We start from the raw sequence: 138,798 nt of genomic DNA, 5'->3' as shown, positions 1-138,798 counted from the left end.
GGGGGGGGTACTGGGGTTGGGGGTCAGCATCGAGGGGGTGTTCATCACTTCTCTGGGCTGCAGGCTTTCAAGGGGGCAGGAAAGAATCTTAGTGAGATCTCAGAGACCTTCTGGCTATAGCGATCATCCTGTCGTGATGCTGCCTGTCACTGAAGGGGTGTGTTCTGCTCCTGTTCATCAAGGTGAACTAGGAAGCCACCCCGTGTAGTGGGAAACCAAGGCTTGGAGCCCCATTCGGGAAGAGGCTTGGTGGCCGGGGAAAGGGGGTGCTCCTTGAATGCTGGTTTTCGGTGGTCACTGTTGTTCGGGGACACCAGGTGGAGAGTGTGAAGATCAATCTGGGTTGATTCCTGGAGCAGCACGTGAGTCTGCAATGGTCTTGACAGAAGATGACTGTTTTAAAATCGAGGTGGGAAAGCAGAATTCTGAAGTCGTGTGGTCATGTGCAGCAAGTACAAGTGGTCACAGCCAAGAGTGTCTCACGCTGGGACCTCTAGCCTGGCACCTCCTGCAGCTCTTCCAGGGGTCCCCATCCTGAGGACCTGGGAGATGCCATGGGAAGCAGTGTGTGGAAATCAGAGACTGAATTGAAAGGCAGCATCCCTCACAGGCTTCAAGAGATTCTAACCCGGGCTGTGCTCTCTCTACCTACAGGGCAATCAGGACGCCACGGCTCCGCCTGAAGCGATGGCCCAGCCCTACCCCCCTGCCCAGTACCCTCCTCCACCTCAGAATGGAATCCCAGCTGAATATGCCCCGCCTCCACCACACCCAACACAGGACTACTCTGGCCAGACCCCAGTCCCCCCAGAGCACGGCATGACCCTCTACACACCAGCACAGACGCACCCTGAGCAGCCAGGCACGGAGGCCAGCACACAGCCCATCGCTGGGACCCAGACAGTGCCGGTAAGAGACCCTTCCCACACTGGCCAGCCCAGAACTGTGGGGCAGAGTGTCCCCAGTACATGCTGGCTCAGTAGAACTTTCTAGAAAGGGCCTCTGGATACATAAAGAGGGCCAGACTTCATTGTTGGGCATCTACCCCAGAGATCCCCACCCCAGTAAGCCTGCCTCCGGCCCCAGACTTCAGGAACTCCACATCTGACACCGAGTCCCTTCAGTGAGCAAGTGCCACCAAGGAACCGCAGGGTGGGGTAGTGACTTCACTCACCCCAGCTGTCTCCGGCTTCAGGCAGACTCTCACCTCGTGTGAGAGGTGGGAAGTGTGGTGGTGATGGCTGTGGATGTCCCGTTAAGGGGAGGTAGGGGCCAGAGGCGTGGGCTGCCTAGGGTCTCAGAAGAAAGCAAGGGTGGGCAGTGAACGGTGGGCAGCTGTGGAGCTGTCTTGGGTTGCAGGCCCCCTATCATTTCTAATCACTTGTAATCTACCTGCTTGGCTGCCCTCCAATCAGATAGCTTCAATTACGCGGTTGTAATGCAGCTCGGAGGCGAAAGTGCTGAGCGCTGCACTTCTCAGATTTCCTCATGGAGAAAGGAGTGGGAACACAGAGCCGCCTGGGTGGGCTCTGTCCCGCAGCCCTCTCCCGGGCTCTGTCCTGAAGCCCCCTCCCAGGCCCTGGCTGCTGCTACAGCTGCTCAGGCCTCTCCGGCTCTTCCCATTACGTTCCCTGTGGGCCTTCCCCTCCTCGCTCCGGGGCTTTGGGTTCATCCACCCATCCCTGCTGGCTCCGTCCCAGCAGCCGGCTGCTGGCTGGCAGGGCCTGGGCAGGAGGCCAGCTCTCTCTGCTCGACCCAGGCAGAGTGGCACCACCCTGGCGTCTCCCCAGGGGGCTTCCAGCTGTGGTCCTTACCGCATCCAGCCTGGCTCCACAGACACCGTACAGACCCAAACGCTGCCCTCTGTGCACGGGCAGGGGCCTCCTCCACCTGCCCCCTGCCCGACCTACCTGTACCTGGGCTGCACCTGACCTTGCTCCGTGCCCAGCAGCCAGTGCTCTTCCTTCCTTCGCCAGCACTACCTGCCTGAGTCTACCCAGAAGCCAGCAGAAGCCCCACTCCAGTTAGGACATCTGACGCCCCCTCTCCCAGCCACCAGGATTCTTCCAGCTGTGGGTCACAGACTGAAAAGACCAAACCCCTGGATTATAGAATTGGAGGTCTGACTCCAAGTCACCAGGGTCCACACATAGCCTCTACATGCTCATGATAGATAGACGGGTGACCCCAGAGTTAAAGAGGTTCACCATAGATAAGTTACAGCCACGTGGCCCAGTTCTTCTTCCATAGTTAGCAGACAAACGACGGGGCGGGGGGGGGGGGGATCTCTCGTGAGCCACGGGGCTTCTCCTGGTCGAAAGCAGGTCAGTGTCGCAGATGACATGAGGAGAGGACAGACAGCTTTATAATTCAACAACAGAAGCCAGCACCGAGGCCTCTGGACACCTCGCGGCTACCAGACAGACACAACTACCAGGATCTGAGTCAACTTCTCTGCCCTGCATCACACAGGCTGAGTGCCAGGCTCCGAGCAGTTCTGCGGTGCAGAGAGGGTGTGACCAGCCCTGTCCTTTGGGTTCTTCTCGTCAAAGGCAGAGATGTCAGGAAGCTGGGGCTGGGGGATGGGGAGAGGACTGGCTGTGTGCGAGCACCCAGAGCAAACTGAGTTTTGAGACTTGGTACCCAAATGTTTCCCGAGGGATATGCCTGTGCCAGAGAACATCAGAGCCCTGAGGGACACGCACCCTGGACCATTCTGCTTTCTGCTGGAGTGTTCGGGTCCTATAAGGGTGTCAGGGTCACCATGAGGGCAAAGCTGCCACTCTGACCTGGGAGGGTAGAAGGTATCAGCCTAGCAAGAAGACATTGAGGACACTGAGCGATGCCCCCCTCCAAAAAACGACAGGTGCCTGAGGGCCTTGCTCTCTGGCCTTGGGACACTCATGTGAGCAGAGCTACCCACCTTGGGAGGGGGCTCAGTGGAGGACGGGTGTGCTCGTTCTAAGAATCCAGGTGCTGCTCAGCCCCTCCCTCAGAGGAGCTGCCCGACGCGTAGCAAAGCCAGCCTCTGCTGGCCAGGTCCAGTGTCACCAATCTATCATGTCGACATTTGGAGGACTCTTTCCACTCACTCTGGCCTTCTCTGGGTTATTTCCCTAAGCAGCCTGAGATTGGGATCGAGGGTCACCAGGACGGCAGGCAAGTTGCACTCAGAGCTTGAGGCTAGACCTAGCTTCTCCCACCTGGCTCAGGACCTCCCTTGAGTTCCCAGGACATGGCCTCCAAGTGGCCTGGTGCCTTCCCCACGCCCACCCTTGCTCCCAGGATGTGTGTGCACCATCATCCCACGTACCTTGTGGACACACACACAATAGGTGCCCCCCTCCCCCAAGAGATTTCCTTCTGCTGATGAGGAGCATTGGTCCCCATTCACCACTAAGTCAGCTCTAAAAGGACAATCCTTTCCCAAGCCAAGGGTGATACAGGAGGAGTAGTGGCCCGGTAGCTGGTATACCTGCCTCCTCTTGTCCCCCATTCCCTCAGAGACATGTATCCTGAACCTTGGCTCAGAAAGGCTTTCTTTGTTTTGGGACAGGGCCTGAACCTGCTGTATCCAGGTTTCCCACTTAGGAGCGTTCCCATCTCAGAATTGGGGACCCCTATTACTGCCAGCTCAGGACTCTTCCTGACAACCCACTCCCAGACAAGATGCCCAAAGACCCTGAGTAACAGAGGGATGGCTGACCCTGAGGGACCCAGTCCATCAACCATCTGTTACTCCCAACAGCTTCAGCAACCAGGATCCTCAGAAATCCTTAGGCCCATTTCAACAGTTTTGCCCTTAATCCCAGTGACTTTCGCCCGTGGTCATTCCCAAGAAAGCTGCTCATTACCACACAGGAGACCGCTATTTGGGGTCCCATCATCTGGAGGTCCCTTCTGAGAACCCCACCTGTGATCCCGGCAGGAAGGCTGGAGATCCCTGAGCTTTCCAGAGAAGAAAGACACCTCAGGCCACATGGATTCAGGGTCTCTCAGCTCTCACCATCCAGGTCCACCTGCCATAGGCAACACAAAGTGCTGAGTGTCATCATCATCTAGGGCTACAGTGAGCTCTACGGCATACAGAGGGTCCAGCTCACAGGTAGAGGAAGCCCCCCCTCAAGCCCTCATTCATTCACTCAAGGTCACATGAGTGCCAGGGTTGGAAGCCCAGAGGGCTCACACCCATTCCTTACACTGGACGGGAGCTCTTGGAAAGTCTGGTATACACCTGGAAAACACCAGGACAGGGCAGGCAGTAGTTGTTGCTGGGTGTGGGGGATAATGAGGCTTCTTCCATCAGGAGGGGAAGCCTTGGGTCCCTGCCTCCTTGGCTGCCCAATGGCAGAGCAGAGTAGGCACATGAGCTGAAAAGGAAAGAAGGTTAAAAGGTATGAGCCCCTGAGCCGGGCCACCAGTGGGACAGCTCATCAGCCTCACCGGGACCAGTCAGTGCCGCTAGTCAGCTGCGAATACTGCAGATGTGTGCTCAGCCAGCAGAGGCATGGCGTGACGTTCAACATCCAAGCTGAAGCGGTCTGGGGTTCGGGAAAACATTCAGAGAAGAAAGACACCTCAGGCCACGTGCAGAGAGCCCCTCCTCCCAAGCCCGCTGGCTGTCCACGGAGTGGCTGGGTCTTCTCTCGGATACCCCGAGGGAGCAGGAGGAATAGAGAGGCTGCAGAGCGGAATTCCAGCGGCCTTAGCCAAGCTCAGCTCCGGACCAGTAATGGGGTGGCCAGGTCCTTCAACTGCCCTCCCAGGGACCTCCCAGAACCCCTCCGCTCATCCTTCCCAGGCGACATCTCGTTCCTCTGTGCACAGCTTGACAGACCCAAACAACAGAGCCAGCCTTCTTGACTTTGCCTTAGCCCCAGGAGCTGGCACCCAGCCTTGAATGGGTCAAGATGGGAAAGCAGAAGGGTCTGTGATGACTGGACTATGACACGGTACTGGAAAGTCACCAGAGCAAGGCCACCAGCATCCTGGGAGAGGTTGGGGGCCTATGGTGCCTATTTCTTCTCTGCATCTGAGGACTGCAATCGGAGACTGGGAGGGGAGAAAAGGAGGGAGAGAAAGGAGGAGGAGGGAGGGAAGGCGGGCAGACCCACTTCTCAGAAGGAAGGGTCAGCTAGGCCACCTACACCACTGTGGTAAATGGTAGGAAGGCCTTGCCCCTGCTCAGGACCAGAGGTATGCAATCATACTAAGAGGTTTCTCTACGCACCTTACAATTTTATAGGCGCTGAGCCCATTTACTTGCCTCTGTACACCACTGAGTAGGACGGGGCAAACAAAGAGGCCCCGACACCCGGGCTTCAGCAGTGCAGCCTTGTGCCTCCCCCTTACCCCCCCCCCCCCCCACACACACACACACACACACTCTGGCCAGCTTGCTTAGAAAGGGATTCCTGAGCAACAGCGGCCACCTGGGAGTGCTCATTGCTGCCCTCTGCTGGTCAGAAGCTAGCATTGCAGACGCCTAACGAGGCTGGATTCCTCCAATCCAAGACGAAGATGACTTAATTAGTAGACACCTGCAGCTGCCTGCTATGTGGCTTCCACGGGGAAAAGGGGAACCATACCTGCCATGACAGAGTGTGGAGTTCATACCTCAAACACCCAGGCTGCCTGGGCAGTTTTGCCTTTGTCCAGGGATCCAGTTGTCCCTTCGGAGTCTAGCCAGCATTCACTTTCTGCACCAGCGCTGAGAGCAAGGAGGACAGCAGTGAAGAGTCAGACTCCTCCGGGAGCACCCTGGAGAGCCAGTCAGCTCCTGCAGAGCAGCCTGCTGCCCTGTGTCGCCCCACAGAGGTGGACCTGGTGCAGAACAGAACAGAACAGACGTGCACCTTCCTGTCCACCGTAGCTGCTCCGTCTTCCTCCGTCTTCCTGCCCAAGCCCAGCCCCCTCACTGCACTTCTGGGTAGAGCTAGCAAGCCCCAAGCAATAGCTTCCCTCCCGGCTTGCCAAGCCTGAGACTTCTCACCACCCGCTGCCTCTCAGAGGCACTGGGGTGGAGGGTGCCATACCTACAGCTCCAGCATGGGGCCCGAAGACACACCACCAAAATTGGTCAGACATGGGGGGCTGGTTGCCGAGACAGACGTGGGGCTGTCCACAGGAGTGGGGGGACGGAACAGGGGCTCCCACGCCCATAGCTGTGCCGTGTATCAACCTCCCTGTGTTTGCAAGGCAGAGATGCATCTGCAGCACGTTTGGATGTAAATTCTGCAGCCCCACAGGCCTCCCAACGCCACCCCAGCTGGTACCTGGGCCTTCTGCTCTGGTCACCTAGGGCACTTGCTGCCTGAAGCCTGGCTGAACACGGGAACCTAAGGGAATAGTTTGCCTCTCCATAAAGGAGACAGGGAAGGCCAGGGAGCCACTCCAAGTGGAGCCCAGAGGCCCACCCCTTACCTCTTAGACACGGTGGGTCTGGGGGATACTGTCCATTCGGGCTCCATCTTTTTCAGCTACAGCACAGACCCAGGCACAGTAGCCTTGGGCACAGCCTTGCTGACTGTCCGCTTCCAGGAGACCCATACTATCAGCATTCCTGGAATAGAGTCTACCCTGAAATAGCCTGAGAACACCCGCACTTCCTGGAAGCCCGTGGGAAAGGAGCGCTGTGTCTCTCCCATCAGCTGCCCATCAGCTGCTTCTGCTCCTTGGGCCACAATGGGAACCACAGTGACTGACACTTACCTCTGTACCATCCAGTACCTCCACCTATGCCCAGAAAGCCTGAGTTCAGTGGATGTATTTTGGAAGTGATCCCTCAAAACCATTGGGGCCAGAGGGCATTGGGATTGGAAAAAAGCCATTAGAAGGTGTGTTCTCAGCCTAGTGTTACCATGTAGCTGAGCTCAGTCCCACGGGGAGAACGGGCAGTAGTAAAAAGGAACCCTAGGGTGGGAGCCGGGGCGCCCACCCCCTGTGTGCCACCTCAGCTCCTATCCTGGACACCAAGGCCTTGGGGATGAGTGAAGAACTAGGTAGACTGACCAGTGTGTGACCTGGCTGTGAACATGAGGACCTCAGGCCTGGGCATCCAGGAGGTGAACTCCACCGTCTTGGTCCAGATACCCACTCACCAGCCAGTGCTGAGGAAGTGCTTGCTGGCCAGTCTGTCCTTCTGCTGCAGATGAAGCTGAGAGTGAGTCAGACTGAAGGCCAGCCTCCCTGAAGATGTCTACACGGGCCGAGCCTCAGGCATGCTTCCTCTGGGCTCCCAGTTCTCCTACACAAGCTATAGGGTGGTGGGATTAAAACCTGAAACTTTCACGGTTTCTGCCAGCCAGTGTTTAGTCTAATGAGGACAGACTGTGTGAGACCAGCCCTAACAATGAGGGCGGTCCCCGGGGGTTGAGTGAAGCAGCATGACCAGGGTCGGAAGGAGCCTTGGAAGTCCATGGCATGGCATAGCAACACCTTGCGGATAACTGTACCCAGGCAGCCGGTTGTGAAGCCAATCCGATTCTGACCCCAGAAGGGCCCTCACTCCCAGAACTTCTTTGAGAGCAACAGTAGTATTGGGCTAAGAAGCCACTGAGGGTAGAACTCCGCAGAGGGTCGCATTGAGGGAGCTCGTAGAAGACCTGGCCAAGGAGGCCTGAGCCGGCTCTGACAGGAGAGATGTGGTCTCACAGGCTCACCAGAACAGGAAAGGTGAGGCCTTGGTTGCCATTTGAACCTTGAGAACTGTCTCCCGGAGTTCTCTTAGGGATCGCTGGCCCAGGGGTGGCTGGGATAGAGAGAGGATGGGCTCACGCAGTCCACAGGGCCGCCTTACGACCTCGTCTTCTCTCCACAGCAAGCGGACGAGGCAGCACAGACGGACAGCCAGCAGCTCCACCCTTCTGACCCCACGGAGAAGCAGCAGCCCAAACGACTACATGTCTCCAACATCCCCTTCCGGTTCAGGGACCCCGACCTGCGGCAAATGTTCGGGGTGAGTGTGCGCACCCCTGCTTCTCTGTCTCCACCCCACCATTGCAGAGTGTGTGTGCCAGGAGGAGGTAGGGTCCTTGTATTCTTCTTATCTGGTTCCAGTCAGCTCTCCCCTCCATCTCTTGGCAGAGCACAAGGAGGGGAACCCAAGCTTAGGGTAGGGGTTTGGTAAGGGCTGCCTCCTAAGCTTCGTGTGATCACCTGGTTCTCTGCCAGGTATCTGTCCACCACTCCCATAAAGTCCCGTGTGCCCCAACAGCCTACCTTGAGGCAGATTTATGCTCCCCAGAAGGTACTTGGAGGGACAGCCTGGCCTCCTGGCCTCACACAGCTGCAGCCTCTCCTGTGTGTTTAGGGACAAGGTTCTCCTCTTCCAGGCTTGTGTCCTGGCTCCCGAGGGGAGGGGAGACTTGCAAATACAATGTATTGGAACCAAGCGGTGCCCTTCCCAAGTCCTCTGGGTGTGGCCCTAGATTTTGCGTTGCTGGGCTCCAGAGAAGGTGGTACCCTCGAAACCCCATACCAGGCTGCCCTGGAGGCTTGCCTTGGATCTGGTCTCCAAGACAAGTGCTGGTGTCTGTGGGTGGTGGGGCTGCCGTGGAGGAGAAGACCGGAGGATAGGGGGCAGCTTCCTGAGCTCCTGGGCTTGCCCTGGCTCCAAAGGACCATGCAGTGTGCCTCTGTTCCTTCTTTCTGTCTCCACCCTTGCCTCAACTCCTCTGTCTCTGCCCAGCATCCGTTCCGTTTCTACCACACAGCTAGCGGCTTGGGCCCTGAGCCTCGGCCTCTGCTCAGCCTTTCTTACACAGCAGCCATGCACAGGGCAGTGCAGGGTGCCTCTGAGCAGCGCTAGTGTGACCCTAGAATTGCACTCCTCATCTTGGGGTGGCTCTCACTGGATCAGTGGGACAGGCATGATTCGGAACTGTCAGATGGAGGTTACTGAGCCCTCTTGACCGGAGTTTCAGGGGACTCTGGACCTCTCTGAGCCTGGGCCGCTTGCATTAAGCAGCTGCCACTACAGACAATCACTGACCAGGGCCCTTACCCTGTACCTACTCCTGGGGGTCCTAACAGACAAGTAGAAGCCCAGTGTCATGTTTCTGGGTCCATATAGAATGAGGTAAAAGGTTCCCCTCTTCTCAGAACCTGCAGACAGGGCCCTATAGCTACCTGGCCCCTGGCCCTCCGGGCACTCTTGCTCTGTGTCAGGAATGTGCAAGGTGAGAAGAGGCCCCGTCAGTTGCTAGCCCAGGAGGCTGTGGGCTAAGGCCCTCGCTGGTGTGGTGTGGAGATGTGGGCTCACTGAGGGAGACGAGGCTGACCATGGAGACTCCAGGCTAGCTATGGGGCTGGAAGGGATCAGCCAGAGCCGGAGCAATGTATCCTGGCTGGCAGCACACCCTGTACCGGCAGGAGACCTGGGTTCCGACACACAAGCCTTTTCCACAGCACAGGGGCGAACAGTACTGGGTCCCAGGAGTCACCAGTATAAGGATCAGTGCCCCCACCCTGGTCCCTGGTCCTTCACTCTAACATCTCCCACTTGCCAACTCTGACCCTGTACCCCACTCAGAGGGGCCTGAAGGTCCCTTATCCTAGTCAAGGGTCCTGATCTGTCACCTCAGCTGCCATTTCCTGGCCCCAGCACATGACCCTCCCCTTCTCCACAAGCCCATTCAGGCAAAGGCCTCTCCGCAGATTAAGGATGGCACTGATACCTTGGCCATTCCCTCCCTGCTGTGGCCGTGGCCCAGGGGGACCCTGGTGCTATGACACGCGTTCCTTAAGGAAGACAAAGGCCTCCAGAGGAAGAGGGGGAGGGCGCCCCTGGGGTCGTCCTTCCCCGAGCCTGGTGGCGTCTTGGGAGTGAAATGGGTAAGGCTGCTGCTGTCGTAACCCCTCCCCTGTCTCCCGCCCCTCCTCTCTCTGTCTCTGCAGCAATTCGGGAAAATTTTAGACGTGGAGATCATTTTTAACGAGCGGGGCTCCAAGGTGGGTGCCGCACAGAGGCCGCCACCATTACTGCGCGCCAGCTGTAGGGCCCGCCAGGCTAACGTGTGAAATGTGCGTTTCCTTCCTGGAGAGCTTCGCGCCCGCCCGCTCGCCCGCCCGCCCGCCCGCCCGAGGACCCCTGAGCCACACGGGTGCTTGTACTCCCTGCTCTTCTGCCCCCCGCCCCCAGCTGTTGTTGTTGCTGCCAGGCTGCTTCTCCTCCTTCGGGCTGCCAGGACCTCCTGCTTGCACCCCAGAGCCCCACTGCCCCCAGCCCTGGGCCTGGGTCCCCAAGCCCACCCAACCACTCACAACCCTCGAGGCTTGTGGGAGGGCCTGCAGAGTCTGTAGATCGGGAGGGCACCCATCCGAGAAAAGCTCTGCTCCCCTCTCCAGGAAGACCCACACACACACCCTGGACTCCCAGAGGAAAGGTGGGGGTGCTGGTCCCCGTGGAGCCCAGTCTCAGCCCCTCACCCCAAGGTGGGGTTACAGTGGCGGACTTGGCCCCTGGCCAGGTTAGCATCTCTTTGACCTGTCCTCCTGGGACGCGTCAGACGTGGTGGGCTCAGGCTGGGCTCAGCCCCTGCTCTTGCCTGGGGCCGTCTCCTAGTGCTGGCACCCACACAGACTTCCGACACTGGGGGCTCTCCTTCACTCACCTGACTTGCCCCCTCTCTCTCCCTCCCGCTCCCCTTCCCCCTCCTCTCCTTCCCTTTTCTCATCCTGTCTTCTCCTGTCTGTCCTCCTCTGCTCACAGGGTTTTGGGTTTGTAACTTTTGAAACTAGCTCAGATGCTGACCGAGCCCGGGAGAAGCTGAATGGGACGATCGTAGAGGGACGGAAAATTGAGGTGCTCAGATAAGTGTGCGGCGCAGCAGGGCAGGGAGGTCCTGGACAGCATGCCCCACCCCTGGGCCCCCCACCAGCCTGGTGGCTGCTGCCCATCCTACAAAGAGCCCACCAGGGGGCTCTGACTGGAGGAGGGCTGCCCTGAGCCCGACCTCCCGACCATCAGCTCTTAGCCAGAGCCTAGCACCTGTCGCCCTGGCCAGTAGAGGCTTAAAGTTCCCTCTGAGATCTCCACCTCCCGACCTCCTTCCGTTCTTTCCTCCTGGAAGAGGCCTGTCCCCATCCACACTCAGGGGGCTCCAGAAAACCTGTGAGGCCAGGTGGTCTCCAGGGCTATAGGCAGCCCTGCCTGTCCCTGACAAAGAGGGTCCTCCCAGCAGGCGGCCTCAGCCTTGTTGAATAGAAGTGGTGGAAGTGGGGGGGGGGGCTAGCAGTGAGCAGAGTTGGGAGGGGCCCTCAGACACCCCATTTCTGCCCCTTTCCTCCTTGTTGGTTCCTCAGTGTGGCTTCGGGGTCCAGAGCCGGGCTCCCCGCCCCAGGGGTCCTAGAACTGTAGCACTGGAGGGACTCTGACACCCCGACCCAGTCCAGTGCCCGGTGGCTCTGAGACCTCTGCCCAGGCTCACACATAGACGTGTAGAGGATGCGTGTGGCCCAGACGTCCTCAGGCACTGCCCGGTTCATTCCTGCCTCCCTCACATCCCTGTGTCATTGCCCCTGCCCCAGGCAATCTGGCTAGGCCTTACATATCTGGAAAACAGGGCCTAGCCCCTGGGTTCTGTCTTTCTAATGCTTCCCTTACTCAACCTTGCACCCAGTGGCCCCATCAGAAAGTTCCACGCTGCAGAGAGAGGTCAAAGACCCTACCCCAGGAAAAGAGTTGCTTGCCCATGGTGATAGGAGTAGCCATTCTGCACATACAAGGAGGGCCTTGGCAACTGCCTGGAAGAGAACATCACGGAGCCTGGCCTGCTAGCGGGCCTAGGACCAGCTCCAAGGGCCTGTGCTTTCCAGCAGGGTTGGGCTCTGTTTACTGGAACTGCTTTGTGAAAAGCGCCAGTCTGGGCCAGCGTCCTGGACCCAGCTAGATAGCAGCTTAGGAGCCTCGGTGGCCTTCCTCCCCAGAGGCTATACCCCAAGGGTAAAACCAGGGTGGCTGAGGGCCTGCCATGAAGCTGACCCACTCACTCACTCTCTCTCTCTCTCTCCTGGACAGGTTAATAATGCCACAGCCCGGGTCATGACCAATAAGAAGCCTGGGAACCCATATGCCAATGGTGAGAACCCAAGACTCCCAGCATGCTTCAGGGACTGGAACAGAAGCCTGGGGAAGCTAAGGCAGCCAAAGGCCAGCCTTCCTGTTTCTTCCTGCTTCCACGGTCCCCATCTGATGTCCCAGGCTTCCCATTTCTGTCCTGTCAGAGAGGAGAGGTCAGCCGAGGCAGATAGCTGGAGTCACCGTCCCCACCCACATAGCTGGTTTCTCCAGTCAGAGCCCCTGAGCTTTTCCAAGTGTCCACAGCTCCCAGAAGCCGTATAGAAAGGCAGTGGGTGACAAACAGGGGTGACTTCCTGGAAAACCAGAGTTGAGTCCAGAGGGCTCTGTGGTTAGTGCACGGTCCTCATTCACAGGACAGGGAGGAAGGGGTCGGAGACCCCAGTCAAGCTTCTAGACATCCCTGAACCCCAATCTTTTCATCTGAAAAGCACAAATATGGAGGGGTGTGTGGCTCAGTTGGTAGAGCATTTGCCTGGCATGCACAGAGCCCTGAGCTGCATCCCTCTGCATCACATAAACCGGTGCTGGTACACAGCTGTAATCCCAGCACTTGCAAAGTCGAGGCAGAAGGATCAGAAGTTCAAGGCCAGCTTGGGCCACACGAGACCCTACATCCACCACTGAGAGCTGGGGAATGACAAATGGCATCTCTGAGGGCCACTCAGGGCTGGGGACACAGGTGTCAGTGTTATGTGAGAGGCTGACTATGAAAGGAGCGTGTCCGTTGGCCCCTGAAGTGTCAGCTACAGCTCCCAGCTGACCTACACTGCGGGTCAGCTATACGGTTCTGTGTACGCACACTTGCTAGGCTGACTCCACAGAGATTGTTAGAGATTACCAGAGAGAGGTCTGCCCTGAGGGTAGCTGGCTGTGCAGCAGAGACTTTTCTAGCTCTTGAGCTGGGGGTATGGCACCACTCGTAGACAGCGCAGTGATCCACCTCTGTGTGGAGGTAGGATGGACCACATCTCAGCTGCCCTTGTCTTCAGCAATGAGCCCTACACAGAGCTGGGTGACCTGCTAGTGCAGAAAGCCTGTGGCAGAACCATGGGTAGAGTTGGTGTGTGGTTGGACAGGATTCAGGTGTCAGATCTGGGTGAGAGAGTATCCTTGTTAGGTTTTTCTGTTGCTGGATAACCACCAGAACCAAAAGCAACTTGAGAAAAAAGGGGTTTATTTGGCTTACACGTCCTGATCACAGTCCGTCACTGAGGGAAGTCAGGGCAGGAACTGAAGCAGAGACCATGGAGGAACACTGCTTATTGGCTTGCTCACCCTGGCTTACTCTGCCTCCTTTCTCATATCATGAGGACCGCCTGCCTGGGGCGGCACTACTTCAGTGTGCTGGGTCCTTGCACATCAATCATTAATCAAGAAAATGCCCCCCAGGCTGATGTGATGGGGTCATCTTCTCAGCTGAGGTCCCCTCTTCTCAGATGACTCCAGCCTGTGTCAGGTTGGGGAAACACACAAACCTAGCCAGCACAGATAGGGACTCTGGAGGTTCCAGCTTAGGACCGCGTGTCAAAGACTCCTTCTCACTTTTGCAAGGATTTGGTCCTCAAAGTTCTGAGAACTTGAAGGTTCTGGATTTGCCTGAGTCCTTAGTGAATCCTGGAAAACTTGTGCTAGCTGGTCCTTAGCACAGGTGGGAAAAGGGCCGGCTTTACTAAGGCGGACAAGATGTGGGGTTTGTGGATGGTGTGATTAAGCAGTGGTCATTATGGGGGGAGCCCTCCTGAGGGTGAAGCTTGTCCTGAGGGCCACAACTCAGACCCACACATGACCCCACAGCATCCCAGTCAGCCACCACATCTTCACCCCCGTTAAACTGATCAAGCCCTCTTCTTTAATGTCTGGATATTTCTAAAGACTCAAGAAGCTGAGCTTGGTCCTGTGCAAAGCCTGAGTCATAAGCTCTTGATTCTGCAGTTTGGGTAAATGGACACAGTGATCTCGCCACTGTGAACGCCTGCCACTGTGTGAGCCCCAGGCACCTAAAACAACCCTCTGGACCCTGGACTAGGTCATAGGGGCAGAGCCATGACATGCACTAGGCGGTCTGTCTCCGAGGTCAGCCACCCACGCTGAGGGGCTGCTGTGTGCAGCCATTGCATGTGAGCTTTGGCAGTGAAGGGACCTGTTGGCTTCTGTGGATCCCCGGGGCTTGGGTAGTCCAGAGCAGCTGTGACACAGTTGAGCCCCTTCCCACTCTTCGCTAAGATCCTGAGTCACACCACTGTCTGGACACACCAGGAGAGCTGAGGTGTATGTTGCGCAGAGTAAGTCCAGCCCCAGCCAGCTCTGTTCCTGGCTGGCTCCTCAGAGCACTGATGCGGGCTGGTGTCAGGGAGTGAGAGAGGCAGAAAGCTCTGCTCATCGTGCTATCGAGAGTTGCACTTCAGTGCCAGGCGAGAATCCTGGGGCTTCAGAGGGACAGCCCTGGGTTCACTGCGCCATGGCCTGGAGGGGCATTGGCTCATGAGCGCTTTAACGCTGAGCACTGTGAAATTCACCGCCAGGAGTGTTGAGGTCCTCACTGCAGGAAACATGCCCACCAGGCGTTACCAGGTGCCCCACCTACAGTGGACACAAATAGTCCTCCAGGTGGGTCCTCAGACTGTCTCCGTGGGGTTCGCCTGAAGCAAAGCCAGCAGGCAAGTAGGCATTCTCAGGTCAAAGTGCCCAGGGCCCCTGAGACAGGATGCAGCAGCCCTGACTCCTCTTCCAGAATGGACACAGAAGAACCTGGGCAGAAGCCTAGGGAGAGTGGGACCCAGACCAGCACCGGGGTTCTGCTACATTATGATCCGTCTAGGAAGATGAGATCTTGGGGGTCTGTTTCACCAGATTTCTTCTCTGCTAACCTTGGCTGGATGGAAGATTCCAGAATCCTGGCCAGTTTAGACACAAGGCGGGATACTAGAGGGCTGAGGGTGGAAAGTGCTTAGTCTCGCTTAGGTGGGCAGAGTGCCTGGATGCTCCACTTAGGGGTTGCTTGTTCACCTGCCCTCCTGTGGGGCCGTTAGAGTTGGGGCTAGGACCTTTCATGCGCAGTCTGCCACAGTCCAATGCCACCCTCTCACCCGCTGACCAGCGGCTCAGGTCCTCTCTGTCCCTCCTCATCATGCATGCAAATGAGGACTGCACAGATGAGGCCTGAGTAAATCAGGAGGTGGGCTAATCCTTCTCCACCATCTGACCTGTAGCCCTAACCCACTGGAATCCAGCTGGCTTCTGCCTCCGGAGACCACAGGGAAACAGGGCTTTGCTCCTGAGTCCCAGTGGGAAAAGAGGACTGCCCACCTGGAAGAAGGGAGAGGTGGGGGTGCAGAGTCCAGCTGTGGTCCCAGGGAGAAGCCAGGAAGCCCATCTGGCTTGAGAGTTCAGGTTTGAAACCCGCTCTTACACACACACACACACACACACACACACACACCCGTATTACCAATCTGTGTTTCTGAGTGTAAATGGGGAGGTTGTGGTACCTGCCCCATGTACAGTGATAACCTCAGGAGTTAACAACAGTATTTTTGGCACACTCCAAGTACATGGGAGCTATTAGCTATCATCATTATTATTCTTTTAACATTTTATTTGGTGTGTGTGTGTGTGTGTGTGTGTGTGTGTGTGTGTGTGTGTGTACACAAGCATGTTGTAGCATGTGTGGAAATGAGAGGACAACTTGCAAGAAGAGTTGGTTCTCTCCATCCACCATGTAGGTCTAGGGACTTGAACTCTGGTCACCAGGTTCAGTGGCAAAGCACCTTTACCCACTGAGCCATTTTGCTGATCATGTCACTATTTCTTCTATTCAGTCTAATGCCTTCCTCCCCCTCTTCCCCAGCAACCCCACAGAAGGACTTGAGATAAGAGGACAGAGGGTGGGGGACCCAGGAACCTCAGAGCAGCAGGGAGACTTTCAGGCAGGAGGAGAAGAAACACCCCAACAGTGAATCCTTTGTCCCGGCTGTAGATACTTTCACACTGTGTCTCCTCCAGTAGCAGGTGGCTGTGGTGTCAGGAGAGGGAGCCAGGTTGATGGCCTGCCTCCTCTGCCCACTCCTGGACAGGGTTCTGCCCTTTGCTAAGTGCTAAAGCATCCCTGTAGCCTAGCTGTTTGCCGCCTTTGGAGGTCCAGGCAGAAGGAGAGGTAGCGATGGGTTTGGGAAGCCAGTGACTATGTTCTTTCTGTTCTAGGCTGGAAGCTAAACCCTGTAGTAGGGGCAGTCTATGGGCCTGAATTCTATGCAGGTAAAGGCGGGGACGGGCGGGGCAGGTGGGATGGGCTGGGGCAAGGCAAGAGGGGCTGTAAGCCTTGGCCACTCTTCACGTATCCTCTCCTGCTCTCTCGGGCTCCTTCCCTGCAGTGACCAGTTTCCCGTACCCCACCACGGGCACCGCTGTCGCCTACCGGGGTGCGCACCTGCGGGGCCGGGGCCGTGCTGTGTATAATACATTTCGAGCTGCACCACCTCCGCCCCCCATTCCGACTTACGGAGCGTGAGTACCTGGAAAGGGAGGCTGAGGGAAGGCCAGGGGGCATGGGAGGCACCCCTGAGAAGTTAAGGGGGCTCAGCAGCCCTTCCAGAACTGTGGGGCAGGACAGAATGGTGGGGACCCCAGAACCCAGCACTGCAACCGCCTGCACCATCAGTGTCCCCACCACAGGGGCCACTGCCAGGGCTCGCTGGCCTCTGAGGGGCCATTAGCACCAACATGTCATCTGAATGCTAACCAGGGCATGTGTTAGCCCTTGGGTCCAGCAAGGGCCTTCTGGGAGCCCTCTCTGGTCCCTTTCCTGGGGTCCTGCCCTCCACTGTTGAAGGGGGGCAGCTGCCTGGGGGAGGAAGGGGGGATAGCAGGAATCAGGGGTGGGTGGATGGGCCCCTGGGTTTTGGGAGAAAGGAGCTGACCAGCAAGGGTGTTACTCTATTGTTATACCAAACAGGGCACTGGAGCAAACGCTTGTTAAAATGCCAGGCCCGTGGGCGGGGCTGGCGCCGTGCCCCCTCCCTCCTCAGCAGACACCGGAGCCGGCCTACCCCGCCTCTCCTGCGTTCCCACCACTCTCTTGTCCGTTTGCTTCCAGGGTCGTGTATCAGGATGGATTTTATGGTGCTGAGATTTATGTAAGTGTAGCCCTGGGGAGGGAAGGGTGCAGGTCCAACACTCTAGTGCCTGGGAGAAATCTGTCTGCCCTCAGGGCCTCGCTCTCCCTGCCCTCTGGACTTAGCGCTGAACGTCAGTGCACACAGACTATGGCCATTGTGAATGGCTCTCCCAGTAGCCCTGTAAGCCCCATGCGTCCTGCCCCGTGTGGCAGAGGGTTATATGGGGGGCACTGAGTGGTTTTCTTCCATTCCTAACCATGCTAAAATCAGCATCCAGGGACACCCTTTCCCAGTGTGGAGGTCCTGAGAGAGACCAGAGGCAGGCCCTAGCTGTCCATTCTCTCTGGGTGAGGTCCTGTGCCTCACCCTCCCTTTGAAACTGCTCATCACTTTCTGTGGCTCAGAACCATCCCCCCACAATGAACCTGGCTATGCCTTGCCCCTGGACAGCTACCCATAATTAACTACCCACTTGTCTAAGGCGTATCTGAACCAATCCCTTCAAGGCCCCCTTCATCCTTCCTGGTGTCCAGGACTGTGTCTAGAGTCACCAGTGGGTTTCCTAGGACTGTCAGCATTCAAGTAGCAGCTGGTCTGTTGGGAGGTCTCTGGGCACTTACTGTGTGCCAGGATCAGCATGCAGCCAGAGATACAATTGGTGTACATTAGTATGCAACGAAATCACAAGCATTTGTGAGAATAGGGAGGGAGGGAGGGAGGGAGGGAGGGAGGGAGGGAGGGAGGGAGGGAGGGAGGGAGGGAAGGAAGGAAGGAAGGAAGGAAGGAAGGAAGGAAGGAAGGAAGGAAGGAAGGAAGGAAGGAAGGAAGGACAGACAAATGAACAGGCAACCCTGCGTCATCTTGGAACAGCGCAGTCCTCAGACCTCCATTAGACCGCAAACCAGGTTCCCAGGCCAGGACCACCTAAGCCACACCAGGCCAAGGTGGGGGCAGAAAGTCCGGCACAGGAGGCCTGAGAAGGTCTGCAGCCCCTCCTGAGGGCCTGGGTCTGTGTCCACCTCAGTTTCTCTGGCTCTGCCTGAACCTGAGTGAGCCCCACTGAGTCCGTCTGCCATTTCTCCTTCCCACCTCCCCTGCAGGGAGGCTATGCAGCTTACAGATACGCTCAGCCCGCAGCCGCCGCCGCCGCAGCCTACAGCGACAGGTGAGGCTGGGAGCAGCAGGCCGCACAGGGTCGTGGTGGGCTCTCTGGAGGGTCGGTTCAGACAGACAGGAAGCCCCACCCGCCAGGGCGCCTGTGGGTGCCTGTGTCTGGTGAGTGCAGGGCTGGAAGGAACGCAAATCCAGACTGAACTCAGAGATCCGTGAACCAGGGAGTCCCTGACTGATGAATGCCTTCTCTCTCGTGTAGCAGATGTAACACCTGATTCTCAACCCAGGGGTCTCACAGCTCTCAAGACCCCTTACAAGGAGGGCGACTGGGGGCCTCCATTTGGCCTCTGAAAACAACTCTGGTCCAGTTTGTATCTGGGAGCACCCGGCCTTCCCTCCCTCCCTCCGCCCAGCTGTGAGCATGCCCAGGACGAAAGCTGTGCTTTCTCGGGGGCAAGTCCTCACTAGAGCCTGAGTCTAGTGCCTTTCCCTCACTCTTGGCCCGGTAGCTTCAGAGTTCCTGTTTGAGCTATCTGCCTACCGAAAACTGGCATTCTTGTCTACATGCTCCCTGTGGTCTGGAGGCTGCCTGCTCCCCACCCCCATAGCCGGTGGGGCCCTCCAACTCTTCCAGCTCTTGCCCTCCTTACGGCCTGTTGCCCCACCTTCCCAAATGTGCAAGGCGTCCAGGGTGCTTGGACCCAACCTTGTCCTCTAAGAATTTGTCACATCACAAATTAGGTGAGCAAAAGGTCATCTGGGACAGAGTGCCACCTCTTGGGCCATGATGTTCCGGGTCTCCATTCCCATCTCTCTTCTCTCAAAGCCCTTTCCCAGCTCGTAGCCCTAGTTCTTGCTGGAGGCCAAGTCAAAAGAACTCGCTAAGAATTCCATCCCCTCCCTGTGTCACCAAGCAGGACACACTGACCACCTAACGAAGGGGATATACTGCTAAGTTCCAGAAACTTGCTTCCAAACAGGAAGGACGGGCAGGAAGCTGAGAGGGTCTCGTGGGGGAGGGAGAGGCCTCATGGGAAGGATGCTGGTCTGGGAAGGCCGGTCAGCTGTGGCCTGTTTCAGCTGCCCCTCTCCCGCACCCTTCCCTCCCTGCTCTTCTAGTTATGGCAGAGTCTATGCAGCCACTGATCCCTACCATCACACCATCGGCCCCACAGCAACCTACAGCATCGGAACCATGGTAAGAACAGCTGCCGGTGACGGTGAAGAGACCCGTCCTGTGATGGGATGGGTGGGGCCTCCAGCCAGGGCCTAGTTCTGGAGAGGTGGGAAAAACTGGAGAGGGAGGGACTTGCCCTGGAGGCAGGCCCAGCCCTCCATAATGAGTGGACCGCTGGGAAGCATCCTAGTGTTCCGGAGCCCTGTGACCACAGTCCTGTCAAGGCCCCTCCATTACCGGTTCCTCCCTGCCGTGGCTCCAGAGGCCTGGCCATGAAGTGTCTGAGGTTAACCCCCAAGCACCCATTCTCACTTAGCAGGGGGACTAAAGTATGGCAACCCTTTCTCACCAGACTCTCTTCCCAGACTACCCCGGGGCTCCAGGGATACGGTCTCCAGCAGCCTCATTCATGGTTTCAGGGTGGAGAGGACCCTAGCAGGGTGGGAGGGTGGACGGGCTGGTGTGTCTGTGTGCATGTGTATGTGTGTATGTGTATGTGTGTGCCCAGTTGTCAACATAGCCCAACCCTCTGTATCCCAGTCTGTGTCCAGTGCACACCTACTTCCTGTGCCTTAGACCCCCAGGGATGTTGATGTACGTTTTTAGCTTGGCATCCAGCATCAAAGATGAAAACATTGGGGAGGGGGGCAGTAAAGAGAGAAAGCTGAGGGGCAACGTGGATTTTTTTTCTACCTTCCTTGATTTTGATTACTCCCTTGGAATTTTTGTCTTTGCTGATTTTTAACAAGCCCCAGACATCCTGAACAGGCCTGTGGGGGCTCTAGCTGAGAGGGTGCCACAGCCACACAGGAAAAGACCCAGACCCAGGACTGCAGCCTTCCAGGCTGCCTGCACAGCTCAGGCTCAGGGCAGCTGCTAGCTGAAAGCTGTGGTTGACTCACAGGCCCCTCTTGGTTATGGCTTATTTTTGAGGCTCTGGGGGCATCCTCCAATTTTTTCCTCCTGCGTTTGCTACTTTATTCCCATTTCCTGCAAAACTTGGGGGGTGGGGACGAGATTCCACAGAGTCCTCTCTGGCAGGACACAGAGCCAAACCTAGGAGGCCCTAGGAGACCCAGATGCAGGGCAGGAGCTGTGACCAGCAGGTGTGCCCCTCGGGCTTCAGTGGCTCTGGAGCCACAGACTAGGCACCTTGTCGGAGCATCCTGATTAGACAGATAGCTCCACCAGAGGGCACAGTGGACCCAGCTGAAGCCCCAAGAAGTGACCCCAGAAACAGTATAAAAGTCTGCAAGGGAGGGCCATCCCTCCCAGCCCCAAGACCACCACCAAGGAACCAGCCCCCCCCCGGTTGCCATGGCAACCCAAAACCCGTTCTTCCCAAAGAAACGCCATTGGGGGAAAGAAAATGGGATTAGCTATTTCTTTCTTTCTTTCTTTTTTTGGTTCTCCTTTTTTTTTTTCCTTTTTGATTTTTCCTCCCGATACCATAAGATGGTACTGATTGGCTGTTTTTCATCTTTGATGTTGCAGGCTAGCCTCTGCCGAGGAGGGTACAGCCGCTTCACCCCCTACTAGCAAGAGACCCCTCACAGCATTCACACCACTGCTTATTCCAAACCAAACCCTACAGTCCCAACACCAGACACAGCCATCAGGAGGACAGTGCGCCCCTCCCGGTCAGCGACAAGCGCCGCTGACCCTCTGCGACTCTAAAGTCCATAGATTTTTACCTCCAGCCGGCTGGTCTCCCCACCCCACCCATGCTGGTGTGTGTGTCTCTGACCCTGGTTTTCCTGTGTGTCTGAACCTTGCTTTCCTATCTTGACGTTGTTGATGTTGTACAAGCCACTTCAGGTACAGTATGCATACAGCGGGAGCCAGGCTGGGGGGACGGCAAGTTGCCCTACCAGGGCCATGCCTCTGTCTCAGGGCAACACGGGCCCTCAGAGCTCCAGAAGTGCCACCAAGCCTCCCTCAGAGCCACCTCAGCCAACCCCCTGCAGGCCTGGCCACCTCTATGCTTGGTGACCAATAGAGGAGCACCAGGGCTCTAGGCCTCGTCGGTGGGATTCCCAGTGGGAGGGGGGCCTCCATCCACCTCTCCCTAGGAATGTCAGGAGTGGCTGCGGCCCCTCTGGACTTCCACTCAGCTGAAGCTAATGTTTCTATTAAAGTTTACTAATGGTCCTCCTGTCCAAGTAGTCACAGCACACTGTTCTGTGTGTATACTGCTGCAATCACCCCAGCTCTGGGATTCCTTACAGAAATGGACATGTCCCTGCCCCGGGGTCACCCTGCATTGGTGGACCCCGAGACCCTTCCTGAGCCTGACGGCCTCCTCAGGCACCGAAGCTGATGGCTTTGGGTATTTGTCCTTGACCTACAGAGCTGCCCACCCATCCCCAAGACTCAGCATACCTTTTGTCGAGGTCCATCACAGGAGAGGGAAAGGTGTCAGCAGTCAGGCCAGGGACACGCGTCAGCTTCCTTCCCCCAGCCTCCGTTAGCATGTGTGTGCCTCTGTGGCCTGTGGGGACTCACCTAGCTGTACTGCCTAGAGTCCCGGAGGGGATGCCAGTTGGTACCTGAGGTCGAGCTGAGGGCTCTGGAGAACTAGCAGGTGCTGGCCCCTCCACTCTGGGGGTTCGGGACCACACGGCTACCAAAGCTGTCAGCCCCCTTGCAGATGGAGAGCCCTGCTTCCTCTCCTCCCACGTTCTCCACCCTGCCCTACCCGTCATCCAACCACAGCCCTGCCCATCACTACAAGATGGTCTACTCTAGGTCCAGCTTGTGGCGGGGTTCCAGAAGCTGTGGGGGCTGTGACTTCAGGTTGACAGGCACAGTGGCCCTGATGCTGCAGCCACCCCTCAGAAACTGCAAGCCTTCCCTTTCTGTTTCTGTTGTAGTGAAACCTTCCACCGTCTCCTTCTCGGACCATGAAGGGCAAAAACAAAAAAACAAAAAAATCACAAAACAAAAAACAAAACAAAAAAAGATGTTAAGATCCAAGCAACAACAACAACAAAAAATTCCAACCAAACCAAGAGGCATTCAAGAGTCCAAGTCCACGTCTGGCGTACGCCCGCACCGAGGGAGCTCGTCCCCCAGGGGGCGCCGGAGAGTGGCCTTGCCTGGCTGGCGGTGCAGTAGGGATACGGCCAGGCGCAGGGGAAGACCTGGAGGGAGGATGTGGCCCGTGGGTGTGGGGCGGGGGGGCTCGGGTATCTGTCCAGTCTTCCCTTCCCACCCTGCTCCCCAGGCAGGGGTTCCTAGGGTGGAGCAGGCCCCTGAGAAGGAGCGGCCAGCTGACTTGGGCTATCGCCTGCTGAGCCCTGGAGGGGCTGGGGGCAGTTCGGGGCCAGCGGCCTGTCACTCATCCCAGGTCTCCAGCCTGGCCTCATTGAATGTGCTGCCAGTGCCTCAGCTGTCCAACCAGCCGCCCTGGGGTCCAACTCCCAATGCAAAGGGCTGACATGGCTCCAGAGCTCTGGGGCACCCCATGCCCCGCTCCCCTATGTGAAAAAGCTTCCGGCTACAGAGAACAAAGGAAGCCCAGCCAGCGGGGACCCAGTCCTCATGCTGTGAGCGTGGGCAGGTGGGCCCTGGAGCACAGGATTTGTTTGTAGAGGCAGCCTTCCTGAAGAAGGCCAACCTCGGCTGTCTGCTAGGACCCAGCCCTCCTCCCCACTCCCTTCCGTAGGCTCAGTTCTGCTGGGGAGCAGGGGATGACCGGTGGGCCAGCCCTGGGCTGCACCTCGAGGTTGGGAGTCAAGGTGCTATGGGTCTGGAGGGCCCCAGTCAGAGCAGGACCCATGGGGAAGCCAAGAAGTGGGGGCAGGTCCGGGCTGGCCCCGCCAAGGGAAGGCCAGCAGGGCTGCAGCCCCTTGGCTCCCTGGGCAGGTGAAGTGGGAGTCACAGGGAAGCAGCAGACCCAGTGGAAGGCACAGGGACAGGTAGCAAGAAGCCCCTGGCAAGGCAGGGATAGGTGGAGTAGGACTAACAGCAAAAAATTCACAGAAACCATGGCTCCCGACGCGGCACCAGTCTCATGACACCTCAAAATAAATCACCTCACTTTCTATCCAGCATCAGCCACCGAAGCTATGGAAACGGAACCCTCCTTTTCTATTCCTGTTGTACATAGCCCCGCGCCTGCCTCCGGCTCTGTCCTCTGTACAGAGCCCCGCGCCCTCTGCTGTTTCGGACCCTTTTCCCACAGCAGCTCGGACCCCCTCCCCCCAGCCCCTCCCCAGGACTGCAGCCGAGCCCCAGGCTTCCTTTCTTACCATTCTGTATGCTTCCACGGTGTGACCATTCAAATTAACAGTATTATTATTAAGATTAATAAAGATTTCTTTCTTCAAACCAGGATGGCTTTTTCTGATTTAGCAGTTCCCGGCACAGGGGGCGGGGCAGGGGTAGGATAGGCAGGTTGGAGACCCCCTCTGAGCAAATACCTGGGATTCCAACCCCCGTCTTCAGGTTGGCCTGCTGCACCCCACCCCAAGACGGGCCAGGGGAGCAGAACAGGCCTCGAGGCTTCTGCAGCAAGTCACATCTAAAGGAGAGGGACACGCTGGGCATCCCCCAGCCACGGTGCCCCACTGGACGTGAGAGGTCACAGAGCCAGGGGTAGGGAGTGAAGCCATCGTGTGTGGACGCCCTCGGCTGTGGCCCTACATTCACTTCAAGGTGAATGTGCCGCCCCAGCCCTGAGCCCCAACTTCTGAAAGAGGCGGCAGAACAGCAGGGGGGGGGGGCTAGAAGACACGGGCTGAGCCCTGCAAGGAGAGGTGCAGAATCCAATCCAAACGCTTCAGGGCTGGGGCCGGGAGTCGGATCGCACCAAGACTCGCCTTCTCATTTTTCACATTGGATAATTTATTTCCAAGCGATTATATCCACCAGAGGGGCCCCGGCTTAAATGCCGGCAGATTAATTTTCCTGCACAGGAGCCAGTGTTGCTGGGACCGGGGACCGTGCTCCTGGGAAGCGGGGTGGTGCGGCTCTGCCTCACGCCATGCTCTGCTAAGCCCCCTCACTTCTAATTGCTTGCTCACCAGACTGTGAGAAAATAATTGCCACTATAAATTTTTCCTCCTTCTCTGCATAAAATATTTGAAGGGGCCAGCACTTTTAAGAAGCGGACTCGACACCACGAGGGAAGCGGGGCATTCAGGAATGCTGTACTGCCCCCAGACAGGCCACCTGCCCTGCCTGCCACCCACGGACTCTCCACTCCAGCCATAGCACCCTGGCGGGAGTGGGAGAGCCAGTGCTCTGGGGCAGGATCTGCCCGTGAACCAGAGAAAGTAAGGCCAGCACAGCACCGGGGGCTCCTCTGCCACCCTGCAAGGCTGGTGGAGCCATGCCAGAGTACAAGAGTAGCCTAGGCTTTACCAGAGGCCCTGTCCTGCCCCTGTCCCTGTGAGAGCTGGTAGAACCACCCGGGTTCCAAGTCCTCACCCTTACACTTCACTCGATAGGGGCAGAGTGCCCAGGAAATCAGGGAAGATGGGCAGGGGCAGTATCAACCGGTACAGGGAGGAGCCACCCTTGCCCTCTTTGCTTGGCACTCAGGACTCTGAGGAAGCCCCACCCACCCAACCCATACACCTCTGGGAGACGGTGACAGGCTACCCTGGCATCTGGTGGCCACCCACCCTATACTACAACATGAGGTCCACAGGTCAGACCCCAGAGCTGTGTCTCTTTTCTCAACACAGAAGGGATGTGAGGGCTCTATATGGTGGCCTGAGCATGAAGCACCAGGAGAAGCAGGAAAAATGCGGTTGGGCATTACCCAAGACGCAGCTACACAGCAGGCTGTTTCCATGCAGCCCAGTGTCAACAGGGCTCTGTACGGCTAAGACGTAGCCACCTCGGAGGCAAGGCTCACCCGCCTCTAGCAAGATAGAGGAAGAAACCTGGTGGCACCCTGATGTCTCTGCACCTTCACCCCGATCAGACAGCCTAGGGGAGATACTGCACAGGCAAGGGGGTTGGGGTTCATAGCGACAGCCGGCTGCCACCGCCACCATCCATACAGGTAGTCTGAAATACAACCGGCTCACCTTGTACAGGCGGGGGTGCGGTGCCAACGCCCACCTGATGGGGCTCCTAGTCCTGGGGGGCACCGTCCCAGCTACCCTGTGAGCACCCCGACACCCACTCCAACCCTGAGGGGTGTTGCCTCAGGCTTCAGGGAGCATCACAAATCCTGGCCCCTGGGGATCCTTATGCCACCAGTGATGTTTGTCTCTGATTGTCGACGCTGCGGGGGTCAACGGCCACCATTCTCAACAGAAGCGCCCTTTTAGACGATGAGTAATAGCCTTTATGGAATTTTTTGGAAGAATCCTCAAAGCCTCTCCTTCCTTGAGACTTGCATCCCATGGAGAGCATTACAAAGAAGGATGTGGGTGCTAGGTAACTCACCTAGAGCATCCACGGGGCCGAGCTTCCTGAGAGCATGGCCAGAGCCTAGAGACCTGGCCCCTGGGGACCCAGCTACACTCAGCGGTCCGCTCAGCCCTGGGCGGCTGCCCAGGAAGACACCTCAAGTCTTGAGGTGAGAAGAGCACTGTGCTGTGGGCTGGGTTCACTGAGGGGCTGAGTAGAGCAGGACTGCCCTGCCCCATTCAACCTGAGGCACCAGGAAGCCCTCCCTGGGGACAGGCTCCACCAGGAACTCCACACGACCATCCTGCCCAAATCTAGCAGCCGCCACTGCTAAGTCCACCACACGGTACTGGTTGGCAAAAGCCAGGCCCAGGAACACAGGCTTCTCTGTCCCAGGGGTCTCCTCCGTTGCAGAACTGCTTCCTGTCCGCTCCCGGCAGTGAATCCGGAAGCACCGGGCTTGGAGCAGGAGGTAGGACCAGTGTAGAGTGCAGCTGAGAAGGAGCCGGGTAGGGAGGCCCTCGGACCCCGAAACCAGGGGGACCCAGCGGATCTGTGAAATGGTGACATTCTGCACCCGGGGCAGAGGGGTCAGCAGGCTGTTGGCATCAACCACCTGGAAGGAGAGGTTTGTAAGGCCAGATGCCCAGGAGGACATAAAGGGGTGGCATCCCATGTGGAGGCACTCCTCAGTGCCTCCATCCACCCTTCCTCCTCCCCAGGGACCCAGACACTCCCACATCCACCCCTTCTCCCCACAGGCCCAGCTCCCACATACACACCTGGATCTCTCCAAGACGACAAATGAAGCTCTTCTCCTCCCGGCTGCCACCGGGTGGCCGTGAGAAGCTCACCAAGAGGTCCCGAAGCAGGCACCCATGCAGGCTCACCTCATAGCAGCTGAAAGAACACACAGGCTGCTCACAAGCCAGCTACGGGGAGGGCCTGAGCCACAGTATGAAGGGGGGAGCATCCGGAGGGTATCCCAGGTCATGGGGGCCAGGACTACTACAGCAGGGTCCTACAAGGGGTGTCCTGGTCTGTCTCACTGCTGCTGAAAACCTCGAGGGTCAAACCAAGGCCTCTCCTTCCCTCTTGTTCTGGGGTTTTTCAGTAGGGGACTCCTTGTTTGTTTGTTTGTTTGTTTCGAGACAGCGTTTCTCTGTGTAGTTTTGGAGCCTGTCCTGGATCTCACTCTGTAGACCAGGCTGGCCTCGAACTCACAGAGATCCACCTGCCTCTGCCTCCCGAGTGCTGGGATTAAAGGCGTGTGCCACCACCGCCCAGCAGTGGGGGACTCACATTCCTTAAATTCTCCCATGTGTGCCCATCGCCTTATGGGGACTTGACAGAGGAGGACTCACCGTTGAATCCAGCCCCCACTGAGCTGCTGGCCACAACGGCTGGCCCATCTGGCCAGCTTGGTGGGGGGCACCCGGAGGGGTCGGGGGCTGTGCCTTGAGCCAGTTTCTGCTAGAAGACATGGGCTTCAGAAAGGAGAATCCCACAGGAAAACCCAAGAAGGGCAGGATGTCTACTTAGCAAGGCATTGTGGGGAGGAGAGTCTAGGTAAGACCCCTGGTGGGGCAGTGGGGGGAGGGGGCCTAGGAGACCCTGGTGGGGCAGTGGGGGGAGGGGGCCTAGGAGACCCCTGGTGGGGCAGTGGGGGGAGGGGGCCTAGGAGACCCCTGTTGGGGCAGTGGGGGGAGGGGGCCTAGGAGACCCCTGGTGGGGCAGACGCTTGGAAAGATTTTGGAGGACCAGTGGGCAGTGTGTCTGGGACTGGCCAGACTCACTCATCCTGGCTATCTACCACCTTGCCACCTCCACAGCCCACTGGTGTGCCCATCTCAGTGTCCTGCCCGGAAGGAGACCTGTATTCAACCTGCCCAAAAGGCCATGCTGCTTAGCAGGGTCACAGAGGTGCAGGTAATGACCACAAGCAACAGATTCCACCCAAGGTGGGAGCAGCCCCGCCCCGCCCACAGCAGCCCCGCCCACAGCAGCTCCGCCCACAGCAGCTCCGCCCAGAGCCAGGACCTCATCCACCTCCTTTCCATGAAGTCACCCAGCCTCTCACCGTTCAACACCGAAATGCCACCCACATGGCAGCTGCTGGCATCCCCTGTTGTGAGCTCCAAAGCCACCTGGACGTCTGTCGAGTCTTCAAACTTGTACACCATCGACAGGAAGAGCTTGGGTGGCACCGGGACCAGCAGGGAGAACAACCTAGAGGAGAGAAACCCCACTAGAGGAGTAAGAGAGACTGCAGGTCCTCCACCAGCCCCTCCCTGCCTGGGTCGGGAGTGGGGTGGCCAGACACCTGCCCTGCTGTGGTCAGGACCCTGCTGTGGCCAGGACCCTGCTGTGGCCAGGACCCTGTTGTGGCCAGGACCCTGCTGTGGCCAGGACCCTGCTGTGGTCAGGACCCTGCTGTGGTCAGGACCCTGCTGTGGTCAGGACCCTGCTGTGGTCAGGACCCTGCTGTGGCCAGGACCCTGCTGTGGCCAGGACCCTGCTATGGCCTTGCTGTGGCCAGGGCCCTGCTGTGGCCAGGACCCTGCTGTGGTCAGGACCCTGCTGTGGTCAGGACCCTGCTGTGGCCAGGACCCTGCTATGGCTAAGACCCTGCTGTGGTCAGGACCCTGCTGTGGCCAGGACCCTGCTGTGGCCAGGACCCTGCTATGACCAGGACCTTGCTGTGGCCAGGACCCTGCTGTGGCCAGGACCCTGCTGTGGCCAGGACCCTGCTGTGGCCAGGACCCTGCTGTGGCTAAGACCCTGCTGTGACCAGGATCCTGCTGTGGCCAGGGCCTTGCCTATGGCCAGGCTCTGCTGTGTACTGGAAGCTCCTCATTCTAATTTCTTCCCATGCATCTAAGGCTGCAGCCACACGTTGGGAAGGACAACTCAGTGGGTCGTTGCAGACTCCTGCATGACAGACACCCCACCCGCTGACACAGCTATACAACACTTTAGAAGGCTGCAGGGGCGTCATGTGATGTGTTTGACCACAAGGTGAAAGATCTGAGGTCTAAGCCTGTAGTCACTTGGCTCCTGCAGACCCTCGGCCTAAGTTAGCTGCAGACACAGAGGACAGAAGGCAGAGAGAGATCCACGCGCCTCACCCAGCACTCACCCACCTCACGGCTACATTGTCAACCTCGGGTGGGATCAGGCCCCGGAGCAGCAGAGAGCTGCCTCCATGCCAAGCGTCAGCCAGACAGCAGTGTGTCTTCACCCAGCCCCGACTGTCTCCAGCCAGTTTGTGTTCACCAAAGAGGGGCTGGATCTCTTGGGCACTGGGGTGGTACCAAGGCCCCACTGCCTGCTCCTGAAGAAAGGGGGTAAGTGAGACATGGGGCAGGGCAGGGCCTCCTCTGCAGAGGCAAACAGAACACGGAGGTAGGGACAGGAAAGCCACACACAGCTCTCCTACTCACACCCTTTGGCTTCCCCCTGCCCACCCAGCCAGAGGCCAGACGCAGAGGGGCCCACTCCCACCCCGTCCTCAGCACCGTGACCCACGCAGGCCACACGCAGAGAGGCCCACTCCCACCCCATCCTCAGCACCGTGACCCACGCACCTGGCCATAGCAGACTCTTCGAGTCCCCAGACCCAGGCAGAAAGAGGTGACAAAAGGCAGGGAGCTGATGCTGTGTGTGGGCAGGAAGCGCTCCAGCAGTCTCCAGAACCTGACAGGGACAGAGGGAGCTGGGGTGAGGGGGCTGCTCTACATCCCTGCAGCCCTGTGTGAAGCTGGGGGGATCTCTGTCAGGGGCCATCCAGGGAGACTGGGGCACCCGGCTAGGGGCAGACCAAATGACATCTGCAGGAAGTGGTTGTCTCCCTCTGTTCCCTCCTGCCCAAAAGGTCTCCAGCATCCTCCCAGGGAGCTGCCAGTGGCCCCTTTGTTCTCATTGGATCCCCCTCATCCTCCAGTCACCACCCCATTGGAGAGGATCACTACACAGCAAGACCAGACCTACTCCCAGGTATCCACGGCAGCAGAGACGCCCTCTCTCCTGCCAGTCCGCGCAAAGCCCTTGGGGACTCACTTGTCCTGGTTCTGAAAGAAGTCATTCTTATCCAGACACTCATACACCCAGCCAGGAGCAAACAGCGCCACTGAGAAGCCATGCTTACGGATCAGCTCCATCGACTGGGGAAACAGAAACCAGGGAGATGCCCAACACTGCGACCAGAGTCCACACATGCTTCCTGGACGCCAGCTCACAGGGAAGGATCTCTCGGGGCCAGCGAGGAAAAGCTCTCCTCACAACTCCAAGCAGAGGGCCTTGGGCTTCATCCCTCTTGTCCCATAAGTCAGCTAAAGGAGGGTGTTAGAGAAGCAGCTGAAAACATGGCGGACTCAACCATGGAGGTGCTACCTCGGTGGACAGAGTGGCTGAGCTCACTGTAACTCTCTACCTCCTCCTCTATCCTCTTCTCTAGAGTCACAGCAGGTAGAGACTCTGCAGTTACCGGGTTGTGTAACTGTGTGCTGCTTAGTTTTAACTGTCACCTTGACACAATAACCCGGGAAGAGAGTCCCAATGAGGGACGGGCTACACTGGGTTAGCCTGTGGGCATGTCTGAGTGTGGACTGTCTTGTTGATTGACGCAGGGAAGACCTAGCCCATTGTAGGCAGTACCATTCCCTAGGCAAGGAGGTCCTGAACAGTATAAAGGGGGATAAAGCTGGGTGTGGTGACCTTTAATCCCAGGAGGCCAAGACAGAGAGATCAAGGCCAGCCTGATCTACACAGCAAGTTCCAGGACAGCCAGGGCTGCATAGGAAGACCCTGTCTCCAAAATAAGGAGAGGTGGGGGAAGGAGAAGAAAGCTGGCTGAGAATAAGCAAGGATTCATTCCCTTTCCCTCTGGTCTTGACTGTTTGATGGGACAGTCGCCGAGACTTGCCTACACTGACGGACTGGAGCCTGGACTGTAACCCGAGATTACACCCCTGTGTCTCCTGCTGCATTTCGTCAGAGTATTTTATCACAACAGAAGTGAAACACGGGCCCTGGATTAAATGATTCATCTACAGCTTCCCTCGGGACTAACAGACAGGAACTGAGGCTGCTGCTCACCTTTCCACCCTGCTGAGACATCTGGTCCCAAACATGAGTGCTTCACCTCTGTGCACTACAGCCCCCTGCACACCCCCTACGTCCACTGAGTGGCATGAAAGGTCACTCAACGCACTCCAAAGCATGTGGCCCGGGAGGGAAGTCGGTGTCTGTGGGATGATTCAAGAGTGGAAACAGGCCCTTCAGCCCATCTGACTGGAGACTCAGGAAGAGACACAGGAGTCCCAGGGTGCCTTGGTTTCCCTTCTCAGGGACAGTTCCCCTTTCTTTCCTTTGAGGTGCTAATGAGAATGGAAGGTCCCCAAGGAAGCGGCCACCGAGGGCATACAAACCAGTAGCCCTGGTGCGGGGCAAAGGCCACCACCTACCTTGTCTGTATCAAAACGGCCTCCGACCACATTGCTCCGAGCAAACACATCCACGCCCACATACACGTCAGCCAGGCGCTCCCCGGCCTGCGCCACCATCCTCTGCAGGTGTTCCTCCCGCCAGTTATAGTTGGTGAAGAAGCCATCGCAGGAGTCAAAGAAGACCCTGAGAGGTGGCAAGGACCAGCTGAGGCCATGCGCAGCTGGACGGGACACCCATCTGCCGTCAGCTTCCCTGATGCTCAGGGCCACGCCTCACCCATGGACTGGGGCTGCCCATGACTACAGTCTGCAGCATCTGGCCCTGTGGGTACTGATCACACCTGCTCCCTCCTCCCCAAAGCTGCCCACACAGGATGTCCTGTAACCCCGTCCAGCTCCTCTTCCTGCACGGCCACCCCGGCGCTCACCTGTTCTGTTCATTGAGTTCATCCTGCCATTTGAGCTGCCCACTCTGTACCACGCTGTCATACCAGAGCACCAGACCTCCAGGAACCTGCTGATGGAGCTGTGTGGTCAGGTACCGGAGAAATGGAGGTGTGTTCCCCACAGCAGCTGGCTGCAAGAGAGGAAAGGAGATCAGACCCTTGTGAGGCTGGGCAAGTCTGTCATGAGAAATAATCAGTATAGTTGAGAAGGGAGGCCACAAGACCCAACACCACCAAAAATGCCCCTTGTCCCACAACCACAAGGGAGGAAGAACCTAGCTATCCTTGTCAGACAGAAAAGAAACTAGCCCAGAACTCAGGACAAGATAAAAAGCAATTGGAGGGGTCCGTGGCCACAGAAAAGCCACACAAGCCTGAAGCAGGGATGGGGAGAAAGCATGTGGCCGCACCGAGGGAGGAGGCAAGAAGAACAGAGCCAAAGAAGCTCATGGAGTGGCTGGGCTCTCCCCTCCCTGCAGTCAGAGACGACACAGACGGTCCTAGCTAGGATGCGAGAAGCGGGTCTTGTTCCGTGGGCTGGGGCTAGGTCCGGAGCAAGAGGGGTCACGCAAAGGGTTGAGGGCAGTGGAAACTAGCAGAAAGGATTTGCAAAGCGAGGGGTGGAGGGTCAGGCACCAGGACGAGGCTTCAGTACTTACGCTCAGAGAGTTCTCGATATTGATGAGCCAACCATCGAAACGAAAAAACTGAGCGATCTGGACCAGCCGATCAGCCACTGCCTGGTAGGAGCGCTCATCCCCAGCCAGGAAGGATTCACAGAGCCTGCCTCCCTCCTGCCACTCTGTGATGAAGGTCCCTGTGAGACAGGAGATGGAGACAGCTACATGGGTGGGTCTCCTCTGAGCCAGGGCTTGGCCAAGTGTGCTTCCTGGACAGCAGGACTACCGGAAAATGTAGACATTCCATCAGTGGTACTCTGGGATGTGGTCACAGAGGATGCAGGACAAAGCTGGACAGGCATCACTTTGAACCAGGGGTTGGCAAACTATGGCCTTGGGCCTGACCCAGCCACTGCTCGTGTAAGTAGTACTTTCCTGGAACGCAGCATGGCCCCTCTGCCTACCTGTCATCTACAGCCGCTCTTATGCTGATCACCACCACAGGAACCGATAGTCCACCCTGGGAAAACGCACGGACGCCATCCTAACCCATGGACGTGGCTACATCACAGGATCACCCAGCAGGTGACCACCCTGGCTCTTACCCAGCACACAGACCCCATGCCGGTGGGCGGCGTTGGTCCAGCACACGGGGGGGATGGTGACCGTGTGGTGGCTGAAGTACACGAAGATGTCGATGTACTGCCAGTGGTAGAAGGAGTACGGAGTCTGCACCTGTGAGCCCTGAATGAACCTGGAAGACACGGAGAGGAGTCAGGTCCCAGGAGAGAGAGTCGGGACACAGTGATTGCTGGGGGGGGGGGGGGGGGGAGGCAGCGCCACGGGTGAGGTGTCTCTCTTCAGTTCTGGTCACTGGCTCTGACTGAAAGCCTGCTGTGTAAGATCCTGTGTGAGAGGAACAAGAGCAGGAACTACCTGAGGCTCTTCTGTCAAGAGCAGCCAGGAGCAGGAGCTGGGGTGACAGCCAGTCGGCAAAAACGCTCGCCTTGTGTGAGTTCCCTCCCCAGAACTGACTTTAAAATAAAAAATAGAAAGTCCAGGTATGGTAGAGTGTGCTTGTACTCCCAGGGATGAGAAGGTGGAGAGTCCCAGCTAGACCAGCCTTGTCTACTTGGTGAGTTCCAGGCCAGTGAGGAAGCATGTCTCAAAAATAAGGTGAAGAGCACCTGAGGAATAAAAGCCAAGGTTGCCCCACCCCACCCCACCCCACCTCCACGTGCACACACTGACACACAAAACCAGTGAGGGGGCGCTAGGCGTGGGGGCATCTGAGGCAGAGGGACTAGAGGTGGAAGCCAGAGCTGGGCTATGTAATGAGTTCTAGACCAGACGAAACTACAGAGCAAGACCCAATCTCAAAAATCCCAGTGTTTGGGGGGGAGGCAGTCATTCACCAGCCAGGGAACTGGTACAGGCCACGGATCTGCACAGACAGCATTCTGGCCTCTGTGAGCAGAGGAAGCAGGAAGCAGAAAGGCTGGGTGCAGGCCCCAGCTCCGGCTTCCGCCCCGCATGCAGGGTCAGCAGTGCCTGTGACTCCCGGGGTCTGCGGGTTGGTCACGCCCCAGACGGGGCAGTTGGCTCTGACTCAGCTTCCCATCACCCTGCCCGAGACTCTTCTATAATGTTCCAGATGTCACTCAAGCTAGCCTGTGCATAACTGGCAGAGAGAGCACAGGAAGCCAGAGCAAGAGAATGGAACAAGGACAGCGCTAGGGGAAGCGCCACAGACCCATCGGATGAAGACTGCTGGGCCAGGAGGCCTAGAGATGTGGGCGGCAGTTCTCTGCAGGGGCAGCCTGAGGAACTAGCGTCTCTGCAGCTAAGATAGACACGCGCTCACCCAACTCCACCTTGCTTCCGTCACGGGAAGCTTAATCTAGGACTGAGTTTCTCTCCCTGAGGCATCAGAGGCCCATCTAGAACCTGCTTTCCCAACTGCTGCCCTCTTCCCATCCTAGGGCGGCCAGCGAGACCAGTGCTGTGTCAGGAACCTCACCTGTCTTCCAGGTACCCGCCCATCATGTCGTGGCACAGCAGGGTCCGGGGCCTAGGGCTGCTCAGTGGGGGCTGGCGACGCTCCAGGGGCTCCAGGGCGACATTGAAACCATCCTCCATGAGGGGGGTCCATGCCAGGAGCTCCTCCAGTGAAGATAAGTAGAAGCTGATAGGTCTGGTTTTGTCCTTGTCATAATATCTAGCTGGTCCACGGAGGGAAACAGAAAGAAATAATGGAAATCAGGGAATTCATGCAGATGCTCTGACCCGACAGAGAGAAGAGGAGGGCTGCAATGGCCATGAGGGCCTATTAGTGGGAGCCTCAGTCACCTCACCTGGTAAAGGGTCCGGGGTGAAACTGACCACATCTCTAAAAACTGCTTCCTCTTCTTGGTCCTCTTTGATCCTAGGCAAAGGGTGGGTTTTTACAAGATTAATTTTTGTTTTTACAAGATTAATTTTTGTTTTTGATACAGGGTCTTGCATAGCCCAGGCCAGTCTGGAACTTTCTCCTTTCACCTCCCAAATGCTGGGGTTATGGGGATGCTCCACCATACCCCATTTATGCTATGCTGGTGACCACACTAGGCTCTGAGCATGTTGGATGAGCTATCAACTGAGCTACATTCTCAGCCCTCTGAAAGGGTAAATAGCAGTTAGAAGCAAATGGCTAGCTATCTCTGGACATGGCCTATAAACATACACCAGAGGCATGCATGGAACCAGAGACTGGAGAGCTGGGGTTCGTCTTGTTTATTAGCCACCAGGACCTGCTTCTGCTTGGACAGATGCCAATGGCAGCCCACACGTGCGATTTCCCCACCCAAATCAGGCAAATCACACACTAAGAACCCCAAGATAGGCACTCCCTAGGGTCACAGGCCTTCTGTGGCCAAGGGATACATAGGGTCTTCAAGTACTAGTAAAATTGAAGGCCCTGAAAGGGCAGAACCAGGCTTTATCTCCTGTCCACACACAGAGGCATGGAATACTCACTGGGCCCCCACTGTTCACCAGTGGATAAGAAAAGCACCTTGGCTTCATGAAGTCACAGTGTGAGCACACCATAATCAGGAAACATTCGTTTGTCATTACGTTTTAAAGTATCATTTTAAGAGTAGTGAGAAGACGCTATAGTAACCTTTAGGTATGGCAGGCATCGAAGCTGGACTCCCCTAAACCTCCCAGGGCCCGAGGCCATCAACAATGACTTGAGCTCCCTCCATAGGATCAGCCATCGATCACTGACCCAGGGCCTCTGTAATTAAAGGAGCCCTTGGCACTGCAGAGGTGGCCAGACAGCAGCAGGTTAAAATGGAGATAGAGTCCTTCTTTTTCTGTGGTGCTAGGGCTCACACCCAGGGCTTCCCACATCCTAGGCCAGTGCTCTACCATGAATCTATCCCAAGACCTTCCATTTTTATTTTAAGACACGGCCTCACTAAACCAGGTTGGCCTCAAACTTGTGATCCTCCTGCCTCACCCTCTCAAATAGCTGGAGTCACAGGCTGTGTCATCGGGCCATGCAAACCACCCCCTTTCAAATTTCATCCCCAGACTTCTCTCTTCCAGATGCCCCTCCCTGGCCGATGCCTTTATCCTTCAGCTGCACCCAAAGGAACTCAGAGCAATCCTGCCTGCTCCTGTTCACCTTTGTCACCGTATAATTCCTCCAATAAGAAAGAAAGGACCGTATTAGAATCTCTTCCACCCAGAAATACCTTTCCATCAGCCAGCAACCACCGTATAGTATGAATGGCCCATCTGTCTCACTGCAGAGGGTGTAAAAACAAAACGGGACAAGCCAAGCCTGCGCTAATAAGTTCCCCAGTATTCTACGGACCAGGGGGTTAGTACCCCAAAAGGAACAGATCCCCATACCAGAAGGGCATGTCTGTCCACTCCTGACTTTGTGCCCATTCTGATCCTTCCCACGTGGATATCCACCAACCACGGTCCTCCTCCTCATCCCTAAAGACTCAGTTCAAATATCACCCTAACAGAAAGCCATCCATGTTTGGGACTGCCTGATCTATAAGGCCAAAGGTATGATAGCCATGGCGCCAGCCTTGCAGGACGCGACCCGATGGGCTGGGACAGGGTCCGTCATGGGTCAGGGACAAGGGCGCTGCTAGCTTGCTCAGGTGGCCCGTCTGCGGCCAGGGATGGAAGGATAGAGGGACGCAGGGATGGAGGGAGCCCACCGCGAGCAGTGGACAGTGTCGCACTGTGCAGGGACAGGCAGCATGGCCACCCCGGCCCAGACCGGAGCTCAGCCCAGCCGTGCGCACCTCCGCCCCGGCCTCCGCCGCCCCGGCCTCCGTTCCGACTGGTCCTGCGCCTGCTTCTCCGGGGCTGTGGGGCCCCTCTGCTGCGCAGCCCCCCGGGTCAGCACCGGCGGGGGATCCATGACCACCCGCGCCCGCCGGCCGCTAGGGCCTCCGGACACCTTGCTCCAACAGCCAATCGCAGGCCTGGGCCTGCCCCTGCCGCCGCTCTCAGCCAATGGAGAGTGCGCAGCGCCGCGGCGGGCTCCTTCCGGCTGGAATCAGACCGCGCTCTGCAAGCGGGGCGCGTGGAGCCAGAGTTAAATAACCGGAGGGGGCGGGGCTAATGGGCGGGGTCTGGGAGAAAGGCAGGGCCGCGAGGATCCAGAGCCTCAGGTTCTAAGAGATCCCCAAGAGCGCCTATCTGTGTGACCTGGCATTAGCCACAAAGCTCTCTTCCCAGTAAATTGAGGTGCAGCCCAGACAGATGAAGGAATCCGCCAGAGACCACCAAGTCAGTACACGGTAGCGATGAGCCCTGGAACTTGGCCACATAGACCAGGCTAGCTGGCCCTGGAGCTTCCCTGGATCCCGCCGTCTCCACCTACCATCTCCAAATGCTGGGATTATAAGCATATGCCACCATACTCGGCTTTTTTATTTTTTAATTAAAATGTAATTACCTGATTTTCCCCTTCCTTTCCTCCCTCCAACCCTTCCTGTGTACCACACTCACTTGATCCCTCTCAAATTCATGGTTTTTATTTCTTTAATTGTTGCTACATATGCGTGTATATATTCCTAAATATATAAACACAACCTGCTCAGTCCCTATAAATGTTACTTGTATGTATATGTTTTCAGGACTGGCATTTGATACTGAATAACCAACTGGGGAGGGGCTCTTCCTGGGGAAGACTTTCCCCCACTCTCAGCATTCTGTAGTTCCCTGTAGTTATCTGTCGAGGATGGGGGCCATGTTAGTCTATTGGAGTCATCATTGTCCAGGTCTTGTTTAAGCAACCATGCTGATGAAACTTCACGGATGTAACTCCTCTGCCTTTTCTAGGAGGTACAACTAGACTTAAAACCTGTTCAACAAAAGGAAAATCATGTCTGGCACTAGTGATATCAGAGGTCATGGAGAGGAACTTACAATCTGCACTTCACTAAGGCAGCACGGTGCTGACTCTTTAACCCAGGTTCTGGACTCAAATCCTGGTCCTAGGGCTTGCAAAGTTAACTCAGGTAAGCCAGCTGAGCCAACTCTAGGTCCAGTGATGAGATTTTAACTCAGTTCTGCTAATCACGCTGAAGAGTAATATTCAGAGCAACATAAAAGATAAAACTGATTCCCATTCGTACATCAGCAAAGGGCTGACGATTGTCTTTTCTCGTTAATCAACAAAAGAAGAAAAGAGGTGTTATAGTGAGCTTAGGGTGGGGCTCAGCAAAGTCTAGGAAGTAAGAGGCAGGTGGGGGAAATGGGGTGGGAGGACAGTGACACTTCCTGGAGGGACTGTTTGCATCATCTACCCTGCACAACTTGGAAACAGCTGGAATGGACCCGATAGGATGGTGAGCATGGTGAGCGTGGGTAGTTTCCTCCTGAACACATTTCCCACTCCCAAGCCTGTGTTCTGCAGAAGTATACCCCGCCAAGTATGCAGGGCCCAGGAAGCACAGGAGAGACTCACAGTGAACTTGAGGCTCCGTGTGTGTTCTGAGCCGTGGGAAGTGCTAGGAGAGGAGGAGATGGCTTCCGCCTGAGCCCAATGTCCCTCTGCAGCTTGCCCAAGCCAAGTTAACTGGGCCTCTTTATTGCTGTTTGCAGCCTTTGAGCTTTATGAGGCCCCAAGCGTCCATAAACGCCAAGGGTGGGGACAATGACTAAGGTGGTTGACTATGGCCCCGTTCTGTTGTTAGCTAGACAGTCAACAGGGAAGAGGCACTGGGGAGCAAGATATAGTGATCTACAGGACAGAGTTGGCAGGACACCTCTTCCCACTGATCCAGTGGGGGGAGGGAAGCTCTGTGTGAGGCTCAGACTGTGAGAAGGTAGCAGGTCACCCAGCTTGGGCCACTGTCCCCAAATGCAGTCATCTAACGTGAAGCCTCGAGGAAAGAAAACAGCTATCTTGAAAGCTGTAATAGATGGGAATGGTCCCACCTCCGCCAACCTTCGGCCTCTGTGCTCTACCCCCTCCAGAGACCTGTGTGCATCCAGAACAGAGTTACAAGTGGGTAGGTAGAAGTGGCTGGGCTCTCAGGTTAGGGTCTGATACCTCCCCCCACACACCCCCGTGTCCCCCACACCCTCCCACCATGCTCCTACAAGGTCGTGATAATAGGCCAGTCCTGTGAAGGTCATATGACTGAAGGGATCAGCTTCTCGGATTTAGATGTCAATGGTCACGTCACAGCCAGAGGACAACATTCCATAACATGGCCTAACTCTTTCTTGTCCCCTCCTTCTCAGTCCCCTCCACCCCCACATATTGCTCCAGAGATCAGAAGCACGAAGACAAAGCAGTGAGCGTGAGTGCTGGCATGTGAGGCCAGAGATCCGCTGCTCTGAGTGGGCCCCCCACTTCTCTTCCCCTGCTTCCTGCTGGCGGCAGGGTGAGTATCTGCCAGTATGAGGATCTGATGGTTGGAACTGGCAGCCACTTGGGTCTGTGAGAGGGTACAGAACAGTAGGACTTTGATGAAACAGACACAGTGTCAGCCTGGACCACTTCATGCAGGCTCCCCCAGGAGAAAAGCTGTGATTGAAGCCAGAGCAATCTCTGTGTCTACGAGGACAGCTAAATCTGAGATGATGTGGGACAACAGTTCCCGGAAAGAAACAGCATTTTGTAAGCTGACTGACTAATTAAAACTTCCTTGATGATTAAGAGTTAGAATGTTGCGGGATCTAATCGCAAATGATCTGAGCTACCTTGGCCCCTGGAACAGCTGCCTTTGTGTGACTATTAGGTAAATCCTTTGGAATGTACAAACAGGGCCCTAGGTTCCACCAGCCCCAGAGCTAAGAATGTCCCAGGCAGCACCCGAGGCCTATAGCAGATTCCTTCCGCGCTGTAACCACCTACCTGAAGTTTCCAACGATATATTTGAAAAGTGTCTTCATCTATGACTTCTTTATTCTGTTACTACAAAAGCTCCATGAAACTGCTACCACACTGAGATGTTGAATTTGGGGTGACCTGAATTTTTGTTCTTAGTCCATGATCACTGATATTTGGCTCCAGAAATAACTCTTTTACCCCACTGAGGTGAGGGCTGATGTTTACGTCAAGGACTGACTGTATACGTTCCTTGACTTCTCCTGATAAACACACTGTCGATTGAAAATATTATCAGTCGGGAATACATTCAGGAGGCTGAGGAGGGTCTGGTGGGTAAAGTGCTCTCTGGAAAGCAGGAAAATATGGGTTTGGGTCCCCAGCACCCATGTGAGAACCTGAGTGTGGTGGCAAGTGGTTGTAATGACAGTGTGGGAGGCTCATTGGCCAGCCAGCCTAGACAGCCATGTTCGGTGAGAAATCTTGTCTCAGAATAGAGATGGCTGAGCATTTTGAGAGTGCTTGCTGCTCCACTAGAGGACCTGAGTTTAGTTCCCAGCACCCACATTAGGACAGCCCAAAATTGCTTGTAATTCTAGCTCCAGGGGATTCAGCGCCCTCTTCTGGTCTCCACAGGCACCTACACACGTGGTACACATTTAAATATATATAAATATTAAATAGACATATATATATATATATATATATATATATATATATATAAACTTTCTGGACCTGGCCAAGCGGGAGGCGCCATCATGGGTGTTGAAATTCACCACAATAAGGACCGAAAGGTTTGGCACGAGGAGCCCAAGAGCCAGGACATCTACCTGCGGCTGCCAGTCAAGCTGTACAGGTTTCTGGATAGACGAACCAACTCCACTTTCATTCCAGCTGGCCCTGGCGTCCCCCAAGGGCCATGGCACCATGCTCCTGTCTGGTCCTTGGAAGGACTGAGAGGTATAACGGGGCATTTTGTCAAGGCCCCAGAAACCCTGCACAGCCACACCAAGCCCTGTGTCCACTCTAAGTTCCAGTGTGCCAGAAGCTGAAGGGCTGGCCACGGTTACAAAAACTAACCCTGGATCTTACTACTGTTATTTAAAAAAAGCCTTGGATGTGGAAAAACAGGGTAAAATAAAATGAAGCAGCATAGAAAATACCAAATGTCATCTTCTAGCCTCCACACCACACACACCACTCACACACACACACACACACACACACACACACACACACACACACACACACATTCCCCCCTCTTGCACACATTCCCCTTTCTCACATACACTCTCCCCTCTCTTACACACACACATTCACACACACACACACACACACACACACACACTTCCCCTCTCTCACGCACACATTCCCCCCCCCACACACACACACATTCCCCCCTCTTGCACACATTCCCCTTTCTCACATACACTCTCCCCTCTCTTACACACACACACACACACACACACACACACACACCCTCTCTCTCACACACACTCTTTTCCAAAACCGCCTTTACTGCTGTTCAGCAAAGCCCCACAACCCAGCCCACACACCCGCTCTGGCGCCGCAGCAGGGTTACGTGACCTAGCGCAAAGCCTACTTGGTGATAAAGACCAAGTGTCTCCTGAAACCTGTGGAGCAGCAGAGTAAAAATCGGGAAGGTCATGTGTGCACTTTGCACCATCCTAAGATCAGGAAGCCACTCGGTCAATTAGATGGCGACCTCTATATGAGGCTTGAGAAATCTTGGGACATCAGCCTGCCTTGCAAGGCTGTTTTTTTCCCTGGTTTGAACTGGGTTTTGGGGGGGGGGGATGGGGTGCTTGTTTTTCAAAATGTTATTATCTCATTCTTGCTCATTGTACAATAAATAAATTGTCCTTCTGCAATAAACCCCACTGTCCCTCCATTCAGGGGTCTGCCCCAGAACAGCTGAGGCACAAGCAAAACCTTTCAGCTGTCCTTCTGCCTGTGGTTTTCCCAGGCACTCAGCGCATCCTACTGAGTGAGAGGAGCTGGGGCTGACCTCGGGCTCCCGATGCCCGGCCCAGCTCTCTGCCCACTGGAGGCTGTGTCTCGGCACCTGCTCAGCAGCTTGCCCAGTCAGGGGGTGATGGCTCCTGGCACACTCCAGCCTCCATGCCATCATGGAAGCCACCTGCTCTGTCTTCCACAGTGAAAGGACACCACCTGGGAGGTCTGTCCGCATCCCGTACCCTTACTCTATTGTGATCACACAGATGGTATGACATGAGCGCTGTGGGAAGGCCTGACCAGTGTGGAATGGAGCCATGTCATCGTGCTGCAGCTTTAAAGAAACAGCTGTGTCTGTCTCCAAGGGGGAGAGTTCCGTAAGTCTGATGACAGCCCACCCGTGCCAACATAATAAGGAAGCCCCTCTGGCTTGACCCTCACAGAAAATGCGTCCAGCCTCCTGGTATTTGCACCAGCCTTTTCCTCCACTCCCCCGTCACCTAGCTCCCCACCTTACAGACACCTGCCCAGCCGGCGTCCTACAGTGCTCTCCTCCATTGTGCAGAGCAGAGGACGGTCCACTCTTTATTACAGAGGAATGTCAACCCAGGGGCAGGGCCTTGGGTTTACCCCCGGCCTCACAAAAGAACCATGTCACCTTGACAGATCCATTTGATGGACTCTGCTCCCTTAACATGGTGTGGCCTTTCACGGTACTTCCACAAGAGTGAAGTTCCATCCCCCACCCTGCTGGGTCTCCTCACGCACCCCTCTCCTCTAGAGACCCCTCAACACTCCACTCATATTACCAGACTAGCCTGCATCCTGCAGACATCTTAGAATACACTTCTAGACAGTCATGCATGTGACAGTCATACATACATTTAAAACATGTGTATGTACTTGTATGATATTGTGTTCTATAAAAACGGTACCATGTTGTAAAAATTATCCCATGTTTTGGGGTTTTTTTTTAATCAGCAGTACATTTTTTAATTGAGCTTTTGGGGAGCAGGAGAGGTGGCTCAGCACTTAAGAGCATTTGCTGCTCTTGCAGAGGTCTTGGTTTGTTTCCCAGAATCTACATAATGGCTCACAACCATCTGTAACTCCAGTTCTGGCCTCCAGGGGTACCAGGCATGCACACAGTGCACATACATACATACAGGCAAAAATAAGATAAAGCTACATTGAGCCATTGATCTATGAAGCTCTAATTTATCCCCTTTCTATGATATTTTTTTGTTTTTTGAGACAGAGTCTTTTTATGTAGACCTGACCTGTCCTGGAACTCACTATGGAGACCAGGCTGACCTCGAACTCATGGAGATCTGCTTGTCTCTGCCTCCTGAGTGCTGGGATTAAAGATATGGATCACTGCAAGTTCGGCTGCTATTTAACATGCTTTTTTGTTTTGTTTTGTTTTGTTTTGTTTTGTTTTGTTTTGTTTTGTTTTGTTTTGTTTTGTTTGTTTTTTTTGACAAGGTTTCTCTGTGTAGCCCTGGCTGTCCTGGAACGCTGTAGACCACACTGACCTGCGTCTGCCTCTTGAGTTCTGGGACTTAAGGCGTGTACCACCACTGCCTGGCTTTGTCACTTTTAAAATGTTAAAGTGAATACCTTCATAAAGCAGCTTCCTGGGCACACATACTTTTTTCTTTTTATAGTGAAAACGCAAGAGAGCCGCTGATGGTAGCACACGTATACTTTCCAGATGTTTTAAGATATTTAAAACGCACATGCATCCACATGCCATAGCACCCTGCAGACATGCAGAAAGCAGGTTTGGGCATCAGTTCCTTCCTTCCACCTGTGGAGACAGTGCTGCTGTCCGCTGCTGCACTGTGCACTCTCCACCTATTCTGTCTCCACCTCCCATCCTAACTGTAGGAATGCTGGGATTATAGACATGTGCCACAGAATCTGGCTTTTCAGTGGGTTCTAAGGGTCCAAACTCTGGTTGTCAAGCTTGTGCGGTATGATTATCTGCTTTAATTGCCCACTTGATACAACCTAGAATTATCTGGGAAGACAGTCTTATTGAGGGATTGTCTACACTGGGTTGGTGGGTTGGCTTGTCTGGAGTGGATTATCCTAAGTTAATTGACACTGGAAGTTCCAGTCCATCGTGGGCGGCCCCATTCCCTAGGCAGGGGCTCCTGAACTGTATAGAGTGAAGAAATGAAGCTGAGCACAAGCAAGTGAGCATGTGTGAGTTCATTCTTCTCTACTCTTGACTCCAGCAGATTTGATGTGACAAGACCCTGCCTTGACTTCCCCACAGTGATGGACAGTAACCTGGCCCTGGAGGCCCTTTGTCCCCACGTTGCTTTTCGTCAGGGCACTCAGCAAACATTTGTACCCATGGAGCCATCTTCCTAGCCCCACATTTTCATTTTGCTGTTGATTTTTTTTTTTTTTGAGACAGTGTCTCACTACATAGATCTAGCTGTCCCAGAACTTGCTCAAACTCATAAAGATCTGTCTGCCTCTGCCACTGAGTGCTGGCATCAAAGATACATACCACAAAGTGCCTTCCAAAGGGGCTCAGCCACAGACTCCCCTGCCCCCAGCTTGGGATCAGTATGATTTTCCCCAAAGCCTCTTAGACACAGATGCTGGACTTGCTTCCTACTCCCCTGATGGGTGGACGCTGGGTACAACTGTTGGTTTGACGTCACACTGCATAATCTTTAGGATTGGCCAGGCACCTGGACACGGCAGCTCCTTCGTGACAATTCCAGGAAGTTCTTTCTCCTCTGCTGGGAAGTGCCTGCTACACAGTGAATGAGGATACTGATTTTCCTCCTGCATACATGAAGACAGCGCATACACGTGTAGCTCATCTTAGCTCTTCACATGGCTCACAGAACAGGATTTGATATTTCCATGCGGACGGATGTGTGTAGCCAAGCTGTCTCCTGCTCAGCACAGCTATCCCTACATCAAGGTCATCCCTGCCAGGCTGTGCCCCTTCAGATGCCTCTGGGGAGGTGGGTCTCTAACGTCCATCGTCCTTTGGTTAAGGACTTTAGATCTCACTCTTTCTTGCTGAGCCAATTTTTCTGACTAAATGTTTTCCTTGAAAAGTGACCATTTCATCGAGGTTTTCAAATGTGGGGTTTTAAATTGCCCCTGGTCATACCCTTGAATCCCTTGACTTAAAAAGAAAAAGGCCCCTCGCCCCGTGTGTCTCTGCTGCCTGCACACAGACCTGTGTCTGCGTCTTTTTCTTCCTCTCCCGATTCTTTCTGTTGGCGGGCTCCCCTCTTCCTGTTTGCTTTCTGTCTCTCTGGTTTCTGCCTTTATTGTCTTGCCCGCAGTGTTGTGTGGATTTGTTTAGTTGTTCCTCCTCTGATTTCCAAAGTGGGACGTTCTGGCCTGTGTACTACGTGGCTCTGGTTTCGAGGTGAATATGGAAGAAAAGGCTCGCTTTAGCTTGTTTTGATTTGTTTTCTTGCTGGATTGTTTTGGTTTTGGTTTTTGTGTTTGTTTGTTTTGTTTTTTTAAAGACAGAGATCCTCTGTAGGCCAGACTTGTAGCTGGAGAGCTTCTCTCCAGGTTCCACCAAGCCCCCTCAGTCTCACGACCCACGTATAAAATAATCACTCAGACACTTATATTACTTATAAACTGTATCGCCGTGGCAGGCTTCTTGTTATCCACCTCTTCTATCATAAATTAACCCATTTCTATTAATCTATAAGTTGCCACGTGGCTCATGACTTACCGGTACCTTACATCTCGCTTGTCATGGCAGCCGGCAGGTCTCTCTGCCTCAGCCTTCCACTTCCCCCAATTCTCTTCTCTTTGTCCCTCCTATACTTCCTGCCTGGCTACTGGCTAATCAGTGTTTTATTTATTACCCAATCAGAGCAACACACGTAACATACAGAACATCCCACATCACACACTGGCCTGGCACTCACAACGTGGCCGAAGCTGGTCTTGAACTGGGAGCAAACCCTCCTGTCTTAGAATCTGCCTAGCTAGGCCTGCAAGGCAGCAGCCCACCCCCCACTAGCCACAGGTGCTCACGGGGGAAGGTGCTGCTTCATCTTCATCAAGTTCTAAAGGTTGTGTTAAGTTCCATTTTCAGTTCCTACCTATCACAGAGGTCTTTGACTGTGGGGCTGGAGACATGGCTTGGCAAGTAGGAGCGCTAACCGCTCTCCCAGAGGACACTGGTTCTGTTCCCGGCATCTGCACAGTGGCTCACAACCATGTGTAACTCCAGTGCTCCCACTGATCCCACATCTCTCCTGAAATCCATCGACTGTTCCAGGGGATTCACCTCTCTCATGCACTCCTGGGTTTTATTACTGCAACTGTTTATTTGTGTGTGTGTGTGTATGTCTCATGTGTGTGGGGTGTGTGTGTGTGTGTGTGTGTGTGTGTCCAGGCATGCGTGCTAAGGTGCATATGTGGAGGTCAGAGGACAGCTCGAAGGAATCGATTCTCTCCTTCCACTACATTGGAAGATTGGAGATCTTTTCGACTCAGGTGTCTCTTTTAGCAGCAAACACCTCTCCCCACTGAGCCATCTTGCCGGCCCCCTAAAGCTTCCATTTTGCCTTTAACCTTCTCTGGAGGTTCAGTGTCTCGTATCTGTTACTGTTATCATTGGTTTGTGTTTACCATTCATCTACTATTTCTTTCGGGTGGACTGGAGATGGAGAGGGAACTGAAGATGTACATGTGCTAAAGCAGTCCTGCATCTCATCCCAGCACAATGAGGGGGGTGGGTTTCACTCGGGTTTTTATCTCTGGAAAGACTTTTTCCTGCAGCCCTCCCTTTGCTGAGGCCAAGTCCAGAGTGCCCACGTCTGTATCTGGGGCTCTCTGCCCCCTCTGCTCCTTGATACCAGACCTGTTCATGGTGTAGCTTTAAAGTGAACTGTGGTCTTTAGAAAGGCCTTCTGCTTTGAGAATCTCCAAGATTTACTTAATATTTAGAATCAGGCTGCTGCCTTCTACTGAGAGTCTGTTAGAAATGCATTTACGCCATCAAAACTCCCGGTTGGGAAGGTGGGAAGGTGTGCCGTCCTTACACAACTGGATTTCACAGACTGTGAGTGTGCTACATTCCATGGAAGGGTGGGGACATGCAACCACTGGGATCCCTTGCAACCAGGGAACAAGTGACCAAGGGTATCAGCTGCTGCCTTTTGGGATCCACCCTGACGCCAAGCCGAGACCATGGGGAGTGCACCTTGAACCCCGGACCTCCATCAGCCTGGCCAAACTCTTGGGAGCTGTGCTGGCGCCTCCTTCCATCCCCTCTTCAAAGTGTCCAGCTCACATCCTTTGAACACCCTCTGCCAAGCTCCTTCCTGCCTAAAACCTTCACCGTCTCCCTCCCGCAACCTTGTTCTTCTCATGTGCCCACGCCTGTTTGGAAGCTCGCTTCTCAGAGGGCAAAAAACAACTTACTGCCTTTAGGTTTTAATTTGACACTGCTTTAGAGCAGAGCGATCTCACCTAGTCACATTCACCTCCAAACGACACCATAAACCTGTGAGGGATGAGACTCAGCTCTCCGCATCCTCCCCCACCAAAAGGTGACGTTGGCTCCCAGCCTTTCTCAGGGCTGGCCCTGTGACTTGCTTTGGCCAAAAGAATGTGGCTGAAGCGGCCATGGTGTGAGTTTTGAGTCTAGGTCTCAAGAAACCTTGAAGTTTCTGCCCCTCCTCCTTAGAGCACTGTGGAGGTCAGAGGTCACTCTATGAAGAAGTGGCTTCTGGGACAAAAGACAAAGTGGACAGAGAAGCTTAGACAGGCACTCTGGGGCATCGGAGCCCTGGCAGCTGACGTCCCAGCCTAAGGCCATCTTGGAATACCCAGAAGCAGACCCAATGGCTGAGGGAAGCTGTGAGGAGCCCTGCCAATGATTGCCAGTGAGCTGGGTCCTGACATAATAAGCTGCCATTTTTCCTTCAAGATACTGAGTTTGGGGAGTGATTTATTGTCCACCAATTAAAGCTAACCCAGAGTCTGTTTTTTTTTGTTTTGTTTTGTTTTATTTTCCTTTGGTTTTTCAAGACAGGGTCTCACTGTGTAGCTCTGTGTAGATCAAACTGGCCTCAAACCCACAGAAATCCAGCCGCCTCTGCCTCTCAGCATCGAGTCTTAAATGTCACCTCCAACCTGCTATTGGTAGAGTGGTGATTTTTGTTTTTGATGTTTTAATGGAAAAGATTGCATTTGTCTGTTTATAGTGTGTTTACATCTGTGTGAGCACTCAAGTGCCACGGTGCTTTTGTGGAGCTACTCTTCTGCTCTGCCCTTGTTTCTCCCAGCATTCTCAGTTTGGCTTTCCCACCTAACCTTATTCTGTTCAGCTATTGGCCAGTCAACTTCTTTTTTAAACTAACCACAGTGACATGTAGTCACACAGTATAAAGGAATATTCATATTTGGCTGCATGAACAATCACCCACAATTTTACTATGTTAACATTAAAACTTTCCTTTTTAATTAGACAAAAAGGGGAGAATGCTGTGGAATAATCCTTTTATTCACTGTGAATGTGTATTACTCTCATTGGTTAATAAAGAGCTGACTGGCTGATGGCTAGGCAGAATTCTGGGGACAGAGAGAATGCTGGGAAGGAGGGGGTAGAGTCTGAAGAGTCTTCAGGATTTGCCAGCAGATGCAGAGAGAAGCAAGATGGGCATGCTGTACTGAGAAAAGGTACCAAGACACATGGCAAAGCAAAGATAAGAAATATGAATTAACATAAATGTAAGGGTTAGCTAATAACAAGCCTGAGCTATTGGCCGATCATTTGTAATTAATGTTAAGCCTCTGTGTGTTTACTTGGGAGCTGCTGGCTGGAAAGGAAAACTCCAACAACACTAGCCCTGGTGTAGCGATTTTTATTCCCTGTATTCATTAATTACCAGTTCTGATACTTCACCTATAAATTGCATGTCTTCACTGACAGCAACCTATCAATGGCAGCTTCATCTTTCCCTTTCCAATCCTTGCCACATCATTGACTTTTCTTGCCTTAATGATCTGTATCCACCCTCCTGACCAACCTCAAACATAAGTGTACTGGTGTGGGTGGGGGTGGAGCTCAGTGGTGGAACCCTTCTGTGACTGACAGTCACAGGCAGTTAGATGAGACAGAGATGAGCAAGGAATGTTAGTAAGATACTAGTAATTAGGCCTTGGACCTGTAACATTCCAACTCCCTCACAGTCACTGAAGTTCTACTCAGTGGTTAGAAGGTGTGGGTCTTTCCAGGAGGCTGCCTTCACAAAATAAACCCAGTTTACTCAAGGTGTGTACTTTTCCTCTGTGCAACTGAGCTGTTCAGGAGTATTCCATGTTCATTCAGAGATTGTCCTGTTGTTTTCCTTTCTTAAAATTTTCTCATTGGGCCAGGCAGCGGTGGCACATGCCTTTAATCCCAGCACTCTGCCTTTTTTTTTTTTTTTCAAGATTTATTTATTTATTATGTATAGTGTTCTGCTTGCATGTATCCCTTCAGGCCAGAAGAGGGCACCAGATCTCATTACAGATGGTTGTGAGCCACCATGTGGTTGCTGGGAATTGAACTCAGGACCTCTGGAAGAAACAGCCAGTGCTCTTTACCTCTGAGCCATCTCTCCAGCCCCCAATCCCAGCACTCTGGAGGCAGAGCCAGGTGGATCTCTGTGAGTTGAGGCCAGCCTGGTCTACAGAGTGAGATCCAGGACCAGCACCAAAACTACACAGAGAAACCCTGTCTTGAAAAAAAAAAAAAAACAACAACAACAACAAAAAATTTTTTTTCTCATCTGGCCTTAAAATCAGACTATTTTAGGACTGCATCATTAAAACATGGGGGAAGATCCCCTTTTCCCTTTTCTGGAATAGCTTGCTCAAGATTATCATAATTGTTCTGTAACTTAGCTTATTCACATAACAGCAGGATCCAGAGAGGTGGCTCATTGGTTAAAAGCACTTGCTGCTGTTGCTGAGAACCAGATTTGGTTCCCAACACACACATGGCACCTCACAACCACTGTAGCTCCAGTTCCAGGGGATCTTGTGCCCTCTTCTGGCATCCACAGGTACTACATGCACATGGTGCACATACTTGCAGGCAAACACACACACACATACATACATACACAAAAGATAAATAAATCTTTTTTATTTTTTATTTTTGTTTTTTTGTTTGTTTGAGACAGGGTTTCTCTCTGTAGTTTTGGTGCCTGTCCTGGATCTCACTCTGTAGACCAGATTGGCCTTGAACTCACAGAGATCTGCCTGGCTCTGCCTCCTGAGTGCTGGGATTAATGACATGTACCATCATTGCCCGGCTAAATAAATCTTTGTTTAAAAGATAGTCTGTGCTGAGTAGTTTCTTTTGTGGTAGCTTTTAAATTGCAGTTTGCACTAGATATTCCTATAACTATCCAAATGTTTCTACACCTACACTAATCTCAGGAGTTGTGGGTTTTTAAGGGTTGTCTATCTGTTTCTCAAGCTCACTGGCATGAAGGAAGGCTATTAGTCATTTACATCCCATACTGGTAGACTCTGCAATGACACTTTTTAAATGATTTTCCTGTTCCATTATTTTATGAGAGTCCATGATTCTCTCCATCTCTGTATCCCTTCTGTGTTTCAAACCCACAAAATCCACGTGTTCAATAAAAAAAAATGTTGTTTTATAGATTATATGATGAATTCTGCATCCAATTCATTCTTACCCAGATGCCTTACTCTTGCAGGCAGCCTTGACCAGGGGGACAGTGATTCAGCTGGGTGATCAGGTAAGATCCAGAGATTACACAATAAACACGAACTAGAACTAACAGGACAGTGCACCACTTCTGGGTCCCTGAGGGAAGGGTGCGGAGGAGTCTGTAGGGAAGACCAATAACATGCTGCTCTACCAGCAGATGAGAGGGGTCGGAGACGGGGGAGGCGGGGAGGAAGAGAGCAGGAGAGAGGAGACAGGAAGACAGTGTGGGGGAGACAAATTTAGGAAGGAAGGGAGAGGGGAAAGGGGAGGAGACAGGAGAGAGGGGCCTGCGGGCCATGCTGTCACCAGGTCCCTATGGTGCCCTCGCACTTCCCGGGAGCTGTGCAGGCTTAGAGCGAACACACACACCGAGGGAACTTGGCGATGTCCCCTGATGCCGCCCTCGGGTTTCTAGTGGTCAGCAGCGGCGGCAGAGCTCCCAGTGAGGAAGATAAGAAAGGACAGACTTCATCACAATCTACCAGTCAGGAAGGGAAGTCTGAACTAGGCCAGAGGTGACGGGATGTGACAGGGCTGCAAATAACTTAGGTCTGAGCCCCAGATGGCTGTGGAGGCAACCACAGCACTAAATGCATCAGGACAGAGGCGGTCCTTACCACCCTTGTTCTCCAGGGCTCTATGTAATCAAAATCCCACCCACTGAACAGCAACTTCACCTACCACATCACCGTTCTACTGTGTGTCTCCACGATTTTCCTTCTAATGTGTGAGTGTGCAGTGAATATGTGTGGGCGTGGACATATGTTTAGGGGGGTCATGGTACACAAGTGGACATCAGAGACAACTCGCAGGACTCAGTTTAAACTTCCCACCTGGTGGGTTTCGGGGATCAAACTCAGGTCGTCAGGAGTGGCATCAGCAAGCTCTCAGCCATCTTGCCAGTCCTAATGATGTCCTTTCAAAAGGAAAAATAAAAAGTGTGTGTGTGTGTGTGTGTGTGTGTGTGTGTGTGTGTGTGTAACATGCAAGTCTGCAAAAGTGTCTGTCATCAAGAGGGATTGGAGGATAGCGGGAATCCTCTTTTATGGAGCTTCGACATTACTCAGACAGGGTCTCTCACTGAAACTGGAATTCTCTGTAGTTCAGCCAGGCTGGCAGCCAACAAGCCCCAGGGATGGCTTCCTTTCTTGAAAAAAAAAAAAAAAGATGGATAGATAGACAGACAGATAGGCAGATGGCAGACAGTGTGTGTGTGTGTGTGTGTGTGTGTGTGTGTGTGTGTGTGTGTGTGTGTGGTGTTTGGGAGTGCTGTGGCACACATGTACAGGTCACAAGGTGATTTGCAGCAGTCAGTCAGTTCTCTCCTTCCAACCAAGGGATCCTGGACACTGCGCTTATTCTACTGGGCTTGGCTGCAGACCCCTTTACCCGATGAGCCAACTTGCTGACCCCCATCCGTCCCCTGTCTCACCTACTCCCCCTCCGAGCACTGGGCTTGCAGGAGTGCATGGCCCCACCCAGCTGTATACATAGGTGCTGGAAATCCAAACTTGGTCCCCTTGTTTACAGCAAGCATGCTCATCCACTGAGCCACCTCCCTCAGTCACACTGCCTCATGTTGGGAGGTGACAGCATCTCCCACAGCTGGCTTCAATAAGCCAGATCTTCCCTCTTGTTCCTTAGACCATCTTGTTAGGTGTTTGTTTGTTGATGTTTTCAAAGAATCGGCTTCGCTGACTCTGCTTTTATCTCCTATACCCTGCTAGTCTGTCTCCGCTGTGGTCTTTATAAGTAGGTGTTGCAGCTGACCAGCAAGTCCTAGGGAGCCTCCTGTTTGCTTCCCGGCACTGGGATCACAAAAACATGCTATGGTACCCAGCTTCTGTGTGTGGGTTCTAGGGATTGGACTCAGGTCCTCAAGCTTGCTCGGTGGGCAAAATCTGTATGTCCTGCCCCAAAGGCCTCATTTTCACATCATCAAGACATATAATATTGGGCTGGAGAGATGGCTCAGAGGTTAAGAGCACTGACTGCTCTTCCAGAGGTCCTGAGTTCAATTCCCAGCAACCACATGGTGGCTCACAACCATCTGTAACGAGATATGCCCTCTTCTGGCCTGCAGTCATATATGCTGTATACATAATAAATAAATAAATCTTTAAAAAAATAAAAAATAAAAAAAGACATATAATATTAATATATTCATCTAAGATGCACAATCCATCTGGGCGTGGTGGCACACACCTGAAATCCCAGCCCCCGAGGGGTAGAAGCAGGAGGATCAGGAATTCAAGGTCAGCCTTGGTACAGTGCAAGTTCAAGGCCAGTTCAGTTTACATGAGACTGCCTCAAACAAACAAAAAAGTGCCCAATTCAGTGGCGTTTAGTATATTGACCGAGTGTGCAGCTATGACCACGATTTAATTTTAGAACAGTTCATCACTCCAGTCAAAAGTCCCGTTAGTGGCCATTCTGTGGCGGCTCTTCTCCAATGTACACAGCCCCAGGTAGCCCATAATCTCCCTCTATGGACCCCTCTTCTGGGTATTCCTCACACGTGAAGCGGTGGTGCACTGTTGTGACCCTCTGCAAGGACTTGACCCGCTCAGCATGGTTGAGGCCCATCCCTTGCAGTAGCGCACAGTAGCAGCTCACCCCCTCTTACACAGGTACCCCGCAAGCCTGCGTGCGGTGCTGCCGAACCTGCATGCACGAGGCTCTGTGTGGGAGCCTGTTTTTGTTTCTCTTTGGCATGTGCTTACAAGTGGGATTTCTGAGTCATGGCAACTCTATATTTAACATTTTGAGGAACTTCCAAGCTGTTTTCCAAGGTTGTTATTATTGTTTTTGGCAAGTGATGTTCACTTAGAATCAGCAGCAAATGTAACCACTCTGGCGCTCCTCACTTTCTCCTTCCCGCACTCCAGCTCTCCCTTCTACCCGTTCTCACTCCGTGAAGAACACTTACAAGTTTTGTGCATTTGCAAATGTCCTCTCCCTCCCTCCCCCCACTTCCTCCCTCCCTCCCTCTTCGATCTGTGCTCCTACAAGTGAGTGTGTGCATTTGTGCTTGTGGGAAGCAGGGGACATTTCGAAGCTGCTTTGCACTTCCTAAAAAGATTGTTCTTTGACAATTTCATAGATGTATATTATGTATTCTGGTTACTCTCTCCATCCACCCTCTCTTATCCAACTCCCACTACCATCAAACACACACACACACACACACACACACACACACACACACACACACACGTCCCTTTCCCAGATTCTATAACTCCTGGTTTTGTTTTGTGACCCATTTAGTTTCGCCAGGACCATCAGTGTTTACGTAGCATGATATGACTCTGGCTATCTTCATCACAACTCCTGTTTTGCTGGCTGGGTAACCCCGGAGTCACCTCTACCCTATAGGACACATCAAATCCTGAGATAGTCACCTGAAGGTAGTATGCCAGCCGATGATGCCCAGTCTGTTGAAAGGCCAGTGTATTCTGGTCTCATCTCACCTGTCTATCTTAACACCTGTTAGACGGTTGCTGTGGCAGCCTGGCTGGAAGATGTAAATGAGGAAAGATTTATCTGGGTTCCCGGTTTCAAAGCAGAACTGTTCACATCCTGGAGGATAAGATACATAGTTAAGCAGTAACAAGAAGGAACCATGATGGGATATAACCCCAAGGACACAAGCCCTGTGACCTACTTCCTCCCAACACCGGCCAATAGTCCATTCTAATTATGAATCCATCAATGGATCGCACTAACTGTCCATCAGTGGATCACACTAACTGTCCATCAGTGGATCACACTAACTGTCCATCAGTGGATCGCACTAACTGTCCATCAATGGATCGCACTAACTGTCCATCAGTGGATCGCACTAACTGTCCATCAGTGGATCACACTAACTGTCCATCAGTGGATCGCACTAGCTGTCCATCAGTGGATCGCACTAGCTGTCCATCAGTGGATCACACTAACTGTCCATCAGTGGATCGCACTAACTGTCCATCAATGGATCGCACTAACTGTCCATCAGTGGATCGCACTAACTGTCCATCAGTGGATCACACTAACTGTCCATCAGTGGATCGCACTAACTGTCCATCAGTGGATCGCACTAGCTGTCCATCAGTGGATCGCACTAGCTGTCCATCAGTGGATCGCACTAGCTGTCCATCAGTGGATCGCACTAACTGTCCATCAGTGGATCGCACTAACTGTCCATCAATGGATCGCACTAACTGTCAGAGCCCTGATGAGAAACCGTCCTCCCGAACACACCCAAGAGTGCGTTGATCATCTCCTGAGAATATCTTGATTCAATCCAATCGACGGTCAAGATCAACCAGCCGACACGTGAAGTCCCACCTCTGGCTTTGGGGAGCTAGCATCCACCTGTCTTGCCACCACACAAGACATACTTCTGCTAATGCACCCCGTTAACACCTGCTTCGTGGTCCTGACTCTGTCCCTAAGTTCATGACACTGCGCCGACACCCAGTCCTCGTGTGCCCGGCTTGGTTTTCCTGAGGTCTCCCGTCCTCTCCTTCTGACTTTACCATTTCCGTGCTTGCTCCCGGGCGTTTTCTTCTGACTCACTTTCCCTGTGCTGATTTTCTGTCCCACTTTGACAGGGCATGATTAAATTCGTCCATGGAGTTCTCAATTCTGTTCGTTTGGTTTCCCACTTCCAGCGCACAATACAGAAAGTGTGGTTCCTTGCCACCATGTTCTTCACCAGTTCTCAGTCTTGTCTCCGTTGATCTCTCCAGCTGTAGCCAGTGTATTATTTTTTGCTGGTGACAACTCTGAATCCTCCCCCTGCCTGGTGAACAAGCCTGCATTTGTATGCCTGTTCTTAGCGAGCAGGCCTTCCCGCCGTGTGGACGGTAACTTAGTGGCATCTCCACTGAACAGTCAGGACGTTTTTCTCTGGTGAGGCAGGAAGCATTCTAGGTTCCGTAGGGCACATGGGTTTCGAGTCCCGTTTGTAGGATCTCTGAAGTGCAGCCTCCTTGTCTACACCGGCCGCCTGTTCCAGGAGAAATGGCCGGACTCCATCCTGTGCTGGGAGGGCTGGACACTGGGGCCTCTTGAGTTAGGGCACTTGAGGTCACCCTGACTTTCTGGTCCCTGCCCAGCAAGGCTGGGATTTGAGAGGGAAAGGCACGGTCCTCCATTACTTGTTCCTCTGGAATGTTCCCTTGGCTTCTGCATCAGCCTCTCAAACTCAAGTGAGCTCACACTCTAGATGTTGAAAACTGCTTGTTCAGTAATGTTCTTGGACGGGCTAGCTCTCTGCTCCTGTTCTACGTTCTCGGCCTCGGCCTCTGACTCCACCTTAGCCAAGTCATGATGGATGGATGATGAGGATCGTAACTCAGAAGGACCGGCAGGATTCTCCAGCCCTCGACTGAGAGGCGTGGGGAACCTGATCATGTGTGTGGTATGTGTGATTGGAAGTCAATGTGTACGAGCATGTGGGCACGTGTGTTCGTGTGTATGTGACCATTCTGTTACACAAATGCAAAGTGTGCAGTTAAAAGGCTCCTAGCAGTCACTGTGTTATGTAACCATGATTGGCAATCGGAGAATGCTTTCATCAAAAAGAAAAAAACGAAACGACCACAGATGCATTAGTGCACATTGGCTGTTGCTCTCATTCTCCCTGCCCAGCCTCTGGAGATGCCGGATCAGCTTCATAAGATTTTTTTTTTTTTTTTTTTACTGCTTTTGCAGAGGACCTGGGTTCAGTTCCCAGAACCCACATGCCAGGAGCTCACAGCTATCTATAGTTTCAGTTCTGATGCTCTCCTCTGCCTTTGAAGACACTCACACATGTGGTGGATGTATATGTATGTAGACTTATACACATAAAAATAAATCTTATGAGGGACATCGGGGCATCGGGGCACATGCCTTTACAGGATACTGAAGCCAGAGACTGACTGCCACAAGTTTGAAACCAGCCTGGGCTACAGTATAAAATACAATCTGAAAATAGATAGATAGATAGATAGATAGATAGATAGATAGATAGATAGATAGATAGATAGATAGATAGATACACAGACAGATGATAAATAGTAAAAGCAAAAACCGTGATGTCTGGGCATGGCATGGCTCTCACACTCTTGAATGCACAGCTGTTGTGACTGCTCACACATGACTGGGCCCTGCAGCTCTTAGTCATGGAACTGGGAAGGGATTTCATGGCCACACACCCTTCTCTGAGGATTTATACCCAGTTGCCTGGGGGACAGGGATATGTTCACTGTGAAGGTGCCCATGTGCCTATGAACAGCCCTACTGTGACTCATTTGGAGATACATACACACACACACACACACACACACACACGCACGAAAGGGATACTAAATGGGAAGAAGATGGAATTAGTCTAAGCAAAGGGGAACAGGCAAGGATTATGGGAACTGGATATGATGGAAATACACTGTGCACATGTATGCAAATGTCATAAGGAAACTCTTTATTATATATAATTAATATATGCTAACATTTTAAAAGGTCAGGCGAGTTGGGGCAGACCTGTAATCCTGGCATTCAGGAAGTGGAGTCAGGAGGGTCAGGAATTCAAGGTCAGGCTTATTCATATATAGTAAGTTCAAGATCAGCCTGGCCTACGAGACCCTTTTTTTAAAAAAAGAAAAAAAAAAAAAAGGTGGGAGTAGGGGGAAGCATCAGATGGGCACCAGAGTAAATGCTGCCTTCTTCCCCAGGGCCAGGCCAGCTGTGGACTGAATGTACCCGGGTCACAGGACAGGAGATCAGGCTGCCAGTTGCCCTTGAATAGGCCCAACACATTCCTTCCAGGTCCCTTTGGGAAAAGCACCGGCCCCACTCCTGGGCACCTGTAAGGCCTCTTCTCTGTGCAACAGCCTCCACACTGTGGAGAAGGGAACTCACTTTTTGACCAGGGCCCTTGTCCACCTGCTCCATTTTGGCCCCATTCCAAGGCTGAGTGTGCCCACATGGGCTCCCAGCACCAGGCAGAGGCAGAAGGCCAGCTGTTTGCCAAGCTGCCGATTCCAGCTTCCAAGCCGGCTGCTGGGTAGGTGGAGAGGGGGGCTGGCTGCAGACCTCGCTGGCCAGCAATGAAAAGAAAAAGTGCCTACCCTTCACCATGGAGACACAGAGGGGCTGTTACCAGTGCCCAAACCCGTGGGTTGTCACAACAAGCTTTACTGGGATCCCCAAAAGAGACACGCATGCACTGGCCTCCAGCGCCTGCCCATTCACAAATCCCTTTAGCAGATGTGTTTTAAGTTAAATTTGGAGATCTGGAGAGTGAGTCCTGGATTTAGGGGAGGCCATGAATGCAGCCCTAAGTGTTCTTGAAAGGGAGACAAGCTGTGGGAAGCAGGTCACATAGAGTCAGGACAGGAAGACTGATAAGGTCCCTCCCTCCAGGCAAAGAATGCCTGCAAATACAGGTGGCAGGAAGTGCCCTCCCCCAGTCCTTGCTAGGAGCACCACATCGCTCACACCTGGATTTTGAACTCTGACCTCCAGAGCTCTGAGAAGACATTTGTCTGTTTCCAGCCACCTGGTTTCTGGGCCTTCGTGACACAGCCCAGGACTGTCATACAGTTTCCTGGGCTGCAGTCCAGGCCAGGGGGCTACCTTTACTGCTAGTCCCCGGGCTTCCCACTCCAGTACAAAAGAATAATGTGCCATCACTACACGTGAGTCTCCAGACCTGTCCACACACCAAACAGCCCTAGTGCTCAGCTCTAGGAAATCTAGGATACTCAGGAAATCCATGTCTCCTTGGTAGAACATGGCGATTCGGGCCCTGGGTACAAAGCTGAGGACATAATTGGCCTTTAGTAGGCAGAAGGTGGGTGATAGATGGGAAGAGGGCAGGAGGAAGACTCCATCCAATGAGCAGACGAAGAGGCCGGCTTGCTGTAGATTGCCATGGCAAGTTTAATGTTTTCTGGAAAGAGCAGGGCAGAGCACAGCTGGCAGGCGGCCTCTGCTGCAGGCACACCCCTGGAGACTGGCTTGGAGGGTCCGATCAGCAGAAGCCCCTTCAGAGGTGGTATACACAAACACTGAGTCCCAACACTCAGACACCAGAATTAGAGTGGGGTCCTAGCCAAGGGCCAGCAAGCAGCAGCGAGCAAGCCTGGTTGGCACAAAGCAGATAGCCAATACCCAGGCCCTGGCATCAACCCGGGTGAGATGCGGAGAGGCCACAGGTTCTCTGAGATCTGAGAATCAGCCCTGAAGCCGTCCCTGAGTCCGAGCCTGGTGATGGGATACAAATCTCATGTTTCCTCCTCTAGCACTTCAGGATTGGCCCGGAAATGGGAAGGGTATACTCTCTAGCCTTTACAAGCTCCCCCCAGCTCTGGGACCCAAAGGAAATCCCTTTCCCATTGCCATAGGCTGGCTAGGGCTGTGTCAGGCTAGGGTCCTGTCAGACCCATCAGCTCCTGTGAGTTAACACATCAATCTCCCAGACAGGACACTGAACCAGGGAGAAGATGGAACACAGGCTGGTGAGGGGCAGCTTGTTAGAACCCCAAATCAAAGGCCTGGTGCCTTTCATGGCTGATCCATCTGGAAGGAGGAACTGGGAACTGATCCCACACCAGGCAGGGGGAGAACTCACCTGGGGTTCCAGAGCAGCCCAGGGAAGTGGAGGAAAGCAGAGAGGTGCAGGGATAAATTAGGAGCTTTATTTCTTATAGAGAAACCTGCAGGTTCAGGAGTCCCTGAGGTCCCCAGCCACTGTCAGGAGCTGTGAGCTGGAGCGAGCTGGGTGCTGCCCCCAGCCCAACCCACAGAGGGCCTGCTGCCCCTCTTGGGAGCTGACATTTGCTGCCCTCCCTCCCCGAACCCTTTCACTGTTGTGGCTCAGAAAGACTGGCAGGCCCCTGGGCAAGGCTGTAGCAAGTCAACAGAGCTCGGAGGTCAGTCCTGCTGTCCCCAAGAAAGCTCACACGTGGCTTAATAGAGTGAAGTCAGGTGCGGTTTCCAAACCCACAAACTGCGGCTCCTCCGTTGTCACCTATGCTTCCCTAAGGATCCATTCCTGTGCAGGGTCTCTGGCCCACTTTCCCCAGCACAGCGCTCGCTCGCTTGCTCTCCCTCCCCCTTCCTCCCTCCCTCTCTCTCTAAGAGCCAGCTGGCTGAAAGGCCAAAACAAACACCACTTTCCTGTCTCTCCGCTTTACTTTGTTCTTCTGAAACTCAGGCGTTTGTTTGCTTGATTCCGTCCAGGAATGGGAGCACACAGGGGCTGTGCTCTGGAACACCCCGTGGCCGCAGGACAGCGCACCACAGGGTCGTCTAAGGCTGTGTACACAGAAGGAGCTGGAGGTCCCCCAAAGTCCTCATAGGCACCCCACCCGATGATTTCATCTGCCAGCAGCTCTCCATCGAGAGCGGCAGCCAGACCTAGGACCACACAGCCCTTTGGACTTCCCAGTGGCCACGGGCATCTTGTCAAAAACCAAAACTAAGGACGCCAAGGCCAAAGAAGCCAGGACTGAGGGGAGAGACGATGGGGTCAGCCTGGGGCGGGACTCCAGTGTCCGTGGAATGCAGGAATGGGCAGGGGTGACAGGCAAGGAGGTCATCAGTCTGTGAGAGTACCATGGGGAGTGGCAGCTAGGGCTCAGAGGCTGGCTTGACCAGGTAGCCACTGAAGGTGATGTAGGTGTCGAACTCATCACTGAAAATGGCGTTCTCACGCTCGCCCTTGAAGAGGCGCACCCAGACCTCATCCTGCTCACGCAGCTCCAGCATCAGGCTCTGACTCTGCATAATGCTTCGGTCGCTCACCTGTGCATACAGGATCACCACCTCCTCCTCGTTCTTCATGATGTGCAGATACGTCTCCTTCTGGTTCCAAGTGTGCACATTGAGGCTGAAGAAGTAGATGCCCGGCACATAGCAGTAGAACTTGCCAGTGAACATGTTGAAGTGTTCATAGAGGTTCACAAACTGCGTGTCAAAGACCACAGGCTGGAAGTAGTCATTACTGTGCAAAGCCTTTTTTCGGCCCACAGAGAAGGCTGCGTAATGGTTCTTGCAGCGGTCTCCAGGAGCCCCCATGGACCCCTTCTGCCCTTTGGGGCCAATATGGCCCCTGGCACCTGTAGAGCCTGTTTTACCGTATTTCCCCTGGAGGCCTCGATCCCCTCGGTCACCTTTCTCACCTAAGAGAGAATAAGAAGAGATGAGGTCCCAAAGGAGGTCAGCCTGCAGCTGGCTTCCAGGCAGTCATGTGACTCCACATCCCAGCCCTGACCTGGGCAAGGGGACATTTTGGTTCTCATATCATTAGAGCTATCATTTTCACTGTCAAGGGTTGGTCTATTTTCATCCAGAAGGCAAGCTTTTTCACTCTCTTTCTGCAAAGTCCTGGCAAAGATAAAGGAACATATGGGTTTGTCCACTAGCAACAGGCTCTGTGGCCAGGCCTGGGCTCACTCTGAGTAAATGGACTGCAGATGTCAGGACTCAGAGCAAGATCCAGGTTGCAAGCATTCCCTGGGGTTATCTAGGGGGAGGGCACAGCATTTCAGAGAACTGGCTTGACGTGGCGTCAAAACAAAGAGGTCTGCAAGTCCCATGCAAACAGGGAGGGGGAAGAACCCCTGAAGCCCCTCTTTATGGATAAGTATGTGTGGTGTTTGTGTACACCTGTGACATGTGTGTGTGCACACACTACAGGCACTTGGTGAGGCCAGAAGACGGTGTTGGGGGTACTCTTTCCACCTTGCCTTTTTTATTTATTTTAGTATTTTTATGTGCATTGGTGTTTTTCCATGGATGTCAGATCCCCTGGAACTGGAGTTACAGACAGTTGAGAGCTGCCATGTGGATGCTGGGAATCGAACCCGGGTCCTCTGGAAGAGCAGCCAGTGCTCTTACTCACTGAGCCGTCTCTCCAGCCCCACTCCATCTTACCTTTTGATGTAAGGTTCCTCACTGAATCACAGTGCTTCAGAAAGCCTGGATTCTAGAATCTTCCTGACTCTGCCCTTCCCGAGCCTCCTGGTTACAGGCACATGTGGCTACCCCTGGTTTTTACATGGGTGCTGGGGATTTGAACTTGGGTCATCTTGCTTTCTTAGCAAGTGTTCTTAACCACTGAGCCATCTCCCTAGAATCCTCTAAGGCTCCTCCTCTTCTGCTCATGGAGAAGGGTCACAGCTCAAAACTCAAAATTTCTTCCTTCCCTCCAGATGGCAGCCCACCTCCACTCTATCTGAGACCCCTGATCCTGCAAGCCCCACCCAGCAGCATCTCCCTCTCCATCGACATAAAGCAGCCCCCAGGAAGTGCCCCCCCCCAGTACCATCCAGGTCTGCAGCCTTCTCACCTTTCAGGATGGTGATGTTGATTTGGGGTGGGGGGATTGTCTGGTATACAGGCGTGCCAGGGTCACAGCATCTGTAGCACCTGGAAGTGGGGTCCTGGCCCTGGCTGGGGCTATACTTCTCACGTGTGTCTTCATCCCTGAGGGAATAAACCACCACAAATTATAAACTCTAAGCTGGGCGCTCTCTTCTGCTGCTATGGACCCAGGGCTTGGCTCCCCTGGGCCCTCCTTCTCTGGATATGCAATGCTCTGGTTAGCATAGACTTGGGGGAGAATTCTGAGATCCTGACTCAAACTGCAGATAACACACACACACACACACACACACACACACACACACACACACACACACACACACGCCCCATTATAGTAGTAATATATCCAAAACAAAGATAATGCAAATGACAATAACCTCAGGGCTTAGGTGGAGAAATCCTGCCTGCAGGACCAGGTCTTTCAGTGGTAAAGAACTGCTCTGTGTATCTAGAGCGCAACCTACCAGCAACTCATTTGTAAACAATTTCGCTTCATTCACTTCGTCTTCCGGTGCCTCTGGGCTACCGCAGCCGGCGGACAGTAATGGCTGTACACTGCCATCACATGGCCACATGCAACATTGCATGTTGCTCTCCTCATGGAGGCTCCCCTGGACACAGAAGGCTCTAGATAAACTCGTTCCTCTCTAACCCCGTCCATGTTTCATCCCCAGACAGTCTGGGACATGGATCCACACAAACTCTGAATTCCACCACATGGAAACCCAGTTCCTGGAGAAAGACTCTCACCTACACCTCTCTCCTGAGCTTCAGACGTCTTTCAGGAAGTCTCCATCCCACCCATTCAACAGGCCCCACAGACACCACGTGTCCAGAATTGAAAGCCTCATAACGCCCCTTTGCCTATGAAACCTGTTGCTTCCAATTTTTTTTTCCAGCATATGATAGTGGCCCATAATAGAGCCTTCTGCCTGCCTGACCTCCCCCATATCCAACAAGTACTGGGGAGTCAAGCCTACCCACAGCTGGACAGATCTGGGCCCTTATCTCTAATGCACCATGTGGACAGCAGTCCTGGAGTTTGTCTTTTCATCAGCAATTCACTCTCTGATGCTTCCCTCGAGCATTCCTACTGGAACACCCTTAAGTGCAAACCTCTCCTGCAGGACTCCTTATTTCCTACAGAACGAAGCCCCGATGAGATTCTCCCTCCCACACACTACACTCAGCTACCTAAGACTTAACACTTTACATCCTCCATTCCCAGGCTCCCGCTCCCACCACCCCGAGTCACCCTCCCATCCTGCGGGACTCACCTCCCTCTGCCTACAGCATTCTGCCTTTTCCTCCCACACCCAAGAGAACCCCAGTACTGCACTGCGGATACAGCCTTACTTCCGAGTCTGTATTGTATTGTGTTTGCCTGTCTCCCTACGACGGCCTTGGAGTTTCTAGAAGCCGAAGTCTGTCCTCCAAGAGCATCTCCAGGACCCAGGAGATGGCCTGATTGACAGCAGCTACTTAATCAATGTTTGCCGAAAGGAAACAAAGGAGAGGAAGAAGAACAAAGGAATGGGGTTTCTTGGCCCTCAAAACTGTCTGGAACCTTGAATATTAAATCGACCCAATGTGCAGGATAATGAAGAAGCCCGAAGCCAGCATTGAGCCTTGCACAGGCCTGTAGGACTTCATGCTTGGTGTCCCTACAAAATATCTTCCATAGCTTTGGGTCTGTATACACTGAGGGTCACAGACACAAAGGCAAGGGACATCCTGAAGTCCTTTATCAAGGGAAGCTGACGCCTGGCCCGCAGGGTCCATCCTCACCAGCACGATCTTGCCTGGGAGTTGTTAGACAGACTTCCTGGTAGTCAGACAGACAGGGAGAGGGAGCGTGGCTCGGTAATAGAGCTGGTGAGTTTCCAGAGCTGGCTGCCTCCTCAACCTCCAGCCTTCAGACAAAATTCCAACAGCTTAAAACAAAAACACTCTAGGCGTTGGTCTCCCACCAGCAGGCACCCTGCTGACCGACTGGCTGAACAGGTTCAAGGCTGCTCAGGACAGGTCAACAACAGTCGTGGGTCAATCAGCCATCCTGTCTTTCTTCAAACTGACCAACCCTAAATTAGGGGAGGAAAACTCTCTAGAGACTAAAAGCCCCAGCCCTGGAGAAGAGACTGGATGTCCCCTTTTTCTCTGTGTGCCTGCTACAGGCCAGTGTTTCCTCACCCCCAATAAACGCCGATCTTCAGCTGCTGCTGTCTGTGGTGTCTGAGATTTCTCTGCTGCTGCTTGTTATGCTTGAGATTTTTCCTGGTTTTTGTTTGTTTGTTTTTAAGGCTTTAACTGGCAGAGGAAACGATCCTGACCAAGACTGCCAGACTGTATTGCCATCTTACAAATGAGTAAGTGTTTGAGGCCACTTGTCCCAGCCTCCTGCTTGCATGCACTCTCAGTGCTCTGGTAAACATTCCCAGGAAACCTAACTAGAAGGCAGAGGTAACCCGAAGGGTAGTGCAGGTACCTTTTCATGATGGAGATGTGAGGTTCTTGCAGACTCGGCTGCCCTGGGGTTAGAATGAGGTTGAAATGTGAGGTTCTTTCAGACTCAGCTGCCCTGGGGTTAGGATGAGGCTGGACCACCATCCTCAGATTCAGATAAGACACCCAAGTCACCAGACGGAGAAACTGCCTGTCGACCTCCAGGACCAACCTCCCTGAGGACCACTCCTCCGCTTCCTCTTTGCCCCTTTGCGACTCTGGGCATCCACCCTGGAGTGCCCCACACCTCACACACTTGCCCTGGTCAGCTCCAGAGCCCTGCCATCATGCCATCACAGCCCCTCACCTCTTCTCATGGTTCAGAGGAGAGGGCGGCCCCTCCTCTTCCCACTCCAGATGTTCCTGCTGGCCGCGGGGCACAAGGCTCAGGACTGGACCCCAGGCAATGGCCAGCAGCAGGCAGCATCCCAGCACGAATCCCTGTCCACAGGAGCCCATTTTCCTGCTAAAATACAAGGAGAGGGCATGGGTTAGGAAGGGGCTCGACAGAGAAACAGCCCACAGTGAGAACCGTTTGCCCAGCCCCACATCTCTCTCTCACACACACACACCCATGGGAACTTCTTCTTCTTCTTTTTTTTTTTGATTTATTTATTTTTATTTTATGTGCATTGGTATTTTGCCTGCATGTATATCTTGTGAGAGTGTCAGATCTTGGAGTTACAGACAGTTGTGAACTGCCATGTGGGGGCTGGGAATTGAACCCGGGTCCTCTGGAAGAGCAGCCAGTGCTCTTAACCACTGAGCCATCTCTCCAGCTCCCAGGGAACTTCTGATTCACTGAGCACAGAGTCACCTCTGCACCAGCCTCTCAGGAAGGGGACCCACCACCTGCTGGGCCCTGACAATAAGCAGAATAAGCCCAAATGAGTCCAGGTCAACTACTAGTCCCTCCCCAGAGGGGCTGGTGGGCAGAAACTGGCTGTGCTGTTTTCTACCACCAGGGGGCGCTGAGCGAGTGTCCATTTGCACATAATGTAAAGGTCACTCATCCAACCCTCTCCCATCTAACAGCCCCCCATCCCCCCACCCCCACCCCCACCCCCACCCCCACCCCCGCTGCTAAGCAAAAGCTTGGAAAGAACCTTCCTCTTCCAATAGGAGACTGTCCTTCAAGCCTGTCCTCAGTCCCAGATGCTTCCCCACCACTAGCCAAAGCAAGCCAGGGTGTGTGTGTGTACTGAGCTGAAGTACACGTTTAGATCCTCTACCCCATCCACCTGTCATCTCTCTAAGCGGCTGGCCTGGGGCAAGCAGGACCAGGCTCTCTTCCCCTTCAGCTGCACACCTCAGTCTGTGGTTCAACCCTTGGTCCCTCAAACCTAGGGCTCCTCTTACACTTCAGCTTCTGGTTCAGCTGACCAGGGCAGGGCCATATCCCGCATATCCTGGTGCTGCCAAGGGTCTGCCGACAGATAGCAGCTTGCATGCCACCTTCAAGCCACACCCCCAAGCCCTGGCACCTGTCGGCAGGCCTGCATTCCTGCTCCTTTGCATGGAGCACCTTTGTCCTGTTTGGACTGATAAGCAGCCAAGGGGCCCAGCAGTGGTACCAGGCACCTGGCTGCGATTCCATGCATCCTTCCAATTAATTCCTTGGGCCCGTGAGGTAAGGGTAGGTCTGAGAACATGTCCTCATTAATCACTTGTATCCCACCCAGGCCTCATGTGATCCCGGGGCTAATCTTTCCAGGAGACAATATTCATTCATTAGTATGCCGTTCATAAGTGAAAACGGAGGGGGGTGGAATGATCTTTTTCAGTCGCTAAAGTGCTCGCCTGGCAGGCACAAGGACCTGAGTTCCACCCCTAGAATCCACATAGAAAATAAAAACAAATAAAAGCTGAGTATGGTGGCCTGTATTTACAACCCCAGTATCACGAAGTCGGAGATGGGCGAATGTCTGGGGCTCACTGGCCAGCCAGCCTCACCTCCTTGGTTAGTCCCAAGCCAATGAGAGACCCTATCTCAAAAAACAAAGCAGTCAGTCAGGCGGCGGCAGCGGTGGTGTACACCTTTAATCCCAGCACTCTGGAGGCAGAGCAGGTGGATCTCTGTGAGTTCGAGGCCAGCCTGGTCTACAGAGTAAGTTCCAGGACAGCCAGGATACACAGAGAAACCTTGTCTCATAAACAAAAAAACAAACAAAATAAAGATAGATGGTACCTGAGGAACAACAGCTGAGTTTGTCCCTTAGCCTCCCCCAGAGCACACAGACACACTCGTGTACACACACACACACACACACACACACACACACACACACACACACACACACACACACAGTACTGTTCCTCCACACATCTGAACATGCACAGCACATGTGCACACATGCACAGCACACACAGGGGAGGGAACTGCTGGCCTCCTCCTAGGTGCCTGGCTACCCTGGAGCACAGACAAGCGAAACTCAGGTGACCCTGGCCCAGCTGGCCCTGTCAAGGCCCACTTCATGCTAAGCTCTGCCGCTGATTCACGCCTCCCCAGCCCTGACCTGGGAAGACCCTCCTCCTCCTCCGTGTTATGTGTCAGGTTGTCTCCAGCCGTGGAGACTTTGGCTTGGCCCTGACTCTCCATCAGACATGGATGTCCCTGGCCCAGCCAAGTGTCCTGCAGCATCCTGGACTTCGCCAGGACTCAACAAATATTTATCGAGCTAAGTTCTCTTGATCTGTTTATTTCTCTATTTCTGTATTTCCTGTTTTCCCCTGGTACCTTCGTAATTATTCTCCTCAGCCCTGTAAGTGTTACGCTTGCACCAGGCAACAGGAAGTTTTCCTTTCTTTAAACTTGGGTCCATCTGGGTTTTTTTGTTTTTGTTTTTTTCATTTTTTTTTTCCTCACTGTGTAACCCAGGTTGGCTTCAAACTCTCAATTCTCCTGCCTCAGGTTCCTAAGTGCTGTAGTGTAGGTATGCACCACCACACTAAGTTTAAACTTGATTTATCTATGACTCTGAATATATATATATATATATATATTATATATATATGAACGTGTATGTGTATGTGTGTGTGTATAACAAAACCCATGCATGTTTGGGGGCCCTATGAATGGATGGAAGCTGACATAAAGCTGCCTTTGGCTGTCCTAACCCATGGGTTCCTGCTGACATCTGAAGCTGGACAGTCCTCCTTTTCTCCTTAGAGGGGATCCTGTCCTGTATATTTAAGGGTGCTTTGTGGGGTCCCAGCCTCTACCCCAAAATGCTATTGGCATCCTCCTCAGTTTGTAACCAATGACTCTAGACTCTGGGGCAAAATTACTCCCTTCCAGGAACCTGTGCCGTGGCCCCCATTCAATGCTGGTATGTCTCTTTCCAGTCGAGAACGGGGATTTTAAACATGTTTGTCAGAAAAGGGTGCCCAGAGCTGGGTTAGGAATGTGACATGGGTAGGGTGCCAGGTAACAGCCCCAAAGTAGTCAGAAGCTCCTGCTGACGGCAATGAGGTGGGCAGAGTGTTCCCCAACACCTGCATGCACGTGTGCATGCGCAACCACACACATACACACACACACACACACACACACACACACACACACACACACACAGCCTCCTTTGAAGATTAAAACCAAACCAAGGCTGAAATATTCCCCTCCTCGATGCCATCTCAACAACCATTTAAACAAAACCTATAGAGTCACATTAAGGTCATTTTAGTCATTTTTTGGGCAAAACCAATATTGCCCAACACCTAACTAAATTTGGTCCTGTCTCCATTCCCAGCACAGATGGCCTTTGGTGAGACCATCTGGGGATGTGCTCCACACAGAGGTAGCTCCACAGAAGGCTAGGACATCCTGATCATGAGAGTGACCCCACCACACAACCGGAACTCATATAGTCTGTCTGGGTTGCGTCGCAGTAAGAGTCCCCGAGGACAACCCCAGCATGACCCCAGGTCTCCAGCAGCCTCTCCCATCCCTGTGCCTTATGGAAACTCTTCTGTCTTATTTCTCCCTCCAACTCCACAGAACCTGCAGAGCAGAGCCCAGCATCCTTCCTCAGCCCACCCCACCGGCTTCCACCCAGCTTTCACCCCAGCAACGGGAATCCCCCTTTGCAGAAGTAAAGCAACTTAGAGGAGGGCGAGGCATGTGAGGGCGCTTCCTTGCTGGGACTTTTTATCCCTTCCCAGACCTCATGTGGTGGGTCCTTCACGGAACACAGTATTCATTCGCAAGCTCAGTTTCCTTATGTCTTGTTGTTTCTGACCCCTCCCTGCCTGTGTGTGTGGACGGTGGCCTCCTGGAGTGGGAGGCTGCCTGGAGTGTGAGTGTAGGTGTGGGTTTGGCCTTGGTATCTCCCTCCCCATCACCCCCCAGCTCAGTGCCATTGACAAAAGCATTTTGTAAACACTGTTTTCTTCCTTAATCCTCATCGGGTAAGCAGCTGTTCAGAGAGGCGAGAAGCCTGTAATCTCCTTGAATGGCCAGGAGCCTTGGAAGGAGTCGGAGCGGCCCTCTCAGCTGGCAATTTAACACAGGCATGGCTTATGGCATGTCATTGTGCAAGAGCCGGGGTGGGGGTGGGGAATGATTCAGCCATAAATTAAACGTGTTCCTGATCTCAACTGTGTAACAGCCCAGGGGAGAAACAGACAAATGCTCAAGACTGAATGGTGAGTGATGAGCCTGGAACATTCTAGACCTTTGCTCTCCGAGCAGTGGCCATCTTGGTATTGAAATCAATTGAAATAAGACACAAATCAAGCACTAAGCATGGGGGTGCCTACTTGTTATCCCAGGATGCACTAGGAAGAGGCAAAGAGAGCTCAGGACAGTCCCTGCCTCCCCGTCACGGGATTACTCCTGCGGGCCACCATGCCAGCATTTTTTACTCAGATTCTGAGGACCAAACTCTTGTCTTTGTGCTTTTAATGAAGGCACTTTGCCAACTGGGCTATTGTACCTGCCTGAAAATCTCAGATCTGAAGCTAGTCTGGGCTACTTAATGAGATTATCTCAAAAGTGCTGGGGGGTCTAGGTCAGCTGTAGAGCACTTGACTACCATGGACAAGAGACTGGATTCTATTCACAAAATAATAGTAAAATGAAATTCAAAGTTCCGCTCCCTGAGCAGGCTCGTCACATCCAAAGCTCTGGACAATTGCGTGCATGGCAGTATTGCTGCCATATTGGAAAGCACCGTACAGAACGTGTCGGGCATGGCCGCAAGTTCCAAGGGGGCTTCTGTTCTAGATTACAGTGGGGCCAGCGGGGGAGGAAGCAGGAGCTATGAACTCACAGCAGGCCTGAAATCTGGGAACCATTTACACCCTTCCTCCCTTGCATCTGGCACATCTAATCCACCGCCAGCCCTCCTTCATAACCTCGAAGGTTGTTCGTCCTTCCTGCCACCGGCCCTACCAGATGCTTTCCAGGGGCTCTGGCTGCCTCCCAGACAAGCATCTTTGTCCAGCTTTGCTGGGGCCTGGACAGCACCCTAACGTTTTACACTCATTTCCCAGGAAGCTTGGCAAGGACAGGACCGGATGCCCCCACGCTTCCCTAATGGCTTCAGCTCTAGGACACATGCAGCGCAGCACTGGGAAGCTCTCTGAGCACAGCGCTGCTACCTCCACCATCACTGTTCTCCTCATGCCTAAGGCGTCCTCGCAGACCCTGGGAAGCCAGAGACTGCTTGCCTTGACCCCTGGTAGAACTGTTCTCCACCACTGAGGGGAGTAGAGCACCCATGTGAGGACAAGATTCAGCCAAGGAAGAGAAAACGCCACACTGAGATGATACTCAGGATTTCCTAACACGTGACATCAGCTCCTAGGTCTTTCCTTGCTCATTTATCCCTCAAACACCCAAACAGGATGAGCAAGAGGACGGCAGAGCTTCCAGTCAGTGGTGAGCCCTGTTCAAGGTTTGTTCCAGAAGGCCCTTCAATGTGTGATTTCCTGCTGGGACTCAGCAGCCTATGCTGGTTGGAGGCTCTGCCTCTTCCCCCAACTGATTAAAGGGGGCAGCTAGGGAGCCTTGACTCTTTTTTTTTTTTTTTTTGGTTTTTTGAGACAGGGTTTCTCTGTGTAGTTTTGCGCCTTTCCTGGAACTCACTTGATAGCCCAGGCTGGCCTCGAACTCACAGAGATCCACCTGGCTCTGCCTCCAGAGTGCTAGGATTAAAGTCGTGCACCACCACTGCCCTGTGAGCCTTGACTCCTGATGGGGGATGGGCTCGCGTGTGTTCCAGGGCCTCACTGCTCTTGGAATCACTGTAATTCCCTTTTATGCCTTTTCCTGTTTCTGTCTTGGAGAAGGAGGGCTTACTTTTTTAAGGTTTGGGGCTTTCCTCCAAAGCCCAAGCCCAGGGATGGAGAAGGTGGATTCCTGTAGGACAGCCAGCTTATGAGCACAGGACTCTTTGTCCCTGGATGCAAGTGAGGTCTTGTCTGGGGCAAAAAGAAGAGAGGAAAGACCAGGAGTTCCCCCATCCTAAAGCAGCTCCTTCATCTGTACCCTGTCCAAGAAGACTCACCTGGAGCAGTCTGCCCAGGCCCTGCCATGTGGTTGCCAGGCCTCCAGCCCTAGGGGCACCTGACCAGCCCAGCCTGCAGGGCTCCGGCATCCTCGAGGAAACAAAGATCGCCTTGAGGAGAGCAGCTGTCCTTAGGTCACCTCCCAGCGGGGGCCCCCTCCGGCTGGAAGCTCACCCTGCTTTGAGGACCGTCTGAGGGAAGAGAGGCCCAGGAGCTCGTGCCAGGGCCCCACACTGCAGGTGGCCTGGCCCACTGCCCATTTCTTTGGCACCAGCACTGACGTTGCCCTGAGGGCTGACCACTCCCAAGACCCAGGGAAGAAAGAACCTGGGGATTCTGTATCCCGGCTCTAGCATGCCCAGCCCTCTGTAGGCAGCACAAACTGGCCTTTGTCTGGTTACCCCAAGCCTGGACATCCCCCAGCACTTCACAGGAACCGCCTGAGGATACTCTCCAAGAGGGAATGCTGCCCTCTACCTAGTGGCTCCTGGGTCAGCCTTGTGGTTTGCTCAGCATCTGCCCATCTTTCTTTCTTTCTTTCTTTTTTTGGTTTTTTAAAACAGGGTTTCTCTGTGTAGCCCTGCCTATTCTGGAACTCTCTCTGTAGATCAGGCTGGTCTCGAACTCACAGAGATCCGCTTGCCTTTGCTAGGATTAAAGGCGTGTGCCAGCACCATCTGGCCAGCATCTCTCAATCTTGCCACCACCTATTCCAGCCCAGGCTGCTCACACCACACTCTCCACCAGGCGGTACCAAGATCTCTGCAATGCCCTTGGTGCTTCAGTTACTTATTTTGTTGTTGTTTGTTATTGCTTTGAGAAAGGGCTCCTACTCTGCAGTCCACTTACTATGTAAACTCTATCTCATAGTGATCCCCCTGTCTCAGCCTCCTGTGCGCTGGGTTACAGGTGTAAGAGAGCATGCCCAATCTAAGAGCTTTAAAACATCTGCCAGCTGGGGCTGGAGAGAGTAAGAGGACATCCTGCTCTCCACACTGCCCCTGTGACTTCAGTTCCACAGGACCTAGCGCTGTCTTCTGGCCTCCGGGGCACCCACACACAGGTAGCATACACTCACACAGAAACATGTACACACACATATATAAGAATAAACACAAATCCTTAAAACACCTACCAGTTTGTCTTTGGGGCTTACCTTTCCTTATAGAAGAAAGGAAGGAAGGAAGAAAGGAAGGAAGGGAGGGAGGGAGGAAGGGAGGGAGAGAGAGAGAGAGAGAGAGAGAGAGAGAGAGAGAGAGAGAGAGAGAGAGAGAGAAAGAAAGAAAGAAAGAAAGAAAGAAAGAAAGAAAGAAAGAAAGAAAGAAAGAAAGAAAGAGAGGGAGAGAGGGAGGGAGGGAGGGAGGGAGGGAGGGAGGGAGGGAGGGAGGGAAGGGAAGGGAAGGGGAAGGAAGGAAGGAAGGAAGGAAGGAAGGAAGGAAGGAAGGAAGGCTTGAACTTGTTATGTGGCCCAGGCTGGCCTTGAACTCACCATCATCCTGCCTCAGCCTCCCTGGTGCTGAGCACCCGTGGATCTACCCTTCTTGGTCTCCCCACAAGACAGTTGCTTTCCTCAGCTCTTAGCTCCTCTCGCTCCAAACCCATCCTGCCTGTCAGGCCTTCAACGGACACCACCCCAACCCATCCTCTCCCAGGAGTGGTGCTGAGCCCCAATATCTGTGCTCTCCAGCACACCAGCCACACGGGGCTGTTTCAGTTAGCAGAGATGAAACACAGTAAAACTTCAGGTCCCGTGGCAGGCGCATCCAAGCTTCCCACCAGACTAGTGGCCACCAGACTGGACAGCCCGGCTGGCCGGACTTTTCTTGAATATGCCTTGACCAGTGAGGCTCTGCATTTTTGTTCCCAAATCTCTGCTTGGTGACCCTGGTCTACCCTACCATGGGATCCCCAGTTAACTCTTCCCCTCCCTCTGTTCCCACAATCCTGACTTCTCCCCCTGGGGCTAGCAGCTGGGTTAGAGACAGCGCTGACCCCTGGGGCTGAGAGTGTGGGAGCTGCCAAGACTCACACTTTCCACGTGCCTTCCACACCTAAGCTATGACACAAGCTCCCCAAGGTCTCTGCCTCTTGTGTCCTGCACCACATCTTCCCCAGCTGGTCCAGGGTCTCCCTGCCACCAATCTCCCAGAGGCAGCTTTAAAATCCAAATTGGAGCATCATTCTTGACTTAAGGGTATTTGCTGACAAGAAAGGAAGTGTTTAAATTCTGAGCATTAACATGGACCTCCACCTCCCCCATCGCTCAGCTACCTAAAGCCATTCCAGGTCTTTAGATGGATGCCCTCTTACTGCTACCTCCGCGCAGCCATGTCTTCAGACCAGCCTCCCCTAGCAGGCTTCCTGGTCCCTTTCCCACTGCTGCCACCCTCTCTCGCATCAGGAACAGAGCTGCTATGTGATTGCTGGTGTCCCGATCCAGTCTCCAGGAACTATGAACTCCTAGAAGATGGAACTGTCTCATTCCTACACCCTTTTGGCATCTGGTGTCACTTTAAAAACATTTATTTTTAGTATGGGTGTAAGTATACTGCATGTGTAGGGGTGCATGGAAGCCGGAAGAGGGCACCAATCCCCTTGGGCTAGAGTTACGGGTGATTGTGAGCCACCCAATCTGAGAGCTTGGATCCTCCACAAGATCAGCCACCACTTAACCACTGAGCCATCTCTCCACCCCTGCTCTGTGTCATTTCTACTGCGGTCAATTCCAAGGGCAAAACCACCCTGTATCTTCAGGTATTCAGATGAGGCAACGTCCATGAGGGAGAGCCATGTGCTGTTAAGTGTGACCTGAACTCTGAATCTAGTTGTAGTCTGAAGCTAGCCTTTTCCAAATGCCTCTCTGCTCTGCACTCAAAAAGCTGCCTGCTTCTAAGACACCCCAACTCCGCACCTCCGTAGCCAAGGTTACAAACCCAGAGGCCACCAGAAGACATTAGATGACAGTAATCAGTTGAGTGGGAAACCAAGACCAAGGCTGTTGACTAGAGGTAAACTCAGCCACAGGGAAGTCTGGGGGTTGCACTAACCAGAAAACCCTGGTTCTGTCTACAGGAGGAAGGAGAGACGAGGGAGGGCGGGAGAGGGGAAGCAAGACAGGTAGGCAGCAGCCACAGTCAGTGCAAACAGGTGAGCATCTATTGACACAGACATTTCTGGAATCATGAGGAGGGAAAATGCAGGTGAAAAGTGTGGTGTCCCCAGACCCACATACCCAGCAACCCAGAAGCCCCCCACCCAGCAGCTCCCAACAGCCACCACGGGGGCTGGAAACAGGACTGTTGACACTTGCTTATTTGTGCTTCTCTGGGTTTTCTTTCTTTTTCCCCTGTAACAATCCTACCGTTTTCTTCACAGAAGTACGCATTATTTTCCACTTAGAAAACGACAAAATAAGCCCCACCCTGAGGACTGAGAGAGCCTTTTGTTTATTCCAGGGAAGCTGACTATGCATAGGAAAGGGGATGGGGTGGACCGTGATGCATTTAGGCTCACGTGGAGCTGGGGGCTGAGCTTTGCATCATTTTATCCCTTTAGTGAGTGCTTATGAATGCCTGCAGCATGCCAGGCAGTGGGCTGATGTTAGAAGCATCTGGAGCAAGAAGATGCTCACCTTCCCTTGGGCATCAGCAGTTCCCACACACTGGGCTTGGGTTTGGGGTGCCCACCTGATTAGCTTACTTAGTGACAGCTGGGACACACGCCAGCAGCCACCCTTGGGGTGACAGAACTGGCCATCATTTACTCAGCAGAGGATGCTGAGCACCTACAGCAGGCCAGTCACAGTACAGGCACCAGGACCCGTCGCTGGCTTCTTTGGTTCAATGCTCAAAAATCTCTGCGGTGCCAGCAAGCTGACACCAAACACCTGACCCTAGAGTTTAACTCCTTGGATTTGGGCATAGAATGACCAAGAACAGCCCCCTCACACATTCAAATGGGAGGCACCTCATCCCGTGAATCATTTTTAGGATCTTGCTTTTAACAGAGTGGCGAGAGAACAGTATGTTAGTTAGCTCGGGAGGAGAAGCATGCGGGCAGGGTTACGGGGTTCCTTTCAGTGCCCCCGTGGAGGAGACAACCTGAGTCATCAGGCATGATTGAGGCCAGGATTGTGTGGTGTTTAAGGCTAACCGGAGGGTACATACTGAGTTCCAGGACAGCCTCACAAGCATGGCGAGACCCTGTCAATAATAACAACAATAACAACAATAAAAGCAAGTGCACTCTGGATCACAAGGACCCTGAGGCCACATCCCAGCGGTCGGCCAGAAGAAACTGTGTGAAGAACCGTTACTGAGGGAAAGGGCCGAACACCCTCTTCCCATCCCTTGATGTCAGGAGTCAGTTATGAATGGACACTACCAGGGATCCACTAGGTAGAAGCGTGAAGACTGAAAAACGAGACCACAAGGGTTGGGGTGGCTTGGACTCTAACCTAGTCGGTCCCACAGCAGACCTCAGGGCTCCGGCAGCCTCCACCTGCACAGCAGGCCCCTTCCCCAGCAGCAGTGGCTGCTCAAGTACCATCAGGAATTACAGACCCTGCAGTCTCCTTCTCATAGATGGGTCTTCATGGGGCTCCAGGCCCAGGAAGGGAGGGGCCAGCATGCCACAGACTCAGGAGCCCCATTGCACCCCGAACCTCCTGTCTCCCACCAGAACTCAGCTATCAGATCCAGCTCAGCATCTTAGCAAAAATGCAGACATTCTAAAGAGACACGTGTGCTCCTCCCTTTGGCCATTTGTGTGACTCCGCAAAACTGGGGTCTCCTCAGGTATCTCTCACTTGGAGAAGGAAAGGCTGGAAGCCTGGTGCCAACAAGAAGAGGATCTTGTCCCCTAGGGAGAGGTTTCAGACCATCTGACAATTTGTCACACCATCTTACAGAGGCCAAGACAATAATGGGACAGTGATGGACAGGGCCACACCTTGACTGTCGTGCTTTGACTGGAACAGCTTAGCTCTGCACACTTCTTGCCCTCTAATTAAATCCAGATCTCACGTCGGGACCCCAAAGACAGACTTGGAGGTCACCAGCTCTCTTTATTTGTCCTTCCTAATGAATAAACCTGTCTGTTTTCACTATTTGCTCCTTTGATTGGTCTGTTGAGGACAGAGCCTGAACCTTGCTTGTTAAGGCTTTCAGGGGCCCAGGCTCTGACCCTAACAACTTCGACAACAACCCTATCTATGAAGAGCCAGCCCCAGAAACGTAAGGGAGAGAACTGCGGACCCAGCCTAGCTTCTGGCCTGCATCATCCTTAAGCCCACCCATGGCTGTGAGCTCCCCTGGGGAGGTCTTCTCCTTCCCGGGTACCCAGGGCAGCAGGCAGCTGGGAACCAGATGCCCCAGGGTACGGAGAAGCTGCAGCCCCCAGGATGTGAGGCTCCCCACCACATGTGGCCACAGCAGCCAGGAGCACTTCCGGCCCAGCCCTGGGCACTGGGAACTCGGCTTCCTTGCCCCATCCTCCTTCCCGGACGGGTCTTCTCCCATCCTTGCAGCCTGGGCTTCAGCTCCCTGCCTGCCTCCTGTCTCCTGCTCAACTGTCTCATTTCAAGGGAAATTCCTACAGAGGCCAGGAGGATGGTGGGACACAGAGGCCCAGCTAGTGCGTGGATTCCCAGTGGTGTATGGAGGTGCCCATGGAGGAGACTGTAGGTATGCAAAGGCCTCAGAAGCAGGCTGGGAATGCCCAGTGGACAGTGGTGATGGGGTACCAAAACCCCTACTTGTAGCCAATGAGGGCAAGAAGGGTGGCTTGCAATGGGTACCGGCTGGTACATGAAGAGCTGCTGCTGACAGGACACCAGCACAATACCATTGCCTCTTAAGCAGGGCTCTGAGACACAGCGCCCTTCCAGGCTCAGAGGCCTCACCCTGTGTACAGGCCTGTTCCTCCCCAAGTCAAACAGGCCTGCAGGGAATCGGCATGTCCCTTCCTGCTTGGGGAGGAGGGAAAGAGGAGCCACTTCTGAAGGCCTCCAAGACTGCAGTCTCCCACCAGAGGCCCTGCCAGGGCAAGGACCCAGGGCAGGGAGGGCCCTGAGACAGAGCCAGAGCAGCATCAGCAGACACGTGTAGTTCTCAGGAAACTGCTCTCTGGAGAAGCCAGAATGTCTATTGCACCTCATGAATGAGTCAGGGAGGTGGCAGGGTCCTGTCCAGACAGCCACTGTGGGCCACTTGACAGAAGTGGAAGGCAGATTTTCAGTGACTAAAACTGAAGAAAATAGCAGTCCTTTGGAGTCACGACTGGGCTCCAGTATCTCTGGGTCCTTCAAGGCCAGTGCCCAGGCTGTTCCCAAATAGCCCGTCCCTACAGGGAGAAGCAGCAGCCACCTCACGGGCTCCTTAACCCTGGAACCTCAGCCACTCCCAGCCCTAGGAACTGTGACCCACAAAAGGGCCTGACCTGTGGATAAGAAGCAAATGGGTGAGCGTGCCCTGAGGCACAACCCGTAGTTTCCACGAAATTCTTTTCATCTTTGTTTTGATGGGTGACGTTCAATGCCAGAATATTTGGTTTATGAGTCATGCTAATTACGGGGGGGACGGGACGGGGGGGGGGGGTCAGGGGGAGGCACCAGGAAGAATAACAGAAAGGAGTGTGTTCAGAAAAAATTAATGCTGTGCTAGTCGCTCTGAATAGGGAGGTTACAGCCAGGAATGAGCAGTGAACTGCCCTCACGCTCCAGGACAGGCCTGCTGGTGGGGCCTACCCCAGGCTTCCTGGGCTAGCCTGCTCTCCAGGAACTTAAGAACACCTCTTTTGACTTCACAGGGGATAAGAGATGGAGGGGGGAATGTGTATGTGTGAGTTTTTAGAAGTTAAAAGGGACAGTTGAAAAGCTCAGCGTCTCCTGCCTGAGCAGAGACTCCAAGCTGAGTCTTGGGTAGTGAAGACACCGTTTAGCTGGGATGCTTCTTCCTGCGCTGGCTGCAGGGAGGGCCTTGGCCAGAGCTATGAGGCAGAGGCGAGGGAGGCGACCTGGGCTTCCCTCTGCAGGTGCCCTCCTCTCCCGTGAGCACGGGGGGGGGGGGGGGGGGGGGGCAGGCTCTCCCACACCCCACTCCGGTACAGTCAGCGCACTATAAAAAGCAGAGCCCAGGCCGTCTCTAAGGATGTCACTGACTCCCGGGGGATCCCAGGGACATTTCTTGGCTTTCTTTTGTTGTTGTTTTTCTTTTCTTTTTGTTACTTTGAAACAGCACCTCACACTGTATAGCCTGGGCTGACCTCAGCTGGCTATCTGGCTCAGGACGGCCTCAGACTCACAGCAGCCTTCCCGCCTGCCTCACAGTCTTGAGCCAACATGCTCAGTGAAAATCACAGTTGGTATGTGGTTGTTTCCATGACTGGGGAAGCAACCCTGGGCCTTTCACGTGCTGGGCACTACCCCGCACTACTGAGCCACATCTCGAACCCAAAGCTGGAGAAGCATATTCCGTAGCCCCCGTTCTGAGAAACAGGGAGGACAGGGCAGAAAGGAGCCAGAGAGGCAGCCCCTCCACTCCCCCTCCCCATAGATAAGGGCAGGGCAGGGAGTAACAGAAGAGGGATGAGAGGGCTCCCCTGAGAAATCCAGCTCTCCAGGGCAGGGAGCAGCCTGGGGGGGCAGAGATGACAGGGTGGCACTCCGGTTAACCAGGAAGGATGACATCTACACCTGGGCATCTGAGCAGTAGGTGGACGTGGGCCGTGCAAAGGTATCCCCGGGCATCTTAGAGACTGCAACCCTAGCTCTGGCCACTCTTAACAAGATAGGCAGCTTTACTTCCCAGGAAGGTCCACAGAGAAGGGATATTTGTTTTTTCCTGCCCAGGCTGGATGCCATCCAGAAACAGCTGTTAGAAGAGGGGGCCAAAGTCCACACTTCCTGTTCAGTGTTGGGGTTCCGGCTGACCACTGACAGATGGTCTAGACCTGGATCCCAGTGGGCCCAGGTGATCTGGCAGGGACAGTGTGGTGTCAGGTGGAAACAGGAATGCTGTTTCTCCTTCCACATCCTCAAAAGAGCACCCGGAAAAAAAAGACACCCCACCAAACAGTGAGCGAAGGTGCAGTTGGTCCTGTCAGCATCCTATCGGCCGAAGAGCCCGCCTCCTGCACGCTCCAGGGAGCCCCGGCGGCCGGCGGCTGCCTGGGAAGAGCCAATCTGAGCAGGGGGAGTTAGTGAGAACCCCAAACTCCTCTGCTCCGTCCGCCCCTTTGCCGTAGGCACCACCTCACATCTCACCACAGGGAAGGTGTCTGTTCAACTCTGCTCTGGCACCCAGACGAAGCCACGAAGACAGAGCTCAGAGGCACCGAGTCCTTCCTGGTCTGTCCGACGGCCAGGCCACCTACCTCCGTCCAGCTGAGCCGGGTGCCAACCGAATCCTCCCGCCACTGGGGCTCTCGGGACGCTGACTCTTAAAGCATCTCTCGGGGGCTGAGTCTCTTCTAGGCCAGGTCAGAGGGGAGGCACAGATGCGTCAAAGCAGAGGGAGAGAGAAGAGAGCGAGCCCGAGGGAGAAAAAAGTCCCTGGGGGTGGGGTGGGGGGGACTTAAGGGTGAGGAAGAGGGGGCGGTGCAAGCCACAGCGGTCCCAACACCTTTATCTCCTCAGCTGCCTCCAAGGTCTCTTTGGCCAGAAGCGGAAACGTGGTCTCTCTCAAAAGTAAAGGAAGAGAGGAAGAAAGCGGGACACATACAAAGAGCAAACCCCAGCCAGATGTGAGCTGCTGAGGAGCCTAGAACGCTCCTAGCGCTTTTTATCCAAACAGCAGCCGCAGAAGATTAACTGTGTGTGTGCCCGGCTGGCTGGCTGGCTGGCTGGTGCTCCCTCCTTCTGGACACCCTGGGGAGCTAGGGCAGGCTTGGAGGGGATGGGGATGAACACTTCTGTTTATCTAGAGGTCTTTCCAGATGTGGAGGTGGCCGGGAGCCCAGGACAAGGGTGCTCCACTCAGGATAGAGAACTGCAAAAAGGCTGAGAATCTGAAGTTAATTAGTGGTTAGGGAGTTGACTTAGGCATTTGGGCAACCCTGACTCCAAACAGTGGCCCATCTGAGACACTTTTCCAGCAGGACATCTACTTGCAATCCAGGGACTCATGGGTAGGTTTAGGGACATCCGTAATCCTTTTGCAAAAGAATGGCAGGTTTTGTGTTCATGCAAGTATGTACTGGAAGGGGGTGGCTCACTTGTTCAGAGTCTAGAGAACGCTGAGAGGCGAAGGTGAGCAGGCAGCCTCCAGAAGGCTCAGGTCCTCCCGTGGAGTGCAGTGGAAAGCAGTGGAGAGCAGTGCTGAGCCAGATGCTTCTCAGCCTCTGCTAGGCAGCTCCGCTCTGGAAATTTCTTAATCTTACACACATGCCCTTGTGAGTCTCTTCCCGTGGGGATACTACCCCAGGCTTCTACAGAAAAGTCCCTCCTGTTCTCCATCCCCAAACTCTGAGTCAGATGGCTTGCTCTGGAATCTTATCACAACCCATAAGAGAGAGGAGAAAATGCTCTAATGCTATCAGCCTCTGAGCACTCTCTCTTTCTTTCTCTCTTTCTCCCCTTCCCCCATCCCTCCCTTCCACCCTTCCCTTTCTCCCTCCTCTCTATAGGCAGGAGATATAAAATTAGGGATGCTAGTTTGGGATATCCCAAGCAAAATAAACAGGCTGCACTCTGCTATTCTCGGTTGTGTGTCAGCAAAAAAGGGGCCAACAGAATCAAAGCGGGGAGGCAGGAGAGAACAAGCCCAGTACCCCCATCATCTCGCCCAAAGGCCAGGCATACATCAGTAGAGGGCAGATCCCAGAAGGGCCAGGGATGGATGGAAGGACAAGAGGGCAGATTCTGATGGCAAGGAGCAGCCTGTGAATTCCCACAGGCTTCTCCAGAAATTCTAAGTCCAAGTGCCAACCCCATGAGAAAGAGAGATGTTGCTGAGCCCTTTGGTACCCACAGGGCGGGGGAGGGGGGGGCGGTGCCACTTAAGGACGCATGTCGAGAATAAGTAGATGTGTTCCCGCCAGAGATGTGACCTGCCTTGGCCTAGCAAGATACTTCCTGTTGCTTAGCACATATCTAAGGCGGAGTGAAACCGCATTCTTGGTTATCGATATAGGAAAACACAGGGATAAGATTCTCATTCCTGTGAGTGATGTGAAGCTTCCCACCCAGCACATGGACCCACTCTGTCCCCTGTCACTCTGTCCCCCACATCCTTTGCAGTAGAGATGCCAGGGAGAGCAGCCAGCAGAGGCAGAAAGACCACTTAACCCCTACTAGGCTGCTGCTGTGACAACAGAGAGCCTCCCAAGTCTTGTGATGGGTGGGTGTGGCAGTACAGCTTGCAGGGTCCTACCCAGAAGGCTCAGCTCCAGGAAGACCTGCTCACGGCAACATTCCTAAAGCTGGGCATGTGGCTCAGGAGAGGGAAAGATGTGGAGGCAGAGGAATTGCCCTCACCCCACACATCCAAGATGGCAACACTCTCTAGTGAAATTCTGAGATGCCAACTGGAAGGCCCAAAACAGTAGAACATTCTAGAAATACACCAGATGACAGGCAGTCTTAACAACTGGCTTATTCCAACATGAGGTTTTGCATCCTGGCCCAGTGTCTTTTCCTCAACCCAGCCTGGGGAATGGTAGCCAAACTCACAGGCTTGGTTCCTTGTGGATACCGCAAAGATGGACTCCGGAGTCTCTGATCTGTAGTCAACTGACTCAGAGTAAGATGGAAATTTCCCAGAAAGCAGCTCACCCAGGTGGCTTGGGGCAGCCCCAGCACTTGACTGTTCTCCAGGGCAATAAATGAAGGCCATGCCGCTGCAAGACAGCTCAAGTCACATTGTACTACCAAGTTCCTGTCAAACTTAGGAGAGACCAAGGTTTCAGATCTGTATTTGTATTTGGGAGATTTGGGTGGGAGGTAGTTGGTTTGGTTTTTTGTTTGTTTGTTTGTTTGTTTGTTTGTTTGTTTTTTCCTTATTGCATTCTTTCTGTAAAACTGCTCGTGATTTTACTTATTTATTTATTTATTTATTTATTTATTTATTTATTTATTTATTTATTTATTTATTTATTTATTATGCATACAGCATGTATGGCTGCAGGCCAGAAGAGGGCACCAGATCTCATTACAGATGGTTGTGAGCCACCATGTGGTTGCTGGGAATTGAACTCAGGACCTCTGGAAGAGCAGCCAGTGCTCTTAACCTCTGAGCCATCTCTCCAGCACCCTTGTTTTGTTTTTTAATTATATGTATTGGCCAGGTATGGTGGCACATATCTTTAATTCCAGCCCTTGAGAGGCAGAGGCAAGTGGATCCCCATGAGTTTGAGGCCAGCCTGGTCCATGTAGCAAGTTCCAGGACAGTCAGGGGCTACATAGTGAGATGAGATACTGTGTCAACAAATAAGTAAACAAACAAACGGAATTATTTGTGTGTGTGTGTGTGTGTGTGTGTGTTTGTGTGTGTGTGTGTGTATGTACGTGTGTGTTCCAGTGCATACACATGTGTGTAAGCATGGGTGTGGAGGGAAACCTTGGGTCTTAATCCACAGTCTCACTGTTCTGGAACTCATCAAGTAGGCAAGGCTGGCTGGCTGGCAAGTCCTAACTCTGCCTGTCTCCTCCCCAGCACCTGGACTATGAACCTCTTCACCATACTTTTCCGTCCTTCCTTCCTTCCTTCCTTCCTTCCTTCCTTCCCTCCTTCCTTCCTCCCTCCCTCCCTCCCTCCCTCCCTCCCTCCCTCCCTCCCTCCCTCCCTCCCTCCCTTCCTTCCTTCCTTCCTTCCTTCCTTCCTTCCTTCCCTCCTTCCTTCCCTCCTTTCTTTCTTTTTCTTTTTTTTGTAACATGGATTCTGGGCTGGAACTTGGGTCCTGGTGCTTGCAGAGAAACATTTAGCAGATAACTCCCCATTCTTCTTTCTGGTTTTTCTTTGGAGACAGAGCCTCACTCACCAACCCTGGCTGGCTTCCTACTAATAGCAATCCCTCTGTCTCAGCCTCCCAGTTGCTGGGACTATGTATGTGTACCACTATGGCTGGCGTATTTTGGGGAATTTTGGATAAGCCACCCTACACCTGAATTTTCTCACATGATTAGTAAAAAGATTGGTGAGGTGGACAGAACGCTAGGATACCCTCGATAACTACTAGTATTCTAAGTATAACCTCTCTCCTTCCAGCCTCTTAGGCCGAGCCCCCACATCTCCCAAGAGATCTGAAAGAGGGCTTGTTCATTTTCTTTGCGGTGGAAACTGGGAGAGGAGAAGCTTTGTACCAAACACAGCAAAGGGAACCTGTGGCTTCCCACGATGCCCAAGGGCCAGAAGGCTCAGAGGCAGGCGGCGTTCCAAGGGGTGGGAAGAGATGGAGTGTGTCTGAAGGGTGTCATCACAACCCGCAGCTCAACAGGAAAACAGACAAAGGGACTCACAGGGCCAGGTCCCAAAGGCCAAGGCACGCCAGTGTCATAGAAGAAATAAAATGTCTCACTGAGCTGGAGTTTGCTAGGCTCCTAAGCCCTCTGTCATCAACTTCATTTCTGCTTTGAAGCTGTAAGAAAGGCCGGAAGTTTGGCAAGGCAGGGAAAGCTTTGCAGAATTTCTGGTCTCCCTCCATCCCTGCCACAAGCACCCCAGAGCCTGTTCCCCATAGCCCACGCCCTCCCTCCAGGCTAAGGCAAGGGCCATGGTGAAACACGCCAACTACCAATAAACCAACCCAAGTCAGCAGCAGTGCGGTGGTCAGCTGTGGCTGGGTCAGAGGTCATCGCCACAGCCGAGTAGGTGGGGCAGACATCAAGACCAAGTACTCCTCCAGGGGCTTCCTGTCAAGTTCCCAAATGAGCCTAAGTTACTTCCGCCCTGAATTCCCTAAGGGCTGTACCTACCCAAGGGTGTCTGTGTCAGACCATCAAAGGCTTCCTCCTCATTCTCAGGTACGTGGCTCTCTCTTCTTAGACCAGAGCAGCTCCTGGAGAAGGACAGCAAAGTCACTGGAGAGTCTCCTGCAGCCCACCATGGAGGGCACACTCTGTGCCCTGACATACTGTAGTGCTGTTTATTTACTTTTGTGTATATATGTATGTGAGTGTATATGGGGTGTATCTGGTGTTTTTTTTTGGGGGGGGGGTGTTTGTGTGTGTGTGTGTGTGTGTGTGTGTGTGTGTGTGTGTGTGTGTGTGTGTGTCCAGACAAGCAGAGGCCGGGGGAGGATGCTGTCACTCTCCACCTGATTTCCTTTGAAAACTCAGTCCCCATACTTATCCAGCAGGTTCCACACCACCACCACCCGCTCCCCCCGCGCCCCCCCGCCCCCCGCCACGTTGAGCCATCTCTCCAGCCCCCCTTTGGCAATTCTTTCCTCCTCCCTGGCCATGCCATCCCTGCTGCTGTTTTCTGAATGCTGGAGAGGGCTGTGAGGCCTCGCTGCAGTTGGGCGACACAGCATGTCATTAGCAGCTCCATGGCGTCTCCCACTGGGGCCCTAACATCCTGCCAACCCAGCTATTCTGGGCCCGTCTGCCCAGCTATCCCACAGGCAGAGGCTGGTTTGCGAACTTCTGAATTCCATTCCAAAGGGTAGTGCGACAGCCAGGCTCCCATTGGTGGTGTCTCACTGCCAAGAGGGGGTTGGGGGAACCTCTCTCCGGGATCCACAGAAGTTGCTGAGATGGGAAAGGAAACCTGGCATCCAGGCCTGCTCCTGGCCACTGGCCCAAGCTCGTGGCTCCTGCCTGGCGCTGCCTTGTATTCTGGGAGGCTCGGGCAGGTGGAGCTCAGGATTGGCAGCTGCATGGACAGGCCAGATACACGGCTTGTACAGGGCCTCACAGCTGGAAGAAAACCAGTGAAAGGCTTATCCCTCTCCAAGGTCAGCACAGTCCTGCTGTGGCCATTCGCATGCCTCTCGACTTTCATTCAGCCATTTGACCTCCCCGTGCCTCAGTTTCTCCATCTCTACCGGCTTCCTCTGTTTTGGTAATACATGTTTTCAATTAACACAGAGGCAAAGGATGAACCTGATGCAATATTTTACCTGATAAATAAAGTAAGCGTGCCCCCTGGTGGAAGCACGGTCCTAAGCACTTCACTAAGAGAGGCAGTGAGAAAATGAGATGTATGTACGGTGGGAGTGAAGGATGCCTCATCTTTTACACAGCCACAGGAACCAAAAGCATTCTGAAAGAGGGCAGCAGGGAGCAGAGAAAGCCCTGGGTGAGTGAAGGCCTGAGTGGATGTGTCACGTCAGGGACCCTAATGCCGAGCTCAGGCCCATGGAGCCTTCCCCAGGTGAGGCTCAGAGGGATGGTAGAGCCTTCCCCAGGTGAGGCTCAGAGGGGTGGTAGAGCCTTCCCCAGGTGAGGCTCAGAGGGATGGTAGAGCCTTCCTTGGGGTCCAAGCACAAGCGACTGACCGGTGTGTACAGAAACTGGCAGCCGCTGCTTCCTCCTGCTGGGTGTTTACAGCCTGAGACTGCTGGCCCCGGACCCTCCTCCAGAGATTGCCCTGCCTCTGCGCTGTATGTAGTAAACATGCCGCCGCCGCCGCTGCCGAGGCTGGGCTTGTGGCAGTAGTTGGTCCCGCTCCATCAGAGTGACATCAGCTTTTCTGTCTGTGTGTCTGTGTGTCTGTCCTTCCTTCATTTCCTTACTGCACCCACTCCAGGCCCCAGCTGTTCGGAATGCGCTCAGAACATGATACCCCAAGACACGGTACGGAGCCCTTTGCACTGAAGAGGGTGACGTGCAGAGGCCCTGGGCAGCAAAACCTCTCTCAGCCTCCATCAGCCCTCCTGGCTCTGCTCCTCTTTCCCACAGAAACCCGGAAACACCACACGAGCGCCCCACCCCTCAAAGTCCTCTGGCTACAGAGTGCAGAGTGAGTCACTGCTGGGTGGTCAGCCCGGGAGGGCACCGCTGCCCGGCACTGCGCCCCACAACGCTCGGGGACACCGCGGGAGAGGAGGTGGAGAGAATGCAGGAGCCAGAGGAGGAGTGCTGGGGAGGAGGAGGAGGGAGGAGTGCTGTGGAGGAGGGGGAGGAGGGAGGAGTGCTGTGGGGGAGGGGGAGGACTGCTGTGGAGGAGGAGGAGTGCTGTGGAGGAGGAGGGAGGAGTGCTGTGGAGGAGGAGGGGGAGGAGTGCTGTGGAGGAGGAGGAGGGAGGAGTGCTGTGGAGGAGGAGGGAGGAGTGCTGTGGAGGAGGGGGAGGAGTGCTGTGGAGGAGGAGGAGGAGGAGTGCTGTGGAGGAGGAGGAGGGAGGAGTGCTGTGGAGGAGGAGGAGGGAGGAGTGCTGTGGAGGAGGGAGGAGTGCTGTGGAGGAGGAGGAGGGAGGAGTGCTGTGGAGGAGGGGGAGGAGTGCTGTGGAGGAGGAGGGGGAGGAGTGCTGTGGAGGAGGAGGAGGGAGGAGTGCTGTGGAGGAGGAGGGAGGAGTGCTGTGGAGGAGGGGGAGGAGTGCTGTGGAGGAGGAGGAGGAGGAGTGCTGTGGAGGAGGAGGGAGGAGTGCTATGGAGGAGGAGGGGGAGGAGTGCTGTGGAGGAGGAGGAGGGAGGAGTGCTGTGGAGGAGGAGGGAGGAGTGCTGTGGAGGAGGGGGAGGAGTGCTGTGGAGGAGGAGGAGGAGTGCTGTGGAGGAGGGGGAGGGAGGACTGCTGTGGAGGAGGAGGAGTGCTGTGGAGGAGGAGGAGTGCTGTGGAGGAGGAGGAGGAGGAGTGCTGTGGAGGAGGGGGAGGAGTGCTGTGGAGGAGGAGGAGGAGTGCTGTGGAGGAGGGGGAGGGAGGACTGCTGTGGAGGAGGGAGGACTGCTGTGGAGGAGGAGGAGTGCTGTGGAGGAGGAGGGAGGAGTGCTGTGGAGGAGGAGGGGGAGTGCTGTGGGGGAGGGGGAGGAGTGCTGTGGAGGAGGAGGGAGGAGTGCTGTGGAGGACGGGGAGGAGTGCTGTGGAGGACGGGGAGGAGTGCTGTGGAGGAGGAGGGGGAGTGCTGTGGGGGAGGGGGAGGAGTGCTGTGGAGGAGGAGGGAGGAGTGCTGTGGAGGAGGGGGAGGAGTGCTGTGGAGGAGGAGGGAGGAGTGCTGTGGAGGAGGGGGAGGAGTGCTGTGGAGGAGGGAGGAGTGCTGTGGAGGAGGGAGGAGTGCTGTGGAGGAGGAGGAGTGCTGTGGAGGAGGAGGAGTGCTGTGGAGGAGGGGGAGGAGTGCTGTGGAGGAGGAGGGGGAGTGCTGTGGAGGAGGAGGAGGGAGGAGTGCTGTGGAGGAGGAGGAGGGAGGAGTGCTGTGGAGGAGGAGGAGGGAGGAGTGCTGTGGAGGAGGGAGGAGTGCTGTGGAGGAGTGCTGTGGAGGAGGGAGGAGGGAGGAGTGCTGTGGAGGAGGAGGAGGGAGGAGTGCTGTGGAGGAGGAGGAGGGAGGAGTGCTGTGGAGGAGGGAGGAGTGCTGTGGAGGAGTGCTGTGGAGGAGGGAGGAGGGAGGAGTGCTGTGGAGGAGGAGGAGGGAGGAGTGCTGTGGAGGAGGGAGGAGTGCTGTGGAGGAGTGCTGTGGAGGAGGGAGGAGGGAGGAGTGCTGTGGAGGAGGAGGAGGGAGGAGTGCTGTGGAGGAGGGGGAGGACTGCTGTGGAGGAGGAGGGAGGAGTGCTGTGGAGGAGGAGGAGGGAGGAGTGCTGTGGAGGAGGAGGGAGGAGTGCTGTGGAGGAGGAGGAGGAGGAGGGAGGAGTGCTGTGGAGGAGGAGGGAGGAGTGCTGTGGAGGAGGAGGAGGAGGAGGGAGGAGTGCTGTGGAGGAGGAGGAGGAGGAGGGAGGAGTGCTGTGGAGGAGGAGGGAGGAGTGCTGTGGAGGAGGGGGAGGAGTGCTGTGGAGGAGGAGGGAGGAGTGCTGTGAAGGAGGAGGGAGGAGTGCTGTGGAGGAGGGAGGAGTGCTGTGGAGGAGGGAGGAGGGAGGAGTGCTGTGGAGGAGGGAGGAGTGCTGTGGAGGAGTGCTGTGGAGGAGGGAGGAGGGAGGAGTGCTGTGGAGGAGTGCTGTGGAGGAGTGCTGTGGAGGAGGAGGGAGGAGTGCTGTGGAGGAGTGCTGTGGAGGAGTGCTGTGGAGGAGGGAGGGAGGAGTGCTGTGGAGGAGGAGGAGGAGTGCTGTGGAGGTGGAGGAGGGAGGAGTGCTGTGGAGGAGGAGGGAGGAGTGCTGTGGAGGAGTGCTGTGGAGGAGGGGGAGGAGTGCTGTGGAGGTGGAGGAGGGAGGAGTGCTGTGGAGGAGGAGGGAGGAGTGCTGTGGAGGAGTGCTGTGGAGGAGGAGGGGGAGGAGTGCTGTGGAGGTGGAGGAGGGAGGAGTGCTGTGGAGGAGGAGGGAGGAGTGCTGTGGAGGAGGAGGAGGAGTGCTGTGGAGGAGGAGGAGGGAGGAGTGCTGTGGAGGAGAGGGAGGAGTGCTGTGGAGGAGAGGGAGGAGTGCTCTGAAGAGCTGTCTTCCGGGTACGACACAGCTGTTGTACTTATGAACTCACCACAGGATCAAGCTAACAAAACCAGCCGGCCTACTAAAACCAGCAGGCAGCACCAAGCATGGGAGGGAGCAGGAAGTGGGTATGATCAAAATACATTGTATACGTGTATGAAGTTTTCTTTCCTTTTTTTATGATTTATTTATTCATTATGTATACAGTGTTCTGTCTTCATATATCCTGCAGGCCAGAAGAGGGCACCAGATCTCATAATAGATGGTTGTGAGACACCATGTGGTTGCTGGGAATTGAACTCAGGACCTTTGGAAGAGCAGCCAGTGCTCTTAACCGCTGAGCCATCTCTCCAGTCCCCCATGTACGCAATTTTCAAGCAATACACAAAGCATGCTTTTTACAAAGCGTTTCTGTAGGACTGGAGAGATGGCTCAGGGGTTAAGAGCACTTGCTAATCTTGCAGAGCACTCTGGTTTGAGTCCTAGCAACCACGTGGAGACTCATAACCATCTGTAACTCCAGTTCCATGGGCTCTTACTCCCTCCTCCAGCCCCCGCCCCCTCCCCAGCTCCAGGCAAGCACCTGGTGCACATACACACACACACAAAAAAATCACACACAAAACAAAATGAACAAATATTTTTTTAAAAAGAGAAAGTTTAGGGGCTGGAGAGATGGCTCAGGGGTTAAGAGCACTGGCTGCTCTTCCAGAGGTCCTGAGTTCAATTCCCAACACCCACATGGTGGCTCACAACCATCTGTAATGAGATCTGGTGCCCTCTTCTGGCCTACAGTCATACATGCAGGCAGAATACTGTATACGTGTATACATGATAAATAGAATACTGTATACATGTATACATGATAAATAAATAAATCTTTAAAAAAAAGAGAGAGAGAAAGCTTATATATTTTAGAAAGTTTTATATGCTGGGCAGTGGTGGCACATGCCTTTAATCCCAGCACTCAGGAGGCAGAGGCAGGAAGATCTCTGTGAGTTTGAGGCCAACCTGGGCTACAGAGTGAGTTCCAGGATAGGCTCCAAAGCTACACAGAGAAACCCTGTCTTGAAAAACCAAAACCAAAAAAAAAAAACAAAAAAAAATTGTATGTTGTTTGGTGATAGGTCACATGACTTCATTCCAGAAGGAGTCTAGCCTCACACCTGACAAGAAATAGTGCTACAGTGAGAAGCCAAGGAGATACTGAGCAAGCAAACATTCCCCTAGGTCCTCCCACTCAGCCTAGCCCCGTTAGATCATATCCCTTTTGTCCTGTCACTTTATTCTCTTTTGGTTTTTTGAGACATGTTTCTCTGTGTAGCCCTGGCTGTCCTGGAACTCGCTCTGTAGACCAGGCCGGCCTCAAATTCACAGAGATCCACCTGCCTCTGCCTCTTGAGTTCTGGGATTAAAGACATGTGTTCAGTCACTTTTACATACGAAGTTCCTTCTTCAGATCCAAGCATTAAGATAACGTTCCCAGGCTGGAGCTGGAGCTCAGGTGGTGGAATGCCCAAAGCCCTGGGTTTGACGCCCAGCACCAGACAGACCAGGTGTGGTGGTGCATGCCTGTAATCCCAGAGTCTTAGGAGGTAGAGGCTGGAGTATCAGAAGTTTAGGGTCATCCTCAGATATATAGCCTGTCTGAGGACAGCCTGGGCTACATGTTTAAAGAAAAATAGAGCCTTTCCTGGATTCCCAGGTTTTAGGGTCTTTGTCTCATGTCTTAAACCAAGATTCAGTGAATTTGCCATGCTATTATCTTGCTACCTGCATTTTGTTACTGGAGTTTAGGCTAGCCCTGTGCAGGGTGAGGAAGTCAGCATGCCTTTTCTGATCCATTGGAGGCTATGAGGAAGTCTCCGTCGATGCAAAGAAGAATGAAAATCAAACCACACCTGTTTGTGCTCGAGCATGGAGCCACTGCTGACCCTGAGGAGGGTCATTCCATGGGCCAGCTGCTCTAGGAGATATGTGCTCACTCCTGCCTGAAGATAACCTTTGGGACAGTGGTTTTCCTTCTGGGAATTTAACCTAGATACATTGTATAGTTGTGCTCTAACAACTCAGGCTATTCCCTGAAGCCTTGTTGAAATATGAGACTATAGATACACCAAAAGAATATTTTAGGGTGGAATAAAATAACTTCCTTATAGTCTCGGGTAGAAGACTATATATCATAAAAATCTTCATAGTCTCCTAATTCTACAGGTTCATAGCAATTCTTTTCAGCATCCCTAAAGGTTGGTTGCTGATGGGTAGTTACAGGGATATGTCAAACAACTTATGAAGGCTTACAAAGAGATGATGATAGAGAGCTGTTGAAGCAGATAAAAAAAATCTACCAGAGGAACCTAATAGCCTCCGAACAGAGCTATGTATCTATGGAAACATCATTCTGATAATTAGTATTGTGCGATAGCAATGGGAAAGGATGGATTCCTTCTTAAAGAGATGTTACTGAACTCCAAAAAATTGTGCATGATCTAAAAGATATGACAGGACTGAGAGGATAAATCAGCTGGCAAAGGGCTAGCCTTGTAAGCACAGAGACATGAATTCAACCCCCAGAACTCATGTTACAAAAAAGGATGGGTGTAGTGATACATGCTTGCCATCCCAGTGCAAGGAAGGCAGAAGCACATGAATCCTGGGGCTCCCGGCCAGCCAGGCTAACCTTCTTGACCAGTTCACAGGCCATCCAGAAACAAAAAGGATAACACCTGAGGAACAACAGCCTAGCTTGTCTTTTGGCCTCTAGAGGACTGCACAAATGTGTGCACCTATGAACACATAAACCCACACAAAAGCATTCTGTGCGTGTGCATGCGTGTGTGTGCGCGTGTGTGTGCGCGCGCGCGTGTGCGCGTGCTCGAAAAGCACCAGACATAGTAGAACACACCTGTAGTCTCACTCAGGAGGCTGAGGAAGAAGGATCATTGCAGGTTTGCAACCAGCCTGGGCTACACAGTAAGACCCTGTCTCAATCAAAACAAAACATATATTAATGTGTTTATATATGATGTGTACGTGCACACACACACACACACTTGTGCACACAACTATAGTCGGGCAAGGAAAGGACATTTGATTCCACCAAATTGGCAAAATTAAACTGCCTGCGGAACACTGGGACTGCCATCCACCTCAAAGTTTTATTTCATTTTATGAAAGTTAAACTAGGCAGAACTAAGCAGTGTGTTACTTAGAGCCACACAGCTATGTGCTAAGACTGCAAAGGAAGGTGAAAGAATAATGAACACAATATTCTGGACCATATTTACCTTTGAGGGTGGAAGGAGAGGAGCATGGGATGGGAAGGAATATCCAGGGTGCTTTAAAATACTGAGAGCAATCTGTTATTGTGGACAAGCTGTAACAAATAAAGGATGGATAGTTCAGAATAATTATAGGAAGAACGAGGCGTGATTGGTACTCCTTTTGATCTGACGGGGAACATCAGTGAACTCAAGAAAGGTCTGTCTGCCACCCCAAGCACAGAGAAGGAACCCAGCTCATTTCCACTTTTACATGTAATTTAGTATATGTTCTACCGTTAGTGTGTGTCCTACAGGACATCTTTCAAGAATGTAGCAGTAACTGTGGCTTCTGAACAGGAAAGATGGAAGAAAGGGCTGTTTTTTCACTGTGTGCGGTTTGCATATTTTGAATTCGTCCCCCTCGTGCACCCGTTACTTCTCAGAAGGCTTTTGGAGACCCGGAGATGAGGTTGAAGTGCAGGAGACAGGGCTGATGCTTCCTGGCTGATGAGGGCCTTTCTCAAGAATCCTGCTTTGCTACCACTGTCTGGGACTGAATGAGTATCGGGATGCCTGTTCACATAGCACAAGAACTCAGGGCTACGCAGGAGGCCGGGAAAAAAGGAATCGGGGTCCACCGTTGGTAAGGGTTGTTGACTGCAGTCGATCATGAGGACACGCTGCCATTCTCATTCAGTGCAGAACTCTGGTCCTGGCTGTGGAAATTGGACAGCACTGCGTTATAGCCGGCTTGGGTGAGCTCAGAAGAGAACTAGGGCGGCCAAGCGGGTCCAAACTTCAGAACTTCCTGAGATGAAGCCGGGGAGGCCCAGGCAAAGAACCCTGGAGCCTCAGCTGGGGAATGACAGCCACCTCCAGCTGCAGATGTCCTTCGCAACTTCGTGCTCAAGCGCAAGCGAAAAACTACAACTCCCAGCAGCCCCGCATCCAGTGCGCAGGCGCAGAGCAGAGACGGGGGGAGGAAGGGGAGAGACCCATAGAGCAAAGACTGCTGGGAAGACGTGGCTCTAGGCGGGGCGGAGCGAAATGGGACGCAGGTGCAGAGCAGGGGCTGCCGGGAGCGCGCGGCCAGAGTGGGGCGCAGGCGCAGAGCAGAGGCTGCCGGGAGCGCGCGGCCGGGCGGAAGTAGCCGCCCGCCCTGTCCGGCCCTACGCAGGTAGGCGGCAGCCCGCGGGCTCCGGAGCCAGGCTCTCAGTGGGTGAGTGACCTGCGGCCGGGTGCCCTGCCTTGCCGTACTCTAGGGCTTGTCGCCGCCTGCACCCGTCCAGCCTGGTCCCGGGCACCTCGATTCTCTCCGCAGCTAGCCCGTGACTGGTGCTGGACAGACGTCTTCCCCCTCTGGCTAGTGTGGGAGATCTCCCCTCTCTGATGAGTGTGTAACGCTATACCCATTAGGAGTAGTGTGAGACTTCTTCCTCTGCGGACTAGCATGCCTCGAGCCCCTAGGCACCCCTGCCTGGCGTGGGCAGGGCCTCTCCAGTGTGGCACTCGATCACAGTTGTAACAGACCCACCTGTCCACCCACCCCATCCCCACCTGTAACTGCCCACCTTCTTGCTGCCGTCCAGGCCCTTGTCCAACCAAGACTGGACCTTCCCGTGGGCAGCACTACGGCCCTGTCCCATTTTTACTCCCCAACTATCCACTCTCCCTGCCCTTAGCACCCATGACACTCTCCCACCCCCAGCAAAGCCAAGCACCCCTCCTGCAGACACTCAGGAGCACCTCGGTAACCAGCTTCGTTTCCCATGCCCATCTCAGGACTGCATACTTGACGCATAGACCTGGGAACCTGGTCTCATGGTGTCAGTGGGACCTGGCTGCTCAGAACTTGCAAGCTCCCAAGACTAGCACTGCGGGAGCTGTAGCTCCTCCTCCCCGGCCCTCTGCGGAGCTTGACTGAAGACCATCCTTCAGGCCCTCCTTTCAGCTGCTCCCCGCACCTCAGTGTAACGTCCTGCTGGCGCCCTCCAGCACAGCAGGCCCTCCCTGCTGGCCTTAGTCTTCTTGTGTCCCTGAGGCCTGGTGGAGCCAGCCTCGTTCCTTCTGGATAAGACAAGGGATTTGTGTCCCCTACGGCCAGCTAAGTGCCCTTCCCTTTACAGGTGTGACCTTGCTTCCACAGCCTGCAGCAGCTCTACAGAGGCACTGGTGTAAGCTGTTGGTACTTGAGGCCACTGTCACCAACCTGTCCCAACAGCGCACGCACTCCATCTCCTGTGCCTGCAGAGCAGAGGTTGCAGGAAGAAAGGTCTCGAGAGCGGTGGAGGCGGGGGTCCTGTTTTCACCTTCCACCTGAATGTGGCATGTGTGAAGCTCCCACAGACACGTGTGGCCCTGTCATCTGAGTCTCAGAGCGTCCTTCACAGTAGTGTGGCTGTCTTCAAGGTGGCTGTACAGGTAGGTGGTCCCGTGCGTGAGCATGTGCCCCTTGGGGACAGCGGAGCTGTCATCCACACCTTCCTCTCTCTGCAGAGTGGCATGAGGAGACCTGTGGGAAGCCAGTGAGTGTTGAGAATTCCTGGAAAGCTTGTCTTAAATGCCAGCATTGAAGGAATTAAAACCCTATGTACTGATTTTAAATAACTTTTTTCCTTTTTATCAGCGTGAGATGGATTGACTAGGAAAAAATAATAACCCTGTACGGAGACTTATTATGAATAAGTCTGCAAGAAGAGGCATTAGGGTTCCTGTTGGTGGATTTCTCTTGAATCCCCGTTTCTCTCCAGTGAGCACAGATTATGTGCTTCACCTGTGCCCAGAGTGGGTGGGGCCACAGAAGACGAACTAGAAGCTCCAGTCAGCTCCAGTGCCTTGAGGGTGAGCAACCGTGAGCAGTGAGGTGCAGGTGAGCACAGGTGGGACCCATCAGGATGGTTGAGGGTCCTGTCCCAGGAGCTGGCACTGAGGGAAGCTCTGGACTTGAGTGCTGGCCTGAGTTGAGCTGGGGTTGCCATACCCTTGGTTTTAGGCCTCCTGGCATCCAGTGTTGGGGTGTCAGTTTGGCCTGGAAGGCAGCTCCTCTGCTAGGATTCCTTCCAGGGCACTGGGGGTACAAGGTAAGCAGATGTGGCAGTGTTGTGATGAGTTCTGAAGCTTCTCCGCCCACCCTAGGCCTGGTGTGAGCTGTGATGAGCCTCAAGGCAGCCATGTCTACCTCGCCCCCAGCCTGGGCATGTGCTGCAGTGTATAAGAAAAATACCTCACCTGAAACTGGGGAAATGTGACCTCAGGGCCCTTAAAACTATGAGAGGGAGGCAGAATAGCAAGAGGGAAGGGCTGCAGAGAGCCGCTGGTGGGAGTCAGTATCGCTGCCTAGAAACAGGGAGGAAGGGACCACAGGCAGGGAGTGAGGTCAGCCTTTGGTGCTGGCAAAGTCCGGGAAGTGGATCTTCCCCAAGCGCCTGGGAAAGGAACCAGCCTTTGGGCGGAGCCCAGCGAGGCCAATCCAGACTTCTGCAGGGCTGGAAATAATGGCGTGTGATGTCTCAGCTGCCATGTCTGTAGTAATTGGTTACAGACCCGGTAAAGCTAACACTCCTCCTGAGTAGTTGACCTAAAAATGGGCTGGAAAAACAACAACAGAACAACCCCATTAGTACAGAAGATGACTCAGGAGAGATTGTCACTGCCTCTGTGTGCGACACTGCGGCGGGGTGCAGAGACCCCACACTTGGCCTTTGAGAAGGATCTGAGTGGCCTCTGTACTCCCTAGAACACACACTGCCTTTCTTCTCATTCCCCTGGGCTGTCCACCTGGTCTAAATCGGGAATGGAATTCTTAGGTACACTGCTCAGCTTGACGCTCAGCTTGGCAAAGCACAAAACCAGGAGGCAGCCTCCACGTCCAAGTCTCTAAGCTGTGGCTGTACACAGGCCGGGAAGCCCTGGGTGTCTGCCTCCCCCTTCCCCAGCGGTCTGTGCTGTTCCGTGTGCTAAGGAAGTGGCTTCACATGGCACAGGGTAGACATAGGAGACCTGCCCCCTCTCTGGCCTGGAAGGAGTCGGGAGCCCTTTCTGCAGGAGTGAAGAGAGGGACGAGGGAATAGCACTAAGACCAGCCCTTCCTTGATCCTGGAGGGGAGGAGTCAGTGCTGGCAGCCGCCTTGAACCTGTTTGAGCTGCCACCTGTTACACACGCAGGCCACTTGTGAAGGAAGTAAGAAGGAGACAGGCCACCCTGGCTGTGGTTCCGCATTGTGCTGTATAGACCCAAGGGTGCCCATGGAGGTAGGTGCCCTCTGCCCATGCTCTTCCTAACAGTTAGGCCAGCAGCCCTGGCATCTCCTGGGTACACAGAGAAAAACACTCCCTCTGTGGCTTGTGGCTAATTCCTTTGGTCATCTAGCAGTGTCCTTTGGAGTAGACAGACAGATGCGTGTGTCATGAGGAAGAGAGGTGTGGTCTTGCTGTTTTATGTCTGAGGGTCGCTAGCTCTTCAATACCCACTGAATAAGAAGGGCGGGAGGGAAGGGCGCCTGTGCCCTCTGGATGCTAGGCACTTGATGTCTCTTTCCAGCCATGTTGCACTGGAGTAGGGTTGGTGCCAGCGGGGTGCCTCCGGGTCTGGGGGAGCGCCCGTCTGCAGGCCACGGGCCAGTGCCCTTAGCGGTCTGGAAGGAACTGTGACCGTTCAGTGCTCAGGTCAGGACATGTCGTGCTGCGGGCAAGGTGGACAGGCTTCTTGCCACAACCATACCAACCCCGCAATGACCTCAGGGTTCCTCTGGGGGCCGGGAGGAGGCAAGCCCAAGCCTGTCCTTTCCTGGGACTGTTGTCCATCTCGTCCCTTGCATCCACTGGCTCCTGTCTTGTGGCCTTGTCAGCATCTACAGCTGCAGGACACAAGTCAGTCTCAGGCACTGAGTAGCCGAGGTGAGAGACACCAGTGGAAAGGCAGCTGACTTGAAGCTGTCTTCCTAGAGAAATATGAGGGAGGCTGGGGAAGGCCGTCCGATGGGGCTGTTCACAGAGGCTTCTGGAAGGAGGCAGAAGTTTCTATTGTGGAAAGCAGTACCTTCCCTCCTTTATCCAAAGATGCCCAAGCCCCAGGGGTTCCTGTTCTTCCTTTTGCTCTTGGACAATCCTTTCCCTTGAGGTCTGGGTTGGCTCAGGTGCTGGTGGGCCTTGGGCCACTGTCAGGAGGGTCAAGAGAATGGCATGTACAGTAGCCTGAGGTGGCCTGCATCTTCACACACAGGTCTAGAGAGTCAGTGACCCAAAAATCTTGGTCCCATTGTCATTGCCACAGAGTTGAAATTAGGGTGTCCCAGAGCTCTTTCTGAAAGTTCTAGGGGAGAACTCATTCTGTCCTCCCAGCGTCTCAGGCATTCATTCCTTGGCTTGAGGCCATATCAGCCCCCCACCCTCTGCCTCTGTGTTCATGTGGCCTTCTCTCTACCCATTGCTCCCTGCCTTTTGTAGAAAAACACTTGTGACAGCTCAGCACTCAAGAGGCTGAGGCAGAAGGATTCTCTTGAGTTCAAGGCCAGACCCTGTCTGGAAAAAGGAAAAAGAAACACCTATGATTGCATTGCGTCCTCATTGAGGTCCTTAATCACTCCCTCAAAGTCTGTACTGGTTTGGAAGGGTCCCCTGTAGGGGACAGTGACAATAGCAGCCTCCCATGGGAGGGATGACCTGCTGGGTGAGAACGCCTGGCCAAAGAGGGCAGCGCAGTGAAAGCATGGCTGTTCTGGCACTTTTGGGGGGTTCTAGATGGCCCCGTGTGGTCAGAGATGTGCATCCCAGGTGGGGGGAGCAGTTGCGTCATGGTCTGGGCATGTAGACTCTGGATTTGCAGAGCTTCTCTTGTCTGAAGTTAGTTTGTGAGAGGCTGGGCTGAAAAACCAAGGGAGGTTCTCTGCAGACTGTGACAGGTACGGAGAGCATGTAAGAAGGGTTAACAAGGAGGCCCCTCTTCCTCTGCATCTGGCTTAATTGTCAGCAGGTCTAGGAAGAATGCTGAGACCCACAGAAGAGAAGTAGTTCTTGTCTGAAGTCTCTGGACCCTGAAGGTCTGGAGCATTAGGTTGGAAGTCCGGGTGAAACAGGACCAGGCCCAAGGCTGTGGGGATGATGGCAAGCTGAACTGGCGCCTGCCTAAGTGTGTGGGGAGAGAGAAGCAGCAGCTGCCCCTGGGATCGCCTCCTGAGCCAGCAGAGAAGTTTCCCTGACCCTAGGAGGGACAGTGTCTGGAGAGGCACAGAGAGCTCAGGAATGCAGCCCTGGGCTCTCCTGGAGGAGGGCACACTGAGTGTGATGCTCTGGAGACAGTGAGCTGGGCGCTGGAGCGGGGGTGGGGAGACCTGCTCCTACACAGGCCCCAGGTCCTCTGTTCACGGAGCAAGTCAGTGTGCCTGAGAGGACAGTCCAGGAGCACACACAAGCCAGCCAGGTGGACAGGATAGCTACAAACCAAGCGAGTGGCCGAGGAACCAGTGTCAGCCCCTTAGGGTGGCCTAGAGTCCCTCTCCCTGAACAGAGGTGTGGGGATATGGGCTGTATCCTGTCTTGGAGCAGGTGGACTGGTGACTTTCAGAACGGTGACGGTGTGGTGGCTCACAGGAATGCAGTTTGTTGAACAGACAAATCTGAGGGTTCCAGACACTAAGGATGATGACGTTTCATAGTGTCGGGTACTCTACGTAGCGATCGTGTCTGTTGGGCCCGCGGCTCACGTTGGGCAGCTGAGAGGCTTGTTCATCAATCAGGCCTTGATCTGGGGCTGTGCACTTTCAGAGTGACGGAAGGGAACCTCGTGTGGTGCTGCTCTTTCAACCCTTCAGAAGATGTGTGCTGGTCTTTCTCTTGGCTGCTAGTTCTGAGCTGGGTGCCAGAGATGGGGCAGGAAGCCCTGACCCTGCAGAGTTTGCAACGGAAGGAGAACAGATGAGGACCCGAGGGTGTGAGTGAAGCAGCTGTGCAGAACTGGGCAGCATCCTGGGCAAGGGAATGGCGAGGCTTGCCCTGGGAATGAGGACCCGCATGATTAGTGGTTAGGAGCAAGAGGTGCCAGGGAGGAGCAAGGAGCCTGTAAAGGTTGCCCAGCGAGTAGTGCTGGCTGCTGGGTGGCAAAGGAGAGGGCTGCAGAGGAACCGGGGAGACTGTCGGCATGGGGGATGAGTGTGGGCATGGGGGGTGAGTGTGGGCATGGGGGGTGAGTGTGGGCATGGGGGGTGAGTGTGGGCATGGGGGGTGAGTGTGGGCATGGGGGGTGAGTGTGGGCATGGGGGTGAGTGTGGGCATGGGGGGTGAGTGTGGGCATGGGGGGTGAGTTTGGGCATGGGGGGTGAGTGTGGGCATGGGGGGTGAGTGTGGGCATGGGGGGTGAGTGTGGGCATGGGGGGTGAGTGGCGGCATGGGGGGTGAGTGTGGGCATGCGGGGTGAGTGTCGGCATGGGGGGGTGAGTGTCGGCTCTGCAGATGGATCATGAGTCAAACAGGCTTCGGATGGACACACCTGCCGCTGAGAAGCCATTAGAGAAGGCGAAGGAGAGGTTGAGGGCACTTCTTGGCACTGTGGAGAGAAGGCGAAGGAGAGGTGAGGGCACTTCTTGGCACTGTGGCAATTTGAAGCACAACATTCACACCCAAGCTGCACCTTTTCTCTGGGGTTTGTGGAAATTTTGACTTGGTAGTGGAGTTTATGGTGGCGTCAGCCATTCCTGAGGAGGATTGGGTTACTTGGCTTGAGGTTGGGGAACTCAGACTTGTATTTTGAAATAGTGTCTAAGGTGCAAGTGGAATTGGAACGTGGCAGTGTTTGAGACTTGGCAGAGCTCAGCACCATGTCCGGGATGAGGATATAACACTGATATCCTGGGTCTAGCCTCTGGAGCCGTGGTGTGTGAGGCAGAGCCGAAGTGAGTCCCAAGGAGGCACCACTGGCAGGGGCAGGGGACACTCTGGAGCGACCAGTTCTGTAGCCACTGGTAAAAGGTAGCTACTTTGCAAGGTGGCCATGACACAGCAGCCCCAGAAGGACACAGAACCTTCTCCCACCCTTGCTGTGAGCAGCAGCCCTGCACCCACTCTTCTCCTTGGACCTGACCCTGAGCACTAAAACCTGAGCACGTCCAGGAACCAGTGCCTTGTGAGCAGCCTACAGAATGGTGAGGGAACACCTCTGCAGCCCCTGGACACGAGAACCTTGTGATTGGAGTAGAGTGGCACCCCACAAACATCCAGGTGAAGGACTAAGGACCCGGGAGCAGCAGCGGCTGTACCTTCTGGTCAGCAGACAGACACCTCTCCGCCACAGCCAGCGCTGGCTTGGAGGCTTTGTGGCACTGAGCTGTTGTGGTGTGCTAGGAGCAGGCAGGTCAGGTAGTTGCAAGGAGATGGGATTCCCAGCTCTCCAGTGCTCTGGGCCTGCAGCTGTGCCATAGTAGAGAGCCCAGCTTGGGCCTGGAGCCAAAACCATGCCCCAAGTCCTAAGGTGAGTGGCATGCTAGACCCAGTCCCTGTGCCTGCCGTGTTAACAGAGAAGTAAGTGCCAGGAGACAGACCAGACAGCAGCATGCTTGCACCGCCTCCCATCTTAGTACTGAAACATTACAGAACCTGCCCGGGAACTCGGGGCTCAGTGCTGCGGTCTGCCATGAGGGAGGCGGGGCTGGGATGCGGAGGCTGGCAGCATGAGTGTTGATATGCCTGGGAGTGGGGTGGTTAGAGAAGACTTCAAGAGACAGGTCAGGTCCAGATGTGCACCTCTGTTAGAGCATCTGCCAGCCTGCAGGCACTAGTCCTCACCTACGCTTTGCCTCTGCTGTATTTGTAAACCCTTGCCATCCTGCTGAATAAGAACAGCTGACCTCCCTGCTGGGGTCAGGGTTCAGCCAGGACACCACTTCCATGAAGTGCTGTCTCTCCTGGATGAGGCTGGCCTCAGCCTGTTCGACCTAGGACTGGAGAGGCGGTATCCTCCAGAGCTCACTGGCCGCTCTCTTCTGCCTGGTTTAGGTCCTGCCCAGCGTGCAGTCTGATGCCCATCCAGCCCTTTGACCACCGGGAATGGAATGAGCCTATGCACTCCCTCCGGATCAGTGTCGGGGGCCTTCCTGTGCTGGCATCCATGACCAAGGCCACAGACCCTCGCTTCCGCCCCCGCTGGAGGGTGATCCTGACGTCCTTTGTGGGTGCTGCCCTCCTCTGGCTGCTCTATTCCCATCATCAGGCCCCAGTACCGGGCAGGTCCCCCACCCACAATGCACACAGCCGGAGGTTCAACCCGGAGCACGTCTCTCACTACAATGACACCTATCCCCTGTCACCCTCCCAGAGGACTCCAGGTGGGATCCGGTACCGAATCGCAGTCATCGCTGACTTGGACACGGGGTCCAGGGCCCAGGAGGAAAACACTTGGTTTAGTTACCTTAAGAAAGGCTACCTGACCCTGTCGGACAGTGGGGACAAGGTGACCGTGGAGTGGGATAAAGACCGTGGGGTCCTGGAGTCCCACCTGGCAGAAAAGGGGCGGGGCATGGAGCTCTCTGACCTGATCGTCTTCAATGGGAAACTGTACTCTGTGGACGACCGCACGGGGGTCATCTACCAGATCGAGGGCACCAGACCAGTGCCCTGGGTGATCCTTTCTGATGGCGACGGAACCGTGGAGAAGGGTAAGTGGAGCCCTTCTCTGTGGGCTGAGCTTTTGTCCACTGCCATATTAGTTTCTCACTGCTGTGACCAAACTGACGGGGTCGGGGTCGGGGTGGGGGTGGGGTTACTGTGACTCCCAGCTTAGGCACAGTCCATCGCGGTGGGGAGGCCACAGTGACAGGAGTGTGAGGCAGCTAGTCACACGGTCAGGAAGCAGAGGTGGATGCTGGTGCTCAGTTCGCTTTCTCCTTTTCATTTAGTCGGAACCCCAACCTGTGGGACGGTTGTCACCTATATTAGGGTGAGTTTTCCTGCCCAATCTAGAAACTCCTCACCTGCATGCCCAGAAGTTTGTCTCCATAGTGATCACGAATCCCATCAAGTTGACACCCAAGATCAACCACAGAACGTAATCCAAGGCCCTGGTGACATTTCATTCAACTCCAACTGACCCCCGCCCCCCCTCTACACTTAGCAGAGCCTTGCCGGGATTATATGAAGCTGTTTCTAGAAGTTTGAGCAGATCACTGGGAGCCTGCTGCTGAGTGGGAAGCCCTTTTCAGAATGAGCCAAGGCTGTGTCCACTGCCTCCCTTGCCCCTTAAGGGACCCTGGTCCTTGTCATGTCTTCAGAGGTGTCTTAGGATCATTCAGTATTACTCCCACCAGGTGACTCACCTTCAAAGCTGGGTACTCGGTGGTTCACTGTGATCCCAGATTCTAATCTCAGTTTATTGGGGCCACAGGTCAGCTGCTGCTACCCAGCCCTGCTCTGAGCCCAGTGCAAGGGTCTCTGTGTTGAGCAGCAGTTACCCCTGGGAATAGACTGATGCTATCCCCATGTGTAGCAGAGGAGCCGCTGCTTCCCCAGGGTAGAGGAACGAGCTGCCTCACCTCAGCAGGTCTGATCTGTCCTCACAGCAAGCTGGAGACCCTGCAGACTCCTGGGGTGGAAGAAGGCTGATTCACTGTCCCTGTACATAGCCTGCCAGGCCCTGCCTGGGTGATAAAATCTCTAGTGTTTGTCCAAGGCTGGGCTCTTGGGAGGGCCTCTCTCCACCTCCGTGCCAGTGATGATGATGCTCACCCATTTCCTGCTCATAACCTTCAGGGTTGTCAGCCTCTGTTGTGTGGGGTGGGAAGAGTGCAGGGTCATAGGTGCTTAGGGCTGAGTTGTGACTGTTCATCCAGAAGGGTCAAAGGTTGGCAAATGGGGCAGCTTCTCATGGAGGCAGCTCAGAAGACTCATGAGGTCACGGGCAACAGGGACCAAGCCAGTCCCTCCAGAGTCACTCTAGGGGTGTCAGAGGCCTCCATCCTCCTACAGTGGGGAGGCAGATGCAGCCCTGGCTTCCCAGGGCCTAGGGAACTTGCAGGAGTGTTGGAGAGCTGGCATGTGTGGGAATGTCGGGGGAGAGTGCTGGGACCACACAGCTTCATTGCTGGCGTGTCCAGGAGGCCTGCGCCATCAGTTAAGATGGAGGAGCTCCGGGTGAATGCTCTGAAACGAAGGCGAGGATGGTGAGCACCGCTGCCTCGTCCTTAAGACCCTGCCACTGTGCTTTCTTCCCCTGCTAAGGGGAGAACAGACCCACGTGGTGGTGCCCTACAACCTGGCAGGTGAGAGGCAGGAAATGGTAGCCTGTGCTAAGCTGTCAGCTCTGGCCCTCGGTGGCCGATAACTGCCACAGCACTTGGAAGCTCTGATCGCTGTGGATCGCTGTGGATTGCTTTAGACTGCTGTGGCACAGGGGCTCCTGAGGCTGCTGGCGTCACAGGACGTGGGGTGGGGTTGCTGGCCCTTGGGAGCCAAAGGGTGGGCGGAGACCTAGCACAGGAGGTCTGGACTGGTCTGATGCGGTTCTAGAGTTGCAGAGGAGATGGGGCTCCTTGGGAGGAAAGGGGTACGGAAGAGGATGTGGGGGCTCTGGGACCCAGCACAGGTCTGCCAGGCTCCCTTCTGGGCCTCTCATGCCGCCTCCAGTGAACCTCAGGTGTGGTGACTTGTGACGTCCAGGAGGCTTGGTGCCACTCTGGATGCAGCTGACGGCTGCACAGGCGACCGGGGTCTCAGGCCGCCCTCTCGTTGCCCCAGGCTTCAAAGCTGAGTGGCTGGCTGTGAAGGACGAGCACCTGTACGTGGGTGGCCTGGGCAAGGAGTGGACCAGCACCACAGGGGAGGTGATGAACGAGAACCCGGAGTGGGTGAAGGTGGTCGGCCACAGGGGCAACGTGCAGCACGAGAACTGGGTATCCAGCTACAATGCTCTGAGAGCTGCCGCTGGGATCCAGCCGCCAGGTAAGGCTCTTCTCGACAGGCTCCCAAGTCTGAAGGCCTCACGGCTTGCTCGGGTTTGTTGATGATACTCTCCTCGTGTAGGTGGATTCTGAGACAGATAAGCCATTTCTGTTTCTGTCCCTCACTAGCCTCAACAGATGGCCTCTGCCCACTGCACACCGCAGTCCCCTCATCCACAAAATTCGTCCTTGGTTTGGGGCCCTAATGGCTGGGGTCATGGCCCTCATAAGCAGAGGAGGAGAGGTTTAGGGCCTGAGCGGCCTTCCCCTGGGCTCTGAGGAGCGTGACCTTCGTCTGAAAGGCTGAGTCAGGTGTGGGGCAAAGGGCAGCAGAGAGCCAAGACCCGAGAGCTCTTCCATGCTGAAGTGGGTGGAGGTGCTACTGGCTAGGTTTCCCTTTCGACTGGTTGACCTTCTCTGTGCCCTGAGCCCTGGGCACCATGGGAACAAAGCACAGACAAGTGGTGAAGGCTGCAGGCCCCTGAGGGCATGATGGCAGCTGGGGGGGATGAGACGCTGTAGACTCAGTACCGCTCTCCAGCTGTGCTGCACCGCTCTCCAGCTGTGCTGCGTCTGCTGCACAGTCGTCCTAGAGCAGCTGTGATTGTTCTCCAGGAGCTGGAGATTAGAGGGAAAGGTGGGGTGGGGCCCCTCCAGTGTAGCCTCTGGGGTCGCAGGACTCTGGAGAAGAAGGGCTGTGATGTGGTGACTGGTCTGTGCTGTGACCCCAGGCTACCTCATTCACGAATCCGCCTGCTGGAGTGACACACTGCAGCGCTGGTTCTTCCTGCCACGCCGGGCCAGCCACGAGCGCTACAGCGAGCGGGCGGACGAGCGCAAGGGCAGCAACCTCCTGCTGAGCGCAGCCCAGGACTTCAAGGACATCGCCGTGAGGCGCGTGGGGGAGCTGGTCCCCACTCACGGCTTCTCATCCTTCAAGTTCATCCCCAACACGGACGACCAGATCATCGTGGCTCTCAAGTCAGAAGAGGACAGTGGCAGGATTGCCACCTACATCATGGCCTTCACGCTAGATGGCCGCTTCCTGCTTCCAGAGACGAAGATCGGCAGTGTCAAGTATGAAGGGATAGAATTCATCTAGATGAGTAAGTTCGCATGCCCAGCAAGGTGAGGGCGCGTGGCCTGAGCCACACCAGGACTCGATTCCATAAAAACAGAGGAACGCACTTTGGCTTGTTTGGTGATTTCTTTCTTTTTTTTTTTTTTTTAACTGAGCTGGGTGTCTGGATAGAGATTTCCAGAGCAAGGGCAGGCGGGGGTCCAGGACAGGAGCAGCAGGGCCTCGCCCACCCATGCCTCACTCTGCACTGCCACCTTGTGGTAGGGATTGGTCACTGCTTCAGGTACCTGAGCCCCTGGCCACAAAATCCAGCCACGCCCCTCCTTCCCTCCATCTCTTTCCTGGCCTCTTGCCTTTCCCTGGGTTCTCTGGCCAGTACGTGTCTGAGGTGGCCAGGTGTTGAGTCCTAGCCTCACCCTGGGAGTTTGAGGTGGGCCTGCCAGATAGGCACCCTAAGGCACCCACCCCTCTTCCTCCTAGGTGACCCTGGCATTCCACACTCTGCAGACCTCTGGAAAGTAAATGTTTACAAGGCAGAGCAAGGGCCCCACCCTTGGGCCACACCTGCCCACACTTCTGAAGCCGCCTCTGCCGAGCACAGGGTTCCTGCTGCCCAGGGCCGAGGCCGCCTTCCACCCCTCGGGAGGGGTCTGGCCGTTCAGCCCTTTGACTTACTAACTTATTCAAGTAATTTCCTTTCCTGTAGAACAGTCGCCAAACCTCCTCACACAGCAAAGGTGGAGTTTCCACACCTCCCAGCGGCGAGGGAGGGAATCGTCCCCACAGCCGCAATGGCGACACTGTCTTTTACAGAAAGGGACTCTGGATCCTTGGCCTCTGCCTTCTAGCAACTTCAAAAGCTGCCATGTCTCCCCTCCGGCAGTGGCCGAGGGAGGGCTCTGGTTCCCGCAGGCCGGCCCCTGACTAGAGGCCATCCTTGTTGTCCCCTGCATCTCCTGCTGGCTCCCAGCGAGCGTTGAGCAGCCTTCTCCGGGGAGCCTCACTGTTGTCTGCTCTCCTCCTGTCCATGCTCGACACCAGAGGCCGCAGAGTCGGGGTCGGAGGTTGTCCTTAGGGGCGGCCACCTCATCATCCTGCGACAGACACCCTTAGGACAGAGGCCCTGATAACCCTCACAAAGCACTTCCACTGGGAGGCCAGGAGGGCCACTGCCCCGGGGGTGACTCCCACTTGGCAGCCTGCTGCTGACTCGTGATGGTGACACCTTTGTGTGCTCTCTGATTTCCGCTGGAGCTCAGCCATTCCTCTGATGGTTGTCAACTGTGTCAGAGTGCGTGATTCTAAACTGGAAGGAGAAATGAGGGAGCCCGAGAGAGGCCTAGGGACCCTCACCAGAGAGACAGTGTGGACCTGGGACGGACGGACGGGCAGCCTTCACACCCCTTCCTTCCCTGGACATCAGCGTAGAGAGTGTGTCCTTCCCTCTGTCCATTTGTTCTGTCAGCAATAAAGTGTCAGGGGAATGTGGTTCTCTTGTGTGTGTTGACTGTTGCCAAGGGCTAGGATGTCTGAGCAGGTGGGGTGGCGAGCCTTGGAGTCACAAGGTGGGCACCTCACTCGTGTCTCCAAGCCTCGTGGGAAGAGCAGTGTGTGGGGCTGGTGCTGTCCACGCCATGTCTCCCCAATCTGCTTGTTACTGGGGTCGGGACAGATTCTGCAGTGCTGGAACCAGGGCCACAGAGTCACGAGCCAGCCTTGGTGTCCCCACCTCCACAGAACAGCAGACAAAGGTTTACTGGTGTGGCCACACTGGGCAGAGGAACAAGGAAAAGGCTCAGCGTGGACAGTGCCTGCCACGTCAACCTGACAGACTGAGTGATCCCGGGAACCCACGGTGGAAGGAGGGAACTGATTGCCAGCTGTTCTCGGTTCTTCATGTGCCGCCCTGTGGCACGTGCCGCCTCACGTACACTTACACACAAACACACGGGGTGTGGGGGTGGGGAGACGGGACAGAGAGAGACAGACAGAGTGAGAGAGAGAATGACTCTCCCAAGCCCTTCTTTGGGTTCCTGACACACAGTTTAGGTTTAAACAGAAGGCAAGAGTTATGCCTAGCTAAACAGGCCCTGGTCAAGGTGTGGTCCTGCCCATCACTGAGTCTGGCCCTGGCTCCTCAGCTGTCTGGCCAGGTAGCCTGACAAGTCAGACCATGTGGAATCCTTCCAGGAGACAAGGGTCTTCTCTGCTGGCAGCAGGCCTCAGCTTTTCCCCTCTTAGGTGAGCCCCCTGGGAAATTTTCAGTTTCTTGTAACCCACTACATCAGTTGTCGGGTAGGCAAGGAGAGGGATGTGGGTGTCTGTGTCTCTGTCTTCCCTGTGGTCCATTTTCTATGCAGAAGGCAGATCATCTTGGAACCACTGCCCAGGGCAGCAGGGACCAGAGTGTTCAAATAATGTGCACATGCGGATCATTTGAGGGAACCTGGGAAGTTTGCTGACAAATGACACCAGAGTATGTGGAGAATGTGCCCCTCCAAGGATGTACAGAGGTCCCCAGGTTGAGACTGAGGACACCCCAGAGGGATGAGGAAGAAAAGTTACCAGTATATCACCCCATTTCATGAGAGACGCCCCTAAACAAAGGCTGTTTGGTCATACTTAAACCTGTTACCGTAAGAGACCATTTTCCTTCCAGTGTTGAAAAGCAAAGGATCACGGGTTTACTCTGTGGCCAGAGAAGGGAGAAGTGGGGCCTGGCTTCCGAGGCTGGGTGTGGAAGCCACAGATACAAAGCAGAAGAAATGGGAAGCCGGAGGCCCCGCGTCTTCTGGGAACCAGACACTTCCTTTTGAAGCTTCTGTTCTGTTAGGGTCTTAGTGACTCATAACTGTCTTGGCTCTGAGGCTCTGTCTCTTACAGTATTGGGAGGGGATTTAGGGTCTGCTAGAGGTCACTGAAGACCTCTTCAGGGCATTATCCTGAAGAGGCCCTTGTGACCTCCAGGCCCATTGTTAAAGATAAGCACTGTTGGGGGCGGGGGACCAGGATGGCCCCTGTGATACTCTGCCCTGGGTAACCAAAATGGAAGCGAGGTCACTTGACCTTTGAACCCCTCAGCTTGCTCTTCCCTGCCGTTTGCTCTGAGTCTCCAGATGAGTCATTGAGTGGCTGGGGGAAGCTGCATGTCCCTGGGGCCTGGCCTCTGGAAGTCCCCTGTGTTTCAGTGTCTGGGCCCATTAAACCACATCTGTTGGCTTTGGAGTGGCCATTGAGCAACTGGACCTGCTGCTGCAGACTACACCCTGTGATGGCCCTGTCTCTGCGGCCTAGCGTCCTTCCCTCCGTGGGAAACGTGGGGCTCTGGGCCCCAGCTGGCTGATGGGGCTGACCCAGAATGGAGGCACCAAGCAGGCCATCACCCCCATCCTCCCTTTCACATTCTCATCTGAGGTGACGGAGGCCACAAGTGAGCTGGCACCCAGCTCAACAAGCTTGGACATCTCTGCAGAGTCAGTTCTGCGCCTGTCGCTCTCTGCACGGGTTTCCCAGGACTGCAGGACCCCACACCCCTGGAAACTGCATGTCTCAAGGGAACCAGTCATTGAGGTCTGACCTCTAGGCTCTGGGGCTCAAAGCTTTGGGGTGAATCCAAAGGGGCTGTACATCAGAATTTCCTGGGGATTCCAAAACAACAATGCACCTCTCCCACAGGCTGACATGGACATTGGTGTCTGTCACAGGTGATTCTGGCCAGCCCAGGTTGAGATGCGCTGGGCAGAGAACTCCCCAAGTAGATACCAAGATGTGGGATTTTTGTTTGTTTTGTTTTGTTTTGTGGAAGAAGGAGAATGGGTGTGAGTCAGGCAGAACCTTTGGTGTTCTGTACCCTGCCTCACTGGGGCCATCAGGAAACTGGGTTACTGAGTGTGGGTGACAGTACCATCAGATGTGTGGGAACCCAGCATATCTGCTCACCAACTAATGCTTGGGCTTGGTGCTCCCAGGTCCAGGGCCTCCTTGTTGTCATATCTGGAACAAGAAGCCCAAGGCACAGGGATAAAGACTTAGAATCGCTGTAAAGGTTTTAATACGGAACAGACACTAGGGGTGGGACTGGAGAGAAGGCTCAGCTGTTAAGAGTCCTTGTTCTTGCGCAGACCCCGGGTGTAATTCCCAGCGCCCACATGGCAGCTCACAACCACCTGTAGCTCCGGTTCCAGGGCATCTGACACCCTCTGGTGGCTCCCATATGCACATCATGCACATGGTGTGCTAAATACAGACAGAATGCTCACACACATAAAGTAAATGAGTCTTAGAAAACAGTAGACACTGAGGACAGAAACACAGCAGGTGAATTCTAAAAGAGAATCATACACCTGAAAAGGAACGGGGTGACTGTATACCAATTAGAAGTCAGCTGGCCTGCCTCCTGGGCCTTCTGTGTCAGATCCTTTGGGCAGACTTCACAAGGACAGCTCAGCGTCTCGAGGTGGTAGCTCTTACAGTGCTAGAGACGAGGGTGAGGTGCAGGAGCCGTTAGGAATTAGGCTCCCACTGTATAAAGTTATCCTAAGTCTGGGAAATTTTGCCTTGATAATTTTTATATTTTAATGTAATTTATGTGTATAGGTGTTTGTCAGCTGCATGTGTATGTGCACCACATGTGTGCCTGGTGCTCCATGGAGATCAGGAGAGGGCATTACATCCTTTAGAACTGGAGTTACGGGTGGTTGTGAGTCACCATGTGGGTGTTTTGACCTGAACCTGGGTCCTCTGCAAGAGCAACAAGTGTTCTTAACCACTGAGCCATCTCTCCAGTCCTCTTTCATTTTTATTTAAGTTTTTACATTTCTTTGCTATCCGTGACCACATGCGTGCATACATGCCATGGTACACATGTAGAGATCAGAAGAGAACTTACAGGAGGTGGTTTCCTCCTACAGTGAGTTGCAGGGATCAAACTCCTATGTCAGGATTGGCTGCAGGTGCCCTTACCTGCTCACTATGAGAACTATGCTAGGCTCTAACTCCCAAAGATCCACATGCCTCTGCCTCCCAACTAAAGGTGGGTGCCTCCATGCCTGATTAGCTCTGCTTTTTCCCCCTTTAAACTAGGTATTGTAGGAACCTTTTAAGATTTAATTTTTTAAATTGTGTGTATGTGTGCATGTACACACTTGAGTGTGGGTGCCCACAGGGGCCAGAAGTGTCAGATCCCCCTGGAGCTGAGTTACAGGCTGTTCTGAGCCAACTGACATGGGTGCTGGGAATCGAACTCAGGTCCCCTGTAAGAGCAGGTCATTCTCTTAACCACTAAGCCACCCCCAGCTCCCAGCCCTGTTGTCTACTCTTGACTTTTTGTCCCTATCTGTCCCTCAGGCATGGCCCACTCTGTGGTCCACATACTGTCACTCCAAGCACAGCAGGTGTGCGCGTGAGCACAGCCAGCCTCCCCAGATCCAGGAAAGGAATGTGCTGCCCACGTCATGCTCAGTCCGTTCCACCTGAGCCTCTGCTCCCAGGCCAGCTTGCACCACCTCTCCACCATCCTCCCCTGTTCCCCCTCCCACGGGTGTCTGTCTGGCCAGCCTGGACATGCATCTGATGGTCAAACACAGCCGTAGCCTAGGTGCCTGAACATTGCTACATTATCTGCTCAGCAACAGAGCACTTGGGTGCCTGCCATCTCCAAGCGGAGCAGCGAGTAAGCAGAGGGCTGCTAGCCTGTCTACGGCCAACCCCAGAAGCGGCCTCTGTCATGTGTTTTCTGGAAATCGAAACCAGACTAGGTTTATGAAGCATTTCCTGGGACCAGGCTGAGGAGAACCACACGGTGGAGCCTCTCAGCCCCACAGTCTGCAGAAAGCTTCAGAGGGCAGCCAGCAGGGAGGCTCCAGGACCACCTTCAGCAGCTGCCCGGGAGCCCCTGTCTCTTGCTTCCAGGTGAGTCCCACTCCACACAGCATGGTCACTGGCAGGTCACCGAGCCCAGGAGCCATTGCGTTCCTCCTAGACCTGCAGGGCCTCTGTGCAGCTGGGTGGGATGTTTGCTGAACAAGCATCAGCTAAAGGGGCAAGTGCGTTAGAATTGAGCCCTTGGCCCTCTCCTGGCTCTGTGGACTCTCTCTCGCCCAGGCCTAATCCCACCTGCACAGAGGTACTGAATGAGCCAGCATAGACAGACTTGTCCCAACTTCCCACACAAAGGAGTCAGACAGAGGACAGCCACGCCCACCTGCAATCTTCCCAAGGCCAAAGTTCCTGACCCAGCATGGACAAATCTGTTAGCCACACCTTATAATAAATGGAGAGGATGGGCACCTAGTGCAGTTTGCCTTGGGACTCAAGTTTCCCAGAAGCCAGTGTTCCCTGGGATTAAACTGGGTGATGTCTCAGCACACGGATGTGGGGCTCCCTGGCTCCTTCCACCTCTGCCAGCGTCTGTTCGGTAGAAGGGGGTCACCCCTGGGCAGACCCCAACCTGGGGTCACCAGCTGTGTGATCTGGAGTCAGTCGACTCCCTAGCTTCAGCGTGTTCACTCGGGATGTGGAAACTTGCTTATTGCACTGGGCTCTTGTTTATTGTATGACTGGCTTCAGAAGGCTGATGGGAACCTGCTGAATGAGGGTGGGGTGGGGTACAGAGCAATAAAGGCCAAGCTTCTCACCCATTGGTGTACTACCGGACTCAGTGGTCAGAGCCTATGCCCAGACAGCTCCCCTGATAACCAGGCTCAGCCACCCATCCTCCATGGTCCAGTTACAGATACAGTAGTGAAAAGCATAAAAAGGAACTTTATCTAATGTGGCTACATTGAGAAGATGAACGGAGATCTGGCCTCCCCCTGGAGTCCATCAGGGGTCATTAACATGAGGTTTAGATTTAAATGGAGGGCTAAAAGTGTGCATAAAGAAGCTGGCCTGGTCCTTGCCTGACCTGTAACTCTCTTTCCTGGAGACAAGGTCCCCTGTTGACGCTGTCACCAGACTTGAGCCAACACCCAGGGGAATTCCAGCTCTTTGGGGTGCCTTGCTTCGGTAGTCTGATGGCCGAAGGGAGGGGCTCAAGTCTCTCTTAGAACATCTTCACCCCTGCCAGGATGGCTACAGGTGGACTGGGACCCTGAGGTCCTTCATGCTGGCCTAATGCAGAGGTGTCTGGGATGGGAGTGGAGTGGTGGTGGTGGTGGTGGCGGTGGTGGTGGTGTGTGTGTGTGTAGTGGGGGTGGGGGCAATCCTGGTATTTCTACTGGTCCTGGGATATCTCTGTTGCCCATCCCTGGTCCCCTGGTCTTGAGTAACAAAGATACAACTTGAGGTTACCAGCCCTTGCTTGCCTAGTAGATAATGCTCCCCATAGCACCACCCCCTAGCTGGAACCAAGCTTGCGGACTGCTGGGCGTAGAGTGGGTGTCACCAGGGCTGCTGCACCTTGCTCTGTGGGTCATCCCCCTCCTTGCAGGGGGAGGGGCACATCCTACAGACGGGCAAGAGCTTAGACCATAGTCTAAGTACTGAGTCCTCCTCGGCCCTCTTCCTTAGAGCTGTCAGCACCTTGGGAGTTGGCCCTGACCCACCCCCCACTCATCCCAGCGTCACACCATGCAGCCCCAAGCCCTTCTGCATTGTCTCTGTTACTGCTCTCCTGAGGGGCCCCCTGTTCCAACCTCATCCACAGCTCCCTCTCTCACTGGCATCGCTTGTAAGGCACACCATGCAGCTCACCATGCAGACAACCATGCAGCTCACCATGCACCACGCTATGCAGCACACCATGCAGCACACCATGCAGCTCACCATGCAGCACACCATGCAGCACACCATGCAGCACACCATGCAGCACACCATGCAGCTCACCATGCAGCACACCATGCAGCTCACCATGCAGCACGCCATGCAGCACACCATGCAGCACACCATGCAGCACACCATGCAGCTCACCATGCAGCACACCATGCAGCACTCCATGCAGCACACCATGCTGCCTGAAGATACGGCCAACTGTTAGCAGGCTTACACCCTGTTCACCGCCAAGGGACAGCTTCTTGTGCTTCCTGGGTCCTCATTGCCAGGAGCCCTCAACCCCCCGTCCCTCCTGGGAAGCCTTCCTGACCTGATGGTTGTCCCACAGAGCATGTGAGAGGCCTGCGTGAGGCCATCACGTGGCCACCTGGGCCCCCGCGGAAGAGGGACCACCCACAAAGCTGTCCCGTCCTCAGCAAGCAGGGGGCCGTGGAACTGCTGTCTCCAGTAGAGAACTGATTCTGGTCTCACTCTCCTGTGCCTTCTGCTGCAGGGCTGGGCTTCTAGGCCAGGCAATGGCTCTCCTCTGGCTCCTCTCTGTGTGGTTGCTGGTTCCAGGGACTCAAGGTGAGTCGTGCCCGCTGGGAAATGTCTAAAACAGAAGTCCTCAAGGCTGCTGCACCTTGCTCTCTGGGTCATTCCCCTCCTTGTAGAAAACCCAGGTGTCATTCGGTGAGGTGCCATGTCTCAGGATTCTCTTCATGTGGATCCCCAGTCATCCCAAATAATGGTGGTTTATGGGCCCTGGGGCTCCCCTGGGCCCAGGTGAAACTCGGGTGATGGAGAAAATGCCAAGGAACCTTCCCATCTCATCAGTGTGCCAAGGAGGGAGTGTTGGGCCTGTGCTATCCTGGAATGGGTGGCCTCGGGACACAGGTTAGAATTCAGAGTCCCTGGGAGTGGTCATCTTGCACCCTCAACTGGTGTCCCTCCTTAGCATGGGTGGCGCCCCAAATTCAAGTACCCAGCTATTTGCTGGACAGAGATGGGAGCCCTGGAGAGTGGGGTGGGTGCAGGAGCCCCTTGGCTGCCTGTGCCCGAGTGCAGACTGTCTGGGGTTCAGGGCTGTCTCTTTAGGCAGACACTGTAGGGATGAGGTAGAAACCCTGGGTGTGAGCTGGGGCCGGTGCTGTGTTGTCCACTCCTCTCTTATCACAGCACAGCTCCCTCAGTGCCACACTTTGGAGGAAATAAGCCACACTGTGCTGTCCAGCTGCTGAGTGGGGACAGTCCAGAGGCCCCGAGGATGAGACGCATTTTCACTTGAGACGATTTCAATTTACATTGGGTTGTCAGGGCATCACCCTATCATAAGTCGAGGGGCATCTGCTCTCTGCCTGTGTCTAGGGGCCCAGGGACCACCTGTCCCCTCAGGCCAGTATTCCAGAGAGCCAGCAAGCGGCCTCCTCCTCCCACTTCTTCCCGGGAGCCGCCACCTCCCCTCTGCAGGCTGGAGAACCAAGGTGTCCTTTTGGAGCAAAAGACCCAGAGCTGAGATAGAAAGGCTGTGGCCTCTGTGGGGTCCTCACAGAGCTTTCCTGCCTCCTCGGTGGATAACCTTTCACACCCAGAAAGGGGGCTTTGAAGTAGTTCAGGAGCAACCCCAGAAGGCCTCTCCACCCCAGCTGGATACCCTTCACCCAGCAGGACAGCACAGAGCATGAGGTCCATGGGGGATAGGCCCTAAGACAGGCCAGCTCTCCTCCCAGCGGACCTCCACTCTCCTGACAGGTACAGAAGATGGCGACATGCGTCTGGTTAACGGGGCCTCGGCCAATGAGGGCCGCGTGGAGATCTTCTACAGAGGCCAGTGGGGGACGGTGTGCGACAACCTCTGGAGCCTGTTAGATGCCAACGTCGTCTGTCGGGCCCTGGGCTATGAGAACGCCACTCAGGCACTGGGCAGAGCTGCCTTCGGGCCAGGTGTGGCTGCTACCCCACTTCCCCAAGCTGAGATCACTTAGTAATGCCCCTCAAACATCCCTACTGTGTCAGGGAGCAACCCTGTTGCAGGACCTGCTCTCCACCAAGGGTCCAGTTCCTCCTCCAGTGTGGCCCCCGGCTTCCTTTTGTACCCACAGGAAGGGGACCCATCATGCTGGACGAGGTGGAGTGTACAGGGACAGAGTCCTCGCTGGCCAACTGCAGCTCCCTGGGCTGGCTGAAGAGCCGCTGTGGGCATGAGAAGGATGCAGGCGTGGTCTGCTCCAACGGTGAGCTGCCCTTGCCCTCCCAGGACCTGGAGGAAGCAGTGGTTAAGCCCAGGCCCCTGCCTGCCAAACCCTGACTCCATCCCAGCTCTTCACCTCCACTGTCTGGCTCGATGGGCGCTTTCCTTCCTGGCTGCCATCTGTGGCTTCCTCCTGGGCTGGCCCATGGGATTCCCCTCTGTCCCAAGTTGGGGAACTGAGCCATGAGGGTATTGAATCCTACAAAGTCAGACAAGCTTGGAGACAAGCTGATCTGATCTGGGGCGAAAGGCTAAGACTTGGGGAACCTCATGAGTGTGACTAACCTATGCAGGCTTCTGGGAAGGCAAGAGGCCCCTCGGGCTGGGGAACAATGTGAACAGGAGACTGGAGGTGGAAGCTAGCCTCCTACCTGGTACGAGCTACCCTCGTACCAGGGCCACAGTGTGAGGAGACTCGAGGAGCCAGCCCACCTACTCTAAATGTAAAAATCAAGCCAAACCCTCACAGGGCAACAGATGATGTGGAATGGGGTTCTGGATTAGGCTTTGGGAGTCAGGGAAAAGTGGGGATGCTCAGAGGCATGCCATAGTCCCTCAAGGATTTGTCCCCTTGGGACTGGGAAGCCCCAAGTTCTAATGTGGGGCTGCTGTGGGACTCTAACTTCTTAGGCTGTTCACTGGGTGTGGGAGAGTGACCTCTGCAGTTACTGATGACTTTGTAAAGAATGGGCACAGACTCAGGGTAAGTGTCTTCCTCCCTCCTCCCTCCCTCCTTTCACCTGTCCTTTGCACCTGTCCTGGAACTCACTCTGTAGCCCAGGCTGGCCTCGAACTCACAAAGATCCACCTGCCTCTGCCTCCTGAGTGCTGGGATTAAAGGCGTGCGCCACCACTGCCCAGTCCTGCCTCCCTTTCAAACCTCAAAGCCACCCCCAGTAACACATCTCCTCCAACAAGGCCACACCTCACAATCCTTCTAATCCTTTCCAACAGTCCCACTCCCTGGTGACTAAGCACTCAAATCCAGGAGCCTATGGGGGCCGTTCTCATTCAGACACCACAACCCTCTCCACAAACCAAACACACAGTGCCTGACTGTGGGGAACAGGAAGCCAGCCTCTGGGTACATAAGGGCACAGGGCCACACATGGCCACAGAGGACAGCAGAGCCTGCTCCATTTTCATGAGGTTCAGAGGGTAGCTGCACCCTTCCTTAAGGCCTGTTCCATCCTGCATCTTCTCACAAGCCCTTTTGAGCAAAGTCAGGTACCAGGGCGGCTGGTACAGATGAAGAACCTGACTCCTGAGGTCAAACAGAACTTAGAGAAAATGGTCCGCAGAGTCCAAACCTCACCCAGCAACTCCCTCTGTCTCTCCCAGAAACCAGGCGTGCCCATGTCCTGGACCTCTCTGGAGAGCTCCCTGACGCGATGGTACAGATCTTTGACAGCCAGCAGGGCTGTGACCTGTTCATCCAGGTGACAGGGCAGGGGCATGGGGATCTGAACCTCTGTGCCCACAAGCTGATCTTGAACACCAACCCAGAGGCCCAGGCCCTGTGGCAAGCAGTGGGCAGCAGCATCATCATGAGAGTGGACGAGGAATGCATGCCTGTGGTCAAAGACTTCCTCAGGTAAGCCAAGCCTTCAGCTCCAGCAGTGCTGGGCTGCACGCTCTTCCTCTCCTCCACACTCCTCCTGAGGGCTAGGGTGGGGCAGCAGGGTAGTAGATCTGTCCTGCACACTCAGCATGTGCTCATGCAATACCCATACACATGCACAGCCATATGCATGCTTCCTCACACTGCACACGTCTGCACTTGCAGACAAACAGCAACAAGCTCACATCTGCAGTCACATGGAGACACACATCTGAATGCTTTCTACACTTGTGTGAACACACATTTACACCCAGATGCTTCCTATACTTACACACACACACACACACACACACACACACACACACACACACACACACATGCTTATGTATCCAAATGCTTCCTGAACTTGTATATAACACATGCTCATGCATCCCAGCCTTACTTTTACATGTGCCCGTTTGTCTGTCTTAGTCACTGTTCTGTTGCTGTGAAGTCACCATGACCAAGGCAACTTTTCAGATGAAAGCATTTGATTGAGGACTGGCTTGCAGCTATTATCATGGTGGTGGGGGTGGAGCAGGGAAGCATGCAGGCAGTTGCTGGGGCAGTAGCTGAGAGCTTTACATCCTGATCCATAGGCAGAGAGAGATGGGCCTGTCATGCGCATTTGAGACCTCAAAGCCCACCCCCAGTAACACATCTCCTCCAACAAGGCCACACCTCACAATCCTTCCAATCCTTTCCAACAGTGCCACTCCCTGGTGACTAAGCACTCAAATCTAGGAGCCTATGGGGGCCGTTCTCATTCAGACAGCACAGCATTCTTTTTTGTTTTGTTTTGTTTTGTTGAGACAGGCTTTCTCTGTGTAGCTTTGGAGCCTGTCCTGGAACTCAGTTTGTAGCCCAGACTGGCCTTGAACTCACAGAGATCTGCCTGCCTCTGCCTCCCGAGTGCTGGGATTAAAGGCGTGTGCCACCACCGCCCGGCTCACCACAGCATTCTTATGTACAAGCATCCCATGCACACTGAACTGGTGTACACACATGTACTCTCACCCACATTCAGTGCATACAAATACATGCGTTTCACTATACAACTCTACTCTCTTCTAATCACCATGCGCTCTTATGAGAAGTTTTTGATATTCTGAGGTCATGACCTTAGCATGGAGTTGTCGGTTGTCCCCTGGGGGGGGGGCACATGGAAATGGAGTCCAGGTGGGCACTGGGTAGCATGGAGCTCCTACAGCAAAGCCAGAACGAAGCTCCAGGCTTCGGGGGGGGGGGCACCTTAGGAAGACACACACATAACCCCTCCCCTCTCTGTCATGTGTCTTAGGTGCTGCAGATTCAATGGGGGGGGGTTCTTGTGTGCTGGTGGGGGGCGGGGCCCACAGGGCGCATGTAGAGGTCGGAGGACAGCTTGCAGGAGTAGGTTCTCCCCTTCCACCACGCGGGGTCTGGGGATCATCTCAGGTCACCAGACTTGGTAGCAGTTGACTGGCTGCTGGGTCATCGTGCCAGCTTCAGCGTGGGATTCTTCCCTGCCCAGTTATTGGTCTGCTAAGAGGAAGGCAGGAAGCCATGATTTCAGTGCTGTCTGTGAAGGGAGGAGGGAGAGGGGCTCCTCCGAGGAGCCTCGCAGACCACCCGGCTCCTGGCCGGTCAGGTGCACGGTTCTTACAGATGAGAGGAAAGGCAGTTAGTGGGGTCCACATTCCTCCCCAGCCTCTGCCACCAGCCTTCCCTCTACACCTCCCCGGGGATTGTCAAGATCACACAGGTTCCCCACTCGGGAGGAATTCTCAGGCTTGCATTTTGAAAGCAGGGATTTTAAAACAGAACATTTATTAAAAAGTATTCTCTCTCGTTCTTACGACATGATGCTTTATATAGTGGAATGTGACATTTATGAGAACAATACTGGCAATTAAACCCAGATTAGAACCGTTTGCTTTCCAGGCTAGTGTACAGACCTGGCAGGGATCCTGTGTCCTGCTGGTGAATTCTATGTCTAAGGCACAGTGGAGGGTGGAGCAGATGCCATCTCTGCCTTCCTGTAACCCCTCATCCCCCCACCCCAGCTGTGGCCCAAGGTCTGGGCTCTTGTTCTCTCTCTCTTCCTCTCCCATCCCCCTTGGCTTCCCTCTGGGCTTAGCCACAGGAGGCACAGCAGTCCTCTAGGCTCCCCCAGCTGTCCCTCAAGCCACTTGTCCTTGCTAGCTTTAGGCATGTCCCCTCTCTGAATATGTGATTTTTACTTGAAAAGCATGGGCAGGGCTGGGAGATCCACTCTGATTTCTGGAACCCAAGACTGAGCCCTGAGTGAGGGAGGCTTGGGGAAAGCATGAAGACAGAGAGGCGTTCACAAGAACACGGGCTCATCTCAGCCTCCTTGGCACTCAGAGCTGCCAGCAGTCCGAGGGACACTGGTGTGGGGTGAGGATTAGGAACTGGTGCCAATCTTTCTTCCTGGTCTTCCGCCTTCAACAGCAGGGGTCTCTGATGTCAAGGCTCACGGTGACATCATGAGGACCATGCCCTCCCTATGAGGTGATTTCAGTGAAGGGTCTTCATTGTGGGTTGTGTGGGGTGGGTCAGTCCAGGGGAGAGGGTTGCCATGCCATCTCTGGGATGCTGTGAAGTCAATGGCAGACCTCCTCAGCTCTGTCTGAACACTTGTGCACAGAGAGGGGGGTGCTACTCTGGGCATGGTGGGCTTAGGCCCTCGCATGGCTCACAGTCCCAGGGAAGCAGAAACAAGGTGACCAAAGAAGCCATTGTCACCTGACAGGGAGCAGATGCTTGGGCAGAGAGAGGTACACACAGGAACCCAGCAGGGATCCATGCCCAGACCTCTGCTGACCAAGGCTCACAGTGACATCAGAGAGACCAGGAGGTGTGGGTGGGAACCCCTCAGGTGAGGGCACTCACAAAAGAGGAACTAAGTGGCCGTGAGTGTCTGTGCCAGCCATGATCCAGCACCCCATGGCCCGACACCCCCAAGCTGCTGTCGGTTGGTGTGGAATGGAGGATGACTGACCCACCAGTGGCAGTACCCTGAAGGGAGGTTGGTGGGGAAGGTGTCGTAGGCAGCTGTGTGGGAGAGCAGGCCAGACACACCTGCTGTCCGTCAGGGCAGACTTCAGATTCCTGGCTTCCCTCCCGCCCCCAGGTACTTTTACTCCCGAAGAATCGAGGTTACCATGTCTTCTGTCAAGTGCTTGCACAAGCTAGCCTCAGCCTTTCAGGCCACACAGCTTCAAGAATACTGCGGACGGCTCTTTGCCACCCTCCTCCCCCAGGATCCCACTTTCCACACCACCCTGGACCTCTATGAGTATGCACAGGCCACCAAGGACTCTGTGCTGGAAGATCTGTGCGTGCAGTTCCTGGCCTGGAACTTCGAGCCTCTGACGCAGGCTGAGGCCTGGCCAAGTGTCCCTACCACTTTGCTCCAGGCTCTCCTCTCCAAGAGCGAGCTGGCCGTGTCGAGCGAACTGGACTTGCTGAAGGCGGTGGATCAGTGGAGCACGGACAGTGGCGTCTCCCACGCGGAGGCAGAGCACCTGCTGGAACAGGTCCGCTTCCCTATGATGCTGCCCGAGCAGCTGTTTGAGCTGCAGTTCAACCTGAGCCTGTACCAGGGTCACCAGGCACTGTTCCAAAGGAAGACCATGGAGGCCCTGGAGTTCCACACCGTGCCTTTCCCAGTGCTGGCCAAGTACAGAGGCCTGAACCTCACGGACGACACCTACATGCCCCGGCTCTACACCTCCTCAACCTGGAGTACCTTGGTGACGGCCCGTTCCTCCAGATCACAGGGAGTGCAAGTGTACAACTACGATCAGTTCTACTCGTATAACTATGGCTCAAGACGCCGGTATGACCCCTACCAGTCCTTCATGACCCCACAGCACCCTAGCTTCCTCTTCAAGGACAAGCTGATCTCCTGGTCAGCCACCTACCTCCCCACCATGCAGAGCTGCTGGAATTACGGCTTCTCTTGCACCTCTGACGAGCTCCCTGTGCTGGGCCTCACCAAGTCCGGCTACTCCGATCCTACTATTGGCTACGAAAACAAAGCGCTGATCGTCTGTGGAGGGTCCAGTGTGGTGGATGTCACCAATTTTGAAGGCTCTAAGGCTCCTATCCCCAGTGCCCTGGAGACCAACAGTTCCAAGATTTCCTCCGTCTTTCCCTGCACCTCAGGGGTCTTCAGCAGCTTCCGTGTGGTCATCCGCCCCTTCTACCTGAATAACTCCACTGACCTGGACTAGACGGTCCATCTCTGTGGTGGGGACCCAGACACCCATGTGTCCCCTCCCTGGCCTCCTCCTTGGCAGCTGCTTCCAGCAGCCTGCCACCAGATTTCCCCAGCTTCCACTGTCTCTACGAGCTTTATATTTCACTAGGTTTCAGCCATCACTCGCTCCAGTGTTGAGAGTCCCCAGGGCTCCCATTGCAGGCACACGCAGGTTCTGTGAGGTCCTGTGGGATTTCCAATGCCCACTGCAGAGCTCTGTCTGTCACGGTCACTAATCTGAAATCATTAAAGTCACATGTACTTCTCACGATGCTGGTCCATTCATGCAGGAGGTGTTGCTGGCTCCCTCCAGTGTTTGGAGGGCAGGTGTGCTGGGGAATGGGGAATGAGATTGTGAGCCAGCGGGGGAGATCCTGGAGGTTCTGGGTGGGCAAACATCCCAGTCCTCCAGGGCCACCACAGAGGAACAGAGTGGGATGCAGCCATGGCTATCAAGCTGGTGAGCATAGGGCTGACCTGATTGAGAACAGGGCTGTCTCTGAGAAGAGACTGCCAGGCTGGTACGCAGAGGCTACAGAACACAGCAGGAGACAGAGGAGGGCAAGTGCAGGGAGAAAGAAGAATCATAGTGAGCAGCAGTCCCTTCAGAAGCCCCTGAGCCTGTGCCAGGGCAGAGGGACAAAGACACCTCGGCATCTGTGGGGAGAATGGACAAGTGGGGAGACTCTCTACACGTCAGTAGATGCTCAGTCACTCAAAATAGAAGACAGCCAGATCAGGAGTCAGGCAGAAGAGGGGTGCTGGGTGACCTGTGGGGCCCTGGATCAGGCTTTGATGCTGTGGGGACATCCTGTGAGAGTGTCGCCTTTGGGCCCTGGGCAGTGGATGCCCTACCAACTCCTTTATGACCAGACCAGCAAGAATGTGTGTGTGTGTGTGTGTGTGTGTGTGTGTGTGTGTGTGTGTGTGTGTGTGTATGCACATGCGTGTGCACATGTGCATGTTCATTTTTGAAGGCAGAGGTTACCCCCAGGTCTCATTTCTCAAGATTAATAGGTCATTCATCTTGGTCAACTTTACACAGCCTAGAATCATGAGAAAAGAGAGTCTCAATGATGGATTGTCTGCATTGCGTTGGCTTGTGTGCATGTCTATGAGTTAATTATTGTGGGAAGACCCAGCCCACTGTGGGCAGCACCATGCCCTAGGTAAAGGGGTTCCTTACCTGTATATAGGAGGGAAGAAATTGAGCTGAGAACAAGCAAGTGCATGCATTCATTTCCCTCTGACGTGACCAGCTGCGTGTTCCTGCTGGATGTCCTCATGATGATGAGCTGTGACAGACTAAAATGAGCCCTTTCTGAGGCGTCCTTTTGTCACAGCAACAGAAGTGGAGCTAAAACAGCTTGTGCAGAGCTTGCTGAGCACTCCCTCCGCATTGTCTGACCTGCATTCTCTTCCCATGAGTCCTTCACCTGTGTCCTCCTCAGCACTTCGTGTTATCAGCATTTTTTAACTTCACCCATTCTGGTGGGTGTGTACACATCAGCCATCCCTTCGCCACTATGACAAAACACCTTGAGCAAGTCAACGTCGAGGAGAGAAGGTTGATTTAGCTCACACCTTCAAAGGTTTCAGTCCACCTTCACGTGGTCCCACAGCCTCCTCACGGTCCATCCATTACGAACTCCCCCATGGATTGACTCCCTCGGGATGCAGTCCTCTCATAACCCACCAGCTGGAGAGCAAACCTTCAACACGGGCTTCAGGGGCCAGTGTTAGGTTCCAGCTCTTAACAGTAACTTGGAAGTGACCATCTCCCATCTGCCTTCCTCAACCCTCTGCCTATAAACCTGCCTTGCTCATCCCGTGAGAATACCCCATCTGCTTTATACAACGAAATATTTCTGATTCCAGAATTCCAAACTAAAGCTAATTAAGACACTTAAAGTAAATTGTTGGAATGTGTTCCTTTGACACCAGAAAGCTGAGGACCTGTAGACTCCAGATGGTCAGGTTAGAACTGAGCCTGCCCACTCACTGCTGCACACGGGTGCACTGACCTGGGGTGCTGGAGACAGTCTTCTCAGCTCACAGGCGCTGGGCAGACCCGCACTGCAGAGAGAGGCTCTCCACATACGGAGGGAAAGTTAAATACGTGACACAGGTGCAGGATGGGGTGCTATCCAGCCACCCCGAAAGCTCTTGTCATCCCTGTGCTCAAGCCAGGCATGCTGGTGCTTGCCTGGCATCCGAGCACTCTGAAGGCTGAGGCAGGAGGATCACAGTTTTTAGACCCACCCAGGACATTTGGTGAAATCACCAGGCCAACCAGTGATTTTCAGACCCACCAGAATGGGTGAAGTTAAAAAAATGTTGACGACACGAAGTGCCTCACCTGGGCAGATAGTTCTGTGTAGTAAGCTTTCTCGTCGGACTTTCCCTGGATCGCCAGCTCCCCAGGAATGACATGGAGACTTGTTATTAATTATGAAAGCTTGGCCTTTAGCTTAGGCTTGTTCCAAACTGGGCTCTTATAACTCAAATTACCCTGTTTCTATTAATCTGCATTCTACCCTATGGCTTTTACCTTCCTTCCATTCTGTGTGCTCAAATTCCTCGTGTCTCACTGGCATCTTCCTTGTGTGCCTAGATTCATCTTGAGTTCCCCTCTCTCCCCGGAAGTCCCACCTGTTCATCCCTGCCTAGCTATTGGCCATTCGGCTCTTTGTTAAACCAATCACAGCAATACACAATGTAAGCAAATATCCCTCAACAGTTCTGGGTTCTATAAGAAAGCAGGCTGAGCAAGCTGTGAGGAGCAAGCCAGTGAGCAGCACCCCTCCATGGTCTCTGCATCAGCTCCTGACTCCAGGTTCCTGCCCTGCTTGAGTTCCTGCTCTGACTTTATTCAGTGACGGACTACAATGTGGAAGTGTCAGCCAAAAAAACCCTTTCCTCCCCACGTTGCTTTGGTCATGGTGTTTGATAACAGCAATAGAAACTTCAACTAGGACAATGACATAATATAAAGACAATAAAAAGTTAAAAGGAAACAAGCAAGACTTGAAAGATGGCTCAGTGGTTAAAGGGGCTTGCTGCTGAGCCCAGTGACCTGAGTTCAATCCCCTTCCCAGGAGCCAAATGATGGAGGACACACAAGCATGCACAAAAGCACACTAAATAAATAAACAAATGCAATTTCTTTTTTGTTTGTTTGGTTTGGTTTTGGTTTGGTTTTTTGAGGCAGAATTTCTTTATGTAGTCCTGGCTGTCCTGCAACTCATTCTGTAGACCAGGCTGTCCTTAAACTCAGAGATCCACCTGTCTCTGCCTCCTGAGTGCTGGGCTTAAAGGTGTGTACCACCACCAACTGGATCAAATGTAATTTCTAAAATAATATTTCTGTTTAATTATTTGAGAATTTCATATAATATATTTTGATCATATTTATTCCCCCTGCCCAAACCCTCTGAGATCCACTCCCATCTCTCTCCACATACAACTTTATTCTCTCTCTCTCCCCCACTGAGTCCAATTTGTGTTTCTCCAATACTCTTGAGTTGGAACCTGTCCTGGATTGTGGTTGACCTATCAGGAGTCATATCATTAAAGAAAATGGACTCTCCTGTCCCAGCAGTCATCAAATGCTGACAGTTCCTTAGCTAGGGGTGTGACTTCGTACCCACTTCCTCTTCATGTTGGGATTGTGTCTCAGGCTTCAGCTCACTTAGGTCTTGTGCATGCTGCCACAGCTGCTGTGGTTTCATTTGTGTGTGCAAACGCCCTGCTGTGTTCCCTTGCCGTCATCCATAACCTCTGGCTCTCACTTCTTGTGCTTCCTCTTCCTGGGTGACCTCTGAGCACTGGAGGTGTGATGCAGATGTCCCACTTAGGACTGAGCGTGTCTGTGGTGGTTTGAGTGAGAATGGCCCCCATAGGCATATACATTTGAATACTTGGTCCCTGGTTGGTGGAACTGTTTGGGAAGGATTAGGAGGTGTGGCCTTGTTGGAGGAGGTGTGTCACTGGGAGCAGGCTTTGAGGTTTCAGAAGTCCATGCCATTCTTAATTAGCACACTCTCTGCCTTTTCCTTGTGTCTCAGCCACCACTCCAGTTCTGTGCCTGCCTGCCCTCTGAATCTGTAAGCCCCAAACGAATTCTTCTCTAAGTTGCCATGGTGGCATTATTCTCTACATGTTGAGCAGTCATGGGTGTCTGTGTTAAACACCATCTACTGCAGAAGAAGCTTCTCGGTGAGGGTTGAGAGAAGCACTAGTCTACCAGTATAAATATAAGCACAGACACACTTCTAATCCTACCACCAGGAGTCAGAGACAACTCTTTCTGTGAGTTCAAGGCCAACCTACTCTACTTAGTGAGTACCAGGACAGTCAGGGTTACATAGAGAAACCCTGTCTCAAAAAAATACTATGTTCATTTAGCAGAATAATAGTAGCAGGTTCTCCCCCGGGGCCTATGGTCTGTCTAGCCACCGGTTCAAATGCAATTTTTATTTTAAAATCCTGATCAATTTTAAAAGAAAAAATGGAAACAAGCAGCTTTTGGGACTCTCCTGTCCAAGTGATCTGCAGAGTCTGTGTCCAACTCTTCCTCTTCCCCAAGTGGCCTCAGTCCCCTCCCAGGACAACCTTCCTTCTCTAGGCAGGGCCCCTGCAGTGCAGGGAGGGAGGATCCCTTTTTTTGCCACAGGGCAGTCTGGGGTGGACCTGTGCTGACCCCCTAGGGAAGGGGCTGTCTTAGGGAAGCTGCTTAAGAAAAGCATCCACTTGCACATCTTGCTATGAAATCTCTCAAAAATCTCCTAGGCTGGGACTGAGGAGATGGCTCAGAGGTCAAAGTGCATATTACTCTTGCAGAGGACCTGGGTTCAAATCCCAGCCCCCACACGGTGGCTCACAACCCTCTGTACTCCAGTTCCAGGGGATTGTATGCCTCTGGCCCCCAAAGGTTTCTGAACACATGTGTTTCACATAAACTCACACAGTCATACATACTTACACATGGAATAAAATGAACATGTTTTAAAGTCTCCTGCATCTCCTCGCTCTTCACACCACCCTGCCCCAGCTTTGGCTGGCTCCTTACTCTTCTGAATGGAGGGACCAGGCGGTGACCTCCCAGACCTCTGAGTTCTGGAGGGAGGTTTGCTGTCAGCTGCTGGTCTGGAAGAAAGCCACTGGAGGGCACCAGAGTGGAGCTGAGCACGCTGTCCTTACCTTGCTCAGTATCACATCCAGCCTGTGTGCTCATCCTCCAGCCCGCTCTGGAAAACCCCCACCAGGACTGCTCTGGGCAGAGCTGGGGTCCTGAGGGAGGGCTAGATCCAACTACAGGGCTCAGCAGGGCTGGTACATTTAAGTCTCCCTGCCGCTGGCACAGCCTCTCAAGGCTTCTGAATGTCCACAAGGAAGAGATGTGAGGAGCCTGTTCTGCTTTTCATGAGGCCCTTTGGGCTTTGCCTGAGTCTATGCAAGTGAGGAGGACTCAGTATCCCCAGAGGACCGGAGCCCCTGCTGCACCCTGACCTCCAGGGTGAGTCAGTACAGCCAGACTGAGCCGACTGTCCCCACACGATGGACCCAAAGGGCTCAGAGGCTCCAGGCCCACGAGCACACACCGGTGCTGGGAGGGCTGCATACTCCAAACTGCACAGGCCAGAGACTCTGTCCTCTGGAGCCTTCCTGACCGCTCCCCGTGTCCTTGTCCCTGTGGCTGTCTATCTGTAATCCTTCAGTCTCATTTATAAATACGCCGTTAGCCTTAGTGATGTGTTTCCCCGAGTTCTGAGATAGCATTCTAGAAAATTCCTGAGAAAGGGGCCATGGGGGGCTCCAACTTACAGCATTCAGCAGCCGCAGCATGTGAGAGGGCCATCTGATGTGGGGAGTCCTGTGTGGCTGAGCCCAACACCATGGGCTTTTTATGTGGGTTTTGTAGTTGCCTATGGGGGGCCTGACTGGTGTCAGGAGGACCCGGTGAATGAGCTGGGGTGGGGTGGGGAGCCCAGGAAGTGTGGTAATAGAGAGACAGACTCAGTTAGACCCTAACAGGGACCAGACAGAGGCACACACAGCTGGCATGTCAAGAACAATGTACCTGAAGCAGGGAGAGGGCATGAGTTGGTCCCAGATGGAGGAATGCAGCCCTGGCTCTGCCCAAAGACTACCTCAGGCTGTGCCTCACAAGAAAAGAGGAGGGAGATGTCCAAAGGTGGTTTAGGCAAAACCAAACATGCCGAGGTGCCAGCTGGGAGCTGGAAAGGTCCAGAGGGTAGCTGCGGAGTCCCAAAACCTCGAGCATCCTCATGCTGCCCAGGTAAGGTAAAAAGCAAAAACTCTACCCACTGCTTGTTCTGTGCAGTGACAACTGGCCACCTGCCCACCATCTCTGTCCCACCTTGATCCCCAGCTGACTCGGGAGGAAGAGGAATTCAGATGTATATTTACCCCCAAAGTTTAGGAAAAACAAAGACCATGAAGTCAGTTCTAAAAACAACAGGAAGACTTTTTCATGGCTCCAAAGACCTGAGACCCAACTGTCACAGGGTCAGTTCCTTCTGCAGGCTCCATGGGACAGTATTTCCAGTGTCCCCTGACACCCTTGGTACGTGGACATGCCTCTTTAACTGTTGCTACTTCCACAGAGCATTGGCTGTGTGTCTGACAATGTCATCAACCTCTCTCCCTTCTCCTGAAAGGATACCAGTCAGGCCTGGGGCCTCCCAAAACATGAGTGATCTCCTTTCAAGACCCTTACCTTGTCTCAACTGCAAAGACTCTGAGTCCAAAAGCTGCACTCGGGTCCTAAGGGATTAGGACTCAGTCATGTCACTGGTGAGGGGCTGAGGAGTGGGCACAATTCAGCCAGTAGGCATTCCTGATCAAAGCTGGCCGACAGCCCATGGATGCTGGTACCTGACAGCCCATGGATGCTGGTACCGTGGAGCCCGATGCAGTAAGTGCTACTGCTAAGGAGGTAGAGTCTGCTGCTGGGCACCATCCCATGTGCTCGAATGTCACAGCAGATGGGCCTGCAGCACCTTCCCCCTCTCCACAGTGCTGGGTTCTCATATCCACTGCTATGTGAGTGACCACTGGGTCTGAAGGCTGCCATCTTGACAGAACCCAGTTCATGTTTACAGAGGTGCTTGGCCACCTTGGGGAATCAGCGACAGCCTTTGTGGGAGGCATCCAGAAACTGCAAATTGGGCAGCTTAGGAAGTGGTGGGATCAGTGAGGTGGTTCAGTCAATAAAGGTGCTTACTCCCAAGACTGCAGCCCTAAGTCTGAGCTTGAGAACATCCGTGGGTGAAGGAGAAGTTACAAGAACCGACTCATGTGAGTTGTCCCTGACTTCCACATGTATGCCACAGCACACACATCTGCCCCCCCCCAGAAGAAATTAAGATTGATTTAATCACTTTGAGGCATCTAGGTGGGTTGGGGGTTTGATTATAGCATCATTAAAGAGTCCAAAGCAGGGAGACTATAGGGCACTAGGGGGGAAGACGAGGCAGGAAAACAAGGCAAAAGAGGAGGAGGAAGATCCCAACAGCTGGCACGGATGGACAGAATGCCTCTGTTTCCTGGGGTCTAGCGAGGAAGCCTTCCTCTAGTTAGGAGATGGCCTGGCTGGGACTGGGCTCTGAGGTCTTGTCTTGGTTACAGAGCCAAGTTTCCCCTCCCCAACGAAGCTCCACTTCTAGAAACTGGGTCACCAGACAAGACATCCCCTATGCTCCCACCCATTAGCCAAAGCCAACTGCCTTTCCAGATGTCGGTTCTGAGACAAGAAGCCACCTGCCTCTCCTGGTGGTGGTTCTGATGTAGTGACAGGCCAGGAGACAACCAGCACCTTGCTACCTCACTCGTCCTCAGAGTGTCAGGTGGCCCAGGTCAGCATATTTGTTTAACAGGTCTGCCAGGGGGATACCACATAGAGCCTGGGCTCCGGGCCAGGCTTTCTGAAGTGCCAGTCTGTTCCTGGGAAGAGGGGGTGATCTATCAGACTCAAGTCCATCTCCAGCTCTCCTATGCATATGTGGCCTTGCAAACTCCAGTGCTAGCAAAGAACGCCCATTACATTGACTTAGCCAGAAAGCAGAGCCCTAGAAATCTGATTGCACTTGCCCAGGCCCTCGTTTCCCTGGTCTGGCTTCGGCAAGGTCCTTCATCCAGAGTTCCCCTGGTCCCTCGTGTGTCTTCCTAGTTGTTCGTCTAGTGGCCAAGCCTTCCCTCCAGCTATTCATCCACCCACCTATGTTATGTTGGGAGTTGAGCCAATGAAGGCTATCTGTTCACCAAACGACCCCATGGCAGGGACCCTGCATCTGTCGACATGATCGAATGATTTCCCTGGGATTTGTTTAGTCTGTGTGACCTCATCTCTAACATGATGGTGGAGCATGGCTTTCAGCTTATGTACAACTGAAGAAACTTGAACTGGCTGTGACATTAGGAACAGCGTGGGTCACCTTGAAACAATTGTCCAAATCAGAGCTTATTGAGGGAGTAGGGTCCATCAGCCAGGCTCTAAGCTAGCAATGTAAGTTTGGATGGTGATGCAGAACTTCCCTGGGAGGAGTGTAGGGCAGGGCTGCCATGTGAGTTTCCAGAGCCCGTGCTGGGTACTGTGGGCTTGGTGCTAAGTGGTTTGGGAGCCCAGAAAACTAGGTTGTCTTGAGTCAGCTCCCAGTTCTAAAGGGGCTGGCTCTGTCCTGAAGGCTCCTTGGCCTTGATATGAGAGTGGACTAGACAAAAAACAACCAAGGTCTAGCCAGGTGTCTCCTGTGAGAATCTCTCCACAAAGAAAAAGCACCATCTATGATGGAGAAGAGGAGTGGCCTCAAGCTCCCCAGGAGGGGTACCTGGGAACTGGGAGGGGCCAGAACCAGCATGGTATAGATAGTTCCTCAGTCCCCTGTGGGCCTGTGATGTGCTGGGCCTGTGATCCGTGTTAGAGCAGCCTTGCCCTCCTAAGTGAAGAGCCCCTGCAAGCTTCGGGGCATCCCTGCCGCAGGCCCCGTGTCTGTGGGAATGAGTACCACAGGAGTGGTGTTGCCATGGCAGCACAGACTTGGGGAGGGGTGGCGGTGGTAACCAGAGCTGGCCTGACCTCCACCATCTCCGTCGGCAGTTTTCTCAACTCCCATTTCTTCTTTCTTGGGGAGACAGTTCCAAGGCTACAGTGAGACTCAGCTGGGGGAGGCCTTGGGCTGCCCCTCACTCCTACCCACAGGACCCAATTCTCAGGAATCTTAAAGGCCTCCTGCACTCAGTAGCCAATGCTGCACCTTGGCACACTCTGGACACCCCCGCCTCCTGAGCTCCCCCCCCCGCCCCCCCCCCCCCCCCCCGCCCATTCCCATGGACCACACCTGTGGATCACTTTGCAACCGCTGTACAGTCAGCGAGGGGCCACTGAGTTCGGACGTGTCACCATAAATGCGTCACATGAACCTTTAGGACCACGGGTCCAGGCTCTAGAGTCCTGCCCCCAGCAGTGGGACCTTAGGCAGAGGCTGTAGACGAATTTGCCCCCCTCTGAACCTTAGCCTCGGGTGTGGACAGAGGACTTCCCTCTAGGGTTGTGAGTCCTCAACAAAGCAGCATCTGAATGTCTTTGACTCCGACGGATGCTGGATGTTTACTTGTGAACCAGGAGAGAATCCTGGCCAGGCAGATCCCAGAACCATGTTCCAGAGAAGTGAGATTCTGGGGACTTGCCTGGAGCTTCCTGGGAGGGGAGTAAATGCCTTCTCAGACCAAGAAGGAAAGAAGCGCTTCAATGGCTCTCCCTGCTTCTGTGAACCCATGACTCTCAGGACTGGGTACTAAGTTGTCACCCAGACAGATGGCCCTGGCTGTTGAGAGACCCTGGCACCTTCTCCCCTCAGAAATGGATTTTCCTAGAGTCAGCAGAGCTTAGGGCTTCCTGGGACGATTGGAGAGAGCAGCCCCTAATGTCAATGAAGAAGGAGAACTGGCCTGGTCCTTTAAGAATCTGAATTGCAGCAGGCAAGGAGCTTAGCTGAACACCTAGGAGCTTGCTGGATAGTGGGAAAGGCTGTGGTCAGCTTGGGTGGAGACCTCCATGGAGCACCACAGGAGAGGCCAGAGATCAGAGGCCAGGTACCGTCTTTTCCAGGGTAGAGGATGGACCATGGATCTATCAAACCACTTAAGTCTGGACATTTTCCTTAGTCAGGGCCTTTTCCCAAGTCCACGACAAAGGAAGAGGAGAAGGGAAAGGAGGAGGTGAGGAAGGATGGGAATGGAGAGGTGAGAGGAGGGAGGGAGTGTAGCTCCCTTTTGCCTTTTGCCTGACATTGGATGTCACAGCCCCATTTGCACTTTCTTCTGTCGGGCAAGGTGGTTACAAAAGCCGTCCTGATTCAGCGGGTGGAGCTGCAGGTCCCATGGTGGGCAGAGGGCCCAGGTCTCATTGTAGAAGAGCCCATGGGAGGGGCATGGCCACCACTGCCCAGTGAGCCAGTGTGGACTCTCCACTAGGCTGCTCTGGTTACAATGCAAACCCCAAACCCAGGCTAGCAGAAAGGACAGGGTCACTGCTGGAGCCAGGGGTGACTCAGCTCACCCTAAAGGGTCCGAGTTGGTAGATTCCAGATGAGAATGGGAGCCGAGTATAGTGGTGTGTATCTGTGATCCCAGCTACCTGGAAGACCAGCACAGGAGGATGGCTTGAACCTAAGAGTTTGAGGCAGGAGGATGGCTTGAACCCAAGAGTTTGGGGCCGTCCCGGGCAGCAGAGACTGCTTCCCCTGGAGTGTGGCAATGTGAGGCATGGCTGCTGGAGGGCTATGACTCGGGTTGGTCAGAGGAGGGCAGATCCAGTGAAACAGCTTTGTCACCACAAAAGCCACTGCCCAACACACACAGCTCTCCTCATTTGTCAAAGTTAACTTTCAAAAATCCCCTCTCCCCACCCCTACCCCTCCATGGAGCACTGGCGCGGAGTGCTTTGCTGAGCAGGGCTAAAGAAAACCTCAGAAAATACCAGACAGAGCATTCTAGAAACATGCCGGTCTGCTCTTGGGACAGAAGGCTCCCCTGGTCACAGCACATGCAGCCTGGGGTCTAGAACAGGAGTGCAGGGGCAGCTCTTGGACTCCTTTGCTTCAGGATCTCACCTGTCGGCATGGAATCCCTGCCCCTCTGGCCTCCATCGGCCTCATGCACCACTTGACCCAGCTTTCATTTGCCCTCCGGCTCCATTCAGAGCTGGCTCCTCAGAAAGGGCAATGGGGGTTTCCACATCTGAAACTGCTCCAGATGTGAGCGGGTGAGCGGTTTAGACAGATGCCTTGTCAGCTTTTCGCCAGCCCGCCTCCCTGGTCTGGACAAACAGAGCTGGAGACTCCGCTGTAAGAAACAAAGTTTAACTCTACCTAGCAGTGGCCGTTTTCTACCTGAATAAAAATTGCTGTTAGGTTGGGCATGGTGTGTAGTGATATATTGTGTCCCCCAATATATTGTGTTCCCTAATAAAATTTATCTGGGGTCAGAGAACAGAACAGTCACTAGATTAGACATAGAGGCCAGAAAATGGTGCACACACACCTTTAATCCTATCACTTAGGAGGCAGAGATCCATCTGGATCTCTGTGAGTTCAAGGCCACACTAAAAACAGCCAGGTAGTGGTAGCACACACCTTTAATCCCAGGACTTGAGATCTTATGTCTAGCTTGGGAAAGATACACACCTTTAATCCCAGGAAGTGATGGCAGGAAGCAGAAAGGTATATAAGGTGTGAGGACCAGGAACTAGCGCTTTTAAGCTTTTAGGCTTTTAGCAGCAGTTCAACTGAGATCCATTCGGGTGAGGACCCAGAAGCTTTCAGTCTGAGGATTTTTGAAACAGGATCTTATGAGGAAATGTCGAGGTGAGGTTGGCTGTGGCTTGTTCTGCTTCTCTGATCTTTCAGAATTCACTCTAATACCTGGCTCCAGGTTTTTTATTAATAAGACCTTTTTTTAAAAAAGATTTATTTATTTATTATGTATACAGAAGAGGGCACCAGATCTCATTACAGATGGTTGTGAGCCACCATGTGGTTGCTGGGAATTGAACTCAGGACCTTTGGAAGAGCAGTCGGTGCTCTTAACCTCTGAGCCATCTCTCCAGCCCCTAATAAGACCTTTTAAGATTCGTGTTATAATGGTGGCACACACCTTTAATCCCAGCACTTGTGAGGCAGAGACAGGAATATCTCTATGAGTTTGAAGCCAGTCTGACTTACATAGTGAATTCCAGGACAGCCAGGACTATGTAGGTGACCCTGTCAAAAACAACAATAATTACTTTTGTAAAAGTGACTGGACAGGTTTCTGGCCAGTCAGGCTGTGTGTTTGGGAGGGTCTGCTGTGACACACAAGGCCCAATGAGTGTCCAAAGTGAGTCCACAATGCAAGAAGCAGGAAGGGGGTCCCCTCTAAGCAGGGACAGTGTTTGGGAGGGACCTAAGGGAGGTGATGCCCAGACCTATGATGCTCTTCTTATTCTCGGAGGCTGTCCCTGACACAGCCACTGTGAAGATGCACCATGCTCTTCTCTTAGAACCCAGGTACTGTGGGCATGTGTGTGTATGTGAGTGCGTAGTTATATGTACTTGCAAATACACATATGTCTGTGGGTGCACATATGTTCACATGGTAAGTGGAGGCCTGAGGCCCACATTATTTTTTGAGATATGATCTCTCACTGGCCTGGAACTTAACCACGTAGACTAAGCTGGCTGGCCAGGGAGCCCCAGGGACCCACCTGTCTCTGTTCATCCAGCCCTGAGATTACAGGACATGCCACTACATCAGCTTTTTTCATATGGGTTCTAAGGATCATGCTTGTATGGCTGGTATTGCTCACTGACCCACTTTCTTAGCCTAGAGCTTGGGTCTTTCTCTGTGTGGAAGCTAGGCATGAAGGAAAAGCAGCCTTTGGTCTTTGGGAAGGACCAGGGGTCCTGGATGCTCACTTTGGGGGCCAGACACTTCCCCAAGCAGCTGAAGCTAGCATTAAGGAATGACAGGTCTGTGGGGGGGTCATCTCCCAGATACCACATCTGTCAAGACAGGTGAGCAGCTTGAGGCTTCTGGCCCTGCTAATGATACTTCTGAAATGTCCTGGGAAGGCCAGCTGTCCACTGACCCAGCTGTCCCGTCTCACACGGTGAGAACAGCTCTGCCCTGGGCCCCTTCCAGGACTCGGCCTGGTGTTCACTTGCCATCGGAGGACATTGCCTCTGCTTGGGACTTGCAGCAAACACTTGGTAACAGCCAGGTGCCAGGCAGCAGAGCAGTTTCCTAAAGCCGGTGCAGATGGCAGCCAGCTGCTGGCCGAGGCCGCGCCCTGCACAGCTGCAGGACTAAGATGAGGACAGACAGAAGTTGTGGGCAGCATTAGCAGGAGAGAGGAGGCCCTGTCTTGGCCTTGAGGGCTGCCTGCCTTCCCTTGTGATTCTCCATTCCCTCAGTGCCTGAGGAGGGAGGGAAGAGCTGGCCTGCTAGCCCACAGCTCACAGGAATCCTGGGGAGCCCCACAGGGGACTCCTGCACTCCGAGGGAGCAAGGTAGCACCTGGCAGGAGCTGCTGACGCTGGGATACTGCAGCTCTCTCCACGTGAACATCATCCACCCTGCAGGATCACCAAAGGTGAGAGCAGGCAGGTACTCACAAATGACATTTAGGACAGTGACATCCTCTGAGAGACACTGACAAAGCGGCTCCGTGTTCTCACAACCTGGCAGAGCCCACAGAACATTCTGGAAAGGCTGAGGGACTCAATATGGGATCTGTTGTGCTCATATATTACTCTACAGAGAGAGGCAGGCAGTGTGAGGGACCCACTGGGGCAGGGACAGCCGGGAACTGTGTGCGGCCAACTCAATTTTCTACAAACCTAAAACTGCTTTTAAAAATTAGTCTGCTTGCCAGAAAATGAATAATCTAAAACATACTTTGATCTAGACTCTGGGAGGCTGAGGCAGGAAGATCAAGATTCCAAAACCACCATGGGCTATACAGTGAGAAGCCAGCCTGGGATCTGTGAGACCCTGTCTCAAAATACCAAGATAAATTCTCTACCAGGGGGTCTAGAGAGTTGGCTCGATGGTTAGGAACATTTGCTGCTCTTGCAGAGGACCTGTGTGGTGATATATTGTGTACCCTAATAAAATTTGTCACCACAGACCTGGGTTCAGTTCCAGGCATGCACACGGCAGCTCACAACCATCCGTATCTATGGTTCCAGGTGATCCAGTGTCTTCTTTTGACCTCTATGAACACCAGGCACACACGTGGTACATATACATATATGCAGACCAAAAAAACAAAAAACAAAAAACAAAACCCTACATACACATAAAGTAAAGTTTCTCAGCTGGGGGTGGGGGTGGCACACACTGTAATCTTAGCATTTGGGAGGTAGAGGCAGGAGGATGAGGAGTTCCAAGCCAGGCTGTGCTGCCTGGGAAGCAAACAGACAGACAGACAATGTGAGCATTGACTGAAGCCATTGCCTTCAGAACTCTGCAGAACCCTCCCTCTTCCTTCCTCTTCTCTCTCCTTGGAATCCACAGTGGCTGCTTGCCCACAGCCTTTACCTCCTGCCCAGTGTCTCCCAAATCAGCTCTCTGTCTTTTGACCCCTGCCATTCTCCCTCTGCCCACCAGACAGCTTAACTTCCCATTTTCAGTCTTCCAGCAAAGCCCTGCCTGAGTGTGAGAAGCTGGAGGGTTCTGTGGTTTTTGTTGTTGTTGTTTGGGGTTTTTTGTTTTTGTTTGTTTGTTTTGTTTTTCAAGACAGGGTTTCTCTGTGTAGCTTTGCGCCTTTCCTGGAATTCGCTCTGTAGACCAGGCTGGCCTCAAACTCACAGAGATTTGCCTGTCTCTGCCTCCTCAGTGCTAAGATTAAAGGCGTGCACCACCACCGCCCGGCTGGTTCTGTGTGTTTAAGGCTGGATGTCATGTAGCCCAGGCTGGCTACATAGCCGAGGATGATCCTCCTACCTTTACCGCCCAAGTGCTAGAATCATAAGCATGAGACACCACATGACCCCAGACAGTGTTCTTACCTCCTCCCGTGACATCTTTCTCCCTAGTGATTCAGTCAAAGAATGGCCCCTAAGCCCCACACCTCACTGTTCTGGGGGTGGGACTAATGTAAGCCACAGTAAAGGCTTCTGTGTTCTCTTGTCCCTAGGGGAGTCGGCAATGACGTTGATTAGAAAGCTTCTCATGTTTCACTCCCTGCTTCACTCCATAGGACACCACATTCTGGGTTTGAGGAACTGGCTTGGGAATGGGAAACACAAGATCTGGATACAACTGTCCAGGAGAGGGCAGGGCTGAGCATTTGGGACACTGTTCTTTCTAGGCGGATTTGTGACTCTACAGGAGGTTTTTCTGGAAGCCATTGTGTTGAACCTTTGTCTTGCCCCACATCCTGTTCATTGTAAACGGAGTTTCTCTGTCCCACCCTGTCCCACAGCTGCTTCCAAATAATCACTCAGAGGCTTATATTAATTATAAATGCTTGGCCGATGGCTCAGGCTTATTATTAACTAGCTCTTACACTTAAATTAACCCATTTCTATTAACCTATACATTGCCATGTGGCCCGTGGCTTACCGGTTCTCTGGCATCTTGTTCCTTGGGTGACTGAGAGTCTGTCCTGATTCTGCCCCTTTTCCTCCGAGTCCTCAGTTTGATTCTTTTGCCTAGCCTTACCCTACCGTGCCTTAGGCCAAAACTGCTTTATTATCAGTGAGAGCAGCACACACTCAGAGCACACAGAAGGACCATCCCACGCATTAGTGTCTGCGATGTCCTCTTCCACCCCACATCAACCCTGACCAGCCTTGGAGCTGCTCCTGGAATTCTCTGGCTGGACAGAACTGGAGAAGTGGGTATCTACCCTTGTGTACCAGCTCTTATGTCCCTGCCACCACCTCCCCTCCCCATCAGCTTCTCAAAAGAGGCCTCTGCCAATCAGCCTGCCCATCCATGTCCATCAGCCTGTTCATCCACCAGGCCCATCCACCTGCCCATCTACAATGTCCATCCGCCTGCCCATCAGTCTCCCCATCCATGCCCATCAGCCTGCCCTTGCACCATGCCCATTCACCAGGCCCATGCACCATGCCCACCAGCCTGCCCGTGCATCAGTACTCCACTCCTCCCTGGCAAGCTGTCTGCCAATCTTCCAGGGACAGCTTCCTGTCACTGACTTTTAAACAACTCAACTTTCAAGGTCCCAGTCCGCATTTCTTTCCTTCCTCCTTATTTTGCCTTGAACTTGCTATGTAGCTAAGGATAGCCTTGAACTTCTGATCTTCCTGCCTCCACCTCCCAAGCACTAGGATTACAAACTTGCACCACCATGCCCTGTTTATGCAGTTCTGGGGATGGGATCAAGGCCATACATACTAGGCAAGCACTTTGCCAAAGTGACATTCCCCAAACCTTTCTTTTTCAATAGTGATACTGAGATAGGATTCACATATGCAATAGTTCACCCATTTAAAGTATATGATTCTGCTTGTGTGTGTGTGTGTGTGTGTGTGTGTGTGTGTGTTTTGCCTGCCTGTATGTATGTGTACCACATGTGTGCAGTGCCCACAAAGGCCAGAAGAGGATGCTGGATTCCCTGATTTTACAGATGGTTTCAAGGCACTGTGTTGGTGCTGGTAGCAGAACCCTGGTCCTCTGAAAACACCAGTGCTCCTGACCGCTGAGCCGCGGCTCCAGCCACTGGTTCTGGGGTTTAACCCGTTCACTGAGTCACACACTGCCAATAAACTTGAGAATACTTTTATCATTTATAAAGAGCCTGCCCACTCTTTAGCTCTCAATCCTGTGTTCCCATCCCTTCCAGCCCCAGCTCTCAGCAGCCACTGTCATGGGAGTGGACTCGTACAGTGAGGCTTTCCTGTGTGAATTCTTTCAGTCAGCATCATGGTCTTTGCTTCTCTGTGTGTGTAGTATTGGGGATGGAACCCACAGTCTTGCAAATGCATGAGCGATGTCCCTAGTCCTTGCTTACTTTGAGACAGGGTCTTGATAAGTAAGGAAAACTGGCCTCAAAGTCATAATCCTCCTGCCTTAGCCTCCCAAATATTGGCAATATGAGTGTGAGCCATCACACCTGGCTTGGCGTAATATTTTTGAGGTTCGTTCATGGAGCAGGCATCAGTACTTCATTCTTTCATGGCTGAATAATAGTCCGTGGTATAGATAAACTCATCCACTCACCATTCGAAGGACATTTTTAGAAGATTCCTGTATTTTTATTTTTGTGGGTATAGCTGTTTTGCTTGTATGCATGTCTGCATACTGTGTGTATACAGGGCCAGGAGAGGGTGCATACCCTGGAACTGGAGTCATATATAATTGTGAGCCACGATGTGGTGCCCGGAACTAAAACCAGGTCCTCCGCAAGAGCAGCCCATGCTCTTATCCACTGACTCACCTCTCCAGCCTTGAGATGGACATTTTGGTTGTCTGTTTTTTGTTTGTTTGTTTGTTTTTAACTAAGTATAATTATATAGCCTTGGCTAGGCTGGAACTCACATGTAGACCAGGCTAGCCTCAAACTCAAAGAGATTCACCTGCCTCTGTCTTCTGAGTGCTGGGATTGAAGGTCTGGCCATGATGGACATTTTTGATGGGGAAATTCGGGGCAGTGATCACATCCCCGTTCATGCTTCTACATCCCAGAACTATACTTACAGTAGTGGCCTCCATGCCATGGCTCCTTGGAACAGTAGACTGACCTCTTGTCACCCTGAGAAGAGTGGGAGGCTTGGTGCTTCCACTCGTGGAAAAAGGAAGTTCAAGTCCAGAGGAGAGAGAGACTGGCCACGGAAGCCGGCCCTGTCTCACAGCGCGGACCTGCTGTGTTTCTCCCTCTGCCAACCAGGCCAAGGGTCACGGTTGTATCCTTGAGTCTCTGGGCTCTTGGAAAAAGCCAAGCTTTCCTTCCCCTCCCTCGGGGTGTTGTTTTCTTTCTCAGCTCACAGAGAACCTGAAAGTGCTATTTTCTCTGGCAGCCACTATGAGAGCAACAGCCTGGGGCATGCCTTCCAGATGACACTCCAGCCTGGGGCAGCTGCTGGCTAGACTTGGATTCTGAACAGCCGTTCCTTCCCCTCTCCACCAGGGCCAGGGAGATCGATCAGAAGCCTTGGGGAGTGGGGCTGTGTAAGACCTTCTGGGGACAGACCTCTCTCAAGCTTCAGGCACAAGACTATCATGTCGGACAGTATGGTGTGCCCTCTGCAGCCAGACTTTTGAGAGCATCTTCTATTCTGGAAGAGTCCAAGGGGCCTTGGGTCTCCTCGGCAGGCTGTCATGGCCGACTGTCTTCCTTTCCACCCGGGAACTTCCTGAGGGGGCATGACTATTTCTCTAG

At 53.9% G+C, this 138,798-nt stretch overlaps 5 protein-coding genes across 35 annotated transcripts in view; 3 read left to right on the top strand and 2 right to left on the bottom strand.

Annotated features, from left to right (window-relative positions):
- The window catches only part of Rbfox3 (RNA binding fox-1 homolog 3), a 426,573-nt gene extending 402,755 nt beyond the window's left edge, over positions 1-23,818 (top strand). For 4 of the 19 annotated variants that reach the window (XM_076543860.1, XM_016008572.3, XM_076543858.1 and 1 more), the window contains 11 exons: positions 655-909; positions 7,820-7,957; positions 9,898-9,951; positions 10,712-10,804; positions 12,020-12,080; positions 16,283-16,336; positions 16,453-16,585; positions 17,034-17,214; positions 18,297-18,361; positions 19,429-19,507; positions 20,981-22,349. In XM_076543860.1, the coding sequence (XP_076399975.1) occupies positions 688-909; positions 7,820-7,957; positions 9,898-9,951; positions 10,712-10,804; positions 12,020-12,080; positions 16,283-16,336; positions 16,453-16,585; positions 17,034-17,214; positions 18,297-18,361; positions 19,429-19,507; positions 20,981-21,025 (1,125 nt within the window). In that variant the 5' untranslated portion in view covers positions 655-687 and the 3' untranslated portion in view covers positions 21,026-22,349. Of the gene's footprint in view, positions 1-654; positions 910-7,819; positions 7,958-9,897; positions 9,952-10,711; positions 10,805-12,019; positions 12,081-16,282; positions 16,337-16,452; positions 16,586-17,033; positions 17,215-18,296; positions 18,362-19,428; positions 19,508-20,980 lie in introns of all 19 variants that reach the window. The other 15 variants (XM_076543863.1, XM_076543862.1, XM_016008570.3 and 12 more) reach the window with 9 other exon arrangements.
- A 1,949-nt stretch (positions 23,819-25,767) lies between these two features.
- Engase (endo-beta-N-acetylglucosaminidase) lies at positions 25,768-36,938 on the bottom strand. Of its 4 annotated transcripts, none has more exons than XM_016008568.3 (14): positions 36,679-36,938; positions 34,723-34,793; positions 34,389-34,590; positions 32,974-33,122; positions 32,408-32,565; positions 31,731-31,879; positions 31,321-31,486; positions 29,915-30,018; positions 29,443-29,551; positions 28,999-29,189; positions 27,936-28,084; positions 27,220-27,328; positions 26,638-26,755; positions 25,768-26,471 (listed from the first exon to the last, which is right to left on the bottom strand). In XM_016008568.3, exons 1-14 carry the CDS (start codon positions 36,795-36,797, stop codon positions 26,055-26,057), a joined length of 2,211 nt encoding a protein of 736 aa, XP_015864054.1. In that variant the 5' UTR covers positions 36,798-36,938; the 3' UTR covers positions 25,768-26,054. The 4 variants fall into 4 exon arrangements, with proteins under 4 accessions (XP_015864054.1, XP_006990337.1, XP_076399970.1 ...); XM_006990275.4 differs by having other exon boundaries at positions 27,220-27,325; XM_076543855.1 differs by having other exon boundaries at positions 27,220-27,325; positions 34,389-34,586; positions 36,679-36,780.
- Positions 36,939-58,332: 21,394 nt separating this feature from the next.
- C1qtnf1 (C1q and TNF related 1) lies at positions 58,333-80,169 on the bottom strand. 5 transcript variants are annotated; one of them, XM_076543854.1, is made up of 4 exons: positions 80,029-80,169; positions 64,613-64,771; positions 61,769-61,905; positions 58,333-60,599 (listed from the first exon to the last, which is right to left on the bottom strand). In XM_076543854.1, the coding sequence occupies exons 2-4, from the start codon at positions 64,762-64,764 to the stop codon at positions 60,049-60,051; spliced, it is 840 nt and encodes a 279-aa protein (XP_076399969.1). In that variant the 5' UTR covers positions 64,765-64,771; positions 80,029-80,169; the 3' UTR covers positions 58,333-60,048. The 5 variants fall into 5 exon arrangements, with proteins under 5 accessions (XP_076399969.1, XP_076399968.1, XP_006990336.1 ...); XM_076543853.1 differs by lacking the exon at positions 80,029-80,169 and adding an exon at positions 79,079-79,584; XM_006990274.4 differs by lacking the exon at positions 80,029-80,169 and adding an exon at positions 79,189-79,581.
- Positions 80,170-92,579: 12,410 nt separating this feature from the next.
- Cant1 (calcium activated nucleotidase 1) lies at positions 92,580-106,007 on the top strand. 6 transcript variants are annotated; one of them, XM_076543849.1, is made up of 7 exons: positions 92,599-92,736; positions 93,644-93,938; positions 94,268-94,386; positions 100,503-101,161; positions 103,236-103,439; positions 104,170-104,544; positions 105,226-106,007. In XM_076543849.1, exons 4-6 carry the CDS (start codon positions 100,525-100,527, stop codon positions 104,538-104,540), a joined length of 1,212 nt encoding a protein of 403 aa, XP_076399964.1. In that variant the 5' UTR covers positions 92,599-92,736; positions 93,644-93,938; positions 94,268-94,386; positions 100,503-100,524; the 3' UTR covers positions 104,541-104,544; positions 105,226-106,007. The 6 variants fall into 6 exon arrangements, with proteins under 6 accessions (XP_015864063.1, XP_042139141.1, XP_076399964.1 ...); XM_016008577.3 differs by lacking the exon at positions 94,268-94,386 and having other exon boundaries at positions 92,580-92,736; XM_076543848.1 differs by lacking the exon at positions 94,268-94,386 and having other exon boundaries at positions 92,603-92,694.
- A 4,065-nt stretch (positions 106,008-110,072) lies between these two features.
- Positions 110,073-120,654, top strand: Lgals3bp (galectin 3 binding protein). Its single transcript, XM_006990271.4, has 6 exons — positions 110,073-110,429; positions 112,783-112,856; positions 114,021-114,212; positions 114,371-114,502; positions 115,861-116,113; positions 119,256-120,654. Exons 2-6 carry the CDS (start codon positions 112,805-112,807, stop codon positions 120,358-120,360), a joined length of 1,734 nt encoding a protein of 577 aa, XP_006990333.1. The 5' UTR covers positions 110,073-110,429; positions 112,783-112,804; the 3' UTR covers positions 120,361-120,654.
- Positions 120,655-138,798: the final 18,144 nt, after the last annotated feature.

Source organism: Peromyscus maniculatus, chromosome 8 (genome assembly GCF_049852395.1).
Source record: "Peromyscus maniculatus bairdii isolate BWxNUB_F1_BW_parent chromosome 8, HU_Pman_BW_mat_3.1, whole genome shotgun sequence".
Classification (NCBI taxonomy): domain Eukaryota; kingdom Metazoa; phylum Chordata; class Mammalia; order Rodentia; family Cricetidae; genus Peromyscus; species Peromyscus maniculatus.
The sequence above is the reverse complement of the archived record's forward strand: the minus strand, read 5'-3'. Positions and strand labels throughout refer to the sequence as shown.

Coding starts and splice junctions, on each gene's coding strand:
- Engase (XM_016008568.3), bottom strand. CDS start 36,797: ATGGATCCCCCGCCGGTGCTGACCCGGGGGGCTGCGCAGCAGAGGGGC. Junction 29,190..29,442: donor GAAGAGTCTGCTATGGCCAG/GTGCGTGGGTCA, acceptor CCCTTTCTTCAG/GAGCAGGCAGTGGGGCCTTG. Junction 26,472..26,637: donor GTCGTCTTGGAGAGATCCAG/GTGTGTATGTGG, acceptor CTCTCCTTCCAG/GTGGTTGATGCCAACAGCCT.
- C1qtnf1 (XM_076543851.1), bottom strand. Junction 61,906..64,612: donor CCTCTGAACCATGAGAAGAG/GTGAGGGGCTGT, acceptor TTATTCCCTCAG/GGATGAAGACACACGTGAGA. Junction 60,600..61,768: donor CAACATCACCATCCTGAAAG/GTGAGAAGGCTG, acceptor ATTCTCTCTTAG/GTGAGAAAGGTGACCGAGGG.
- Cant1 (XM_016008577.3), top strand. CDS start 100,525: ATGCCCATCCAGCCCTTTGACCACCGGGAATGGAATGAGCCTATGCAC. Junction 101,162..103,235: donor CGACGGAACCGTGGAGAAGG/GTAAGTGGAGCC, acceptor TCGTTGCCCCAG/GCTTCAAAGCTGAGTGGCTG. Junction 103,440..104,169: donor CGCTGGGATCCAGCCGCCAG/GTAAGGCTCTTC, acceptor CTGTGACCCCAG/GCTACCTCATTCACGAATCC.
- Lgals3bp (XM_006990271.4), top strand. CDS start 112,805: ATGGCTCTCCTCTGGCTCCTCTCTGTGTGGTTGCTGGTTCCAGGGACT. Junction 114,503..115,860: donor AGGCGTGGTCTGCTCCAACG/GTGAGCTGCCCT, acceptor TGTCTCTCCCAG/AAACCAGGCGTGCCCATGTC. Junction 116,114..119,255: donor GTGGTCAAAGACTTCCTCAG/GTAAGCCAAGCC, acceptor TCCCGCCCCCAG/GTACTTTTACTCCCGAAGAA.